General features: G+C 39.4%; 11 protein-coding genes across 14 annotated transcripts; 3 read left to right on the forward strand and 8 right to left on the reverse strand.

Moving 5' to 3' along the window:
- The first annotated feature begins 5,206 nt into the window (after positions 1–5,206).
- Positions 5,207–21,905, forward strand: pan2 (poly(A) specific ribonuclease subunit PAN2). Of its 3 annotated transcripts, none has more exons than XM_073470611.1 (26): positions 5,207–5,225; positions 9,639–9,944; positions 10,074–10,243; positions 10,376–10,496; positions 10,625–10,702; positions 10,788–11,058; positions 11,335–11,680; positions 14,572–14,668; positions 14,863–14,982; positions 15,110–15,229; positions 15,366–15,494; positions 15,586–15,785; positions 15,956–16,104; positions 16,753–16,859; positions 16,964–17,062; positions 17,177–17,268; positions 18,670–18,814; positions 18,965–19,102; positions 19,201–19,260; positions 19,350–19,440; positions 19,526–19,683; positions 20,198–20,341; positions 20,710–20,889; positions 20,999–21,092; positions 21,298–21,501; positions 21,614–21,905. In XM_073470611.1, exons 2-26 carry the CDS (start codon positions 9,657–9,659, stop codon positions 21,646–21,648), a joined length of 3,636 nt encoding a protein of 1,211 aa, XP_073326712.1. In that variant the 5' UTR covers positions 5,207–5,225; positions 9,639–9,656; the 3' UTR covers positions 21,649–21,905. The 3 variants fall into 3 exon arrangements, with proteins under 3 accessions (XP_073326712.1, XP_073326713.1, XP_073326714.1); XM_073470612.1 differs by lacking the exon at positions 5,207–5,225 and adding an exon at positions 9,080–9,160; XM_073470613.1 differs by lacking the exon at positions 5,207–5,225 and adding an exon at positions 9,081–9,160 and having other exon boundaries at positions 21,298–21,489; positions 21,614–21,738.
- Positions 21,906–28,872: 6,967 nt separating this feature from the next.
- spats2 (spermatogenesis associated serine rich 2) lies at positions 28,873–49,963 on the reverse strand. The gene is made up of 13 exons (XM_073469542.1): positions 49,853–49,963; positions 46,265–46,571; positions 45,086–45,165; positions 43,618–43,726; positions 43,034–43,083; positions 42,573–42,795; positions 40,378–40,557; positions 40,090–40,225; positions 34,997–35,055; positions 32,240–32,349; positions 31,807–31,909; positions 29,820–29,968; positions 28,873–29,718 (listed from the first exon to the last, which is right to left on the reverse strand). Exons 2-13 carry the CDS (start codon positions 46,287–46,289, stop codon positions 29,458–29,460), a joined length of 1,485 nt encoding a protein of 494 aa, XP_073325643.1. The 5' UTR covers positions 46,290–46,571; positions 49,853–49,963; the 3' UTR covers positions 28,873–29,457.
- A 1,633-nt stretch (positions 49,964–51,596) lies between these two features.
- On the forward strand, positions 51,597–57,316 carry pym1 (PYM homolog 1, exon junction complex associated factor). The gene is made up of 3 exons (XM_073469543.1): positions 51,597–51,866; positions 54,856–54,949; positions 55,108–57,316. The coding sequence occupies exons 1-3, from the start codon at positions 51,836–51,838 to the stop codon at positions 55,610–55,612; spliced, it is 630 nt and encodes a 209-aa protein (XP_073325644.1). The 5' UTR covers positions 51,597–51,835; the 3' UTR covers positions 55,613–57,316.
- A 3,217-nt stretch (positions 57,317–60,533) lies between these two features.
- Positions 60,534–63,799, forward strand: LOC141000226 (matrix metalloproteinase-19-like). Its single transcript, XM_073470885.1, has 9 exons — positions 60,534–60,650; positions 61,378–61,466; positions 61,605–61,735; positions 61,814–62,026; positions 62,336–62,581; positions 62,775–62,876; positions 62,970–63,137; positions 63,236–63,363; positions 63,452–63,799. Exons 1-9 carry the CDS (start codon positions 60,534–60,536, stop codon positions 63,689–63,691), a joined length of 1,434 nt encoding a protein of 477 aa, XP_073326986.1. The 3' UTR covers positions 63,692–63,799.
- A 1,395-nt stretch (positions 63,800–65,194) lies between these two features.
- On the reverse strand, positions 65,195–70,520 carry LOC140999674 (transmembrane protein 198-like). The gene is made up of 5 exons (XM_073470193.1): positions 70,341–70,520; positions 68,567–68,878; positions 67,038–67,613; positions 66,772–66,896; positions 65,195–65,834 (listed from the first exon to the last, which is right to left on the reverse strand). Exons 2-5 carry the CDS (start codon positions 68,718–68,720, stop codon positions 65,685–65,687), a joined length of 1,005 nt encoding a protein of 334 aa, XP_073326294.1. The 5' UTR covers positions 68,721–68,878; positions 70,341–70,520; the 3' UTR covers positions 65,195–65,684.
- Positions 70,521–78,700: 8,180 nt separating this feature from the next.
- On the reverse strand, positions 78,701–82,818 carry LOC140999942 (thyrotropin-releasing hormone receptor-like). The gene is made up of 2 exons (XM_073470524.1): positions 81,962–82,818; positions 78,701–81,525 (listed from the first exon to the last, which is right to left on the reverse strand). Exons 1-2 carry the CDS (start codon positions 82,736–82,738, stop codon positions 81,127–81,129), a joined length of 1,176 nt encoding a protein of 391 aa, XP_073326625.1. The 5' UTR covers positions 82,739–82,818; the 3' UTR covers positions 78,701–81,126.
- A 3,952-nt stretch (positions 82,819–86,770) lies between these two features.
- On the reverse strand, positions 86,771–92,731 carry ocstamp (osteoclast stimulatory transmembrane protein). The gene is made up of 3 exons (XM_073469465.1): positions 92,404–92,731; positions 89,025–90,039; positions 86,771–88,932 (listed from the first exon to the last, which is right to left on the reverse strand). The coding sequence occupies exons 1-3, from the start codon at positions 92,538–92,540 to the stop codon at positions 88,579–88,581; spliced, it is 1,506 nt and encodes a 501-aa protein (XP_073325566.1). The 5' UTR covers positions 92,541–92,731; the 3' UTR covers positions 86,771–88,578.
- A 1,868-nt stretch (positions 92,732–94,599) lies between these two features.
- Positions 94,600–106,889, reverse strand: slc13a3 (solute carrier family 13 member 3). 2 transcript variants are annotated; one of them, XM_073471158.1, is made up of 13 exons: positions 106,599–106,889; positions 104,794–105,059; positions 103,972–104,150; positions 103,062–103,128; positions 102,019–102,198; positions 101,817–101,942; positions 101,469–101,561; positions 101,271–101,375; positions 101,042–101,139; positions 99,666–99,778; positions 98,622–98,783; positions 96,029–96,166; positions 94,600–95,942 (listed from the first exon to the last, which is right to left on the reverse strand). In XM_073471158.1, the coding sequence occupies exons 1-13, from the start codon at positions 106,704–106,706 to the stop codon at positions 95,760–95,762; spliced, it is 1,818 nt and encodes a 605-aa protein (XP_073327259.1). In that variant the 5' UTR covers positions 106,707–106,889; the 3' UTR covers positions 94,600–95,759. The 2 variants fall into 2 exon arrangements, with proteins under 2 accessions (XP_073327259.1, XP_073327260.1); XM_073471159.1 differs by having other exon boundaries at positions 95,670–95,942; positions 104,794–105,007; positions 106,599–106,671.
- A 1,708-nt stretch (positions 106,890–108,597) lies between these two features.
- LOC141000088 (uncharacterized) lies at positions 108,598–114,988 on the reverse strand. Its single transcript, XM_073470718.1, has 5 exons — positions 114,919–114,988; positions 114,607–114,735; positions 114,259–114,484; positions 112,421–112,572; positions 108,598–109,083 (listed from the first exon to the last, which is right to left on the reverse strand). The coding sequence occupies exons 1-5, from the start codon at positions 114,943–114,945 to the stop codon at positions 109,021–109,023; spliced, it is 597 nt and encodes a 198-aa protein (XP_073326819.1). The 5' UTR covers positions 114,946–114,988; the 3' UTR covers positions 108,598–109,020.
- Positions 114,989–125,936: 10,948 nt separating this feature from the next.
- Positions 125,937–127,176, reverse strand: tcf15 (transcription factor 15). The gene is made up of 2 exons (XM_073470984.1): positions 126,697–127,176; positions 125,937–126,128 (listed from the first exon to the last, which is right to left on the reverse strand). Exons 1-2 carry the CDS (start codon positions 127,174–127,176, stop codon positions 126,066–126,068), a joined length of 543 nt encoding a protein of 180 aa, XP_073327085.1. The 3' UTR covers positions 125,937–126,065.
- Positions 127,177–135,772: 8,596 nt separating this feature from the next.
- srxn1 (sulfiredoxin 1 homolog (S. cerevisiae)) lies at positions 135,773–137,596 on the reverse strand. Its single transcript, XM_073470491.1, has 2 exons — positions 137,355–137,596; positions 135,773–136,209 (listed from the first exon to the last, which is right to left on the reverse strand). The coding sequence occupies exons 1-2, from the start codon at positions 137,574–137,576 to the stop codon at positions 136,000–136,002; spliced, it is 432 nt and encodes a 143-aa protein (XP_073326592.1). The 5' UTR covers positions 137,577–137,596; the 3' UTR covers positions 135,773–135,999.
- Between the last annotated feature and the right edge of the window lie 5,251 nt (positions 137,597–142,847).

Genomic DNA, 142,847 nt, shown 5'->3' on the forward strand with positions numbered 1-142,847 from the left:
AACATCCTCTCACACAATGTCCCGCCTACAACAATATCTCATTGATCACACGTCACGATTACTAGTCTATAAACACTGAATAATCTGAATCTGCAAAGTAACTAATTCATAAAATAAATGTAAAATAAATAAATGTAGCGGAGAGGAAGAATAAAGTAGCAGAAAATGGAAAGTGCCTCAAAATTGTACTTAAGAACAGTACTTGAGTAAATTGTATTTAGGTTTATTTCATCACTGCTTGTTCGAAATTTTGACACAAAGATTGATGAATATCAGTCCCAGATATCAGTTTTCAGTCCCCTTGATTTCTAATAATCGGTATCGGCCCTGAAAAAGCCACATCAGTTGACCCCAACTACAGTTATCGAATAGAGTCCGACATTATTTCAGACAGCTGATACTGGCCTATCAGATATATCGGTGTCAGCCTACGTGAAAACTTTTTGTTTTTACAGGACATATGCAGAAAAAAAGTGCTTGAGGTGACTAAGACGAGACAATTAACGTTTGTTGTTCATCTGTAAAATATCCCGCCTCCATCTTTGACACAAATGTTTGATAACCACAATTGAGGGGTCGCTGTAACAAATGTGTGCACATTGCCGCTATATTGACATCGGAATTTCTTACTCCCTAGTATCAGTTTCGGCATCAGCCCCAACAGTTGCGTGTTGGTCGAGCTCTCGTACAAACAAAATGTCAACAGTCTAAAGGTCAGCAAAATGTTTGGCATTTAGTGGTTGGCACGAAAGGGGTTTGAAACCGGTTGTGGAAATTACTTGAAGGAAATGTATGGAGATATTCTGTAGTTTTTAAAGTCATATATCATAATATAAGTATTGTCTGTGTAGCAAAGCCTGATGTAGCTTCCCTCTGTACCACAGAGCTCTATTGTTGTCCAAAAACCATACAATAAATCACTCTGTTGCACCTCATGTTCATTTACCTGCTGCAGTAAATATCCAACCAAAGCAACACATCCACAACTAGAAATAGTCCAGAATAAAGTGTGAGTAATATTTACGAAATGCTATAATACCCAGTTTAGGAAATTATTGAGCATTTTTTTAAATGAAACAAACAATCTGGGAGCCATTTTTAAAGACTTCAGAAACAGACACAATGTTGGTTTTGTTCGTTTACAGCCAGCCTTACCCTTCAAGTACTGTTTTCAAGTACAGTATCGAGGTACTCGTGTTTTACCTGCGTATTTCAATTTCATGCCACTTTATACCTCATATTTGGACCATTATAGATATATTACTAACGGTGAAAAGGGTAACTCCACCAATTTAACACACTCAAGTGTGTTTAAGGGTCTTGGAGAGTAAACTGCAAATGTGAAAACAGTAGTCTAAAGGCTGTTGTGGCTCCAGAGGAAGATGCATTGGCCAAGTTGCATTGTGGGTAATGTATGCTCCAGGTTTAGAAAAGGAAGAGGAATGTGTGGATTAAAAAATGTGATCTCTCTGGTTCTGCTGTAATGATTTTGATCATTTGTTTTTAAATGTGTCAAACAGTGTTATAGAAGGACAATGTTAGACTAGTGGACTGCTTTTCTAAACCTGGTGCCTACATTACCCACCATGCAACTCAGCCGCTGAGTGACATCCCTGGAGGAAGTTTATCAGGTAACATGCAGCTTCCTCTGGAGACACAAAATATACTTTCCACGATTGAGAACTGGCTGCAGCTAATGGGACCTTGGAGGTGACAGCAGGCGTGTTTTCAGTATCACGTTTTTGCCCCACGGCCCCCGAAACGGGTTAATCCGGCCATGCTTCAACTCCACTACACTCAGACGCAAATATTGAACTTTTTACCACTCCTTACTTTGCATATTCAGATTTTATGTACAAAACATATCATCATTATTTGCTGACCCATGAAATATGAGGAAGGCGGTTACCGACAGCTGAGCAGAAAGCTTCCCGGTAACATGAACGATGTTTAGAGAAATCAGATAAGGAAGTGATGTATTGCTCACATTAAACATAGATTACGTGTGCTGGAAAGGAAATCAAATTTCTGCAGAATGTTGACTCGCTGGATGCAGCAGTTAAGATGAGCAGTCTTGGTACTGTGGTGAGGCCTGAATCCAGACTGGAAAATGTCCAGATAATTATTGTATTATTGAGTTGTTTGTAGACAACTTTCTCAGTGATTTTGCTAATAAACAGCAGGTTGTAAATAGGCCTGTAGTGTTTTAATATGAAGGGATCGAGGTTGTTTTTTTTTTTTTTTAAAAGTGGCTTAATTACTGAGACTTTTGCGGGACGAAGAATTGATACTTTATATGTTATATAAGCTACATTTTTTTCACACATTTAAAACATCAAGATAACTACATGCCAGGGGACCAGTTTGCTTGTCTGAAAAGGAGTGTGTGACAGGAATAAAATCCACTATAAAAGCTTAAATATTGATATATATCAGGATGTATCAGTTACCAGGCGGGAATGTGGGTTACCTAGTAAAATAAATAAACACACATCATCACACTGATGCAACCGCCATGCCTGTGATAGAGCAGATGACTCATGCGAGGGGAATGACAACAAAAACACGCAAGCTGTTACTGGCACGCTGACAGACCGCTTCCCTGCAGCTTGAGCGGAGTGTAGAGAAATTATACGGAAGTGATGCAAAATTCACTTTAAATATGACCCACTATTTACATGAGTGGGTCAGGAGGAACTTTGGCACGCTGAGTGATTTTATTGACACACATTTTAAGATGTGATTATTTTATATGTATATAATTATAGGCCTTGAGCTGAGTGACAAGAATTAACTGTCTATGGTGATCTAGACATACATGCATCCTTTAAACATACACAACCTTTAACTATACTTTTCTTTTAAGTACATGTCAAACCAAATTGTGTATGAATATCAAAATATAAATTGTTAATGTATATGGATATATACCTAAGTGAATTGATGAGTATAATAACAATCTTGTTGCATTTAACTGATTCGCCCAGCGTAGTCCAATACTCCTAAAGCCTGAAGATCCCAAACAGAAGTTATTTTCGCCCTCGACATGTGGTCAACCTTGTGCATCCTACTCAGACGGGGTGCGCTCTCAGCTTAGCAGCTACAGTGAAGACTTCAGCTTTAAAAGTGTGTATGCACTGTATGTTTTTTTTTACATTTTCAAACAAGTCCCCATCTGCCTCAGTTGTTTAGGAGAATGCTGCAATGCCGTTTTGCTGTGAAGCTCCAGAAATGTTTCAGGGAACTTGAACCCGACTTTCCGTCAGCACGAGGGTGAGAAGACTAAATGACTGAATTCTCACTTTTGGGAGAACTCATCCTTTATGGAGGGGGACTTTAACTTCTTATCTAGTACAATCATCCAAGCGTTCACTTTCTCACATTTGCTCATGCAGCAGTTGTGATATCAAAGTCTCAGTTACGGTAACCTGTTGACCTTCCTGGTTACATCATCCTCACACAAACACGCTGTGTACGGTAATACTGCCATGCACATCACTTCTCCTGCTCTCACCATAATAAACCGTCAAATATAGGTTCCCAGAAAAATGTATTCTGGCATTACCCCGCATTACATTTACTTTTAAACATCAAAAACAAATGTAGCAGGCCTCACAGAGCCTCTTGTGCATTTTGCTATTTGCTCACTTTGATATTTTACTTTCAATGCTGTGTTGTTCATTCATTCATTTATTGGTTTGTTTTGCTTTGTTCTTTTATTCTATCTTTGCATTTACTTCCTTTTGTTTTGTCCATCTTATTTGACCATATTCACAGTTCCTCTTTCGCTCTGATTGTCATAACAGATGAACAACGGTGAACTTTGGAGTTTTGATCTTCAAAGATGACAGGATTTCTGAATGAAGTCAGGATATTAAGTCACCCAGAGGACAAACTTCCTTGTTGAGCAATCTGGTACCTTTGCGCTGCGCTCATCGCTGCTTCCTCTTTGTCTTATAAACACGACACCTTCCTTTTTTCTTTTTTTTTTTCTTTGAATTACTGCTGGATTAGCATTACATCATCACAGCTTGAGGGACACCTCTGGTATAATAAACACACTGAGGAGGAGGAAGTAAGCAGGAAGTTGTGCCTCTTCTGAAGGGCGGCAGGAATCTTTTAGGAAAGCACAGCTTCCTCCTTATCTCAGTTTGTCTGGAAGTGGTTTTGGAAATTCATTCATAGGAAAGTGGAGTTCTTATGATTGTTTTCAGTGGAGGGAAAAAATCACCATAGAAGAATTTTAAAAACCCACAATGATATCATATATGAACAACAACGCATGTGATGATGAAAGTTATGCTGTTTATTATGCATACAAAGACAAACAAACACAATATAATATCAACTGATTTCAATAAATATCAATAAATAAATACATAAATATGATTTGAATAAATATGTTCTGTAATAATTCCATTGGAAATACATTGCATGAGAGAGAAACACGAGAAATACTGTCGTAGATTCATCAGCCGCCACTACAGGCTGCACTAGAGATCAATGTGATCAAACGGGGAATGATCGTACAATTAATTCACAGCTGCAGGTCAGCGATGCACTGCAACATTTCATTGCATCTACGGGCATTTCTGAGCGGAGCCGTCCGTGTGACGAGTCGGGTCACCTTCAGCAAAGACGCGAGCCGTGAGGATGGAGAAGGAGAAGAGTCTGTCGAAGGTGTAGGAGGTGCACAGCGTGTCCTTCATCCAGTTCTCGGTCACAGTGACGTCCTGCACGATCAGAGGGAAAAGGATTAGTTTTAATGAGCCGTTAGGATGATAAATGAAAATAAATCCAATAAACATTTATTTCAGTCGACAGAGCTTACCATGTGGTGAGTCGTCCCCGTGCGCGCGTGCACACACTTGCTGATGTCTTTGTGCAGTTTGCGCATCTCTGGCTTCACATCGCTGGCAAACTTTGCGCATCTGGGAAGTGTAGAAAGCTCATCCACTATAGAGATGTAGTGAGTCAGGACGCTGAGTATCTTCCCCAGACACGGCTGAGAAAGGAGAGCAGAAAAGAAAACTTAGACACACGTCACAAGCAGGAACTTTGTCTGTTGTCTGTTTGTAAATGTGATATTTGTTGTATTTCACGCAGGTTTTGTTGCTTACCCCTGACTTCTGTTTGAGGGATTCAGGATCGCACATGTCCGTCGCCTCCATCCAAGCAAGTCCAGAGAATCTGGAGTCATCTGTGGATCCATTTCGTGCCTGAAGGTGATTTGAGACAAACATGAATAAAAAAATACAAACCAAAAAAGTACATGCTGGTATATTCAGCAACTTTAAAGTCTATGGTCAGATTTATGTCAGTGCTGGTAGTGTATAAGTGGAATTAATTTAACTTGATGCATATTTTCAAGCATGAACTATGGTGAAAGACACTTTCAGTGTTAACCTTTAACAATTACAAATCTCATTAATCAATGTCAGCACGTTGATTGAACTCTTGATTGGACAAATCAAGCGCTGTGAAGACGTGAATTTTCCCGTTGTGGGATGAATAAAGACGATTTTAATCTTAATCTTAATCAGCCTTGGCTCTAAGAAATTGTGATGGACATGTTTCACTATCTGAGGTCACTTCAGTGAGCAAAATCTTCCCAGTGAGCGAAGTTTTTTAAATGTATTTTTGCATTAATAATTCCAGATAAAACTAATTAAAAAAAAATAAAAATCTCTTACCTCTACTGATACAATTTTGGCAATGCGGTTCAGGTCCAGAGAGCTGGTGCGCACATCCGCGCATGCATCATGGTGATGGTGACCGGCGGGAGCGCAGGACGCAGCTCCGAAGAGAAAGAAAAAAGCAGCAAAAGTCGCGAAACAAAAATCCATGGTGGGTTTCTTTGAGTTTGTGTGTGGTGCTGTGGACTCGTCCCTGTGACTGATGAGTGCTGCTGTGAGTCCTTATATACGGTCCAGATACTGCTCCTGCTGAGTGCGTCAGGAGGGGTTTCCCCCCCTCAGGTGTGCTCTCTGAGTCCAGTTTAATCATCTCGTTACGCACAGGTAGGAGACTCCGAGTGGATGTATAATAGAGATGAGGTCAGGATTATCACATTACATGAGGCAATTGTTGCAAAAAATCCAGAAAAATACATGAGTCGTCTGTTGCAATCAAAGTTTAATGATTCATTTGTTGTTGGTCACTATGAGTAATTTTCATTTGAATGCCCCTCTGCTGAATAATAAGTTCATTGTAAAGGTTTGTTCAATGTTTTTTCTTTCTGATCATCGATGAGCTGTGGGGTCCAGTTACAAAAAAATGAGTTTACTTCATTTTATTTTAAAGTTAACTTTAACTTATGGTTGTGTACTTTATTGATTTTGTTATGTACCCCAACATCAGTGTAGCCTGCTAGTTAGTATTCTTGCAAGTGTACCACTTGGCCCACTTTTAGTTTATAAAAGTACACTTTAAGTATACTTCAACTTTAGGAACAATAAACTTTGAGCACTAGTTTACATCTAAGTTGTTTACTATGAACTATACTACAACTGAACTTACAGATGTACTGTTAGTTGTTGCCCATTTTTAGTTTATTTAATTTTTTAACATTTTAAAGGTGCTACTTGTACGAAAGGTTTTGGGATGGCGGCCGACCTACGCTACAATCCCAAAGCATCAACTTGTCATTATTTGACGAGTTGGGAATGACACTCAAAAATCCACTTGTCTTACAAATTAAAGTGTTCTGACCTCAGGGAAAGAGAGGGGGCACTGGGAACACAGGGAAAAGGAAAACACAGGCAAACACTAGGAACTTTAGGGACACTGCCATGGCCATAACAAAAGGTTTACCCTCAGTAAACTACAATTTTAAGCTTTTTTTTAATACTGCAAGTATACTTTAAAGTTTTCTTTGAGTAAACTTAAAATCATACTTATCGTCCACTAGTTACCTGAATTATTTCAAACAAATCGTTTCTTAGCTTACTGTAGGGCAGTGAAAGAGAAATAAAACTCATCCTCAGCAGAGATCATGCAGGACACACACACGCTGCAGTGTTAAATAAGGTTCTGTGTGATAATCTTCTTTATTTCAACATAGTTTCTGAGATTAGGCTTGTTCCATATCTCATCTTTCCATTTTTCCTCATGGAAATGTAGTTTATTTTGTTTCACTGTATTTATTTTACACTGCAAATTGTTCCTGAACATTTAACGTAAATAGGCTTGAAGTTAAGTCAAATGTACAGTGCTGGTGGACCACACATATAGAAAATCCACATGACGTACTCAGGATTAAGAACGAAGGAAAGGAAAGGAAAAACAAAACAATGAATACAGTCTTTAGGGTTAGAAACTTCCTGTATAATGCAAGAATACTTAAAGTAGCTTTTCTTAAGTATATCATAATCAAAATATTAAGTATAAACTAAATATACTTAGACTTTTCTGTAAACTCAGTAAAAAACAAGTATACTTAAGTATAACTTTGTTAGTTAATTATGATAAATCCATAAAAAGTCAATTAAAAGCATACTCTTGTATTAAAAGAACTTCTTTTTAGTAAGAGTTTCTTTTATCACATACTTGATGATGTTATGCGAAATGATTTATCCCTCACAAGTGAGTAATAGATGCTGCTACTGCTACTGATACGCCAATTAACCTAAATGTGTTGTAATCAGGTTTCACATCAATGGCTGTGCCGGGGAAGTGAGATTAACCTTCATGCATAAACGTACAAACTTTCCATCTGTGTCCACGATCTGCCCCTCTTCTCTACCAGAGAACAACCTGTGTCTTTCATCTGAATTCAGTTTTTTCAGAGAAAGAAAACGATGACGGAAGACATAAAGATATTTTGGTGCTTCCTTTATCTTTCCCCCTCTATGTTCTTTATTCCTAATATAGTGGTAGTATGCCTGTAACTGACTCATTTACTGCAATAAACGCTCTTATCAGACAAACTGAGGGTTTATTGACCAGCTGGAAGCAGACTTTTATGTCTTTGCTTTATTTATTCATTTAAAACTTTGTTCAAGGTGCAACGAATACTAACATCCTGCTACTATTACTTCTTTAATTCAAATTAGCAAAGAATAAATGTGTATCGATTATGTGTGAGGAAACAGGGCTCACCTGCTGCTTATATGACATATCTTTATACACTATGCAGTTTTCTTACTGTGTGCATCAGGGCTGGATTCAAATGATGTAAATGACTTATATTGTTTATTTTATGTATTCAGGGTATTTTTTTTGCTTTGTTTTTAGTCTGGCAGTCAGTATTTCTCTGTTTAAAAGTGATGGGAGGAATTTTTTGATGCAAATTCAATTCACTGTCCTTCTTTTTGAACAGGTTGGATAAATTGGCCAATATGTCACTATTAGACAGGTACTACTACTTTATAAAGACCTGAAACTGCAGGTTAGACTGTAGTGTCTTCGGTGGGGAAATGTTATTTGACCTGCCTGAAACTTTATTTGCACAAGAAAAAATGACTTGGGACTTGAGACTTGGACTCGACTTGAGTCACCTGTTTGGTCAGAAAACACTGCAACACTTGTTTTGTCTGACCAACAGTCCAAAAACCCAAAGATATTCAGTTTAATATTATTTAAAACAGAAAAAACAGCAAACCCACCTTAAACCTCATCCTAAGAAGTTAAAATAAGAGGATGTTTGGTATATTTGTTTGAAAAATTACCAAAGCAATTTCTCCATTATTAAAACAACTGTCAATTAATTTTCTATCGATCAGCTAATCGATTAATTAATTAGATTTAACTCTTAAAATGTGCAGTTCATCAAAATCACTCAAAGATACATGGTGCCTTCAGGGCCCCTGAGGATGTGGAGTCCGTGGCCCACCTTGCTCGGTTGGTGATCCAGCCTGGTGAGGACATAGGCCTGATTAGTGTCATAGATATAAGTATAAAATTAAGAAAGACGTTACACAGTCAAAGAGTCGAGTAAAAAAAATAAAGGGAATGTTTTTAAAGCTGCTGAAACGGAAAACAGCGCCAGTGTATTAGTAGAGAAGGATGACTCAATCCACATGTGTAGGCTGAACAAGCTCCGGCGCTGCTCTTGAACGCACCCCGTTTGCTCCGGAAGTGTTTTTTAAAAATAAGAGTGTTATTGTTGTGAATGAAGTGAGCATGGACTCCTGTGCGGTAAATCATATCACAAGAATAGGTCGGTGTAACTTTCACATTGATATTTTAAGACTTTAGTCTTTAAAACAAAGGGACACACACTCTGTATTAATACATATTGTAGGTGTTGAGACTGACTGCGTGTCTGTGTGTGTGGTTCATGACGCTGCTAACGTTAGCTAATAGCTAACAGCTAACAGCAACTAGCCGACCTAATAACGTTACCAACAATAAGACACGACTGTTGTGAGTGAATAAACGGTAGCTTTGCTTTCTCTGCTCATTTCAGCAATGAACAATTAACAACAACAACTTTGACTTTTGATGCTATTGCTAGCAGCTAGCTAGCGTTATACCGTTAGTTTCCGGGGCTAGCTACTGTTAGCGAAGCCAAAGCTAACACTAAAAGTAAACATGAAGATGTGGGGCGTTAAGTTGATCAAAACAAGTAAGAACACAACATGTATTTACTATTTAGGGTGGCTTTAGTGTTCACAGAAGTTGTCATCCCTCTGCAGGTTGATTTAGCTGTACCCATGATGAACTTTGACGGTCTCGACCCGGGTATGGGTGAGTACCCACCCAGCCTTCACGGGACGATGGACGCGGGGCTGGAGCCCTCCATGGACCCCCACCTCAACCCCAATTTACTGCAGGGTGTGGAGCTTGATCCAGAGGGGCTGGCTGTGACTGTCCCCGAGTCTGTGCACCTCATGGAGGGGATGTTTTCCGAGCTGCACAGTGCAGTTTCAGAAGTTGGCATCCCAGTCACTGCAACACATTTTGATCTCCAGGAGGAAATGCTCTGGATGGGAAACCACAGAGTAAGAAGAGCACTGATTATGATGGAGTGTAGATTGTTTTTTAAACTTGTCTTCCGTTTAATGAGAATGCACAAACACTTTGCATCCATGTCATTCCATCATTTTCCTTTAATTTTTCTCATCTTTTAGGGTCATGTAACCTCGTTCTTTGGACCCACAATGGGCCGCCATTCATCTTTCCAAGTGCACGCAACAGATGACGTCCGACACATCCAGAGTTTGGAAACAGGCGTCCTGTTCCTTTCAAAGTGTAACCTCAAATGCCACACTCGTGGGGGCCTTGTTATGTTTGATTACCCGTAAGTAACACAAAACATTGACTGGGACAAATTCTGTTGTTCTGAGATTGATTGTAGACAATCTGCAACTGTAAAATGTATTATTCTCTCAATTAAAGTTCATGATTATTAATAATATATGTATTGTTCCAGGATGGATGAAGGAGCTGATATGCATAGTCTCCTCATGACTGATAACAACACCATGCTCATGGGCGGATTACAAAACTATGCGGTTGAAGTTGACTTGAATACTGTTCAAGAAACTCAAAAGGTGAGACATCAACATTCACAGCTGCCTATGCATGCAGCACAGGACAACATGACATATATATATATGTAAGAACGATATGCTTAAAAGCAAGTGATTGACAGTTTACTTTCTTGTTGTGATCTTGACAGTTCAATGTTGAGGTACCTGGAGTGGCAATAATGCGCCAAACCAGTCGTTTCTTCTTCTGTGGGCACACTTCTGGCAAGGTAATGAAGACTTGATTAAATCAGTTTGTGAAAGATGCATTTTCTGGTTTACACAACGCTTACATTCACCCTCTGTGAAAAACAGATAACCCTTCGGGACTTGCGTAGCTTCAAGACGGAGCACGAGTTTGATGCGTTCTCTGGCAGCCTCTCAGACTTCGACGTTCACGGGAACCTTCTGGCTGCATGCGGGTTCTCCAGCCGAGGTTTGAATGGGTTGGCATGTGACCGTTTCCTCATGGTGTATGACCTCCGTATGATGCGAGCTGTAACGCCACTTCAGGTGCATGTGGACCCGCTCTTCTTGCGCTTCATTCCTACCTACACGTCACGCCTGGCGATCATCTCACAGACAGGTATCAACTGGGAAATGTAGAGTCTCCTTCATGCAAGCTCTGTAGACAGTGTATTTGTAGACTTATACTTTGTCCTTAAAGCTTTTTATCATAATAACATCAAGTTTTATGATTGAACATCTCACTTAAATATAACCCATAAGACACTACAGTGGAAAAACTGTCTTGGCTACATTTACTAGTATTGAGTAGTCAGTTAAGTATTTGAGGGAAATTGATTCCTAAATACTGACTCATGTATCTGTAAAAATAAAGTCCCACCTCTTCTTTCTCCAGGTCAGTGCCAGTTCTGTGAGCCCACAGGTCTCGCCAATGTGGCGGACATTTTTCACGTCAACACCGTGGGCCAGTTGCTCATGAGTTTTGACGTATCGGCCAGCAAACAAGCCTTGGCCTTTGGGGACTCTGGGGGATGTGTGCACCTTTGGTCTGATGCTCCAGAAGTTTCCTTTAACGACTACTCCCGGGAGACAGATTTTGCCCTGCCTTGCCTCGTGGACACGCTGCCTCAGCTGGACTGGAATCACGACCTGCTGCCCCTCTCACTTATCCCCATGCCACTGACCAGCACCGAGCAGCTGCTGTCAGACTGGCCCACTGCCCTGGCTACACCCAGCCCCAGGTAAAACACTTGCAAGTAATTAATCTTAAAGGATAAGTTCATTATCTACTCACCCCCATACCCTACTGATGGAAAGTCAAAACATTTCTGGAGCTTCACAGCAAAACAGTGTTGCAGCATTCTCCTAAACAACTGACGTACATGGGGACTTATTTTAAAACGTAGAAAACAACCTCACCCAAAAACATAAAATGGCTCTATATAGCTCGTCTGGTGAAATCAAAGTATCAGGAAGCCCTGTATTCCCCATTTTTTAAAGATGAAACCTTCACTGTAGCTGCTAAGCTAGAAGCATTAGCGCACTTCCAGTCTGAAGTGGGTGCAGAAGCTCATCCGCACGTTTAACAAAATCAGTTTGTGATCTTGAGACTTGAATTACGCCACCGTATGGAGCCATTTTATGTTTTTTTCACATCTTAAAACAAGACCCCATCTACGTCAGTTGTTGAGTAGAACGCTGTTTTTCTGTAAAGCTCCAGAAATGTTTTGGGGAGAAACTTCGCCCGACTTTCCATCTGCATGGGGGTGAGTAGTTGATTCATTTTTAGGTGAACTTATCCTTTAACTGATTCGGTATGGCTTGCAATGGCAGCACTACATGAAATCAACAACACTAACACATTTTGACTATGTTCCCTGTGATGATGATGTTTTTTTCCTCTGTGCCATAGAGCTCCACAATGGTCCACAAACTATTGATTACACACAAGCGAGCCGCACTGTTGCACTTTATTTTGATGCACCCGCCACTGCAAATCCTCGGCTGTGAATAGTTCCCAAGAAAGCCACTTATTAATCCTGTTTGAGTAACATTTGAAAGCCCTTGTTAAAAATTAATCTATGAGTTTGTGTTAAGGAATTCTACAGCAGGAACACATGAGTGACACAGACAAGATAGGGAAGTTGGAAATTATTGAGGACTAATACATTTGTGGTTTTGGTCTCTTCCATGGGATTTGTTGTCAATAGCAGAATTATGGAATATCACCAACTTCATCTTTGAACTCTGGCTACGCTACGACTTTGCATAATGAAACCATAATATCCAACTTGCATTAATGATTTGACCTGATGATCTCATCTCAGTCAAAATGTGGAAGTTGTTGATTTCTCTTTTCTCTCACGGTTGGTAAACACTCCTGAAGTGATGTCATGTTTTGTTTTGTGTGTGAATAATGTTTGAGCAGCCATCACATTTCACATTACCAGTTAAAGGGTATCAGATATGACTTGAAATGTAATTTTTATGTTAAATATATGCTGTCCAGATTTGATGTGTTGATGGATCTGTTTTAGAGAAGTGGTGTTTCAACGTTTTGGTCATTTTGGAGGTTGTGGTTTGTGGTGCTGTTGATTTTTGTTGCATCAAGAGGTTTTTCCAATATCCAGTTCCAGTCAACCCTCATTGATTTGAATGGTGTGAACTAAACATTATAAAACACCTGTAAGTACAAGGGGGCCTGTCTGTTGTATTAGGCATCACGATCCCTGTGATGATGATGTTTTTTTCCTCTGTGCCATAGAGCTCCATAATGGTCCACAAACTATTGATTACACACAAGTGAGCCACACTGTTGCACTTTATTTTGATGCACCCGCAAATGTGCCGTATGCCACTGCAAATACTCAGCAGTGCACCAAATCCTCGGCTGTAAATAGTTCCCAAGAAAGCCACTTATTACTCCTGTTTGAGTAATATTTGAAAGCCCTTGTTAAAAATTAATCTATGAGTTTGTGTTAAGGAATTCTTCAGCAGGAACACATGAGTGACACAGACAAGATAGGGAAGTTGGAAATTATTCAAGGATGGACTAATACATTTGTGGTTTCGGTCTCTTCCATGGGATTTGTTGTCAATAGCAGAATTATGGAATATCTCCAACTTCATCTTTGAACTCTAGCTACGCTACGACTTTGCATAATGAAACCATAATATCCAACTGACATGAATGATTTGACCTGATGATCTCATCTCAGTCAAAATGTGGAAGTTGTTGATTTCTCTTTTCTCTCACGGTTGGTAAACACTCCTGAAGTGATGTCATGTTTTGTTTTGTGCGTGAATAATGTTTGAGCAGCCATCACATTTCACATTGCCAGTTAATAGTAAAATTACTAGTTAGATATGATTTTTATGATAGATAATCTGTCCAGATTTGATGTGTTGATGGATCTGTTTTAGAGAATAGTTGGTTCAATGTTTTGGTCATTTTGGAGGCTGTGGTTTGTGGTGCTGTTGATTTTTGTTGCATCAAGAGGTTTTTCCAATATCCAGTTCCAGTCAACCCTCATTGATTTGAATGGTGTGAACTAAACATTATAAAACAAGGGGGCCTGTTTGTTGTAATAGGCTGCATTGCTTGTGCACTACCTTGTCCTTTAGTTTTGTCATGTTACTGGAATTTATAACTTTGATACAGTAACTCGCAAAACATCAATATTTAGCACCATTTTTGCTTCAGTTGAGAAAAAATGACATTCAGGACACACAATTTCAGATTTTTAATTAAAGATGAATATAACAAGGCTGTAACATGACAATGAAGTACAACTTTTCATGGCTAGTAGCAGAGAACAGCGGACTGACGGCAGTAAACACAAAAATATCTCAACTTTTTTAGAAACATTTATTTTATTCTCTTTAGATCCGGCCTTTCAAAATAATGCGTGTGTCAGCTCACTGTTTGAGAGAAGAGACAGCGAGAAAGTGCAGCTGGTACTGGTGTATCGATACCGCAGAAAATTCGTATTTAAAACGATGTATTGATATTAATATTAGTCCTTTTGCACTATTGTTTTGTAAAGCCCAGAAAAGAGTCTGAATCTGATTAACTTAAACTATTTACCTTTTTTTTTCCTTTACAAAGATTTTCATGTGTTCTTTCCAATAGACGAGCTCCTCCTGCTGATCCAGAAATCCTGCGCACAATGAAAACCGTTGGGTTCATTGGTTATGCGGCAAACCCTCGTACCCGCCCTCGGAACCAGGCATGTCAAAAACATTCACTTTAGATCTAATGTTACCTTACGACAGCCTTTTTTTTTGTTGTAAACGCCAACAAAACATTAAATGATAAAATACATGGCTAAATTGCCTCAGTGCTGTCTTTTTCGTTGTGTTCAGTGTCCCATTCATACAAAGATCTCAACAATCTAAAATCTATTTTCTGTTTTGGTTTTAGGTTCCTTACAAAATTAAAGACGTGGAGCTCGATTATGATAACTACAACCAGGTCCCTGAATCACCGATCGGGCGTGATGAAGAGCCACACCTCTACATGGTGCCCAAAAAGTACAGAAAGGTCTGACTTATCATAATATTGCATGATGGTTTTCATATAAAAGAATGGTTGATTTTTATCTCAGAATAATTAGTTTAAAGTTTTGATCTCTAGAATGTGTGACGAAGATATCTTTGTTTTCGATCAGGTCACAATTAAATACTCAAAACTCGGACTGGAGGACTTTGACTTTAAACATTACAACAGGACGTTGTTTGCTGGTCTGGAGCCTCACATTCCCAATGCCTACTGTAACTGCATGATCCAGGTAAGAAAATCTGAAGCTTTTTTTTAAAATCAGTTTTTAATTAGATAATTACAAATTGATTAAATTCGTTCATTCATTTTTGAGAGATAATATAAAACAGAATTGATGTTCTCCTGTTTCTGTGTTGGCACGTTAGGTTTTATATTTCTTGGAGCCGATCCGGTGTCTAGTGCAGAATCATTTGTGCCAGAAGGAGTTTTGTTTGGCCTGTGAGCTGGGCTTCCTCTTCCACATGTTGGATTTGTCACGAGGAGATCCATGTCAGGTAGCTATTTGTTTCTCTAAATAAAAGTATATGGATCCCTGCCACAGTCTGACCAATCCTAATCCTCCGTCTCCTATCTCCTCTCCTCAAGGCCAGTAACTTCCTCCGAGCGTTTCGTACCATCCCAGAAGCTTCAGCGCTGGGTCTGATCCTCGCAGACTCTGACGAGCAAACGGGGAAGGCCAGACTCGGTCGCTTAATCCAAAGCTGGAACCGCTTCATCCTCACCCAGCTGCACCAGGAAACACAAGAGCAGGAGGGCCCACAGGCCTACAGGGGAGCCAGCAGCAGGTCAGAGCCAACAGAAACAGTTATCAGTGTAGTAGCAAATGTTTTTCTGAACAAAGCTTTGTGACATCCCCAGGACTGAGACTGGAGTTATTCTAGGCCCAAAGCTTTTGCGGAAACATGTTCAGTGAAATGTAATCACTCATTTTTTTTTGTTGTGTCGGTGATGACAGTTCTCTGGGTTCCTCTGGCGAGTCTGCAATCGGTAAACTGTTTGGATGTGAAGTTGAGAACAGCAGCCTGTGTCGCTGTGGCAAAGAGACGGTCCGCTCCTCCCTCACTTTGCTCTTCACCATGCATTATCCTGAACAGAACTCTCAAGGTGAGTTTACAATACTCCTTCACTCTGCTGTGCATGGATAGTCTGTGTGTCGCTTTTGGGGTTTTTCCATACAAATGTGCTGGCTCGGCTTGACTTAGTTTGACTTGGCACATCACCCCAGTGCACGGTTTGCATTTCTATTACAACAGGACTACCTGCTTGAAGGTCTGTAACATACACATTTCATTGGCTATAAATTCCCCCGTTATTTATTAATATAAAAGCTTTTATTATGAAGCAGCAAAACCAGGAAATGTTGGGTTTTCACCCGCAGTAACTCAACACGACTCCTGAAACAGCTGAAAGTGATCATGATGACACAGTGAGAGAAAGCAGATGCCTGAAAGAAGAAGGACTCCGGAGAAAAACTAAACTTCAGATCACAGAGATTCACTTAGAAGCTACAAAACTTATTTAAAATGTCTTTGTTTCTGGTCTCCTGCACACACATGAGTCTCGCAATCGCAACACAAAATTGTTTGACGAGGAAAAGCAAATCCGCGCAGTATGGTTTGGCCAACCTTGCCAAAAGTGCCAGTGGAGAAGCCCCATGTGATGTACCTAAAGCCTGACCCTATAGGGCTAGGGCATGGAAAACCAGAGGCAGTATAAAGTTGACATTTTCTTTATTTCACTTTGACTCATCAGAGAAAACAATAAAGGAATATGACTTTGCTGAGATCTTGAAGAAGAGCATCTGTCTGGAGCAGAGCACTCAGGCGTGGTGTGAAAACTGCGAGAAGTATCAACCCACAGTGAGTTCCAGCTCCCCTCCAGACACATCAGCAGCTCATATTAACACGCAGTAGATTTTTAGCCCCTTTTCTGCATGGTGAGAGCGTTCTTTGTACCTCTTCAGGTGCAGACACGCAACATTCGATGTCTGCCAGACGTTTTGGTCATCAACTGTGAGGTGAACAGCGCTAAAGAGGCTGAATTCTGGAAGGTTCAAGCAGAGGTAAATTACCTTTTGATTTCCATCCTGACAAGAAGACATTTTGAAAATTAATTAATGACTTGCCTGTTGTTAGTTATATAAATAATTTCATTATCTTCTGTGTTTTCTCCACAGTACGCCTTCAACAAGGCCATGGCAAAGGAGGCGATGGAACCTCCAAAACCTAAAGAACCACCTCCACCCATGCCCACCGAGTGGTGCTTAGAGTAAGTAATATCAAATCAATAGGATTACAGCGTAGATTATTTCTATTGTGTGATCTGAAAACAGAAAGAAAAATGGCCATTATTATATCCAAGACATCATCAAGTTGCTTGCATTTTCCAAACAACAGTCCAAAGAATGATTATAAACAGTGAAGGGCAACAAATCTTTACAATTGAGCAATATCATTGAGGAGTGTCCCAGCCTGCTTGTTAGTTCCCACCATTTTCTGTAAATGCATGAAAAAAACTGAATTCCATTTAAATGTGCCGCTTCTCAACCACTTATTTTCCCTGTGCACTCCAAGTGGCCTCTGTGTGACGTACGCTGTTTTTGAATAACACTAACAACAATAAGAGCTGATGGTCAGTGACCGAGAGGAAGTGTAACTACTACTGAACGATGTGGGACAAACACAAGAAGAAAGAGAAGAGGAAGCACAAGGAGAAGGAGAAGAAGAAGAAGGAGAAGAGAAAGCACAAGGAGAAGGAGAAGAAGAAGAAGGAGAAGAGGAAGCACAAGGAGAAGAAGAAGAAGACGAAAAACAACAAGTACAGCACTTATGACATCAAACTGCTGCCCCGGGGTAAATCCACGCAGTCTAGACAAGAGAGCCAAACATCTGTGGTGGTGTGGCTGTTCTTACAGTTTCAGACGAAACCAACACAACTACAATTTGTAATACATATTTTGCAACTGTTCTCGTAGGAAAGAAAAAGTCTACGAGTTTTCACACAACAAATCTTATTAGAGCTGTTGAATATTAAATCAACGTCATCGTCAGTCACAACACCTGAGCTTTTGTTACCCCCAGGTGTGCATAAACTTCAGCGTTAAAAATACGATAATGTGAAATTGTTGGCTGTCTTATCTGTATCAGCCATGAGAAGCAGGTAATTATATGTTATCGTTAGGGCTGAGCAATATGGCCTTAAAATAATATTGCAATATTTTTACACAATATCTTGATATTTCGAAAGCACTTCATAAATGCAGCGACTGGGATACAAAATCAAATATAAATTATTATTTTATTTTTTTTACAAAATACCTTAATATTTTCTGTATATTGCAACAATTTTGTAGGGATGACTGTTGGTAGTTCCACAAAATATATACATAATGAGATTTTTGATGTTGATATAATCAAAACCAGGAAAAGACAACACTTATACCATATCACGATATATAACTATATCCGAAATCCAAGACAATATATAGTCTCATATCACGATAACAATATAATATCGATATATTCCCCATAATCTAGTTTTGTTGATAAAAAAATCAATTTCGTGTATCGAGAATTTAATTTTCTGCCTTTCAACTAATTGACTGATAATACTAATTATATCAGCTGAACGTGTCTCACAATGTGTCGACCTCACTGTACATCCTCATAGTGGGGAAGAGGCGTGCAATATGGAGGGCTTCACCTTTGACACGCGGGCGGAGGATCTGCGGCACGTCTGGATCCCTCTCACTCTGAAGATGTCCATCAGCAAAAGTCAGGGGCTGGAGATCAGCAGCTGGCCTGAAGGAGAGGAGGTGAGGGAGAAAGATTTCCAACTGATTTCTGGATTAAAACAGTGATTTTGATTCTTTCTTTTAGCGTCCTGTCTGGGTGCTTAACTGTGTTTTCAAGGTGGTGTAAAGTTTTCCATGTAACTAATGATTCCTTTCAACATCTCTGATCAGTTAAGTGCTGCTGAGGAGGCGGAGGGCGCTGCTCTTTATGACCTGGTGGTCACGGTGTCTCACGTCCTGGACGCTCGCACAGGTGGAAACTTGGTTGCACACGTCAAAGTGGGCGAGACGTACCATCAAAGAAAAGAGGTGAGTGAGACTTAGAAAATTACTTCTGCAAAGTGAAAGTTAAAACGAAGTCTGTTCTGTGTTTTGAAAACTGACATTTCAAAGGATGTTTGTTTCAGGGCGTCACACACCAGCAGTGGTACCTCTTCAATGATTTCTTAATTGAGCCAATCGACAAGGTGAATATTTGACCATATTAAATGAATGCTATTGAAATATTATGTTTTGCAGTTTAGTAAACACACTTGTATTGTCTTGTCTGTCAAAGCCTGAATCTGCTCAGTTCGATTTGAGCTGGAAAGTGCCGGCCATTCTGTATTACGCCAAGAGGAACTACCACACCAAATACGACCTCCGCAGTAAGTTTCAGACTTGTCACCTGGAGATTTTACTTGAAGTTTAAGTGTATTGATTTACCTGCTCATGTTTTGCCGTTTGCCTCAGTTAAAAATCCCATCGATGCCAGTGTGCTGCTGACGGAGGCTTCGTTGGCTCGGAAGCAGAGGAAGAGTCACGCTACCTTCATCCCTCTCATGGTCAGTGAGATGCCACAGGCTGGTGACTTGGTGGGGCTGGACGCCGAGTTTGTAACGCTCAACCAGGTGAGTCAGGATTATAAAACCGTCACACAGTTGATGTTTACATGCACTAAAGACACCAGCGGTTGGTCATTTATGCCATTATTATTATTAGTAGTAGTAGTAACCACTATAGGTATGCAAACAAAGAGAATATTAAATATTTTTTCTTTCCTTTTTTTAAATAAAATTTGATTCATTTTGATCCCTTTGTCAAATCTTATTGCTTGTAATTGTTTTGTTTCATTATTTAAAACTTTTCATGCAGCCAGTTTTGCCCAAATTTGTATTATAAAGCTTTTCAAAACTGACAGACATGAACATGAACACACTGATCCTGATATATTGAAAAAAACAAATGTCAATCAAATGTATAGTTAACTTTAAATAGTTAAAAGTAGTAGTAAGATCTTCTTTTAATCTATGAGTCTGTTAATGCTGTTTTACGGCTGTTTTTATCGAAAAGTCAACTTGTTGTGACAATAGACTTTGAATCAACCTGACTCATGACTGTGTGTGTATGTGTTTGTGTTTGCAGGAAGAGGCAGAGCTTCGCAGTGACGGCACCAAGTCGACCATCAAGCCCAGTCAGATGTCCGTTGCCAGGATCACCTGTGTGAGGGGTCAGGGGCCCAACGAGGGGGTTCCCTTCATCGATGACTACATCTCTACTCAGGAGCAGGTGAGAGACTGCACAGTGCAAAACACCAACATGGCTGAACAGATAAAACAGTAAAATATGACTAAACTATTATGTAGGGATGATATTTTTTCCGATCACTTCCTCTATAATGATGTGATTTTTATTTTCAGTTTGAATGCTACATGATCCACAAACACTAAGCATCACAGGAACATTCCTCACCTTCTCGTATTGTGCTGCGATCATGATGATCGATTACTTGTCCCTTGTTTATCTAGTTTCTATGTAGCCAGGTAGAGTACTTTTTGCTGACTTGATAGAAAGTCTTTATTTGTTTGTTAATATTAACCTTGAAAGTGGTATGTTGCTTTGTAAACTATCAAACTGCTGCTCGTGTGTTCTTCCAGGTCGTCGACTATCTGACACAATATTCTGGCATCAAACCAGGAGACCTGGACGCAAAGATTTCTTCAAAGCATTTGACCACACTGAAGTCCACTTACTTGAAGCTGCGCTTCCTCATCGACACGGGAGTTCGCTTTGTTGGTCACGGTTTACAGAAGGACTTCCGGGTTATCAATTTATTGGTATGTTAAAGTCACATTTGATGGATTTTTCGGTTTACAGTTGACATCTCACTACAGATCTTACCTTCGTGCAGTGGTGACTTAACTCTGTGTCTTTGCTGTTTTGAAGGTTCTGAAAGACCAAGTCATCGACACTGTCTACCTGTTTCATTTACCCCGAAAGAGGATGATTTCTTTGAGGTTTCTTGCCTGGTACTTTCTAGGTAATGGATCACATGACTACATTTAATGTAAAAGGGGTCGCTTGTAGTGAGGATGTGCAGAAAATTATCACCCAACTGCAGTTCTGAACCTGTGGAGCACTGAAACATCTTTGAGCTCATTGTTTAAGGCCCACAACAAAATACTGCTGCGGAAATCGTTATGACCTGTCATTCCTGATGGTCCTTTTCGTTGTGCATCTTGCAGACCTCAGCATCCAGGGGGAAACCCACGACAGCATAGAGGACGCCCGTACTGCTCTACAGCTATACAGGAAGTTCCTGGAGCTGAGTCGTGGAGGAGGGACGGACGAAGTTAGGAAGGTCCTGAAGGGACTCTACGAAAAAGGCCGCCAGATGGACTGGAAAGTCCCTGAATCAGAAACAGGAGATGGTCAAGGTAGCCCAAAAAGTACGACATTAATGTGAATGATGTATGTTAATGAAATAGCAATGAGATTCGATGTGAGCGCTTCATGAAAAAAAGAAGGAGTGGATTGAAAGCACTCTTTTTCTTTCAACAGGCGCTGCTGTGTTTCCCTCTGTGATGGGGCTGTGACGACACTGACACGGGAGGGGTCTGACTGATCGTCACCGCTAGTTCAGTCAGTGTCATATTTTGTACCTACTTGCATTTATTTTTGCATTGTGTACAGTCTTTATGAAGGTCTTTGTTGCCTGTACAGCTCACTTCAGCTCAGAAAAACAGTTGTAATAATGTCAAAATGTGTAATTTTCATCATGGGGGAAAAAAGGAAAAGAATTTGTATTTTATGATTTTGGAGCCATTTTATAAAAAATAAAAATAAAAAAGAACTGCAGTGTGTTTTTTGATACATGTAAACAAACATATGATCACTAGGTGTGTTGTGTTTGCTTTGCCAGGAACTGAGGAACATATTTAAATGAATACATAATGATGAACACGGGCTGCACACCGCAGTCTTTCACAGAAGTATATTCAAATTTAATAGTGAATTGAGTTTCGGCTTCTTCCCACTTTACTGTGAAGTTTGTAGTGTTATGCATGCTTGGTTCAGAATTTGCCTGTTAATTTCCTGACAACTACCATCACCAGTCATATAAACAAACAGACACATGTACACCTATGTAAATTAAATGATAATGATCAAAACATACAGTCAAAGGTAAACGCTGGTCTAACAGCAGGTGCAAGAAACAAAGTGACAGTATACAGTGATTGCTGCGTGTATATGGAGGACCACATGAGTCATGGAAATAGTAATAAAATATTTAATTAATAAATAATTGTCCAATAAATATTTTAATGGGGGAAAAGGAGGAATTATAAAAATAATTTACAAATAAAAAATGAATCCATAATAAAACAGTCAATAAGTAGATAATTTAAACATATATCAATGCATTCACAAATAAATACATTTAAAAAAGGAATTTTCTAAACTAATTTCACAATTTATATTTATAGTAAAAAATTTAGATGTGATGATGAAGGCTTCAAGAGTCTAGAAATGATGGTGTGAGTGCTTCATTTTTACTCGTAAAAGGCTGTACGAACCCTACTTAAAGGATAAGTTCACCCAAAAATGAAAATTCAGTCATTATCTACTCGTCCGCATGCCAATGGTAAGACTTCGTAGTCCACAAAACATTTCTGGAGCTTCACAGAAAAACAGAGTTGCAGCGTTCTCCTAAACATCTGAAGTAGATGGAGACTTATTTTAAAGTGTAAAACATACAACCCCCCAAAAAACTAAGCAAAATAAGTATATAATATAATATAAGTCATAAAATGACTCCATACAGCTCTTCCAGTGTAATCCAAGTCTCTGGAAGCCCCAAGATCCCATATTGATTTGAGAAAGATGCTATTTATTTAAACCCTTTAAAAGCTGAAATCTTCCCTGTAGCTGCTAAAAGTGTCAGAGGGCATCCTGTCTGACGTGGGTGCACAAACCTGACCGCACATCGAGGGTGTAAATAATGTCCTTTCAAATCAATTTGGGGCAATTCTCAGGGCCTCTGTAGACAATTCCCATCTACTTCAGTTGTTTAAGAGAAACTGTTGCTGTGCAGCTCCAGGAATGTTTTGCAACCTAGGAAACTAGTTTCCTTGTAAACTAGGAAACTAGGAAACACCTGACTTTCAATCAACATAAGGGTGAGTAAATAATGACTGAATGAATTTTCATTTTTGTGTGACCTTAACCTTTAAATGGTAACACTAGCTTTGGGCAGGTCATATGTAGAAAGTTTCCCATCTCAGTTTGCAGCTGTAACAATCAGGGAAAATATTAAAGTGACTTATCTGCTCAGGTGTAAGTGAATTCTGTGGCGAATTTCTTTTTGTGTCCGGGTTCTTTGCAAACATGATTTTTATGAGTTTGTACTGAGTGGATTGAAAATGATTTGGATCTGGATTTGGATGATCAGTCGTCTATCCAGCTTCAATTACACCTCCCCAGTTTCTGTTTCACTTCACCGGCATTGCAGCTGTTCTTGTGAAGAAACTTCCTCTTTTGCATGTTTTTGCATCTTGATGATTTTTTGCATAGAAAAATAAATGTCACCAAAAGATGTTCATCTCTTTGACCTTCTCTGTATTCTGGCGAAAGTAATTAGAATGGAAGTTCTCGTCGATACATCTTTACAAATGAATGTGAAAGTGACAGCAGTGAGACGTGAGTGAATCCAGCCTCTGTTTGAAGTCATCACCGTGATGTTGAAGTAGCGCTCCTGTTTACTGATTACACAATTGGCATCTTTTGGAAACAGCCCAAAGGAAAAACATACAGTTTCCTCATATCGACCCTCCGCTGCATATCTTAACAATCCTTTATTGTCCCTGTTTATAAATAATTTAAAGCAAAATTATGTAACTTCTTTACCTTGAAATAACAGCTTTAAAATCATGTTGATGGTACAGTGTCTTGTAACAGGGTGAATGGTGTCTCTGTCTCAGCCACTCTGCCCCCCCATCACTTGTTTCTGCACTATGTAACTTCAGTGAGAGGATAGGATCAGCATTACATACATGTTTACTTTAAGACTTTTCAACTCATAATGTTGTTATGACGTAATGAGTTTTGTTTGTAGTTGGCACCAAGTCACACAAAAAAACCTGCCAATTTCGACATGATCTTGCTTTAATTTTTATACGTTGTAATGTAAAGATTACATGTTTCAAATGAGGTTCGAAGAGTTGAAGTGAACAAACACTACATTGTTTTATTGGTACCGTTACTTAAAACTCCAATTAAGTAAAATACAGTTTTCCACTTTTATTTCCTCTAAAAATTGTATCTTGAAGTAAACATTTATGTAACGCTGTTAACATAGTGCTGAAAAAAGTGATAGAGGGTTGGAGTGGCTACGACAGACATCATTCACCCTATTTCAAGACACTGTACCAGCAACATGATTTTGAAGCTGTTATTTTAAGGTAAAAAAAGGTCACATAATGTGTCTTTAATGCCTTAAAATCAAGTTTTCCCATTTTTATTTCCTCTTAAGTAGCTTTAATGTTGTTTAAGCCATCTTATTTCACACAATCTGACAGTATCACACTTTTGAACCTAAATATTTCCACATCGAGTGAGTGAAAGACTTTTTTTTTTAAAATGGGGGGGTCCCATTTCAGCGAATGGAAATATTTTGTTTTGTGCATCATTTTATGCACGACTAAATTTTGTCATTTCATAAATTTGATATCTTCTGAAACGTTGGGATCTGAACTACAATTTAAATAATGTTCTGGGGTTTGAACATTGTTTGATAGACCCACTATTAAGACAGGACAATTTAAGATTAAGGGAAAAGAAAAAGATCTGAACACTTCTGCCAGCACCGCTGATTAATGATGTCCTGAATCAAACCCGCCTCTGAACGATCCTATTTTGAATGTTTTCCAAGCGTACTGGTGCCCTCTGCTGGATGTACAGGCATCATGTTTTAATCTGACACATCGTTACCACATTCAGGCCACCAATGTTACTTTCCAATTACTGAATTTCACATTTATTATTTATTTGCAAGGGACTTAACACTATTTTGGAAAGCCTAGTATTTCATACATTTACTAAGATGTCTAAAACTGAAAGTGACTCGTGGCACATGAACTCAAAAGCAGGAAATGCGTACTTTCACACCTCATTGTCACCTCTGCTTCCGCTCATGTGAAAACAACTCCAAAAAAAAACAAAAAACAAACATACAGCATCAGTATTGCAAACTGTTTATTCGTAGTAAATGAAAAGTGTGCAATTCAGTGAGTGGGAGAAAGAGCGGATAGGGGTGTCGGGGACGGTCGATGTCTTTGGTCCATATTTTGGTGGAGGGGATGTCGATGAATCGGTGGGAGACGAGAAAAGGCACTTGAGTTTACAGTTGTCTCAGAAAGGTTGTCTTAAGAAGAACACGGGTCTACTGGAAGAATGAATTAACTAGATGTTTAACCTCCATTATGTCTAATATGAATATCACATACGAAATGCCCCATGTGAGCACAAAATTATATAGCTACATATATGTATATACAGGAAGGAATCAGAAAATTAAGTGTGGAGGGAAGAAGAGGAGGAAGAAGAAAAGGTGACGTGTTGGATTTATCCCCTTTGGAATTCTTTGCAGGCAGAAATCAAAATGAAAGAAAGAAAAAGGCAGCAACTTTAACAGGACGAAATTATTTCTTTGGCGATAACCTAAATATTCCTACAGTCTGGAATGTAAAACAAACAAAAAAAAAGTGGTTAAAGTGAGACGGACAAAATCTCTGTTGAGAATGACTTCCTTTGAGTTTTGATTGAACGAGTCCAGCATCTCGAACACAAGAAATATGCTGGAATAAAAAAAACACTTGTTTTAGTGAAATTTGGTATATTTTCCACCTGACAATGTCAGTCAATAAAAATCTTTGTGACAAAACAAAGTCACCACCTCTGAAAGCACTTAAAGGAGTAGTCTGACATTTAAGGAAATACACAACTCTCTTACCAAGAGTTAGCATGAATCAGAAGATTGATTACGATGCTACTTTGAACAGCCGGTTAGCTCAGCTTAGCCTAAAGACTGGAAACAGGCGGAAAGAAGCTTTCCCAGCTCTGCCGATAAAGCATAAATCTCACCTTTGTGTTCTTCTTGTGTCCATCATGGGTTCAATATAGTTTCTTTTGCCCAAAACAGCCACAAGGGGGCGACAACGAGCTGATTCCACAACTGGAAACCAAACTTTGCAAGCAAAAACTGATCATAAAAAATGGATGGAGCTTCCAGGTCTGAAAAGTGTGCCTTAATCCTCCATTTCTTATAGCCTGCGGAGGGCAACTCCACTGTTTTCAAAAGAAGTCCGACTTCATGTAAACTTCTCACATGATTTACTAACTAAATAAACCATTTTCTAATGAGTTTATGGTCTCAGTCGCTAGTTTCAAGTCTTCTTCTACAAAGCACAATGGTCATTTAGTAAATTATGGCCCCATTCCTCAGCTACACCCTCTTCTCCAAATAAGGTCTTTTCTGGCCAAAAAAAAAACCAAGATGGCAACAGCCGTAATGCCAAATTAAAGGGTGACATCACTGTGGGTCGACACAATGGTGAGATTTATGCTTTATCAGAAGTGTTTTCAATGTTTGGGAATGAATGTATTTCTCAAAATGTCAAACTACGGCTTTAAGTCAAAAGTTAACATGATTATATGTCGTTACGGGACATATCAACCAAAGACTGCAAACAAACTACCGTTCTTTTCTCCACATTATTCACTAATATAATAACTGGAGCAAAGATTTTAATCTCAAATATATCTCCCTGTGATCAGAAAACTCACAATGAAACAAAAAGAGGGGGTAGAGAGAAAATATTATTTTAAATTCCTTTTCCTAAAGTCTTGAGGGAAGAGAGCACATGAATGAAGAAATGCAGCAATAATGTAACAACCAGTTTTTAACTACAGCCTTGCAGCTCGACAAACTGTATGTACATAACTACAAGAAGATAAGAGATGAGGAATCACCAGGGGTCCCAGTCCCTTAAAAAAAAAAACCCACTGCAGGAAAACGCCTTGAAAACAGGCCGCGTCTAAAGATCAGCAATGAGGTATTCACCAGCTTTTTGTTCACAAACTCCCGACACGACGAGGAGACTTAACCCCAACAACAGCCTTGAAGCGTCTACTTGGCAGCTGTAGAAAAAGAAAAAAAATCTTTGAAATCAATACAACCCTCCAACGCATTCATCAGTTATACGTCCAAAGATGGGATCAAGTGAGTATATAAAAAGGGGAAGAAGAGATCTTGCATCTTTTTCTCACACATATATTTAGAAATCGCACGTCTGCTCTACAAGTACCGTCTGATTAGAAAGCCGTCACGACGCAGACATCCATGTCTCTAGAAAGGCAAATGTGAAGTCTCTCTGTGACTAAAAGGCAAGCACGTCATTAATATGCCATTCATGTGCATATAACAACAAATAACGAAGAAGAAGAAGAAACGGTGCACGTGGAAGAAAATCCTTCAGAATGGAAGTCAAGAACTGACTATAAAACAGCATGTGGACAGTTTGTCTTGAGCGTGAACATTTCATTTAGCATTATTCTACAAAAGGTAATGAGCCCTCTCTGTTATAAAAGAATGGACAGCGAGCAAGAAAGACGGCACACACGATGACCCTGTTGGCCAGTGGGAGGGCGATACATCACTGCCTCAGGCAATGTTTAAAGGAATTGTTCCACATTTTTGGAAAATTAGCTAATTCACATTCTTGCAGAGTGTTAGATGAGAAGTTGGGAATCACTCTCATGTCTGTACGGTAATTATGAAGCAACAACTAGCAGCTAATTAACTTAGCTTCGCAAAAACACTGGAAACAACCAGCTTTGCTCTGCTTGGATCATTACCCCACGTTTTTTAATTTCATTTCATTTCATTTTTTTGTACAAAATAAACAAGACAGTGACAATTAGTTGAAAATCCCTTAAAGGTCATGGGTCCAACATATTACTTCCTCCACTTTCCTGTGATAGCGAGTTAAATTTAATTTAAAAAGTGTTGGTTTTCTCGAGAGTTTCATGAGTTATTTATGTAAGTTTCTCGAGAAAACGAGCGCCGTTATGAGCTAAAGAGATAAATTAATTCATTATCACTAGAAAACAAAAGGTTGTTCCTTATAGCCTAATGTGTATTAGATCAATAGTGGCATGACAGCATTCATACAGGGCATCTTGACAAGTGTAGTGAAAAATTCAGTAAAAAGTTGATATGGTTTGCGTTGGACCTCCCAAAAACAACCACACAGAACCCTGCTTCGTCTACTCTTATAAATCTTACGAAATTGTTTTCTCAGGATAAATTATCTCTCTATTTAGGGAAAAAAACAGGTGTTTTTTTTATTCCATGTTTAATTTGTGATGTCAGGAAAACAAATACAATTTAACTCGCGATCACAGGATAACAGAAATTCACACCTGACCGTTTAGGACTTCTGTGAATTCGTGGAGTTTTGCTTGTTGGCAGATTACGTTAACTTGGGACTGGCAACAAAACAGTTTCCACTTGCCTTTATGCAAAGCTAAGCTAACCAGCTAGCTTCATATTTAGCTCACAAACACGAGAGTTGTATCGATCCTCTCATCTAACGCAAGAAGGGGAGGTAGCCATTTCTCAAATGTCAAACTATTCCTATCAGAGAGCAACCTACTCTCAAAAAACATCGAAGTCCTAGCGTTAACACGTTTCCTACTGTTTGTAGCAGCCATACGAAAAGCTCTGGATTACAGTTTGATATGTCTTTTTTTTTTTTTAAACCTTGCAAATATTAACGATAGTCTGTAGTGTTGATTGCATGTCTTCTCTCCTGATGACAAAATTCCCTGTTAATACTAGAACTACTTCTTTTCCACGGTGAAGGCATTGAAATGGTTTTGGGAGACAAGAAGAAAAAAAAAAAAAAGAAAGATCTGAGGTGCAAATCAGAGAGCTGACATAAGCCACAGCAAGAATAGAAATAGTACTAAGAATTTAACTTCAATACTGCACAAATTGTTGCAGGTAATCCTGTCAGTCTCTGGCATTAAAAACAGAGACTGACAATAGCATAGCAATGAGATCTCTCAAAGAGGGGCCTAAAGATAGGAGCTGTTACCGCAATCAGGGTGAGAGAAATGAAAAAGGAAGAGCGATTACAGAACAGTGAGAGCTTTTCAAGTTCGAGGGATGAATGGATAGATGTAGAGAGGTGGCCCTACAGCTCAACTGACGGAAATATGTAAACTGGTATTCTATTCTTCATTGAGAGGAGTTAGTAGGAGGGAGAGTGTGGAAGGTATGGGGGGGGGAGGGGAGTGCAACGGTTAGTAGATGGGGTTGATTGAGCGCGGGGTTTCCAATGTCAAGGGCAGTGCGTCCGCGGAGGCCTTTGGGGCAGCCCGTTATGAGAGGGTCGATCTTGGTTGTAGGAGGACGTGGAGGAACGGGAGGGACCTCTTGAGTTGCTAGAGTGATGTGAAGTAGGCCCGGAAGAGCCGCCGTCGCTCTGGTAGCGGTGGTTAGCACGATTGGCGTTCCTGTCATGGTAGGAACCGCCGTTATACCGCTGACCACCTGAGTGATACCCTTGTCCCTGGAAAGTACGCCTGTTGCCTTGGAAAATCTGAGAGGAAAAATCAAAAGTCAGTAAGCGACTACAAATGATTCACACTGCTCAAGTAAGGTGTGAGGAGGTTTTTAAGGTCTCAATGATTTCCAGCTGACCTGTTTGGTTGGTGGAGGGCGGTTTTCGATGGGGGGGCTTTGGGTCTGGGTGGGAGGAGGAGGAGTTTCCAGGAGGCTTGGGCTGGCGACAGAAGAGGACGTGGAGCTGCAACGGGACCTGTTTGAGTAGCCTGTACGCGGGTGGTAAACTGTAAAAGAAAAACAACAAGGTAAATCACTAACAGTACAACCTGGAGCCTTACTCATGAAGCAGGATTTCTAAATAAACTCAGTTTTTTCTTTTTCTTCTCCTCTTTTTCTTAACCCTTTTCTATATTTAGGATGAGAAGGGGTTCTGAGTCAGCTTGCATCAAGATTCAGAATTTCTGATGCTGCTACTTTCACACCAGACACATCACCCTCGAACATCTGGCTTTTGTCTTCAGTGCACAGGCACTCTGTCAACAGAGATGAGAATGAAGCGAGATGTCTCACTCCTTAGCCACTTCCGTTATCATCTCTAAAAACAATGCATCTAATTCAGAATCATGTCTTCTGGATGTAGTCTAATGTTGTATATTATCTGCTGCCTTGTACTGCTCCCTGCAAACTCATCTAATGGTAATGGGAAAGAAGTAAATTGCCAATTATTTGCTCAAGTTTAAAAAAACCTGCATTTACACACTAATGTTAGTGTAAAAACAGTAACTATGTTAACAAAACTAATCATAAGAATACAGCATAAAATGATGTGGAATAAAGTGGCTAGTTAGCGAAATGAATGCAGGTTTTTTTTAAACTCACACACTCCGTTTCCCCTTCCTCTTCTTCGATACCGAGAAGTGCCAACCATATGTCCAAAGTACTTTTTTTTTTCTTTTTTAAAATTTTTTTTACTTCATGAGGCGTTCTTCACACCATCTGAAATGTCTAAAAATGTAAATCATACACCCTGAAACCAAAAGTGTGAGTTGTGTCTAATAAAGGCTTGATGGCAGTTTGAGATGCAGTGAACCAAGATATTTGTTGCAGGGTATTAAAGAGGACACTTCTCAGATCGAGGTAAGCAAACTTCAAATTCTGTTTGCATCAATCCAAGTGCTCCAGTCCATTTTTTTTTCGTTTGAAGTTTGCTTTCCTCAATCTGAGAAGCATCTGATTGAGCTGCCTCTTTTCATCAGATATATTTGTAGTCACAGTGTCCGTTTACCTCACCAAATTTAACCCGATAAGTTTATAATCCTTTCTTATGAGTTGAATCCCTGCTTAGGTTCAGTTAAGTTATATGAATTCTGTATATTTTTGTCTTCCCTCACAGCAGCATTGATGACATGAGTTTCTCTGAAACCACATAATGGAAACATGTTACTTTAAGACTCATTTCTATTTGTAAATGTACAACCTGAGAACCTGAACGTTGCTGAGAAGAGATAATTCTGTAAACAATATTTAATGTTGTGCTTAAACTTGTTTTTAATGATTTTTCAGGTGCCAAATATGAACATTGGATGTCTGCACAAATGTGCATATTGAATATGTATAAATAGCTGAATAGAAATAACATAATGTCTTTATATTTAACTTGATATATACACCCATCAAAATAGTTTAAAGTTTTGATCCTTCTGTTTCGGTGGCATCTGGGCCTCTTAGAGTCTTTTTGTATTTTTAGTTTTGTCCATTTCCTCTCCAAGTCGTTTAAAATAGCACACATTTTGGAAGACAAAACACAATAATTAGCTTATTAGCCAAGTGTGCTTCCAGTCTGCTGTAACGGTGGACATGATAAAGACAATGACCAGCTGAAATGCTCATTGATGAAGGTTCTCAGTCATCCAGGTCATGGTTATTCTAAGTGCTGTGTCGTAGGCAACTGGACTTGTTTCAATTTTCAAGAAACTGAAACAAGCTGAAATGCCTTTGTTTGTATTTTCAAAATGGCTGAGGGTTTACTTTCATTCAGGATTATCAAGATAAGCACAGAGAGAAATATTGACTTAAACATAAATACAAAGAGAGATAAAACCAGATGAACAGGATAATGTACCTGATCCAAACCCTGTGATGCTCGTCTTCAGCGGTTCAAGATCAAATGTAAATCTTACAGCTTTCCCAAGATCCTCGTCGTATTTACGTTCACTAACAAAGTGCTGTGGAAAAGAAAAGAGACAACCAATCAATTATTATTATTATTATTATTATTATTATTATTATTATTAATAATATTAATAACCACCAGCTTGCTCCAAAGTGCAACAGGTAGATATAATTTAATTTGTGGTTTTCCTTCATGTTGTCATCCTGCTCATGATTCACCTTGGAAAAGACAACCACTCACTACAAATTAGCTTTTTATTTAACTTTCAGTTGTGGCTCAATGATCAACACCAACTTCACATTTAGTCAGCTGTGCATTTAGTCACATTTTGAAACAAAGAGATGGAAGAGACCAAACTGAAGCATCAGTTTTGTTAAAGTACCTTGATGTCTGCACGCAGTTCAGTCAACTGCTCTTCAGACATGGATGCTGACTGGTCCGTCAGCCGTCTGAGCTCCTCTGCTCTTTTCTGCCGGGCATCCAAAATCAACACTAAACACAAATAATGAGATGATTAACAGACAACCAACAAGAGAACCTACAATTGTTTTTGTGCACGGTGTCCCTGATTCAGAGTGTACTACAAATGCTGACTGATTATGTCCAATTAAGGCACAACTCATTGTGGGATGCAACTAATGATTATTATCATTATCAATTAATCGACTAAATGTTTGGTTGAGAAAATGTCCAAAACCTAAAGATTTTCAGTTTACCACCACACAGAAGAAAATCAGCAAATTCTCTTGACTGAGATGATGAAATTAGACAATATTTAGTATGTTTGAAAAGTGACTTAGTTACTATATATTTTTCTGTGAACAACTCAGTTCTGTCTAAATATTCCCTGCAGTCGCAGTAAGTTTCATTTTCTTTTGAGAACTCAGCTGTGTACTTTAAACAACACGTACAAAGTTCGGCTGACTCAGCATCTAAAGATAAACAAGGGTTAAAGATCAAATCGTGATACTGAGTATGTGCCAGTGTGAAGGCACACAAGTTACTGACATTGGCGTCATAACGCACTTGACACACTTCTTTAGCCTTTAATCTACACACAGCATCTATTCAGTTAAGTCAAGAAAGGTGTTACATGTTTACTCAAAACACAGTTTGAACCCTTCATTTACCTCTGCTCACTATCCTGCCATCACAGTTTACGTTTAGGTTAATAATGGACTTGTGTGCAACGTGCATGAACCTGCTTATGTAGCAGACTTTAATTACAGACATTAAAGAAAAAACAAAACTTATTTTCAAATTACATTTAAGATTAAATATTTCATCCTGTATTATTTTGATAGGATTATTGCTTTTAAATTAAAGAGGTCATATTATGCTAATTTTCAGGTTCATACTTTTATTTGGGGGTCCTAGTAGAATAGGTTTACAGACATTAATTTTCAAAAAACACATAATTTTTCTCATATGGTGCATTGCTGCAGCATCCCTTTTCACAATGTGTCTTGAATGCTCCGTTTTAGCTACAGAGTGAGACATCTCGCCTCTGTTCAGTCTTTGGCTACATCCTGCCCGTTAAGTAATGCGCATGTGCAACTCTCACCAATCAGAGGCAGAGTAGGGCGGGTCATGCCGAGCAAGTAACCATGCACAAATATGCTAAATAACACAATAAAGGAAAGGCAAAACACATAATATGACCTCATTTCATTTTCAAAAAATATTTCTTGGATTCCTCCGTCTACTGCTAGAGGGAGCTCCATAGTTTGAGAATAGTGCTACTGCACTACATTAAGACTGAAATTATTTGCTGGCTAAGCGATTATTATATCAACAGAAAGCCAATCATTTATTTGATCAATTAGTCGTTGCAGTCTTATACCGTCCCATTGTTGGAGTGATATGTATGGGGAAAAACCTTGTTGGCTTTTCAGACCCGTGTGTCTTAGTGAGCATCATGTGTTGCTGCTGCAACAGTGCAAATCTATTAATTTTTTGGATAAACAACTTCTAATTATTCTCGATCTGTTTTTACTTACTTGCCCTCACCATAAAGGCCCTGAACATGGCAGGCATAGCAATTACTATCTAGTCAAACTGTTTCTAAGATTACGCAGCAATTTACTTGGAAGGCATATTAATCAACTAATTGTTTCAGCGCTAGTGTGACTTTAATGGTAGTATTTGTAACCTACACAACAGTCTAATCAAACTGCCTGGCATGTTTAAAAAGATATCTGAAAACATGGAGCTGCTGATTATGCAGAGGCTTATTAGCCTGACTGAATAAGTTTGAGAGAAAACATTTGACTAAAATATAATGACTTTTCATCAACTATAACTCTAAATCTTTTGTGTTTTTGTCGACTAGTTGTTGAACAATACAATTGGCTAAAATGTGACTAAAACTAATAAGCATTTTTATCCAAAGACTGAGATAAAGACTAAATCTAAAGTAGCTGCCAAAATAAACACTGGTTGCACCCCTTAAATATTAGTACTAGCTACAGTACTGGTACCTGGTACCTACAGCACCACAGATAACGATCATTATATCCTGGACTGTACTAAACAATGCCAAAAACATCCTCTTTTTCCATTTGTTCACCTACGCTCAGAGCTGTTTTTCAGTTATCTCTTTTCCTGCAGGAGAGCAAAAGCTCATGAGGGAAACCATAAAGTTAACACAAGTACAGGAAGCAGATTAGCAGAAGGTAAATTTTGAGGAAACCTGGCTTTTGTAATGTCGAAGAAAATACTAGAGTTTCTTCGCTTTCCTCTCAATTCCCCACACACTCTGCACAAAGACAGCATTGAGTCTCCCTTGACACCTGACACTATTCACTTTTTCCAGGCCTGGAACACACAACACTCAACACTGAGAGGACAGAAGAAGAGAGAATGGCCTACTTGTACAAATATGCAGTCTTGCTCTGTCATGTTACATACACACAGTGGTTGGTATGCTCCAGGTATATCAGGACCCCGAGGGCATCTCTGCAGTTTTGAAGGAACTGGAACTTGCTGTTCTACAACCATTTCTTTTCACTTCCTCTCAGAAGTTCTGAGAATCTGACCTAAATCACTTCCTGAGTCAGGTGATCACATTATGTGAATAATACCAACAACAGCTCAGGTGGCACATGACCTGCAGGTCGACATAGTTTAAAATACTTACTGGATTCTGCTTTAACTTTGTCCATTTCTCCCAGTAGAGTCACTTCTCTGTCCATTAAACTAAAAAACAGAGAGAGAGAGAGCGAGGTCATTTTTCTCCCCTCACTTCGAGATAAGAGGGCATATTGTGACGCTGACTTTGCACTGAGATTACGAAGCTATTCCAATAAAAAAACAGCTGCACACTCAGAAACAGTAGCATCAGTGAATGACAATGCAAAACAGCAAGTGCAACACATTTAGGTCAACATTTAAACACTAATACATGAGAGAAAGTTCAATGCTGTGTGATATAAGCAGCAGCGACATACTGCAGTTCTCCGTCTCATGCCACAGATCAGCACGTCTGCCATTATGACATCATAAATCGCAACCTTGAGTGTACTATTGTTTTACCACACTTTGATATCTCAGCGCCTACTAAGATAGAAAAATCTGAATAACCATGAATCATCATTTAAATCATGCAAAGAAAAACTGTTCCATTAATGACGAACTAGATTTCACACTGCAAGTGATGGGTAAAATATTTCTCTAAAGCCCTGTGGGTTTTCTTACCACTAGAAGCATGATGGAGCAATGTTTTCAGGAATGGGTTCTCATTTGGTTTCAACTATGGAACACGCAGCAGGAGATTTGAGGCGGGGGCGCACCCCTTGTTGGCAAAATTACTAAAATGCATCTCCCTTGTTAACCTGCCACCCTTCGTCATCCCACTTGGGATCACTAATAGGCGGACAGCTATCCAGGTCAAGATCCAGGCGCCCTTCTATCCAGACCTATAACTGAGAAATTATTGAGCATTACTACATTTTGATGGAGCATTTTATACTTTAAATCCCACTCCAGTGTTTTTTTGGATTTGCTATGGCAAAGGTGTCACATTAAGATGCAGCGCCCGGTAGATCCTCCAAATTAAGCTGCACAGTGATTTTTTAGGTTTTTTATGCTGAAACTACTACTTATGGGAGAAATACTGTCATCATCACTGGAGAAGAAAGCCAGCGTTTTCGACTAAGAGCAGCAGACTTTGGACCATTCAACCTGACCGGCTGGACCACTCCAGACAGGAAGAGAGTTGGAATAAGAGTCATGCTAATCCAGCTTGGTTTAAGGCTGCTCCTGGCTAATATCTGGTCACAGGACAAGGAAATGGACAAAATGGGACACAGGCTGGCAAAACAACCTGAAATCAGACACTGTTGTGCCCACAGAGACCCATTTCCACCACAACATCTCAGTTCAAGCTGTTGCACTCGACGGGCGGACCATGTTCTTAGCCGACAGAGCGCAGGACTACAGCTGAACGAGGAGAGGTGGACTAACAAATCGATGCTTGGTGCTCACAAACAGTCAAAGTTGATGCACAGTGTTTCCTGGGTGTCGACCTTTTAATATGAAGATATGCCGACCACATGCCCACCATCTTATTGCTGCCTCTTACATACACCCTGATGCAGATTCACAAGATGAACTACATGTTGATGCATATTTGTGTAATAATAACTGTATATATGTTCTGTAATTTATGTAGCATGAAAAAGTTTACCAACTTTTATTTTGTTATACAATATATATAATGACGATTAAATTACCTTGTATTTTGGCATTTTTATGATATTTCATATATTTCTGAGTCATTTTCTCACATTGCTTATAAGCCACACGGTTCACCAACTATTTTTAAGTCATGCACTATCCTCCAAGCCTAAAGCTGCTGGTAAGCGATATATTTTTTATCATAAAGTGTAGTTGTTAGAGTTTTGTAACCCATGGCTCTCCTCTCCCTGCTCATGCAGTAAAAGAGAAAAAATATTTTATAGTATCCCTGCCCACTTTATAATGAGGCTGTCCTGTCTTTTTGTGAACGTGCAGAGAGCAGCATCGTCCTGTTTGCTGCTTGTCTGGGGATTACTGCTGTGTGTTCATGTGCTGATGTGGAGAGGGAGGAGGAGGTTGCTAACTGCAAAACCGACAGGAAAATAGCTAAAACTACGACAACGATTACAGCAGTTTTAAGTGGTGCACTGAGAAGACAATTAAAAGCCACAGGAGGCTGTGGCAGTGTCTCCCAAAATGTGAGCCATTGGTTTGGTGTGTTAAAAGAGTAGCATGGCTCCTTTATGGCAGTGCGTAATGTGTGTGTGGTTGAGTGAGAAAGAAAGAGAAGTTCGGTAGCTGCAACTAGAGCAGACAGGTGTTAACTTGCTAACAAAAAACAATACCATTCTTATTTTCAGAAGAGTATACCGGAATAGAAACATCATGGGGAATATCATATTCCATTTCTTCCGATAAATGCCCCTAAATTCGACACACAAAAGCTTTGAGACCTGAAGTGCCAGGTGGATTGTCCTCCTAGTATGCTAGCAGGTGTAACAGTATGCAAGCTTCTGCCTCAGGCTCTCTTCTGTGTTTCTTTATACAACTACTTCTGTCCTTTCTTGTGTGTTCAAACGAGGTCAGCACCATGAATGTCTTCGTGGAGTGGATGTGCACTTGATTGTGCACTATTCCAAGCCAGCTGAGAGCAGGCGCATCACAGACTAACTCTGGAAGAGCCAACTGCCTACACACATGACTGGCAAGAAATCATTTACTGATGCAGCTTTTTGAGCTTTTTTTTTTATTTTATTTTTTTTAGATTTTATTGGACCTAATGCATCAAATTCTGAAAATATAAAGAGGAATTTCAAGGTATTAGACTGAGAAAAATAGAAAAACTGCTCCATTTTGTAATGACTGTTTATGGAAAAGTCTGTGTAACAGGATTCTACTACAAGAACTCCAAAATTACCTCACAGCCCACAGCGTTGTTCTTGGAGGCTTGGAAACACTTCTGCCTTTAGACGGTTGGATGACACATTATTCGACCTAGTTGAAGTGTGCAGAGCTCTTTACAGTCATGATCTCTCTCTGCCTCCAGTGCAGCATTAAAAAAGCCTTTGAATAGAATATATATAGTATATACTCTTATGTTTGACAGCTGGCTGACTACCTCTAGCATAAATAACGCTACACCCATGAAGATCAAGGCTTTAAAACAGCATTATGTAACCATTTACTATAAAATAACTGCCTCATAATCATTTTGATGATACAGTGTCTTGTAATGTGGTGAATGGTGTCTCTGTCTCAACCACTCAACCTCTCTAATGCTTGTTTCTGCACTATGAGCCTACCCTCTCAACGAAGTAACAAAGTGCGTAATGCTTTACAGCACCAACTATCAGTGGTGTTGGTGAAACTGGATCATATTTTGTGGAGAAAATATTTTCAGGTTTCCCCTCTAATGTCCTCCAGCTGCTCTGCCTCAACTCTCTGTGATTTACTGAGTTTCCTGAACCTGTAACTGCTGCATACCGTAGCTAGGAAAATTAGCTCTGCTAACTGGAACTGTGCTCATCATGACAGAGATGAAGAGACTGAAGAGAACGCTGACGGAGGAAACTAAGAAGAGAGAAAGAGACAGTGACAGCGCAAGACACAAGAGTGCTGTTCCGACTGGCTCCCATTTAGCTTTGGATTTCGACAGGAAACCACAGTATCATGATTCAGCTTTCCAGAGAGAATAATGAAGGATTCCTCGACTTGTATACTTGTATAGTTAATTTAAAATATTTGAGGAATGCATACTATCAGACTCCTGATTTTTTTTCTTTAAGCTTGTGCTTTTCTGAGTCAGATGCATTAAGTTATAGTTTTAGAGGAGTCAAGTATTTGACTCTCTCAAACACCCAGGGAGCTGCTTATCTCCTCCTCCGCAGGTACCAAATTCTCCTAAGAACCATCAATACAGTCATCTCCCGCTGACTTATCACAGCCCTAATTATTACTGCTAAAAAGAGGTGAACCTGGATTTTCTCTTGCATATGCTAGTAGCGTCTGTAAGACAACAAACCCTGTCACTTGCACTGTGCTGCGTTAGAAGCGTAATTATGCAACAATTGCTATTTTTCTTGGTCGATTCCATTAATGGAGAGCTTTGTTGTACAAATAAAATCCAACTGAAATTAATTGCAGTATATCCCACGTTGTCTAACATGTTGTAAGCCATTTTATCCAGTTGCCTGTTAGTGAGTTCCCCAGCATTTACGCAGTGTGTACCGGTATCTGGGACTCTTATTGTGAAAGGTAAAAACGGAAGGTTTCTTTTTGCACGAAGACTCTGAAATGAAACGAGTGCATGTAAATAAGGTTGATAACATTAAATATTTTGTTTTTATCTTTCAGTTCTGGCTGATGGTCCTGTTTGGGGGTGGGCGGGATAGAATCGGACATATGTACTACTGAGCTGCTGGTCACTGGTCATGGCCGATCATGCCTAAAAATGTCTGATTCTGGTCTCTGTCCAGACGATTGGTGCATCTCTATTAATAATACTATGTACATAATGATTACAGTATCCCTTTTGTTTTGTATTATAACACTCCATTACATGTAGTGAGTCTATAACAAGCGCTGTAAAAACGACCAGAGGTTCAACATATGTAACAGGTCAGTTTCCTATTATGCAAAATCTTTGTCCCTGTGTCATCAAAGATAAGAAAAATGCCCTTTGACCCACTGATGGTAAAGCAAAACCTATAAAAATGTAATAAACGCCCACACTGCCTCAGTAAACATGCACCCTGAACTGAAGAATATTAATGGAACACAAATAGTCCTTTTGGACCAAATAGTTCCAAGAACTTTGGACCTGGAGGAACAAACTCAGGAACTAAAAGTTCATTTTGTAGTTTTCTGTTTCCACTGTATCAACTGGATGATGCTGGACCCTGATGTTTGAGTTGAATGTAATGAATGACTGACATGTCTGTCCCTCATCCTAATATTGGTACTAGTTATAGTGTCTGTGGTATCTGACTAAACATTGACTGTTAGCCCGGCAAACAAAGTACCACCCCTGGAGCTATCATACAGGAACTAAATTTAGGCCGAGTTCCTCAAGAGGATCTTTATCCCCCGGGAAAACTGCTGCAGTGGAAACGCCCATGCAGGCTGTTTTGTTATACCTTACTTTCCAACCAACTCAAAGCACCTCAAGATTCAACTGTAGCGACTGTGACCAGACTTTAAAATAAATGTACACACCAGCTCTGGAGCTCGGCAAACGTCTGCTTCATCCTCTTGATTGAGGAGTCCATCTCCTCCTTGACCACCATCCTGTAGCGAGTCAGTGAGGCGGTGCATCGCTGTAGGTCCTTCACGGAGCGGTCAATGTTGGAAGCTGAGGAGGAGACATTACACATGACTAAGGCTCAAGTGTTTTAAAACATTTTGTCCCAGATTGGGTTTTATCCGTACCAACTCATAGTGCTTTATCAACCACTGTATAAACTACATGCAGGACAAGATCATTCAGAGGGTACGGTGACTAACCTATCTTCTTGACTCCTGACGATCCCTGCTCATCCATTAAGGGTGCAAATGAGGAAGCGGGTGGATGTGAATTTGAGCCTGGCCTGGGTCGGTTCTTGTTGCCTCTGGGACCTTGCTGATTTCTTCCTCCGTGCTGTAAGGCGGGACTTGGAGCGCTACCTTGACTTTCTGCTTCTGCACCTGTGAGAAGACGGATTACTTTACAGCAAGTAAAGTAAGCGGTTTCCAAACTGACTTTTCCCAAACAGCAGAGTATTTGTGTAGTTTCTGTTTTATAATGTTTTTTTTTTCATTTAAAAAAACCCTAATCAAAAACTCTGACACCTTTAACTAAGATGATACTGGGATGTGATATGATACCTTGTTAAATTTGATCTGATTTGATCCAAGTCTCAAGCAAGTTCCATGTCATATTTTTCTTGGGCAAGTCAAGTCCTTAGTTTAGGTCGGGTCCAAAATCAAGTCACTTCCCCTGCAGTCTTAAATGCAGTATCCGATCTTCATAAAGAGAATACACAAGGTATTAGTACCTGTCCAATAATAGGAAAATATTACTAATGCCGTTATCAGACAGAAGGAGAAGTTTGACATGCAGTTAAAATGCTCCATGACCTCGATGGGGGGCCGTCAAGGGGATGTGAAAGTTACTGGGATGGACGAGGAAGTATTAAACAGAAGGTGATGTTAACTGGCCGTCACACCACAGAGTGACATTCGCTCATTCAAAAGTGAACTTGTGAAAAGTGTCTTAAATAGGTGGAGCCACAAACTTGGCGACAATGGAAAATTGCAGGGCTAGAAGTGAAAACGCTAACCTTTACTTCCTCTTCCAGTGCTTCCCTCTACTTTCTCTTTACTCTTTCCTGGCTACCGTCTACGATTCCAAACCATTTTATCCAATAAAAAATCATTTAAAAAAAAGGGGAAAATGAAGCTCTCCGAGCTAACAAGAAGACAGTTTTAAGAGAGAAGTTAAACCACTCTAAATAAAAAAGTCCATTATGCCATAGATGTCTGTTGTTTGTCACAAATCCCGCCCCTCCCCCCCCCCAAAAGCCAATTGTCTGCTTTTTCACAGCCGAACCAGGAAACATATCAGCCAATCGTGTTGTTGCACTGATGCCAGCACACTTTGACTTTGAATGAGAATGGACTTGAAGGATATCAGGTTATTCAAAGATTAGACATTAAACTAATTTGTTCAAGAGCTCTGATGTGATGAGCTGACGGCATCACGTCACAACACTTTGTATTGAGCCGTAAAAGAAGCTGGTGCTGTGAAACCGTGCACATGCTTGGTAAAAGTATAATCTGAGGGGAAAGGTATTTAAAGCTTTATTTTGGTGCAAAGTCACCTAACTTTTTAAGTATTTTTTTTATCAAGTTTAACCGCTGACTCTATTCATGGGGTTTTTATGTCCCAGTGACCACTGAATGTGAAGTTTCTGTCTTTCCATTCATTTACGTTCAAGCCTGGTCTTGTTAGCCTGACATTACTGCCCAGGGGTGTTGCCTAAATGGCTGCCAAGTGTCAAAAGGACTAACAACTTTGCTAATGGTCAGCTAGCACATTTCTTAGCTTTTTTGCTAATGGGACAATAAGTTAACTTTTTATTCAAAACTTGCATCATTTACATTGACTCTTTTCTCATAATTGTCTGCAAACCATTTGTGAAACAGTTTTTGTCTGACAAAGGAGGTTAAATAAAGGTGAACAGTGCAACACAGCTAAAAAAAAAAAAAAAACTAAACTCCAACAACTTCCTCTATTCTGAACTCTCCAGCTCTACGTCCCCTGAAAGGTTAGCATAGTCAGGACAACTTGCTATTGGTCACCAGCACAAATTCACTAAAGTTGAACTCTCAGCAGAACCTTTGCATGGTTTAATCTTGAATCCCTAAATGGATCGTCTGATTATGCATGCTGTGTGCCCAAGCCTTTAAACTGTCGGGTACGACAAAGGATATTCCCCTGGACACCAAAAAAATTCTAATTTGAATCTAATTCGACAAAGCACAGCCCAATATTCAATCGTCCTGGAGTGGCTTTTCTTTAAATGGTGATCAGAGCAGATGTTCACATATCCATAAAATCTATGTTGATTAAAGCAGGTGATCCTCACCCAGGCATGACAACTTCATAAAAATAACCGCCCTTCCTTCTTTTCCTTCATAATTATCAAAGCTGTGATTACCTGTGGTTTCGGATGTAGCGGGTTCAGAGTCCAGCTCGGCTGCATCCAGGGAGGCAGAGTCTAACTGTTCACTCAGGGAATCCAGTGACTCTCCATCCATTACTGATCCGTTGGCATGAAAGCCGTTCATCTCATCCTTGCCCTCCTCAGGCGATGTGGCCTCAGGTGGAGCAGGCTCTGCTGAAGCCTCAGGCTGAGGCTTGGGCTTCTTTTTCTTCTTGGGCTAGACATGGAGGAATGAAATAGAGAGAACATCCATCAGTTTGACATTGTAATCTCTATTCTAATCAGTGGACTGAGATGGATTAATTCAGCACACGCAGGGACAGAAACATTTATTTATTTAAAACAGTTGTTTTATGAAGTACAGAAATCAGTTTTAAGTATCTCAAAAGTAGGGCTGACCTAATTATGCTTACTTAACAGAGAGAGATTAAAGATGTAGTCTTTCTGGTTCTCACCTTCTTTTTGCCAGTGACATTCCACTCCTTCAGGATCTCAACTGCGCTACCTGAGGTTCAAAGCAAACAATGATGACAAAGGTACAAAGCGTGGCATGACAAGATTGAACCTTGTAATACCCATCCAAATACATGAATGCCCTGAGGTGCTGTTTGCTAAAAAAGGAACAAAGCTGTGTGACGTCCGAGGACAACCTTTTTGTTCTATAATTAAACTTGTGAAACTGAAGGAATGCAAATAACGCTCAGACTTCTGAAAGCATGGCGTGTGTGCATGAAGAAATAGGTTGTTGTCAAGGTCACGTTTAGCACAAACAGTGGGCAGCATGCCAAGTCAGCAGCTCGAACTAAACATCAAAGTATGTGGTACTGAGCAGATAAGGACGTCACAATATAACAGCATACATTATACAGGTTATCTTTAGTCTTTTCTTCATGTGGTGTGATTACCATTGTCTTTAAGGCATAATTGTACTAAAATATGCAATACTTCAAGTTTTACGGTGTTATGCAACTACAGTAACTATATGTTTATTTATGCTTAGAATTTCCCGTTCTTGGTGTCATCACTGACGTCCTCATACCTTCTAAGAAAGCTTGAACAGCCTTGTCTACGCAGTTCTCAAAATGCTGCAACACCAGCACAATCTCATTGTTACTTTTGTTGGGGACGACTGCCCTGACAGCGCTGATCTGTAAAATAAAAGCAGAGTACGAGAGGAACAGGTTTTAAAATCAACTCATGGGGATTAAAATACATTTACAATGAAGGTGTTTAACATTTAAATAACATTTACCCTAAGGACAGGAATGTACTGCAGTGTGTATGATTAGTACAAATGTGGAAAAACTAATATTTTAAGAGTGTGTTTAACTGCAAACAGAGAAAGAGGTGTGCAAAAGCTCCAATGCAAATATTCCCAATTTTAACATAAAAAGGCTACTTCACTCAAACATGATTCTTCCTCTTTACACTCTATTGTCAGTGTAAGGGAACATATCCTAATAATGAAAAAAGATTAAAAAACATATGATTACTGGCTCCAAAATAAACAGACGTTCATAAAAATGAGGTACAGGCCTATGTGTGTTTTGGGAAGAGTAGCAGGCTCCATAATGCAAGTTTATCAGTAAATGTAATAGTATTCATTCTCAGAGTTAGACAAGGGGTAGGATTAGGCATTTCAACAGCGTTGACTTGTAGAAAACCCAAGAATATTTATGGAAGTACGTACAACAGTGTACCATGACGCTCGTCTATCAAGTACATTTAAATACAGCAGCAACAGGCATACTGGCAGTGATCATGGAGCAGAAGGAACTTGCATTGAAGTATCAAGTTCCACAAAGAGCAGCGTGAAAAACAAAAAACAGTTCCCAAATCTACTCTCATTATTTAATCAGCTTCATACGACGCTTGACATACACACAATTTCTCAGAGTTTGACTTCGAAAGTACATCCTGCTTTTTATGTCGGTGGCCCTTGCTGGGAAAGCAGTTCGAAGTAAAATGGTTTGCGCACACACATAGCCTATAAGAGTTTCCAAAAATAAAGTTAATCCACTTCCTCGGATGGTGTGAGCAGATGAAGACGTTTGTGCTGGTTTTTGCAAAAATGACGGAGAAGTCGGGGGGCTTTGTTTAAGGGTCTGCATTAGAGAGCAGAACAGTAGTTACTGAATGTAACTCCAGTTCTATGAGTAAGTGTTTCGCCCTCGAGCAGCACGCTATCGCAGCTATAGTAAAACAGTAAAAGTTACGGACATGTGGTGAAGTAACAAAGACGCTATTAATCCCAACACGCCAGGCAGGGATGTGAGAGTTGATCCGACTCCTGTCGCTGGTCACACACAACCTCAAAGTCAGAATTTTACTGTCACTGATACGGCTTATCGTCATATGCCAATTTGGTGGACATCGCCCAACCCCAATTCCAGTAAAGGCACTTGAATTTGAATGTTTGATATTACATACATTTTAAGATTTTATGTGTAAAACTGAACCATTAGCTATATTGTGCCAGTCATGTGCAGTGTGTGTATATGTCTTACCTTCTCTTTCATCCGCTCAGCTGTTCCTCCCTGGGACATGACCATTTTTGAGCGAGTGTCAAACACCACCCCAGATGTATCTGGAAAAATATAACAAACACCAAACTCCTTTGTTTGTTCAGGCCTTGAATCATATTTGCAAACCTCTGTAGGACATGATTTGCAAAACAAATCAGCCACCAGACATCTTCACAGAGATTTCCAGGAAAGAGTAGTCGGCTACGTTTATGAATCGGGTTTATGCTTGTGAAGGCATGCACTTTCATCTCCAGTAAAAAAGCTGACACTTTAATAATGTTTATATGTGTGCTGACACATTTTCAAGGTATCAAATAGTTTGAAGATAGATTTGAGTACTGAAAGCATCGTGTGAATTTAAAACCACACAGTGAGAAAAAGTCGACGCCAACATCATCGCACATTGTGCTGTGGAGCTGGAAGGACATGTTATTTGGGCATTTCAGCACAGCCACTTCAGTTTCCTATCGCAAGCAGCAGGCACTTGTGAAAAAAGAAAGGGACAAAAACTCATCACATCTGTCTCAACAGTCTGGAATCTGCATCTGATTTAAAGGACTAAAAGCAAACGAAGGCCTCTGAAAAGACGTTCTTGAGAGAACGTTTCCAAATTCTTGAAACACCTTCAGGGTTTCTGTTATCAGACGCACAATAAAACCGGTCCATAAAAGGAAGAAGTGGCTGCGTTAGAATAACAAACAATTTTCAACAAAAGGTCTGAGGACACTTCTTTTCAAAACTGATAAACAGAAGCTGAGTATGAGGAGTCAGGTAAAGTCCAAAGTTAATCTATGGCCATTTAAAGACAAGACAGAAAGACGGGGCCCTTGTAAAAGTTGTTTTCCTCATTGACAAAAGTAGGTTAATGTCACTGTAAACGTCCACAGCACTTCTCTTTATAACTATTCAAATTCTCTGTTAAAGTAATACCATCTGTTACACTGCACTCGCAGATTAAGGATGTGCAAAGGCATGTGAAAACAATCATGCACACATTTTATATTTACGACTCTGATCTAACCCAAACTTTCTTCAACTAAATGCTGAGTCATTAAAACACAAATGACGAATTGTGTGCGAGCGTGTGTTTGTACACTAAATATATGCAATGACATGTAGAGTTCAAATTTCTATAAAAGAGTTAATAAAGCAGATACTTACCCTTATGGCTGTTTTTCTTTGCCATGTTGTCACACAGACGTTTCCGAGAAACACTTGGGTCGTATACTTCCTCAAGGCCGTGAGAACTCTTTAAATATGCTTTAACTGGTGATTAAACGAGGAGCCCAAGTGTGGTGACTTTCACTTGGGTTTTTCTAGACAGTTTCTATAGAGTTCTCTCTTTTTAGAGAGATTCCTGTGAGGCTCACAACTGGCAGAAGTGTTGGAAGGTTCAGATCAGGCCTAAACCATTTAGGCAAAGATTCAGGTTTTCTTCTTGTTTCTCTCCACCAGAGTTGATCCAAAACTGTGGGAGGAAAAGGGAGGAGAAAAAAAAACAGATGTTGATTGGAAATAGTTATGCACCATGAAATGAGACCAAAAAAAAAATGTACATTGTAGGTAACTGTAACCATACTGTATGAAGCACAAATGCACAGATACTAAATCTCAAGTTCTGTAAGATCTGAAAATATGAATACAAATCAAATGACATCAATTTCCTCTGGCTATAAAATATGAATAAAAAACAGATTTCAATAAGTTTCAGTCTGTCTGGCAGAGCATTCTCAAGAAATCTGCAGTTAATATTGTCTTTGGCAGCAACACTGCATTAAGTTTGGAGGGGGAAAAAAAATCAGCAGGACTGTAGAGAAGTGCATCTTTCAAGGGTATTTCATTTTTCTCTGCACTCTGCAGGAGCAGTGGGTGATAATGTTATGAAAGTTACACAAATTATTCAACATGCCTTCACAGTCTGGGTTATGAACGGGCTGATGATGACTATAAATCCCAGAATTTGACATACTAACAGATGTTTTTAATAGGCATGACTGAGAACTATCTCAAATATTTGGGATTTTCCCTACAGCCAAACTTTTAAGTGGCGGCACAAATGGCTGATGTCATCACTGTCATGCAAATTAAGATTTTTGACTTTGTGCCTCGGAACAAGAGTCCAACTGATACTTGATTTTTGGAGTCAATGCCAGTATAAAAAGGAGATGTGGGCCAAAATATAGATATAAAAATTTTAGATATGGCTATGTCGGACAATATTATTAATGACATCAGTGCACTGAAACAGTGAACTTCACTCCCACCCCAAGCATCTTTTTCTACATTATAACCTGTAAAAACAAAAGTTTTCATATCACTTTGGACGTGGTTTCATCTCGCAATAGGGCTGTACAATATATTTTTTTAAAAACGAATATATCATGCGATAATTTTGACGGATAGTATGACTGCAAAATCATAAGTGGAACTGATTTTGTGTTACAATTTTACATTTGTTGCGGTTTGTACGAAACAGCGTGATTTCTTACATTTGGAGAACAAGATTTGTAGGCCAGGACATCTCTGTGGCATCATTGTCACACACTTTACCTTTTATCAAAAAAACCCTGCAGCTTCTTGCGATTTGGATTAGAGCCCAACTGATTTGTGATTTTTGGGGCTGATGCTGATACCATTATTTGGGAGTAAAAAAAAAAAAAACACGATTTAATGATATCCAAAATCGAAGACAATATATAATCTCATATCACAATTATGATACATGTCTTATATTTTGCCCAGTGCTAGTTTAACAATGAACTTTACTGTCCAAAATAACATCAGTGCACTGAAAGAGTAAACTTTGGGAATTCAATAACTATAAATCGCCCGGAGCATCTTTTTCTACATTACAATCTCTATAAAAAAAAAGTTTATATCAGACAACATATGCGCAAATAATCTGTGACAGGCCAATATCATCCAATAATTTAATAATAATAATAATTTGATTAATTGTGCCGCCCGACCTTGCAACACGCTTTTAATTTTCTCGTCTCTTTTATTACTGTAAACGAAACTGCAAATAAGCAAATGAGAAGCTGACTCACAGTCGCATTAATAATACAAAGAGGCACGGCAAATATTTAAGGCCTAATTACGTCACAAAAATAGGCACATCTTTCGAGGCGTTTCTTATTCATCCACTGTTCTCAAACTAATCCTGCCATTAATGGGTATACAAGCAGAGAAACAAGTTTATAAAACAAAAACAGGAATTTGTGGAGTTGGTTCATCTGGAAATGACTCTGCTGCACAAATCAATCAATAAAACTGATACCTCAAGCTCTTTTACAGACCACAGCCAAATCTGAGCTACTTTAATTATGTCCCCTTCTAGTCCCAACCAGATCTTCAGCAATCTGGACTCGGCTTTTAAGGGGCCAGCTGTCCTCCCTTCCTTCCTTTTTAGGTTTCTCTTTCTGACCCGGTTCACCAGAAAGAGAAACCTAAAAAAAAAGTGTACAAACACACACCCTCCTGATTAGGACTTGGCATGCCACAGTACACTCCACCACACCTTTACAGACGTCAGACACAAATACGCACAATCAACAAGTGACACTGCAGCCGGCACATACGCAGGAAGGCACTAGGATGCATTATGTTTATCAAGAGGGATGGTGCTTGAATCCTCAAGAGAGCTGGACCAGGTGCACTTGAGTGATGCAATTCAGAAGAAATGCAAACTCAGCACTCAAATGGAGACTGAAAAAAAAGTTGTGCTTGAATTGAAGAAGTTGAGAAATGTAAATAAAGGCGGACGTGTGTGACATAATAAAAAAAAAAAAAAGACGGAAGCCGAGAAGGGGGCTTCTGCTGTCACAGTTACAACCCACAAACAAGTTATTCACAAACAAACCTGTAAGTTTCTCATAAGTCCTGATGTAGTTATACTTAGAGACACTTCTCATCACCACCACTGCCAATTCATTTCTTCTCCAGGACACAGAAACAGTGACAAAGCAAGTTAAAACGGAGCACTTCTTAATGCAGGCAAGACGACCAAATGTCAATTAATGGAGTAATTGAAGCTTAGCTTAGACCCTTGTTATCTCTTGCCGCATCTTAGATGGGCTATTTACTAGTCTTTAATCGTATTTTTACTGCAATATAGTTGTAAAAAAAACACACCACACATCCAACATATGAACGGGCTTCCTACAGTGTCAGGATGAAATGAAAACCTTCGCGACAAAACTGACCATCAAAAAGCCAACTTCGTGTTAATGTTAGCTAACTACCCCCCGTCTGTCTCTCTGCCTGCCTGCCTGCCTGCCTGCCTGTCTGTCTGTCGAGCGGTATGAATGCAATTTTATGAAACACGACTGTCTTAAAAATGTTTGCGTGTCCACTCTTTGGATTTTCTCTCTCTCTCTCCCCCGCTTCAGGTTTTCATTTCACATATTTTGGCTGAAAAAACAATCCGGCGGTCAACGTTAGCTTGCTAACATCACCTTTACGTTTCGGGGGTTTAGCTTCGCACGGCTCTGCGATGTTGACCTCAATCGTTTGCCATTAGCGTTGAATTGCGCTGAAAACAACGCCGGGGGGAAACGACTTAATGCAGCTCTGGGTATCGACGCCTTTCTTTAAGGACGGACCTTTGAATGCAAAGCCTGAGCTAACGCGCAGCTAGCAGACCTGCCTGGCTTTTATTATTCAACGCTCCGTTGTGCAGCTAGCCATCCTTTAGCATCTCAATTAGCTCGCTCTGTTAGCATCGCACGCAAAAGATTAAATACGTACCTCGTGTCGGCAAAGAAAAACTGAAGAGTAGCTTCTGGAAACGGTTTACCGCAGCTCCCCACCGCCAGCCGTCTTTAATGCCAAGTAGTCTGCTGTGGGCAATATTTTCCTAGACCAGACTCCTTCGGGGTTGCCAGGTTGGAGTCGAAGAACGCCCCTTTTAACACGTTTCAAGCAAGACTCTCCAGCCCTGCCTGATCAATAAAAGAGCCCACACCTTACATTAAGTATTCTTATTAATGCTATCGTTTGTAATTATTGTCATCGTCATTGATTATCCATTCACGTAATATCATTCGTTAAATATACATATGCATTATTCATGCACACGATTCAATATTTATTAACTCTAAGACTTTAAATGTTTACCTGCTTAACCTACATACATCCACATATTTCCTTGATCATACACTCGTGACCTCTGTTTCCTTCCTTTAATATATTACTAACACTTTATGAGTTACATTTTTTTTTATTGTGCTAATTATCTTGTGTTTCTGACCTCTTCCAGGTCACCACGGTGGAGTCTGAGTCCATTTGGCTCAGGCACTACTTGGCGTTGCCTCGGCCTGCTCAGTCATCCTCCTGGATCCAAACTCACTTCACATATATCTTATATAGTTTACTTGTATCAGACATGAACTGGGACATGTATTGCATGTCTGTCCATCGTGGGAGAGGGATCCTTCCTCTGTGGCTCCTCCTAGGCTTGCTTCAATGATGTCACCTTTAAAGGTGCAATGTGTGGGAATTTTTTGTTAAAAACAGTATGTAAAGATATCTACTGGAGCTAGCACGGTAACCAGCTAGCCCTGGCCCATTTTTTCTCATAATACCACTTAGTACCCAAAGAGGCAATAGCCCGGCAACCCACCTGGACCCACTTTGTTTTTGCTCTCCGTGGAACCAGAATCCAGGTCAAAGAAGCTGCAGACTGCTAGCTGCATGGCTAACTGAGCTAACTAGCTAATTGCATTTCCAGTTAACGGTTGCTCTGGTGATATACACGTCTCACCTGTAATGCCACCACTTGTATTCAAATCACTGCCACTACCTGCATCCAACAGTGGAAGGAGTGACACCAAGACGAACACTCATAAAATCTACAGTAGATACACAATACGTGATTCTTTTTTTTTTAAAAGAGGCTTCATATAAAGGAAAATATTCGATCAGATAGTGGCTTTTTCATTAGAGGATTGTAGGATTCATATACATGTAATGGTAAGCCTGTCAGAAATAAAGATAAAGATAATAAAGATATTGAAAAATACCCTGAAATGGACATGTTATCACTGAAGAGTCCGGTCATCAAATGTCTTAGTTCTGGTATTGTGATTGTCCTTTTCAGTGTAGTCTGTATACAATCTATTTGTTTTTATGGAAGCTTATTTTTTTTAAAGGGTTATTCCAATGGATCAACACTGCACCTCCGTAAAGTTTCGGGGCCATAAGATTGGCACTTTGATAGCACATCTGGATTGTATATCTGCTTTGCATTTTTATTCATATGCATCTTAAAAGCAGACTATCGAGTAACCGAAAATATGTTGAAAACGCTAATAATGTTTGTTTCTTAAATAAACGACAACAACACTTGCCCATAAAGACTAAATGGACAAGCTGAAATGATACAACACCGCTTGACTGCACAAACCTGGCAACCCAAGATCCACGTCGTCATTTCCGAAGTTGGAGAGCGGGGTGCGCACGGTTTGCTGCCTTGCACCGCCCGGTTACACACACACACACAGACACACAGCTCCCTGGTCGGTGTTAAGCTTTTTAGTTGTCCCGCGCGGCAGTGTTCAGCGTGTTAGCCGTCTGCAGATGCTGCCATGACAGCTCTCACCTCGAGGGAAGCACGAGTTGAAAAAGTTGTAGTTTGCTGCTGTGCGGGATCGAAGTGAGCGACGGGGCCGTTTTGGGGGGGGACACCGTTACCGACCAACCGAGGGGAGCGGAGCAGCACGTTACACCAAAATGGCGACCCCCTATGTGACAGATGAGTCCGGTAAGGCTAATGCATGTGCCAGACCTTTTGTCTCACAGAAACACAATCATTTCGTTACACACGACAGCCACGATCAACGCGAGTCTTTCTTTTGTAATCCAGCGTCCTGGTTGTCACCAATAACGTGTTAAAACGACGTTGTTGACGCGGATGTTTTGTTTTTGCAGCTAATGTGCTAATCTTAGCTGAAGCGGCTAATGCTACACTCTCCACTGGTGCTAGTTAGCTTGTAGCTATCGCACCTTTTTAACACAACTTCACAACGTGAAAATAGTGTGTGGTGTGTATACTGCTGTCAGGGAAACATCTCCTTCGTTGCTTGTGTAACTTATCACTGTTTTAATTAACTAAATGTCCTTTTTTTTCTGTCACGACTTGACAGTTGCCACATTAGCTTGCTAACGTACCTTAGCTATTAATGCTATAAAGGGGCATTGTGTAGTTTTGGGAAGAAAATTTCAACCAGAAGCTAAAGGTCTTCATTGACTGATTTTTTAAATGCCTAAATAAACAAACTGTCTTTGTTTACATGACTGAATAAACAAACTGACCTTAAAGGACAACACAACTTCATACAGTTGTACTTTGTTTATATTTGGCGGACCCTGCCACCTTTTTAGCTTCAAACAGCATTCTGGGAAACTTATTTTCCTTTATATATATTAGTTATGGACAAAAACATATTTCTGAGTTTGTATTATTACCTCATTGATATTGTAAATACTAAAATTCAGAGTTTTAATTTATTCTCCAAAACTACACAGTGCCCTTTTAATTGCGTATGTTGTGATGACTCTGGTATCACAGAGCTGTACGACACTAACAAATAACTATCACAGCATTTTATTCACAGCACCAGTTACAGTTACCGTTGTGTGTGAAAATTGGTGTTTTTCATTGAACTTTTATGATTATTTGGCGGCGGAGAGAAGCTCCAGTAACTTTAGTTAGCACTGTGAGTTATTACGACAGTCATGCAGGTATCAGTCATTCGTTCACAAGCTGTGACAGATGGTACTGAAATCCTGTATCAAAGTATATATGATTTAATATTATGGTATTGATATCAATCATGCTGTGCGATAGTGTCTGGAAAACCAATTAAGAAACCGTGTGTGGATTTAATAACCGGACGTGAATAAATGTTTAATCCTTCAAATTGAATGACCTGATGAATTGATTTATTTGAAAACGCACTGCTTTGGCTCATTCTGTCCGTAGTGTCTCTCAATATTTCGCCCACAACACTCTGATTGGTTTTACATCATGAGTAAAAGCTTATCAACACTGAATGATCGGAGTGTACAAAGTAACTAGCGACTATAAACACTACATGTAGTGGAGTAGAGAGGAAAAATTATCGAGGATTCACAAGAAAATAACAGGCCGTCCGTCATCTCATTTACCTTGTGACAACTACTGGTCTAAAATACAGCACGATATAAGGGAAAGCTAACGGGTATATATGCTATAATATGACCATAGATCGTTGCACATGTACCACCCTTACTTTGTAAATGTGTTACAATAATCAAAATTATGTGAGTTAAAGTAATGATAAAATATCAGCATATTTCTCGGCTCTAATCCACGACGGTTTGCTTTGTGCCTGAATGTGTTCTGGGTTTTTGGGCTTTCGATAACTAATGATTCAGAGTGTGAGACTGTGTGTGTTAACAAGTGGGTGGAAATTACCACACACACATACATACACACTCACACACTTGGTGAACAGCTTGTCAAACTAATGATGGATGGATGAAGCCCCATGAAGCTTTGTGGATTTCTTTTTGTTCATGATAAAAAAAAAAAGCTTTGGTGCTTTAAACTCAACATGCAGAGTGACATCTGGTGGTGTTAAAAACTTATAGCAGCCTGTAGAGACTGAGGCCAAAGACCTACAACACTTCGCTGACTTTATAGTTTCAGTCTCGTGTGTGCAATAAAAGTCCAAGAAGCTTGTATTTATTAACTCTATAATGGTCTTTGTTCAGAAGTGCTCCAATAAATGCGCATACAAATATATTTGCTGCAGTGAAACAATTTTAAAATGACATGAATTATTAATGTACAGCGTCCACTGAAACTATTTTGTCAATATTAATGTGACTTTTCATTAAGTTGCAATGTTTGTGATTGGAGAAATCCTACTTTTATTACCTTATTGCTTGGTACCCGTTGGAATTGTTCCCATACTTCCCCTACGTTTTGTCTGCTGATGTTCATCATTATATCTCTGAATTACTCTCCTCTTTTATTTCCTACCAACGTTGAGCAGGTAGTTTAGCCACAAAATGGTAAACTGTCAAACCAAATAAAGTACTCGCGAAACACCAGTGATATTTTATTTAAGCTTCGGATGTCATCAGTCATGTGTGTGTTACTCTTTATCTGAAACAAGCTCTGATTCAGTGTATTCACACAGCTGGTACTATCGACCCATTTGAGAGTGTTAGTTTCAGGTTCACTAGAAATTCCCCTTCTTGCTCATATAAATGAAACTTGAAAAACCTCATCTCAACACAGTAACATGTCTGGGTTTTTTTTTTTGGTTGCAGTGATGCTGCACAGCTTCTATTTTGCACGCTTATCTGATTTATTTATCGTATTATTTCACAGGGACGCATCAATAAACAATGTAAATGGCCAAAGTCTAAAGGCTTGTAGCTCTGTGACAGCTGTTACACTGTCATCCTAAAAAAAAGAATATTAAATTTAACATTCAAAAGTTATTAATTTATAAGCATGCACAGCAAAGATGAAACGATAAAATGTCCATGTTAATAGAAAATATCAGGACTAGAGTCACGTGTGCCCCATTTTGACAAACCTCCAGAGGACTCGAGTGAGTGCTGAGCTATTTTCTTTGTCATAATAACAGTCAAAGCCAGCCAACAGTTGACAGAATACATTGAAGGTTCAGCTAGTTTAAGCTCGTTCATACAAATACATCAGTATCCTCTAAAATTTTGTACATTTTGCTCCTCAGGGAAATACATTGCTGCCACTCAGCGACCTGATGGAACATGGCGGAAGCCGAGGCGAGTGAAGGATGGTTATGTCCCTCAGGAAGAAGTACCAGTGTAAGTGGAGTTCATCTTTCCTACAGCTTCATACAGAACATATAAATCATGATTGTATTGTGAAACTAGTAGCAGCTTGCAACAAGTAGGGATGCTCCGATTGATAAGACTGGGCCTGATATTAATAAGAAATGTGTCTCTGTTTCTTGCCGTTTTAGCTACGAAAACAAGTACGTGAAGTTTTTCAAGAGCAAACCAGACCTGCCACCCGGCATGAGCCAGTCTGAGGAAGCTCCGCCAAAGCAGCAGCAAAAGATCCCCGGTTGTGGAGACAGCGACACGGCCGGTCTTTCAAAGTCTGCCAAACGCAACATGAAACGCAAAGAGAAGCGAAAACAGCAGCAGCTTCCGGTCCAGGATGGGGATGCAGATGTGGACTCTGTGAGCGATGCTGTCGAGAATGTGTCCCTTTCAGAGGGCGGTGAGTCTTCAAACAAGACGGCAGCAGCGGCGGTGTCTGTCTCATCCCCCGATGATTCGTCAGCAGCAGCTGAGAAGGCCAAGAAAATCAAAAACCTGAAAAAGAAACTGCGACAAGTTGAGGATTTGCAGCAGAAAGTGGACTCAGGGGAAATACAGGAGCCGACAAAGGATCAATTGGAAAAGCTGGCTCGGGCACACGCTTTACAAGATGAGTTACAGCAGCTCGAGAGCGAATCTTGAAGCAATAAAGAAAAGCAGAAGAGGTAGAAGGACTAAACATACAAACTACATACTGAAAGACGAGGGAGGGACCTTTGCAGCTTTGTGATCATAGCTATCATCAAACATATTGTACCTATTTGATATTCATCATGAACTTCGAAAGTGAACACAGTCACGGCGCCTTTCATGCAGAGAATGACGGGACGTTTACATGGCAGGTGTCACATCTTCAGAACTGAAGAGCCTGTTTTTAGATTTAGATCTCTATATAATGTTAAGACTCCTGCTCATAGTCATGTATTGGCCAGACCACCCATTTATAAATATCTTTAAAAGACATCATTGTGAATTGTTTTGAACGTGTCTGTCGTTCCATTTTGTACCTTTCATGCCATCAGGTATTACTTACACATTAAATGAAAGACATTTTTCCTGTTAACCCTTACGTACTGTTCATATTCTGCCCATCATAACAAGTGTCTATACATATCAAACACATATCTACTGAAGTTAGCATGCTAACCAGCTAACCTCAGCCCGTCCTGGTCCAAGCCTCTTTTGCTAGTGGTATAAACACATACCCTTTGCTCGTGCTTCAAGCTCCCAGTCCAGACCACTAGCTGCATGGCTAACTGAGCTAACTAGCTAACAGTTTGCGGTAACTCTAGTGATAGCCCCCTGTTTGTTTACATTACATTTTAGCAGACGTTTGTTGTCCAAAGCGACTTACAGTAATTCATACATACATTCATACACAAGGTGGCAACCAGCACATCAGTTTGGGGTTCAGTATCTTGCCCTTTGACATGCAGACCAGGGGAATCGAACCAGCAACCTTCCGATAACAAGATGCTGGCTCTACCCCTGAGCCACAGTCGCCCGTATGAATGTTTCGAGTATGGATTCGACAGGTGGCCAATTCTGAAATACTGCGCCTCTCAAACCATTTATGAAAATTATGATATAATAGCATAATAATGCAAGTACAGCCTTTCAAAGAACAATGAACTTTTGATTCTTAAGAATATTCAGACATTGAAATTTAAAGCAAATACGAAGATATCCCAATTAAATAAAAAAATGTAAAATAATAAAAAAAAAAAAAAAACATACAGTATGTATAATAAGATATATAAGATAAATCACAACGTTATCATGTGACAGGCCTAATTGCAGGTGCTGTGCTCGCAGGTGCAGATCTTGTGGCAGTTTTGAGGCAGCCGATGTTTCTTACATGCACCTTATGTGATCATTCCCTGTGCTGTTTTACAACGTCACTGTTTCAAGATTCCCTGGCGACACTTCAAAGACCAGCAGGGGCCTGTTCTCGGTGGGAACGCAGGCAGTTCTCATGACAGTGTCGAGGTTCCCCTCGAGCTTGAAACATGTACACACACCTGTACAGTTTCACAGCTTCAAGATTCACCTTTTCCCTGATTTGAACCACACTGGTGGATCTTAAAATCCATTTCAATGCATACCGCCAACATTAACCCAAACAGCTTCGACATACACAAATTTGTAGCACCTTTCCAAAAATATAAAGTTTTAAATGTTTTTACCTAAACAGTATGTAAGGGTTATAGAGAATACAGTTTGTCGACCTGTCTGCTTTAAGAAGTAACGTATTTGTCAATGATTGGATGGTTTCTTTAAGTCACACTTCTGTTGAGGCACTGTCTGCAGTCATTGCATTAATTAAAAACCACATGATGCGTAAAATGTTTTTCTCATATTGCTTTTTAGAAGTAGAGTGAACAATATCTCTGAGTAACCTAAATAACTTTATTTTGGAAGGCAAGATATGTTTGGTGTCATTGGATATTTTGGAAACAAGTTCTACATTTAAAGGTTTATTGTATATTTTTCTAATTGTCAACAAATCCCATGAACCAGCGAACAGCTGATCCTATCAACAGGTTTATCTGTGTAGCTAAAACCTGATCTATCATGTTCCTCTGTGCCATAGAGCTCTATTGTTGTCCAAAAATGATTAAAAAAACACATTAGTGAGCCTCACAGTTGCACTGGATGACATGTTCCTTTGTTATGATGAACATGGACACTGTAGTTACTTTAAGTTGATCCCACATGTACCCTTCTGCTGCTGTAAATACCCAATACAGCATCAAATGTGTATTGATCCGCATCTGAAAATAGTCCTGTAACTCGTGTTTGAGTGACATTTGCTCAAAAACTACAGTGTCCAGCTGTTTTAGGGAATTACTGAGCCTTCCTTAAAAAATGACACTAAACATTTACGATCTGTTGATGAAAGATTTATGTTTTAGTCGGATAAGAGATACAAAAAATACAGAATAAGCAAGATGTATCCTTGAGATTCTGGAATAAAGGGCATTTCTTGTTTAGACTGCTAGCCCAAATCCTTTTTTGGCATATCCAGATCCATTTTAGGAAGTCTGGATGGCAAAAAAACAAAACTAAACCACCGCCAAACCACATTTGGAGGCGGTTTGACCTTTGCAAAAACTGTCAACGTGACACATAACAACAACGTCAAATCTAGAATCACAGTCTGTGAACAGTTACGAAATAAATAGTTTACTTTGCGACTTGACAACATGATTGTTTGGAAAGCAAGATGATGGATCGCCAATTTTCTCATGCATCCGTGTTGGAATGCTGCGTTACCAGCATATTTAGTTACTGACGCCTACGTCTTCACAGCACCTCAAATAGGTTGATGACGTCTGGAAGCAAAAAGAAATGCCAGTCTGTCTTAAAGATCTGCAGATATCCCTGCAGTCTAAACAAGGCTTTAGTCTTGTAGTTTGATGAAGTTGGGGGACTTGCAAACGAGAGAGTTAAATAACAAGAAAAATTCGAGCTCGAGACATCCAGATTTTTAGTCCCTGGTGGGGGTGAAGCTCCAGAAATACTTATCTAATGACATCATGTGGGGTTTTCTTTTCAGACTTTGGAAAGAGCTGCAGCAGACATTCAGAGTTTTTAAAACTGTACTTTCTGATGAGTACAGTGAACTTTTGTTCCCCTTAAAGCTGGAATATTGAAACTTGAAATGAAAATCTTTTGGATTGAAGCCAAATGAGCCTATACCGCCTATACCATCCAGATAATTTCTCTGTACTTTGCAGCATGCCAGAGTTTTTAAGAGGCGTCGAGACTCTCCAGTCTGCACTGACTCACCTGCAGCTGCGTTTTCGTCAAAATTCCCAAACTGAAGAGGGGAGTTGCTACAACTGCCACAAGGGGGAGACAAAAGCTCCACACTACAGCTTTAAACTCAAATTTTATGTCCTGATTACTTTTATGTATAGCAGGACATTTAACAATATGTGCATTGTCTGATATCATTAAAATGCCACAGCTATTGTCACAAATAAAAGCTTTTTTTTATTTCCTAAAAATCTGTCTGGTTCTGGCTCACCACCATCTGCAATGTATTTGAATTTACATCCGAACAACCTCCCGTTTCTTTGTGCATTGTACTGTGGGTGAATAGTTTACATCAACAGCACGTTAAATAAATCAAGTGCATTTTAGTACTGATATTTTTTTTTTTATCGAATGCTTTATCTAAAGGCAACACTTTATAATAACCATCATTAAATAAATGGTAAATTTATAGTTAATTAAACTACTAAACGGTGTAATTTACAGTTATTTAACTGTAAACAAACAATGAAATGCTTTACAAACCATTTATTATTTATAAAACATCAGCTGCAACTTTATTGTGAGCACCTAAATAATGTTAGATGGATGAGCTGCACAGTATTTATTAACCATTTAAAAAGTATTATAAACATCAGTTGCAACTTCACAATAAACAGTTACCTAATAGATGGTTTATAGAGCGTGTCATTGTGTAAAAGTGTTGGTTAACAGCCTCAGGTTTTGTTCTGCTCCAGCAACCAGTCCGTCACAATCAGTTTTTAAGTTTAAGTTGGCAAAGGAGGAAGGATTTTTTTTGCTACGCCTGAGAGGCAGAAATGCCCATTTTAGCTCACAGATAAAAGATGATCAGGGACTGTCTGGTGTCTTGCCATTAAAACTGAACCCGTGGTTAAATGTATTAACTCCAGTTGTTTAAGACATGTATGTGCCGAGTCTGTTTCCAATCTGTCCGCTCATTTTTTTTTTTTACGAGCTTTATTCCAGTGTTGCAGCAGAAAAGGAGGCGTTCTCTGTCTCTATTCAGGGGACGATTTGCAGCAATGGTTACATGGGGGCGTCATTGTTTTGTGCTTGAATGAGCTCCTACATTGTGAACAGTGTAATTAGCTGTTGTCTTGTGGAGGAAGTGTGGTTAGTTGTTTTCTTCGTGGAGCTGTAAGTCTGAAGTGAAAGAATGTTATAATATTTTTTCACATACAGTGTATAAATCATGAATGAGCATCACCAGCTGTATGTCTGGTACATCGTCACACCTTCATTAACCTTGTCTGGAAAAATCTTCAGTGTGTTCGGCTTAATTAAATATCAAGAGAGTAGGCTTCTTCTCACCACAGTGACACAACGTTTTTAAAGCCAGCACCTTTATTTGATGGTGGGCAGATGATTTCCAGAGTCAGTTTGATTTTACAGAGTTAATATTGAATTTATTTGCTTCCTTTGACGTAAACAACGTTTACTTGGAAGTTATTCTTAAACACTTGAAGACAAATTGTTCTGAATGATGGTGTAAGGCGGGATCATGCTGTCTGAAATATGTTTTGTCTTCTGTCCTCCACAAAGGTTTATTATGTGGCTTTGAGGCAGTTCTCGAACAGACACTTGATGGTATAAAAACTGAAGACACAGGGAACCAACAAGGACTAAAGCACAGAGGATGGATGTAGATGGGGGAGCTCCAGTCTTCAGCGTTGCTTAGAAAGATCCAGAACTTGATTATTGGTTGAAAAAGGTCAACTTGCTGTGTTGGATCAAGTTGGGAACATTTTAATTTTCCAGAGTGATGGAAAACAACCCAAACAGAAAAATGGAGCACAGGCTGGAGTTACTGATGCTCCTTGTTTTTCTGACAACAGCTTCAACTGTCGCCCAGAGCAGCGAGGAATTTACAGAGGCTGTGGTAAGAAAATGCAGAAATGTGGAGATGCTGAGAAGTTAATCCTGCAGAACTGCAGAAATGAAAACTCTGAATTCTGAAGTATTTCTTGGAAGCAGAACTAAAACAATACCCATAATGTTGAGTCTTCAACCAGTTTTAATGTTGGAGTGCAAAAATTTAAGTATTCATTATAATGACAGGAGTCCCTTTGAATAATGAGTACTTTTACTTTTATCCTGTAAGTACGTGTTTTGTTGATAATACTAAATATAAAAGTACTTTTACTCATTGGTAAATGATTAATGAATGACTTTGTGTATTTTTAATAGTGTTGTATTGGTACTTTGACTTAAAGGATACGTTCACCCAAAAATTTAAATTCAGTCATCATCTTCTCGCCCCAACAGGGATGGAAAGTCAAAACATTTGCATTTGCAGCATTCTCCTAAACAACTGAACTAAATGGGGACTTCATACGGCTCATCTGGCGTAATTCAAGTCTCCAGGAAGCCCAAGATCCCAAATTCATTATTTACACGTTATTTACACCCTTGACTTGCAGTTGAATTTGTTCAACCTCTTCAGATGGGGTGCAAGCAACTTTGTCTTGCTGTGAAGCTCCAGAAATGTTTTGTGGACTACGAAACTTCACCCTACTTTCAATGACTGAATTTGGGGTGAACTTCTCCTTTAAGTAAATGACTGTGTACTTCCTCCACCACTATTAAAATGAGTGCTGTTTCTTCAGGCGTATTTAAAGAAGTATGGCTATCTCCACATCCCACTGGACAGTAAAGGCCAAAACCATCAACCGGAGGAGATAGCTGAAGGCCTAAGGTGACCAAATCTCACAAATTTTAGCAATTAAAAAGTTAGCTTAACATGTTTCTCTCTGTTTTTACCATGACCCTAAGTGTGCGTGTTGTTTGAAAAAGCAAAAATATCATGACATATTGTCTTTCGTTTGTTTGTCAGAATTTTTCAGAAAGCAACAAACCTGCAAATATCAGGAAAACTAGATTCAGCCACTCTGGCGATGATGAACAAACCTCGGTGTGGCGTAGAAGACCCGTTTAATGACAAATTCCTCAAATATCGAGTCATGGGTGGGTGACTTCATTCATGCGATATATTCTGATTGTCACTTCAGTCTAAATTCACCTAAATGTTTCTTAATTTAACAGGCTACTGGCGCAAGAAGATGCTGACGTACCGCATCTATAACTACACCCCTGACTTGGGTCTGGGAAAGACCCGTTCGGCCATTCAGAGTGCATTTAAGTACTGGAGCGACGTGTCACCTTTGAGGTTCACCGAGCTTCAGCGGGGAAGAGCAGACATCAAGATCTCCTTTCACAGAAAAGACAGGACGTGTCCAGTGCCTTTTGATGGGCGAGGTGGGAACACCAAAAACGATTTTAACTTTTAAAAATGTGACTTTACTGAATGACTTTTGATGAAAGCTGCAATCCAATCGCCAGAATAAATGTTGGCAATGTTTCTGCAAGTGATGGATATGTTACAACTTTACATTTCATTATCTTGCAACAGGTCCACTTTTCTATTTTAGGTTGTAGCAACGCTGTGCTAATGTTCTGGTTAGGTTTAGGCACAAGAACCATGCGCCATGTTTTGGTTTAAGCTGACACTTGAAACAATGTCAGATCAAAACAAGTGTTTGATAAGAGTTCTGGCTTTATCTTCAGGTCATGTTTTAGCCCACGCTGATGCCCCTGAATCAGGCATCGTGCACTTCGACTTGGATGAAATGTGGACAGAAGGGCAATCCTCCGGCTCCAACCTGAGGATTGTTGCGGCCCATGAGATTGGCCATGCTCTCGGCCTTGGCCACTCACAGCACTACAGCGCACTGATGGGACCCGTGTACAACGGATACCGCTCTGACTTCAAGCTGCATGCAGATGACATCCGAGGGATCCAGGCTTTATATGGTAATGACTTTCACTTTTACCAAAGTAATATTTTCACACAATATCTTTACTTTTACTGGAGTACTTTTACTATTTACAACTCTCGTGATACATGAGTTTCGAAAGCATATGGATAAGATTAGCAGTTCAAACGTCATCAAACATTAGAACAATATGTATTTTTAGCTGAATGTGCAGTTTTTTTCCTTTTCAGGAAAGCCAGCGACTCCACCCAGGAACCCAGGAACTCCATCCAGGAACCCAGGAGGAGCTGCTCCAGATCCTTGCAAGGCCACTCCGGATGCAGTAATGTTGGGTAAAAAGACTCTGATGCTGTCACTCAAATAAAACATGAGTAAAGATGTATCTACATAGAGCCATGTTTCCCCTCTGCATTGTGTCTCTGCAGGTCCTTTGGACCGTAGGACGTATGTGTTCAGTGGCCAGTACGTGTGGACGGTGTCCAGTAATGGCTACAACACACCCGTCCCGATCTCATTACTATGGAGGGAGCTGCCAGGGAGCCTCAATGCAGCTGTTCACTCTCAGCGGACTGGCAAGTCCTACTTTCTGAAAGGTGGATTCATTTCATAGTTGTAAAATTCTCACGAGGATATGATGCACAGTGCTGGCAGGAATTTAACATTTTATCCTTCTTTATATTTTCTTTCACAGACGACAAAGTATGGAGATACACAAACTTCAAACTTGACCATGGCTTCCCCAGGCGCTTGAACAATCTCCCTGCTAACATTGATTCAGCTCTGTACTTCAGCAAGAACAAAAAGCTTATCTTTTTCAAAGTAAGCACAAAATATCATATCTGCTTGCACATTTTTGTTGAATATCTTTTTTCATTTTCCAGTAAATAATCTACTCTTTGTTTTTTAGGGCTCTGGATACTGGCAGTGGGATGAAATTGGCCCGACAGACTTCAGTTCATATCCCAAACCGACTGAAAAACTCATTGACGGGTTACCCAGTAGTACTGATGCAGCACTGATGTGGACAAACGGTCATATATACTTCTTTAAAGGCACTCAGTACTGGCGTGTAAACCAGCAGCACCAAGCAGTGGAGAAGGCCTATCCTCTGAGCACGGCCAATCACTGGATGCACTGTGACGACTGAGCCAGCAGAGGCCACCAGGGACTCAGCACAAACCAGATCCTGCAGTGAATCAGTATAATAACAGTGAGAGATGCTTATTTATTTGGATCCTAACTAAACCATGTTCAAATCATGTACAAATCTCATATGTGAGTTATTAAGCATTATTATTTTGTGGAGTCAACAGAATAAATATTTGCATGATGTGTTGTTTTTTTGTGTCAATACAATAATTACTTAAAAAGTAGCTTTTAACATAAACGCGCTGTGATAAGACAAACTTTGTGGTGTGTGATTCTGTAAGATTGAATGTTGTTATTCACGTCACAACTGCATGAACTGTATTCAAACGACAGGCTTTTTTCTCTGCAGACGTTCTGACTGTTTACCTGTGCTTTTCCTTCTGTTACATGTCTAAAATGTCTTCCATAAAAAACAGCCTATTGTACACCTGTGATGTGCTTTCACTTTCATTTTGGGAAATTAGACCTCCTCTGGTGTACACACTGTATTTGATTGCCTCATTCTTCTGTTGGTTTTGTTGGACCTGCTCGAACAATCATGTCTTTTCATTTTTATTGGGACATATTCTTGAAGGGTTTCACAGCTGTCAGATCTCAAAGGTGCAATATATAAGAATTGGCAGCATTTAACCACAGTTACTGCTCACTGCTGCTAATTGTAGCCGTCATTCACTAGTTAGCTCAGTTAGCCGTGCAGCTAGTGCTCCAGACTGGGAGCTCAGAGTGATATTAAGTGACAGGACAGGCCGGGGCTAGTCGGTTAGTGTGCTAACTTTAGTAGATATCTCAATACAAAGATGTCTTTGACATAATGTCATAACTTCTTCATATTCTGCTGATGTTAATTTTTGAATGTCTTAAATGAAAATCTTTACATAGTGTACCTTTAAATAGCAAAATCTTGACGTGGGATTTGTTAATAAAAACATGTTTATCCAATGAGGGAGGATGCTAGTTGTTGTCTCTGCTGCCATCTTCTTTTACTTGATAAGTCTTCTTTTATTTTCTTTCTCTGCATGTGTTGTTTTAGACTTACGTATTTAGTATGGATGGTAGATAACTGGCATGTAATATATTGCTGGAATATGTATTGGTAAATGTGTACTGTACTATTTTGTACATATTTATTATGTTGTCTATATCAACTGTTTTAGATGATATATGTTTTTTTTTCTTATTTTAAGGGTTCACTTTCAACTGCAAGGCCGGGACAACAGATGAACATTTGGCTAACTCTGGCTGATTTACAGTTATTTTCAAATAATCAAATCAAAACAAATAAATCAATGAACGACGGGCCCTTTTGACTTTCGTCCAACTTAAACAGCAGCATGTAGCATATGGCCTTATAAGGATGTTTGTATCTTACTGTGAGGAAACTTTCCCATCAGCATGCGGGTGAGTAGATAAGGACTGAATTCAAATTTTTGGGGGTGAACTCATCATTTAAAAGACTTTAATATAAGACAATACTCAAAAAACACTGCACTGTATCAACATGTTATGACTGTTAAATCAGTGGTTTATTGTTTCATTGTCCAACATTTCCCATTTTTCTGCTGTATATCCATAATCTAATTGCACATGTTGGTATGAATTCATTGTTTATAACTGCTATACTTGAACCTCAAAAGAATTACAACCCAAACTGATCTAGACACATTGTTCAAAGTATTTGGAGAATAAATGTCGAGTGAAACAAAATAGCTCTTCTGAAGCACAAAGCGCCTGTGAGATAAACTCTTCAAAGGATGTGATGATTGTCAGTCTGATGACTGTGTACGTTGAGTTATTCTGTGCTGTCATCTTTCAGAGAATGATCTCCAAGCATTTCAAATCACACTGTGTGCATGCTGATGATTATCTGACACAGTCGGTTAAAGCGGTTTCACGCTAGCAGTTGAGATGGTTGAGTTGTTTCCGTGGAAGAAAACATTTCAAAGGAATGCTTAATTATCAGTATAGCAGATATTGGATGCCGTGTGTTCCCTTCAAACTGTAAAGACAGGGGAGGCAGCAGTCAGAGGCACCATGGAGCCCGTCTCAAAGTCAAAGTCAATTAGAGTGTGTGTGATGGTGCTGACGCTGCTGGTCGACGAGCCTGTTCCCATCTGGCGCTCCTTAAGGCTCTGCAGATAACTCTGAGAGGAAAACAGGATGAAGACACATTGTTATGGCACTGACTATCAATCTGAAAAATCATACATGGTGAGGCGATACACGATGTTACCCTTTAAACATTAAACGGTAACTCCACTAAATTGACATAATACAGTGTGTTTACAGGTCTTGGGGAGTACTACTGCACATGTGAAAAAGTAGTGTGAAGCCTATAAAATTTCTCCAGTGATGTCACTCAGTGGATAAGTTGCATTGTGGGTAATGTAGGCATCAGCATTGAACTACTATAACCAGTGTAGTAAAAAGTACCCAAAAGTCTTACTTGAGTAAAAGAAAAGTTATTATGAAAGTCACCCAATACAAATAGTAGTTGATTAAACATTTTAAGTATCTAATATTAAATGTACTTAAGTATCAAAGGTAAAAGTAATAGTAAATCATACATATATTTACATGTATGTATATACTGTATACTGCCTCCAAAATGTAGTGGGGTGGAAGTATAAAGAAAATGGAAATCCTCAAATGAAGTACAAGTACCTCAAAATTGTACTAAGTACAGTACTTGAGTAAGTGTACTTACATACATTTAATCACTGCCTTTTAACACTGCTGAACTCATTATGGACAATTAAAAAACAAACGATCAAACTCGATCCAGCAGAACCAGAGATATCTGCCTTTTTATTCCACACATTCTTCTCCCTTTTCAAACCCAGTGCCTACATTACCCACAATGCAACTTAACCACTGAGTGACATCACTGGAGGAAATTTATGAGATTACATGCAGCTTCCTCTGGAGCCACAAAAGTCTTAATGCTACTTTTTCCACATATGCAGTAGAACTCCTGAAGACCTGTAAACAGACTTTAATGTGTTAAATTGGTGGTGTTACCCTTTAAAGTGTCAAAATCTCACGCTGGATTAAAACTATATCATAATCTCAGGTACTGACCGGTGCCAGGACGTCCCCAGCGTAGCGTTTCAGTGGCGGAGGCCTGCGTCGACGGTGTGATTGAGGTCTTCTCCTCGGCTCTCTGTATCTGTGCTTCTTGGCATGTTTCTTATGTTTTGTGTGTGCTGAAGCCCCAAGGGGGGAAAAAAATACAGGAAATAATGAGTATATACCATCACAGAAGGAGGTTTTGAGCTCAGGGGGGCGTATTTAACATGAACACAGATTGAGTTTGAATGCATCAGTAGACTGAATTAAAAATTCACCTTCTCTGTGTGAGAATCCTCTGGCAGTAAACCTCCACTGCACCAGCACACCTATCAGGCTCATAACCGGCCATATCCCAGTGATCGCCCAGTTAAACCAGCAGAGTGGACGTGGGGCAGCTTGACAAAGCATATCATACACCTGATCTGGCAGCATAAATGTCCCCAGCAGGTAATCCACACACAGCATCACAGTGGTTGCTCCGAACACAGATGTGTAGATGATGGTGAACAGTTTCTGCCACTGAAGTGTGAAGACAGCAGAGACGATGCTGGCAGCTATGACGGCACTGAGAGGCACCCACACTGGAGTAAGGCTGTGAAACTGTCCAATAACCACCAGGATGGCGAGGCAGAGCAGGCTCCCCAGCTGGAGGCCGCTCAGGAGGAGTCCCATAGTGGACACCAGCATGGTCATCAGCCCACAGAGCACTCCCACGCCCAGGCCGATGCCTGCCTTTGTCTCCGTCCCCAGCTGGGTGTCCAACATAGGCTCCTTGTGGTACAACAGGAGCACGGCTGCTGAGCTGAACATGAAGCCAGAGAAGAACATGACCGCCTTGAAGCAGCGGTATCCTGAAAAGTGGAAAAAAACAAGGTTAGAAGTTCTGTTTCATCTCCGCAAGTACAACCTGTTTTGTGTTTGCTTGCAAGCTTGTGTCATACAGTAGATTCTGACTGTCCTACATGCTCAAACACTGAGGAACAGCTGAGCACCACGGGACTTTCACTGGTTTCACTGGACTTGAATCTTTAACAGAGCCTGCAGAAGTTGATGGGTCACAAAATTCTGGAATATAGCTCATAAGTGAATTTGTTCCACTTTTCCCGTCCAGCTCCAACATCTGTCATTAAAATGTTTTATGTGAAACATCAGCTCAGAGCTCACTCTCTCGTCATCTTTTCGGTCACGATAGAAAATTACACAGGAAAACATGACTCGGTCTGCAAACCTCTGTTTCTCTTCCACTGATTAATAATTTACTTTCATAAAATTCCTTACAGGCGATGGTAATGCTAACACTGTGTGAGAGTTGCTGGGAGCACAGACTTTGGCAGCTTGTGTGTTTACATAAAGTCACGTTTTAGGTCCATAGGACACGTTTCCCCCTAACCCACGCACAGTTTGTGTTTGTTGGAATTGTGTCCAAATATTTTCTCAGTGAACTCAGAGGCAGACAGAAAATGTTGAGCTCTTTTTGGGGTAAATGTTCCTCAACATGCAGCTCTAGATCTCACTTGAACGTCCGTCCTTGAAACAACTGAGATGTCAGACAGCGCAACAGGTGGCTCTTCATTAATGCTGCCTGTGTCAAATTCAGACGCAGGACTACCCATCTGCCCTCCCACAGCTTTTGTGCTCATCCACCCTAAACCCCTGGCAGCTTCCAGACACCTGCCTCTGTGGGTTTAAGCCATCAGGTGAGCTAATTAAACATTTATAGTGTAAGAACACAAACTGACGTCTTCACCTCTATATTTTGTGTACATTCACAGGTCATATCAGTTCTGGTGTGAGTCATACGTACCGAAAAAGCAGTAGATGAGACCGAATAAGAAGCACACGGAGCAGACAATAGATGGGATGAGTTCATACTTGATATTAATCTCAAGCGTGCACATGTCCACCTCAGCTAAGCCAGCTCCTGTTTCCTCAGTTACATAGAGTGAGGTAACTGCCATCTTGGAGGATTATTACTTCTATTGTCGTGCAGCTGGTCTGGATGTGAATCCGCTTCGTTCATAGAAGAGGGGAAACTGTAGGGCCATGCATGTGGCGTCCAGGCAAAGAGGAAGCTCCTGAGCGAAGAACTTGTGCTAAACTGTTTCCTGTTTTGCACCTGCAAAAAGAGGAGAGTGTTTTCAGCTTTCATGGCAACATCTTTTCCTGGCTGCTATCCCGAGAGTTATTAATCAAGCGTGGGAGGTAATCTCTTCAATAGCAAACTTCTACTCCATTTGAAACGTCATTATGCTGTCAGATTGTTGTTATTTAAGTGGATATATGTGAGGATGTGGCCCTTTCCCTCTTTCTCATGTGCACATTTTCTGTTCAGGAACCAGAGAAGGAAAAAGGGGATCCCCTCTGAGTTTAACATCCCTCCTTCCTTGTTCTTTTGTTCAAGAACAGGATGCAGATGAGGAAATGGCCTGGTGGCTCAGTGCCATCGTCATACAGGCTTATTGTTCCCAGCATGTGTTTGGGTACTCTGTTTACTGAACGACACAACAAAAACAAACAGCTCAACAAGAACACAAGATATTCTAAAAACAGTAAAGAGGTGGAAGAAGTACGCAGATCTTTTACTTCAGTAAAAGTATCACTACCACAGTGTAGAAAGTCCTGCATTTAATTTTTCTGTACAAAAGTATTTGCATCAAAATATAGTTAAAGTACCAAAAATATAAGTACTCATTGTGCAGAAAGGCCCAGAATAATTATTATTAGATTGGGATTATTGCTGAATCGTTACAGCTGGTAAAGGAGGAGGTAATTCTAATTACTTCATATACTGCTGGGTAGCTTGTCTCTATTTTAACCTATAATAACAAATCATCATTTATTTGTCAGTATGATGTTGAATTATTGATCTGAATCTAAAAAATAACTTGTAACTAAAGTCCAAAGTGGAATATTTGCCTCTGAATTGTTGTGGGTGAGAAGTACAACGTGGCAGAAAATGGAGGTTCCTCAGTAAAGTATTCTATTGTTCAGTACAAATACATAATTAAAGTACTTAGTTACATTCCACCACTGGTAAAAAGCTTTGAATCTCTTATAAAATGAAATAAATCAATATAAATAGTTTATTCTTTTAACTCAAGGAGACTGAAAATCCACCTCAAACACATGAATCGTGTTTACATGCTCGTCATATGTTGGCTCAGAGTACAGCTGTCTAACAACAGTGCGTATTACTGTGAGGACCTTATAAGCTGTTCAGGCCGATCCTGCAGTCAGCAAATGGAATTAGAGGAGCTTTGGCAGGTGAATGATCCTCCTGTCTGCTCAAGTCGTCTCGTAAACGTGAGTGTGAAACACAGAAACACTTACACTTTCTAACAGGACCCTGGTAAAATAAAAGTTAAAGCTCCGTAGAGGATGAAAGGCTGCTGGAGTAACTCACTTTTTATTAGTTTGATATGTTTTTGTGAAATCCCACTTCATGAAAAATGTTATTTCTTGAACTTCAACTTCTGCAATAAGTGGCTATATCAGCATCTACAAGATAAAAGATTTCCCTATGTACATCTCTGACAAATGAAAGCATGAAAGAAAGGAATAATATCGCTGTGTCCTACCTGGAGTTAGGCATTTTTCAAAAGTGAGCTTGGGCAGCAAAAACAAAAAGTATCTTCAGTTGTAGTTTGTCAAATTCCAGCAAGCGAGCTGTCAAGAGTCTGTGTGACTGTGTGGCTCCCTCTGTGAGCTCTGGGTGAGTCGAGTCTGACCTGTGTTCATGTGAACAGCTGACGCCTGACTGAGAGGGAGACCATCTGTTGCCAAGTCCAAGGCCGAGCCAGCTGAGAGCTCAGCTCTCACTACCCATGATCCTGCTGGAGCCTCAACTCTCTGCATCATCACTGCGGAGCTTTACGTCACTCAGTGTTGCACTTTTGATTACAGCTTCAGTTGTGGACTCTCAACCCTTAAAACTCTTTTGGGACTTTCCTAATTAATCTTGTTTAATCTATTTGTTGTTTGTTCTTTGTTGATTATTCTCAGACTGTGTTTCTCAAACTTTTTAAATTTAAATTCACTGTTGTTAACTGCAATTTTAAGTTCTCTCCCTGATAGTAACCATTTGAAGCCATGTTTGTTGTGCTGTTGGACCTATTATTTTACCCCTGCTTGCTATCTTAACATAACAATTTGAGTTTAGCTGGTGACTAATTATGGATGATATATGGCAAAATAAGAAAGACAAAACTTATTTTTGATTACATTTTAGTTTAAGTATTTGAGTTTGAAATTCTGCAGTATGTTGAATGTATTATACTGTGTGTTTTTAAATGATCTCATTTAATTTTCAAAAAACATTTCCAGGATTCCTCTGCCGACCACTAGAGGGCCCTTGCCAGTGGAACAAACCACTAATACGTTCAGATTTGTACGCATCGTAAGCTATATTGACATTTCTACAATACATGCTATATCACGTTCACATGTTTATGACCTGACTTTCATATACGGAGATGGAGGAGAAAGGTGGTGGATTTAAGTTAGCGAGAAGGCTGCAATCCTTTGACCACAGTTAGAGACTGGGTTTTAACATTTGTGTGAAATCAATGGATATTTTTGACAAGGGACCACAGCAACCTTGGGACAATTTCCAGGCAACAAAAAAAATGATATTTTTGACGAGACCTCGGTCATCTCCAGACCACAGCAGGTATTTTAAACCAAGTGTTTTTTCGTACCTAAATCGAACCATACCATGAGCACAGCGTTGTCAAAACATATAATAGGAAACTAGACCTAAAGAAAGCTGCAACATAAACAAATGTAAAGATTCAACATATCTGTGGTTTGCAGGACATTCTCAACATTTATTCTGGCAATTTGGTTGCAATACAATGTACAATACAATACACAGTTCAGAGATATTATTGATCCAAAATGAAACCGACAGATCAGGGCAGGACTGAAAGAAAAAGGTGCAATTACCAACACCGCCATAGTTGAAACATGGGCGATCGAATCCTGCCACAAATCGCCTTCTTTGTTTCCCAGTCTGGCTGGTCTCACACTGTTGCACCAAAGGGACCGGAGAGGCAAAAACAGGTTTTCTTTTGAGTCACTCCTTCTTTGTATGGCCAGGGAGTTAATTAATAATTTCCTGTGGGAGAAAGAATTAATCAAGCAGAGAGCCGCATTTATTAAAAATGCAGTCCCTATAATCACATGTGCTCGCAGTTGGATTAAGACACAGTTGTAAGTTAACACTCAATCAAAGGCAGAAATGCTCTTATTTGTAGACGCCACACTGATATGAAACTGTAAGCCTCCTGTCACAGTCTGGAGCGCAGCACTTTATAAGCGGAGTCATACACTACATGTGTTTTTCAGCAAAGCATGAAGCCTGAATTATGGCACAAACATAACAGCAAATGTCAGGGGGGGAAAGAGCAGATTAATAATGACAGCAGCAGAGATTGTCATAACTGCAGGGACACTGAGCTGCAATAGCGTTGACATAGGCAATGAAACGGAGCTGTCAGGCTGAATTAAGCTCCTCTTGTGAGAAGTGTAATAAAGACAGCAGCGTGTAGGCCTTTCATCAGTCTTTCTTTTGTCTGCTCCAGTAGAGTGAAAGAGAGCGAGCTTTTTTTAAAAAGTTGTGAGATCTGGTTAAAAAAACTGACAAAAGTACTTTGTGAGAAAAAAGATGGAGCGATTATTTTTAGCCACGCTAGCAGCTCTAGGGACGCCAATAATGTTCTGTCAGTCAGTCGGACTTTGGTCCAGACTTTCAACAAATATTTTATTGACTGCCGTGACATCTTGTACAGACATCCCTGGTTTGCAGACAATAAACCCCTCTGACCTCAGTGTTCCTCTTGACTTTTCCTCTGGCACCATCATGAGGATGACATTTGTGATGTTGAGAGGAATGTCTCAACAACAACTGGATGTACTGCCTTTAAATTTAGTACAGGCATTAAATCAGCCACAGGATGAATTGTGATAACTTTGGTTGTCTATTATTTATTTTTTTTTTTATCTAGCACAATTATCTGGTGTTGTTACAGTTTGTCCAAAACATATGATACTTGTGATACTGATGCTTTGGCTTGGCCAGTGAGCCAGAGACTTAATAACCAACCATCTTTCTTTTGAATTGTTGGATTGTTTCTCTATCGATCTGACATTAGTTTCAAAGAAAGCAGTATGTCACTGTTCTAATAAGAAATAAAAATCAATCCCAAAAATTGTTCCTCTGTCGTGGCTTAGGCCTCTTTTCTTTGTGTATCATACATATATAAAATAATAAACATTTAAGTGATGAGTGCAGTGGAGAAACATCCCGCCCCCCTGGGACTCATAAAATCTGAATTTACAACACTTTTGACGGCCCTTTTGCTCCCTGAAATACGACAACATATAGTTAATCGATTCACGAGAACTCTCTGTGTGCATTTTTTTATGACATTTTTGATTGCAGAGCAGGAAGTATTGATCACGACCGACCATATCAGTTCTGTACATGTAAAGATTTTCACCTGAGAGATTTAAAAAGCAATGGAAGGAAGGTTACATTAACTCTATGAATTTTGCTTTAAATGCAAGGAGAGTTGAAGTTATTTCCAAACAGCTGACTAAATACTGTTTTATATTCATCAGGTAATAACAATACAGTAACACTGCAGGGTTTGTATGAATTCATTTGTAAGAAATGAGTCATTACGTTATATGATTTTTGATTCTAAGTCTCAGTCGTAGGCAGCTGGATTTGATTCAGTTTCTTGAAGACATTTCACCTCCCCAGTTCCCTGAGTTCCCCCCCCAGACACCTTAACAACCATTCACACCTGGGCTCACCTAGCCCTTGCAACCCACATGAAGGCCGGTTGGTTCAACAACCCACAAGTGTCCCTAACAACTCTGAAACTCAGAGCTCACACGTGTCCTTAACGACTCTGTATGGACACTCCCACACAGGGTTTAAAAGCATGCAACTCCCCTCCAATTAGTTAGAACTAAAGAAGCCTGAAACGTCTGTTTCAGGCTTCTTTAGAAACGTCTTCAAGAAACTGAAACACGTCCAGTTGCCTGCGATACAGCACTCAGAATTACCATGACCTGGATGACTGAGAACCTTCATCAATATGATTATTGATATTCACACTTTTAACACAAAATACAATACAGACATTCAATTAAAGATATTTGCAAGAATTACAACACCTGATTCATTGAACATTTTAAATAAAACTACAAAGTTGACAGACATTATCAAAAACAGAGCTTAAGGCAGTGGCGACACAATCAGTCAGATATATGGACAGTCAGGCTTCTACTTAACGGACCGTAAGGATGCATGCATGATCACTCTGTAACAAGATTATCAATCTGTTAGTCACCGAAATAATTATTCAGTGAGTGCGCCCATATTTCTTTGCTTCCCATCATGCAGCAGCCACATTTCAAGCAGTATGATAGAATGAGAGAACATATGCAGAACATACACTGATCTAATCCCTGCATATTTAAACAACAAATTTCTTATCAAGGTTTATTGATACCTCACACAGTTTGTTTTATCCAAGGGCTTTTAATGCAACATCTCAGACAATAATATTGACAGATCACCAAACATGCAGTGAGGCCTCAGAGAGGTTCAGAGTACACTGATAACCACTAATCAATATCAAAATGTTTGCCGTGGCAAGACAGATGATGATGAAAGCTTTGCACATCAGCTGAAGCATACGTTCACATGTAGGTTTTATGCTACATCCTCATTTATACATTAGTCAGTATCTTTTGACCAGATCAGAGAAGTGGTGGAAGAAGTAATCTGATGTATTTACTTCAAGGGGAGCATTTTAATAAAAGCTTGTGGCTGCAGAGAGAGCTGCACAAAGTCCGATGTACTTCGTCAAGACTTCTTGTAAAGATCTTTAAATGTAACAGATTAAATTAAGTAATTAAATGTTGAACTATTGTGTTAAAAACAGCATAAATTGAGTTAATTTCTGTAACTTCCCCCAAAACAGCATTATTCAAGCGTTCACATGTAGGTTATTCTGAAGAGCAGAGAGGGTTTTACACAAACAAAGAGCTATTCATCTCCTGTAGCATGTGTGGAGCTACACACACGTCTCGACCGTCACTTTAATCTACAGGATAAAAAGCTCAGACCGTCTCATAGCAACGTCCCCTTAACATCCACATTGAAGGAGGTCTCTGATGCTAATAACCCCTTGATTCTAGATGACAGCATGAGAGGTATAGGAGAGGGTAGGAAAATTCAATACATCAAGAAATACAAATGCTGTTTCAGTGTATATTTTCATACAAATTTCCAGCCGTATGTGGCAACGAGATGAAGAGACTCCCTTTAGGATTCAAGCCTGGATGTTTGATGAAGAGTATCAGCTCATAAGTCATATTTACAGCACGTTGAGGCTGTTTTTACGATGCGTGCCATCAATAAATTCAAGGTAATAAATGGAGGATTTGCTATTCGAACACTCACATGGTGTGTGTTTATACTGACAAATTCTTAAAAACACCAGAATTGTTACTAATATAACTATTGCTGATGGCCAGGGCTGAAATAGTGGAGCTATCGATGGCTGGTAATAAGTACAGAGGCTGCGTCCAATGCCAGTCCCTCGTTCAAGTCATTGTCATTTTGCATCATCGCTCTCAGGTTTAGAATCACACAACCTTTATTTTTGCATCTATAAAATGGTGGATTATTGTATTTTCTACAATAATCCAAAAAAATCTGATGTCGAGGGAACCAGGGCTTCAAAAATACATCCCCCCTGCAGCACTATATAGGTGCCGATGAAGGATTTTAATGTGATGTTATACTTGTTTTTGTTTTCTGCAAAAACCATGCCAGACACACATGGGTGTCTTTATCTTTGTGTTAGAGAGAACTGGAATACGGTGTCAGATGTACTAAAGCCTGTCTCCTGCCTGCTGCTTTGTGTTTTAACAAAGTCTGCTCTCTGCATTGTCTAATACCAGGGAAGGAGCCTCTAGATCAGACAAATTAATTCGAGCATGGGAGGATTAATGCACGAGAAATAATAAACAACCTCTTCAGGTAGCGTAATGAGCCGCACTCTGCTCGACAAGAGTTCACGACAGATACAGTAGATTAATTTATTCACACAGAGGAGCAGCTCTTTGTGTTCTCTTTCATCCAAATGGACTGAAACATGTTATACAAGCTGTTACCGATCTGTAGCTGTTACTCACTACATGATTTATTCATGATCTTTTGGTTAAGGTCACAGTTGTGCAGCAGCTTTTTGAGGTTCATCTTTGATACACATCCAGAAGTATTTATCAAACGCTGATATCATAATGATCAGATGATGCTACATTTGGCGAGAACATTGTGTTTGAAGAAAGGGTCTGTAAGTTATCAGAAATAATCTAAGATAAGAAATTAACATAAATATCCCAAAATAAAACTCTTTGATAATGTTCTCATCGATAAGGATCTAACTATCAAAACCTTGATTTAAAACTCAGCTTTTCAAAGAGACACTGATCTATTATTCGGTGGTGGATGTTGTGGGTTTTTGGAGCAGAGATACCTTGCTTTAAGAACAGGATTTAAAAGTTGGCTCGGTCATGTAACAAAAGAGGAAGCTCACACAAACATCACGTTGAGGGGTTTTAATTTGGATAAACTATATGGAAATCTGTAATATCAGTAGTGTCAGAAGTGTATAAGTGAGTGTGTAAAAGTAAGAATCCCTAAATTATGCCTATTGGCAGAGCTGAAGTGTTCATGGGGTCTGGCGTGGTGGAGGAGAAAGAACCGGCGCATGGTCTGCAGCCATCTTAAATACAAGTGAGCCAGGTGCTACAGGTGCTCCACATCTCCTCCGATGAGCCGAGATCACGCCCCACCTACAGGAACACAACCCGACATGAGTGAAAAGAAACACACCCACTAAACCAGAGGACAAACCCAGGTCTGTCACACTGTCACAGCATATTTTAAATCAAATTTTAATCAAGAACAACTCATGAAGAATGTGCTCATATGGTAGTTGAGATATTCATGAACTAAACATTACCTAATGATTCATTAATATATTATCTCCCAGTCTGTTCTCCAGTCATCATTATCTACTATTTAGTCCTCGAATCACAGTTATTCAGGAATTACTTATTAACGATTCATTAATTATCATGTCGTTCCTAATTCATTCATGACTCGCTCCTCAGTAACTACTCAGATTTTTGCGTACCTTATGGTTAAGTGTTGCAGAATCTTAAAATTGTACCCACTACCATTATTTACCTTTTACCCTCCTTCATTTAATCCATGTAGTACACACATAGTACAATGCAGTTATATGGTTCACAGAGGCTTTGTGCCCAAACAGAAGCTTGATAATAACAAGCTGTGACCTTTTACACTCTGCATGACCTTGCATGTATGCCAATTTTCTGCTCATGGACCATAACAATCGCAAACATAGCTGTCAGCCTCGTGCCTACACAATAGCGCAGCGGTTACATTTGTTTGGTCGTTAAAGCGCTGAATTTGCCCCGTGGTTATGTCCCAGCTTCAAAAACAGTGGGGGAAAGATGCTGAGGGTTCACTGAGCAGAAGGCCTGAGCTTTACTGTGTTTTGGGAATCTTGAACAATAAGAACTCTAAAAGTAATCTCTGCCGCCAGGGGTCTCTATCAAAATGAAAGACATTTGTTGAGTGCAGGGACGACTCGGCAGTGCAAACTTCTGAGAAAAGCAACTGGAGGAAAATAAATCCTTAATAGTCACTCTGAACAATGAAGTGTTGAACTCTTTCATGGAGGGGAACACTCTCAGACAACACCTTGCTGGTTATTTTCTGCAGAAGATTAAATAAATCAGTAATGTGACAAGTGACCTGTTTGGAAGTGCCATTACGAAGCAGAGCATGCTGCCAAACAAAATGACATAATGAGCCAACCTGCCACTACTTGTCAAAGTTGTTGTTTTAAAAGAAGTTGTATCTCAGAAGAAAGTGTTCACATTACTTTAAATCATGTCTTAAGTGCCTATTTGAATATTTAAGTTTGGGTTGCTTCCAAATTCGATTGACCAAGCAGAGAAAGGCGTTGTGAAACCGAAGGCATAAATCTTTGTCAACCTTCCAGGAATTAGACGCACCATATGTTATTTCTGCCAAACAGGAGACGTTTGCTGTGTGTTTTGAGAGGAGAGAGTCAGGTGTCAACGTCTTGTCGTTTTGACATTTTAATGCAGAATTTGTACATTTTATATCTTCAGAGTACCTAATTATTAAAGTAACCTGATTTCCTAAAGTCTTGAGAAAAGTGTAATCTTGTATAAAATGACGGACTAACCGACGATAGAAGTCATGACGAATGATTGTCAGCAGGCACAAACTGTATTCTTCTAGTTGACAGAACAAAACCAGCACCCTCCTTCAAAAATAGTGCATTATTGATCGTTCTTAGAGCTGAAAAGCAGAAATACAAATGTCAGCTGTGGAGAGAGCCACCAGCAGCTGTTTTTCAGCTGTAGGTCCGTCTGTATTTCTTCCTCTATTGATTCCTCTCTGCAGACCTTCCTGACATCTCTTTCATCATAAAACTCCTTATATGGAATTTTTCAGCACTATACAGCCTGCACAATGTCCAGAGGGTCTTGATTGCTTTACATATTATCGACGTGACAGAGAATATGGCTACCTTATTAGAAAACACAGACAGGTTTGATTATCGACAGTAACCTCACTTTTTATGTGCTGTGGCATGTCGGTGAAGCCACATTTACCACCTACAACTGCTTCACATCGTCTCAGCGGTGCATATGTTTTGCTAATTGTTGTTATTCTGACTTTTATTTCTGTTAGTTGCATGCTCAGGTGTAGTCTTGCAGCAGAAAACTGTGAGAACAATGACACAAAAGTCTGATGTGTTCAATCATGACAAAAAGGTGGGGAAAAAAAGAGAATGTATACATTTTTATTAGGGTTGTAAAAGGATTCGTTAACCCCACAGTCCACAAGAAACGACAAGCATGTTTACAAAATATCTAAGACTCAAACAGAATAGATAAATATATTGAACACAGTGTGAAAGGGATTCATATATGAGCCGTCGAGAGCTGGATATGTTGAGTAATGTGGCTGACAGGACAAGACGACAGCAATAAGAAGAGGGAGACGGCAAACTTTTAACATCACAATATTTTTCACATAATGCACGTCCCCGCTGGCAAAAAAAAGAAAAAAAGACAACATCATCCTCTTTCTCTGGCTAATGTTTTGAATTGAATCTGATTTGTTTGTTATCAGAGCTTCAATTGTTTTTAACCTCCTGCCTCTCGGTTTGGCCGACTGGAATGCTAATGATACAAACTGCCCACATGCAGAGACAGGAGTCAGATATAATCTCAGTGGACGGGCTGAGAGATTGTTTTGTTGTTTTCTTTGGTGAGTAGCCGCAGAAAAATACAGCGACAAATTCAAAGAGTTAAAGAGGAGGTAGTTGGTGTGTGAAGAAAACACTTCAAAAACGCCCACACAGGTGTTTTCAGTAACTTCAGTAGCTAATTAATCTAGTCAGGTTGAAATGGAGCTGTTCAAGGAATTACATTATGTCACCCAATAACAATGATCGTGATGTAAATGGTCCAACAGATGTGACAAATCTAACAAAAGACTGAGAGAGCCGTCAGTCGAGCTCAGTCTGAACATGCTGCACAGGTCTGATAACATGACAACATGAGTGAAAACACCTGTGTAGGTGGACCTCGGCTGTGTAGAGACTTTAAACTCTTAAATAGCTTATGTTATGAAAAACAACCCAATTTATTTTACTTCACAAGAAAAGTCTGTAGATTTTTCTATGTTCCTCAGGGTTAGATAAAAAAAACCCATAGAGCGGTCATGGCTACGTTAAATACTAAGCTAATGTCAGCAGCTCAGCTTAGAATGAATACTGGAAATATTTTAATTAGTCCAATTGCTAAATTAACATATTATAACTTGTTGAACGAGCAAAACTTTGGAAAGAGCCAGGCCAGTTGGTCCCGTGTTTCCAGTTTCTGTGCCAAGCTAAGCTAAGCTAAAAAACTGCTAGCTTTATATATTAACCCCACTCACATGAGAGTGGTATTGATCTTCTCCTCTAACTCTGAGCAAGAAAGTGAAAAAAACCACACCTGATTCAAGTGAATGGGTCGTCAGCATCGCTTCATGACGAGCTGATCATTTGGATCAGGTGTGTTGGAGCAGAGAAACATCTATAACATGCAGGTCAGCGTTCCCCAAGGGCCAGGAATGAATTAACCCAGTTGACACTGTTTTTATAGCTGCACCATTCAAAAAATTGGCAACATTCTATATATGCATTGTTTTTAGGCCTGTAAGTACACAGATATTTCTTAAAACAAAGCTTATTCTATGTACACACACGTAAACAGCCTTTTAAAGAACTCCTGCCAGGGTGAAGATTCAGAAAGTCAGTTTTCACTTTTTACGTCTGGAAACGATTTTGGAAACCAGCTGTTGAGGAGACATATCACTCTGAAACCACACATCTCAACCATTTTTATCAGTGTGCTGCCAAAAGGCTTCAACTGTTATTTACATTTTCATTAATAATTCATATTTTATGAAAGTTAGCTTAGTTTGCCTTCAGAAGAAATATCGTTATGTTCGCTTTGATGAAATACCAAAAAAAAATGTAAGTTGCAGGTACACGTTGTGATGCACTGAATGGCCACAGTCAGACACAAACACCTGCAGAGTTAAAAGTGGCTGCTGCTGCTGTTGTTGTCTGCAAGTAAGTGGTAGGAATTCAGTAAAAAAAACTGAACTGTGTGTTCATAAGTGCTGTTGAAGAGTGTTACATCTGAGGGTACAGAACAGTCCAGCCTGAACACGTGAAAAACACAAGTGCACTTGTCATCAAGAAAAACATTAGTCTTTTGATTTCACTCGGTCATTGTAGCGCATATCCAGTACAGCAGCACTGAAACATGTCATTTTAAATGTCTCTCTTTCACAGATGTTCTTACTTTGTGTTTGTTATGTGCACTTAAATGGTGAGTGCAATACTTTTTAAAAACATTTTGAAGAGCCACTCACATTATGATGCCATTAAAGCCCACTAAGCAGAGTGAAGTACACTAAAACCCGGTCTCACATCCTGTATTTACAACACATTTACAACACTGATGCTAAAGTAACACAACCACCACACGACAAAAAGAAAAAAACCATGCCACAGCAAAAAACGAAAAATTTCTACAGATATCAGCGTGAGTAAATATGTTTTCTAACAGGTGGACATAACTGATTTTCACAAATGATTTATCATACACGCACAGTCTGTCCTAATGAACCCAACAAACTCATCAAAGCCTTTATTAAGAAATACTGAAAGTGCTTGCGTCATCATCGGTTTCGTTGAGCTTCTTGCTGGTTTGGGCGCTCACTTCCTCCTGTTCTGTGATCTGCTCGTTGCTCTCGTGGGATGAATCTTTGATCACGCTGTAATACATCGGCACGGTGTATTCTGCCGCCTTCTCCTTGTGTCGCCAGTTGCACTTGCAGAGCTTTTTGAACGCGACGCGAAACTTCTGAGACATGAGGTTGTAAATGATGGGGTTGATGGCACTGTTGGTGTAGATGCACATCCGGCAGAAGAGGAGGAACCAGGTGTTGTGGTACGGCGGGTCGATGAAGGAGTTGACCACCACCAGAGTTCGGTAAGGCATCCAGAGCAAGGCGAAGAGGACGACCACCACAGCTAGCATCTTTGTTATCTGTTGATTCAGAGAACAAGGAATAAAAGAGACTTAATTATGTGACAACAATGAAGGAGAAGACCACTTATAATTATCTTAACAGGCACAATATGACTCATGTCAATGTTGTAGATGTCTATGAAGAGTCTACAGCTATGCTAACGGTCCTGTAACGTCTTACCATGCGAAAGCTGTGCTAAATGCTAGCCTAAGTATGCTAACATGCTCATAATGCAGCCTGTCCTCACAAGAAAAACAATACTGTTTGATTGTTCAAAGGATTTAAAGGATTTGTGTCAGAATAAAGAGTCTGATTGGTTGATTTGTACGCGCTCAGCACACCTGACTTCAGCTGACTGTTGTCAATACGACATTTAACTATTTTTTGTTTCATCACGGTCTGTCTAAAAGAAGAAATGATTTAATCAGAAATTCTTCAGATTTTTTCTGGTACCTGTTTCCTTGCAGAGATGGCACCCTTGTTGGCCTTGTTGGTGCTGTTGGAATGACCCTGGTGGACCGACCCTCCTCCCTCTCTGTCGCTCAGATGCGAGGGCAGAGGGCTCATGAACAAAATCCTGGCGATGAGCCCGTACAGCACGGTGGCCACAGTGAGGGGGATCACATAGAACAAAGTAAAGTCAAGGAAGTAGATCGGCATGTAGAGGCTTCGGGAGACGCGGTAGCCACAAGTGACAACCACTCCGTTGGTGTAGACGGTTTCATTTGTGTCCACTAAGAAGAACCACATAATGCAGTAAAGTGAGGTAAAGATCCAGACACCGGCTATGATCCTCTTGGCCCGGGAAACGGTGCATATGAACTGAGCCTTTATGGAGTGACAAATAGCAATGTATCGTTCGATGGTGAAGGCTGTGATGGAGCAGGACGACACGTTGATGCCCAGATACTGAAGATAAGTTATACACAAGCATCCTGTGTATCCGTATATCCAGAAAGCTACGACATCAGAGATGTTAGGCAGCCCTGCAGCAAGGAGCACAATGAGGTCTGCTGCAGCCAGACTGACGAGGTAACAGTTAGTCGGGGTCACCATGTGTTTAGTGCGCAGTACAACCAGCACCACCATGATATTCCCAGCAATCCCAACTACACAGATGAGCATTGTCAAAAATATTGTTATGACCTGCTCCTCAAGGGGGTTCAGAGGCATTTCTGTCAGATTTACAACCCGAGCGACATCCTGAAAGAAGGTTGTGTTGTTCTCCATTGTGTTTAAGTCCTGCGGCCTCAATTCAGTTGATCTCCAGGGGCACGTATAAATCCTAAACAGAGAAGCACAAACAAGCAATAGATTATATTTCACGCTTTAAAAAGGCAAGACACTCCCAAGCATTATTAATATTTTCTTCAGACTCTGTAGGCCACTATTGTCGGTAAAAAAATGAATATACATTACCTGCTCAGCACCAAACAGCAGGTACACTAGTGACTATTGCTGGTGAACAGAGTGGAACATTTAGCAGTTAAAAAGTTTCCTTCAACACAAACAAAGTTAAAAGATGGAGAATATTGGACTTAGATTCATAAGTAGTCCATTAACACTAAAAATGAATGAAAATGTTCTTTTTATTTCAACTTCTGGGTGTGTTCATGAGCAAGTGTTCACCATATAAACTTAAAAGGACCTATGACAATGTTGTGTTCATAATTTGTCTCCGCTGCCCCCAAGTGGCCCAAAAATGTAGATATTACAGGTCAGATATACTTGTGCAGTGTCCTTTGGAAAAGGCGAACAGGCTGATTTCTTGGCCTCCGACAGATTTCTCAAGACTCACTCACCCAAACAACTTCGACTCTGCACCACAGCAACACATCCACCAGCTGTAACTACAGTCTGTAACATTAGTTGGCCTTTAATATAAACACGTCATGGTGTAACAGTAGGCTACATCGCCATAACGTCCAATAGTGGTGCCGGAAATTTCTTTTTAACATGGTGGTGATGATGAAAAACAAAAAAATAATAGATTATAGAGTAAGTGACGATTAATAACAGAAACATACTCTGTTGATGATCCTTATAGGGCACAAAATGGGGATGGGGACAAAAAAGTCTCCCAGATGCTTTTGCTTCAAGTGTTAAGTGTAAATAACCATCATTAATAAATGTTAAATTCATAGTTAATTAAACTTTATTTCATAGTTATTTTAAAAAACGATGAAATCTTATAGTATTATAAACATCAGTTGCTTGATAAGTGGTTTATGAAGCATTGCATAGTTTGTTAACAGTGAAACAACTATTAACTAAAGGTTAATTAACTCTAAATTTACCATTTATTAATGACGGTCATTATTAAGAGTTACCAGCAGTTGTACTGTTGTGATGAGCTATTTCAAATCTGCAGTTCTTACATCCACCACATTGTTGGGTGTCTGTCTAAAACACTCCCACACGTCAGATGATCGGCGAGGTGTTTTAGTTGCAGTTTATCCATTCTCTGACTGGGTGCAGCCATCTTTACTCTTGAAAGGCACCGATTTGATTGGGTGAGTAGCATCACGGGAGATTTACAACGCATGGAAAAGCTGTGTGGGTTGAAATACAAACTATTTTTTAAGTTGAATGATTCTCAATAATTCATCAGTTAAAAGTCATCTGAACATAACTCAAAAACTCTGATATCGAAATATCAGTCGACACACACATTTTTTGCAATTATCCCTCAAATTTGGTTATCAAACACTTCTGATCTGTCACAGATGCAGGATATTTTACAGTTTTACAATGAACTTTGTTGTCTAAAGTGACAGCAGCGCACTGAAACAAGAACTGCATTATAATCTCTATGAAAAGGCTTTTATATCGGTGCATATCAGACAACATACCAGTATATCTGTTGGAAGCCAATATCGGCCGACTGATATGTTGATCGGGCTCTGATACATACATACAGATTCTTTAAAAAAGCAGTTTTCACCAAAACCAAAAACATGCAGATTAGAAGTGGAATCAGAAACTTTTAAGAAAAGATAAAGTTATGAATATTTCCAGCTACTCTCAATTTTGAAATACAGAAAATAAGCATTCTTAATAAAGGCCAAGAGAAGACTGAAATATAAAGTGTGAGTAAAATAAAAACCCCTCTCCTGCTCTAAAAGAAAAGTCAGACCCTCCCTGCAGCAAAAAGAAATGCATAACCCTCCCCCTTCTTACCTCCTACTAAATATTTTTTTTGCAGAGGACATGAGGCAGAAATGCACTGTTAAATCATGCAGAGTTCATTGAGGTTAAGAAAATAAAAGTATGGGAGAGTTAGTAAATGAAACAAATATTTTTAACAGAAGAAAAATGTGACTCTTACCATCATTTTCAAAAGGCAGCGCTCAGGTGCAAACAAACACAGATGACTGCTGAGTTCTCCTCCTGAGCCGCTCCAGCCGTCCACATACGCCTCTCTCTCTCCCGTTCGCTCTGCCTCCCTATTCTCCCGGTGCAACCCTCCCTCTCTACAACATCACATATCATTATATCCACACGGCAACACACTGCCTTGTACAGCCACCAACTTAAAAATCAATTCCACCTCCCACCTCCTCAGCTCCGAGTGTCAGGTCAACTACTGTGGCCATGGCTGTATAGCCAAAAACCCTGTAATTATTCAAAGAACAGAGGAGGTAGCCTGCAATTCAACACATTGACACAGCTGTGATTGGTCATTGAAATGAAATGGCAGTAATTATTAAGCAGACCTTTTTTTGGCACTAGCTGATGATTTAATGAACTCTTCATCTTGCCTGAAAGGGCAAATTAACAACTTTGAATTCTCAAAGGTTTTGTACAAATTCGGGACTCTCGTTTCTTTTCTTTTGAAAACCCGAGCAAACATCATAATATTAAGATTCTTGATAGTCCCTGTTCCGGCTCCCAATAGCTGAAAACATTTAGTGACACTGAATTATGTTTCTCAAAGCTCTGAGAACACATTCTCGAAGAAACACTTAGAGGCTTTGTAAAGCTCTTTCAACCTCTATCTGTGGACGGGAATGTCTGTGTGAATGCTAATGCAAGACAGATGCTCGCATTTTCATAGAAGAATAGTTTCAGTGGCAGAACGTTCTGTCCACCGGGCCTCCTCTAATGACTAGATAACAGCTTCACAGAGAGAAGAGAAATCCTGCAAAGCAGTTTTTTGTCCAGGTAATTACCTGACTGAACTGCTGCGAGCTAAGACGTCTGCGCTATACTGTGTTTGAGCAAATATCGTAATTAGTGTGTGCTTCCTGCCTGCTGGCGGGCTGCTTGTGACAAACTCCAGCTGTTCGTCCAAAATTTGTACAAACACACAGATATATATATTTTTTTTTTAACAAAAGAAACGTTTTCAAAGGTAACAAACATGCCAGGCTGAATTATTGGAAATAAAATAAAAGATATCTAGAATATTAAAGGCCTGAGCACCAACTGGAAACTGTTGGAGTTATTTTTCCTTTCTATTCTAAAGTAAATCACATTTTGTCGAAGCTATGATGCTCAGAAACTCATGAAACTTTGCACACGCCTTGTACACGTCTATAAAATAAAGTGTCTGGTGCCCATGACCTAAACCCAACAGGAAGTCAGCCATTTTGAATGTAATGCTCTTTTCTTTTTTTTACTTTTATAGGTGTTGTACTTTAACAAACTCCTCCTAAACATTTTACCCAATCAACTTTTAATTTTGTCAGTCTAATCTTAACATGTTTGCGATGACAAGTTATCAAAAGCATGAATTTTTGTTGAACAGCGTGCACGTGGTGGCGCGGCAAAATTCAATGTTTCAGCTTTAAACAAGGAACCTAAAAAGGAAGATATGTTACACTTCAAAGGGTAGGTTAAAGACTGATTCCTTTTTTTCCCCGACATGTTGTTTGTCCCTTGACTTTGTTCGCAACATAATTGCAGTCTTATCAGTGATATTTGGTCAGTCCTGCCCCGTTTGGTCATAATATTATTAGCCAATCATTAGGGGAAATGCATTAGGTCTCCCATAGACTTCAATACAGCTGACACCACAGTTTGGCACCAAAGTGAACACAATAAGTTACCATGGACTTCTTTACATCAAAAGTCAGAGCTGCGTCGGTGGTGACTTTTCCATGACGAGGCCGCGGCTGGGGTGCGAGGGCCCTTTCAACATTGCTTTCAGCTTTAATTCTACCTGAGTCCTGATTTTTAATATTTGACTCAGTGTAAATTATATAAATTCAGAGTGTGAACAATCTGATACAGAATAAATCCAGTCAAGTATAGAATAAGTTGTTTCCAGCCTGAATGCGACTAAAAAAAGAGTTTAATTTACATTTTTACAATAATCATTCGTCCAGTTCACTGCATTTCTAACGAGAACAAGTTCAGATAGAGCTGTCACATCCATAGTGAGCAACACACTGATGTCAGAATTCATAGTAACAAACACTGCATGAATAATTCATAATTTCTGGACCCACGGCAGTGTATCATCTTTACACAAGCTGCTGATTTTTGAGCGAAACATAAAGTGGACAAAGAGTCAGGATTAAAAATAGATAAAGAGGTATTCTATTATTATTCTGGGATGATGTCTTAAAATAAACTCCCAAAGCCTCACTGGAGTTTTAAGCAAGGAGCATACTGATGAAATGGAAAGAGGAGAGGACTGATTAAAATAGGCCGGTGAATTAATAGACGTACACATGAAAAAGTATTCATTTAATCTATTTAAGATATCTAGGTCAATGAAATATTCAAAATATGTTTTAAATCCAAGCTATTGCTGTTCATTTCCTGTTTAAGGGGCACTGTGTAACTCTGTTCTCATCTGTCCAAAGCACCATAGTGGCATCTAGTGGAGCTGGAGGTAAAAAACAAAACAATAACGCAATTCATTCTGATCCACATGAGAGGGGAAACAGCACTGCACACATAGTACAGAAAAGACATGCAGTAAGACATGAGCTGCGTGACCTTTATGTAAAAAACAGTGTGGATGCAGAGCAGAAGTGTTGGCGCCTCTTTAAAAACCACATCCTTAGAGACCCTTCGAGTGGTGGTACGCTTACAGAGGAAAAAGTGTGTCAGTTACTCACACACAGGATGCTACCCTCAGCCTAAATTTCGCAAAAAATGAAACTCAGTTTAAGAGTTTACAGTCGCGCTAGCAACTCTGGAGGGGTGCAGAGAGGCACAGCACTGCTTTGAGTGCTTTAAATGCTGACATCAGCACGCTCAGATTTTTGAACTTGTTCACCATCTTAGTTGCAGGATTACAATCGTTTGTTGATTAGCACTGAACACAAAGTACAACTGTTACTGATGGGAATGTCATGTCATCATTTTCCTAAGTGTATAATCTCACCTGAAACTAAGAATCGTGTTTTTGTTACCTTAAAATCAGCCCTTTATGTCTACAGAGGGATCAGGGGCTCCTCTCATTTCTCTGTTTTGTGTCGCCTCTTTCCTCCTGCCTCCTAAAATGCTCGTCGGGAGAGGCGATGCAAAGGTGTATATACAAACTACAGGGGGAGCAGGACTCTACAGATGTGTTCTCATGGGAGGGACTACGACACGAGGAGAGGAGGCTAGGAAACTAGTCGAGGAGGCAAAAACTGAGAAATAAGGAGAGGGGCAGGTCCTCTTCTGTGTGCTGTAGTGTGCCTGCAGGGGAGTGTGAGAAGAGGGATGATCAGTTGGTTGCTGAAGATCTGCTAGATGCTGACAATTCCTACACATTAATATCGGATAAAGACATTCAGACCCGATGATGGCACTAGATGAAAAGCTAAGATATCAACAAAGTTATTACAATTCATCCTGAGGGGAACATTCTTGTGTTTGCTCCAAATTAAAGGGCGATTCATCAATTGCTTGTTGATACGTTTCACTCAAAACCACTAATGTCATTTTTGGTGCTAGAGGTAAAGCCAGGGGATCACAAGAGCCAGAAGCTGCTCGTGCACAAAGATGTTGAGATTTCACTTGACAAGTAATAACTTTGACCTGCTGGTGGCGCTACATGACAAGTCAGAATATCAACAAAGTCATGAGGATTCATAATCTCGGCCCCCTTGAACATGTGCAGCCACAGTTCAGCCATTGGAAACCTCAACTGAGATTGTCTGCTTCTGCTCTTCTTTATTCAGCTTCACTTGTATTTTCCTCATCAGGTAAGCCGTCCTCCTCTCCTCCTGCTCTCTGAAAAAGGATGCAGAGATTTTCCTGCGCAGCCGTCTGGCGTAAACCTCGAGGAACACCAGAGAGTAGCTCATCAGCCAGAGACATCCCAGCAGGAGTGTGACTCCCGGGTTCGGAGCTGAAGTTGTCACATCGCAGAGGGACGGCTCGGGGTTGAAGGTCCACTTGTAATCTCTGTGGAAGTTCGTGAGCTCGTGCGTGACACAGAAACTCGGGATGATACAAGAAGCAGAGAGGAACCCCTGAACCTATCAGGAGATTAGCAAAAAAGAGAAAATACATCAAAATACTGCAGGAATCCTAAAAGGAGCCGTGCTGGTAAGCTGGTGTGCTGTCTTACCTTGTAATTGATGCTTATGCTGGCAGATGTCGGTGGAAAATCCAGTAACCACGGCACAATCAGCTGAACTACATGATACACAACGTGATCCAAAGCTACTATTAATGTAATGGCAATGAAATATAATGTCACCACAGCTAGCGCGATGAAACAGGAGGTACATTCGTCGCTTGTTATTTTGCAGCTTGTTTGACAACTTTTATTTTTAGCTGTCCTTGTGTCGCCAGCTTGAGTTGCTTTCTGCCGGAGCTCTTTGGAGATGTAGCCGTTATCAAACTGAACTGATGTCAGGTAAGATTTCAAGTAGCGGGCAGACTCGAAGATTAGCAAAGCAACAAAAACGGCAGCAAGGATCCGGTTCGACAGCAGTTTGTAGTCTTTGAGCAGGTTCCTGGCGTGTGAGAAGTGGCCCTCTATCTGCCCAATCATCTTAGCAAACCTGCTTTTGACTTCTGACACATCAACATGTGTGAAATGACTTAAGTTCCTCAAGTTATTGACGATGCTCAAGTCTTCCCTTTTCACTTTCATGGCTTCTTCAAAAAGGTCGGTCTTTGCTTTATTCAAAGGCTCAGATGAGTTTAACAAAGTCCTTGTAAAACCCTCAGCGGTGCACTTCAGGATGCGTGCGACCGCCTCGACGTTCACCGTGATATTCGGGACGACGTTCAGAAGTAAAATCATGACGGAGGCCGAGATGAGAAGCTTACGCCCCTGTTTGGTGCAGACGGTAGGGAGAGCCATGGTCAGCACACAGCGCAGAGGGTGACACAGGAACGACACCAGAAACATGGCCACGCTGTAGATGCAGGTGGTCTGAATGGACGCCTCATGATTGTATTTCAGAGTCTTGGACAACCAGTGATAAAGCAGGCCACCAGTGATGATGGCGAGTGTGAAACAGAGAGACAGCAGAGTCAGGATGTCTCTGCCAGCAGGTGTCGGTACAGAGTAAACATCCCAGAGATGAAGCAGGACAGATTTTACAGCCTGCCTGTAAGATCCTGTTCTGTTCCTGAGGAGGAAAACACAACAGTTAGAGAGATGTGGCTATTTGCTTTCTTTGCTTTTTTCCATGTGTCTGTTAAAGGTGCACTACGTATTTTTTAAAGATATTTTAATCAGAAGAGTGAATCTTCACTGGCTGATCTTTTACGCCACAACAAATTAAATAAAGAAACTCTCTTTGTTTTCATGACTGAATAAACAAACTGACCTTAAAGGGATAGTTCGGATTTTTTGACATGAAGTTGTATGACATCCTCACCATCAGTGTCGTGCATCAGCAGTGACTTTTCCCCCACTGCGTCCTGTGAGCCGAGGTCTGTCCCGCTGTTGTTGCTGAAGAAAGTAGTTACGGCTAGTTTGCGGGGTCACTAAGATAAAGCGTTTTGCTTCAAAAAACAATATCCGTTCAAAGGAGTAAAACATTTGCATCACAAAATCGTTTACGACAAAAAAGTCAGACCTCACGATCACCTGGCACTACTTCCCCTCCCTTCGTATCACTGCGCGCTTCCGCCTGTTGACACACGGCACCGCTCCGTCAGCTGTTTCACGGTGTTTACATGCTCGGATGGTAAACGTAAATATGTCTGACTACGAAACGAGTGATGAAGACATTCCTTTTACCACAGAGCCAAAGGGATATCTTTATGAACCCGAATACACAGACACCGAGCTTCGTCAAATGGAGTTAGAACGGGCAGAGAGAGAGGAGAGAGACAGAGAAGCGGTCCAAGCTGAAGTTGGACCTGTACAGACAGTACATAGTTGCTGACAATAATAATAACAGTCATCATATAAAAAGGCACCGTCTTTAGCTTGTAGATAGTTGTTCTTACCTGGGGTCGTGCCACAGCAGCGCTCTTCAAAACATGTTTCTTCCTCTTTCCTGGGCGTGTAGGAACATAATCGTCCTTGCTGAAGTGTTGCACTACACACACGAAGCTTTTTCACCCTTGGCAGTCTCGCTTCAATGTTCAAGCCTATGGCAAGAAGCCAAAGTTGCCTAATAGCAATGTCCGTGACAGGAAAGCGGTGAAATATATACGGCGACTTGGTGTGATCTTTGTTGTTGCAACCCGGATAATCGCAAATCCGCACCATTTTTATATATCCTCTTGTCTAATAATCTCGCTAGTACTCACATTAGCTCTCTCACACATCCGAGCATGTAAACACCTTGAAACAGCTGACGGAGCGGTGCCGTGTGTCAACAGGCGAAAGCGCGCAGTGATACGAAGGGAGGGGAAATAGTGCCAGGTGATCGTGAGGTCTGACTTTTTTGTCGTAAACGATTTTGTGATGCAAATGTTTTACTCCTTTGAACGGATATTGTTTTTTGAAGCACAACGCTTTATCTTAGTGACCCCGCAAACTAGCCGTAACTACTTTCTTCAGCAACAACAGCGGGACAGACCTCGGCTCACAGGACGCAGTGGGGGAAAAGTCACTGCTGATGCACGACACTGATGGTGAGGATGTCATACAACTTCATGTCAAAAAATCCGAACTATCCCTTTAAAGGACAACACAATTTCATACAGTTTTCAACAGTGTTCTGGACCTTATTTTCCTCTGAGTTTATTCAGTGATGGAAAAGATAATTATTTCTGAGTTTGTGCTATTACCTCATTAATATTATAAATATTAAAATATTAAAAAGCTACATCAGCCAGCAGACAGTTGGCTTAGCTTAGCATGAAGGTTGGAAAGTGAAATCAGTTAGCCTAGCTCTGTTCAACAGTAATAAATATGGCCAGCATTTGAGGGTAGATCCAAAAATATAGGGGAAGTGTATTACCAGAGTTACCGACAACTGCTTCTCTTTGCTTGATGTCCTTGCTAGCTACCATTAGCCACATTAACTCACAGTTCAGTTAGCCATGGAGCCAATAGCCCCAGAATTTGCCTGGACCGGGACCTCCATGCAACCACGCTCAACCAAACCTGAGAGTGAACAAAGCTGAGCACCAAACTGGGACTGAACACAGCATTCTGTCCATACCTTAAACAAACAAGGTATGACATATTCACTAATTAGTGAGCTTCATGGGTGCTGGCATGTGAATGTTTCTCAGCTTTGGACAGAGCCAGGCTAGCTGTTTTCTCCCTGTTTCTTATTTCCTGGCAAAATACTGCAACTGACAAGACTATTGTCCAAAATGGGCTCAACCTACAACTATTGTAAGACTATCACAGATTAAGAGTAGAAGAAATACGATCATAAATAATATAAAGTTAAATAGCCATTAGATAGATAGATAGATAGATAGATAGATAGATAGATAGATAGATAGATAGATAGATAGATAGAAATTCAACTTATTTGTAACCTCCTTCAAGAATCAAAGTAATTAAAAATACAATTTCTTACTTGAGAGGCGTAATACGATTCACTGTGATGAACTTCATTCTGTCTGTGTCAATATGAACTTGAGGAAAAACAGGACTGGGAAGTGCTGGAGGACTGTGAGGATTAAAAGAGGAACTTCTCTGAACAGTCACTGTCATGTTGTGGTTCGCCTACCATAAGTTCTCACGAGGGAATAAGAAGACCGTGAACCAAACATGACACAAAATCATATGGAGGGCATGATGTAATTACACACACACACACACACACACACACACACACACACACACTCAATGTGACTCTGGTGTCATGAACCTGAGTGAGGTTTCGGAGTGACATTTGGAAAGTGGATGTATGCCCAACCTGTAATTTGCTTTACTCAACCCACACACTGTGTAATGTTGACGCAAGTATGATCACACAGTTTATTCAAATCCTCACCCACTAAAAGGGTGCATTGTTTTTGTTTTTTTACATTCATCTGCTGCAGGGAGGCCTGGATGTTTGGCTGCACTCAGGCTCATGACTGAACTGTTTCCTGTTGTCTACACTCTCCTCCAGTTTGTCAGACGAATATAAAACTGTTGATTGGTGCACATTTTCCACCCACAAAAATAACAGTTGCCTGAAATGCTTTGTTGTTTGTATCTAGATGGAAATCTATAAAACGAGTACGCCTTGTACGTCTACTGGCAGCAGTCAGCTTCAGATGAACATTCTGTTCCCATTTTGTCAGATCTCTGAACAAACACTGACAACCTTTAGCCTTGTTGGAGGATTATCACTATTTTTTTCTTTTAATGTTATAGTAGATCTTTTTTAACAGAGTCATGTAGTGATGCTGCATTTTTGTTGGCTAATCCGGAAGTTAGCCTCACCCTGGTTCCCTCAACGAAAAGCCTATGCGATTTTTGAATTGGATTTTGAAAAATATCGCCAAAAAAAACCCTCTATGGCAAAAACAAGTTTATGATACTTACACGTTTTGTTCAGTAAGATAATCTTCACAGATGAACACCACTTTTGTGACTTTCAAAGCGTAATTTAAATCTCTAGAGGTAAAAAGCTAATGTCAGGCTATAAACAGATTACATTGCGGTTGTATGACTTACGCGTCACCACCACTAAACGTCTTACTACAAAACTACTTTACACATTTTCTATAAACTACTACTACTCTACAAGTTGTAAAGCTAAAGTTAGAATAGTTGGCCTGTAAAGACGGACTAATGAGTAGATGAGTGTTTGGTGTGATGACGTTTAATGTCCACAACAACTTAGTCTCATTTAGCCACTTGTTAGCATGGCTAAATAGCTAAGTGGCTGAAGTGACTGGCGTTTTTATGACACGTAAGCGCTTTATAATTCAATTGTGGGACATTTAGTGATTTATTTAATGAAGTAAAACCCATTCAAATAACAGGACACAATATATATTTTCTTCACTCTCTCCACTACACAGACACAGACACAGACACACACACACACACACACACACACACACACACACACACACACACACAGTGTCTTTATTGGTCATGTACAGCGGTGCAAAGGTTTTGGAATAGAAATAACAAATCTGTCACTTGAGAGAAATGGGATTTAATGTAAAAATACAGTTCCAGTTATGATCGATACAAAAACAGTAATCACATTTATTCTAAGTAACAGCTGAATACTAAAATATTTCTAATCTGTCTTTGGATCTATAAAATAGCAAAGACTTAAATCAGCCTCGGTTGAAATGGAAGTTTGTTTCGTGCAGACATCTCGGTACATCCTGTCCTGCTCTGTGGATTTTGGTTGAGTATTTTATAGTTTTGCATTTAAACACCACAGGACCTTTTGCAGTGACCCTGCTGACACTCAGTAACCATCGCAGCCTCGCACAAGTTAACCATTGTTGTCGGGCCTCTTGACTTCAGACAGTTTACTACACCAAACAAACATTGTTAGGAATTTACAACTGTGTGCCTTCTCTCGCTCTGTTTCTGTGTGCAGAGGCCAATATGTGTTAAATATGTGTGAAACCTGCAGCAGTACAGAAACAGCTAATCAAAACCTGAGGATTGGATTTTTACATTTTGTTGCTGTTTTCTTCAAATAAAACACAATTGAACAGTTGCAAATATTCTTACAACAAGGTTCTTCTCTTAAAATTACACCTGCTGTGTGCAGTCATGCACTGAGGAAACACAGAGACCACATGCAACTATATTACATGATACAAATTCAATTTATTTTGTAACAGCAGTTATGTGAACGTAAATCATGTTGTCACAAAATGTACACATTCATCAGTGAGGATTTATAATCTAATGTACAAACGATTTAATATTTATTCATGTGCTATGGCTTCTAATCCTTCACCGTTTGATATAAGTAACATGATCTCTTTGTGATTTAAACCAAAAATATATATTTTAAATGAATTATTCACAGAGGTCTCGCTCATTCTTCCAGCAGAGGTCAGCCTAGTAGCATTAGTACAAACAGCACTCTGCAGAAGTTTATTATTAAAAAACAATAAACAAAATAAAACAAAACAAAAAAACACTGAGGTTAAATGTCTCTCCTGTCCAATCAGTTTTAAGAAGGCAGAGGTTTTTTTTTCATTAAAGTGTAACTCCACCAATTCTCCATATTAAAGTGTGTTTAAAGGACTTGGGGAGTACAACTGCATATGTGAAAAAGTAGTTTAAAGTCTTTCGTGGCTCCAGAGGAAGCTGCATGTAATCTAACTAATTTCCTCCAGTGATGTCACTCAGTGACTAAGTTTACCTTGTGGGTAACGTAGGCACCAGGTTAAAAAGGAAGAAGAATGTGCAGAATAAAAAAATTGATATCTCTGGTTCTGCTGTATTGATGAAAAATGTTTGTCAACAACCTTGTTTTTCATGACCAAGATGAGAGATGACGAGTTGAAAACAGATCTTTGTCACATAAACTATGACGAAATGTATGTTTCGAGACAGACTAAATCTAAAATAGTTGCCAAAATCAACAGGGACATCACTGGAGGCCTTTTATCAGATTAAATGCAGCTTCCTCTTGAGCCACAAAAGGTTTTAAACTACTTTTTTCAATGCAGTGGTACTCTCCAAGACCTGTGAACACACTTTAATGTGGAAAATTGGTGGGGTTACCCTTTAAAACTTTGAGTGAACACTTCACAGCATGACATCTTGACTCTTGAGAGCCTACAAAGACACTCGAGTATAATTAAATTCATCATAATAGGTAACAGATGAAGCTCCCAGAGCGTCCTGACATTGTAGTGACACAGATGTCTGAAGACAGACTCTTGTCCCTGTTTAGTGTTGAATCTATTTACAATCTTCTGATCTTTCCTCTATGCTCTTGCTGAGATTGAGCGATCAGAGCGTAGCATTCACTGACTGGACAGATGAGAAGTGCACATCAGCAAGGAGAGCAGTCTTGTTGATGGGTTGAGACCATTCTGGATTCGAGTTCAAGTCAAACATTGCAACGCCCCACGTGTTCATGGCCAGAGCGACCGAGAGGACACCCAGGATGTTCATGACGAAGCCAGTTTTCACCTGAGAAAACAAGGCAGAAAACATGAGGAGAAGTGATGAAAGGTATAAAACCTGTTTTGGTTCAAGTGCTGATGTGAGTATCCTACCATGTCTTTGACCAAGAGATGTCCTGATGCAAAGGCGATTGAGTTTGGTGGAGTGGACACTGGCAGCATGAAGGCGTACGAACATCCGATTGTTGCAGGAATCATGAAGTACAGAGGGTTCACTGACACGCGAATAGCCTGCAGAGACAAAGACAAAACAAAGAGCAGCACATTTTCAGGATGGGAAGTGAATGATTTCCCTGTGCCGGACAGCTGTATTACACAGTTTTCCACCACTACTGCAAACATATTTTACATGAATGCACATTTAAACCCACTAAACCTATTATCTTACTAAAATATCAAATAGCTATAATCCTCAGTTTGATGTAACATGATGTAGCTGTGAAGAAACTGTATTGTGTTGCCATGTTACTTATTAACATCAAATATGCTGCATAAGCTAAGAAACTACAGTCATGCTTATGGGTCTGTGTTTTCTTAGCCATGTTCACAATGACGATGCTAAAATCTTGACGTTAGGCCAATGTAATAGTTAACTTCATAGTTAGTGTGTTAGGATGCTAAAAGTATAGCTGAGGCAGATGGGACTGTTGTCCATCTCACTGTCTGCACAAATTGTCATGGGAATCTATCCAATAGTTGAATAAACATTTAACTCAAGGCCACAAATGTGAACTTTATAGTAACACTAGAGGCAGGGAATGACTTAAAACAGGAGTCTTCAACGGTATTCAACATTTTTAGCACAACCCTTCCAGCAGCACGCTAAAATGATCAGAATGACAACGCAAAATCTTGACGTTAAGCCGGTGTAATATTAAACATCCTAGTTAAGTGTGTTAGGATACTAAAACTACAGCTGAAGCTGATGGGACTGTCATTAGTTGTGTGTGCAATATTGTGCAATATTCTTCTGTTCTTGTTCTTGCATTTATTTATTATGTTAACGATTGTCAGTTATTACGCATTGTATTATAACTAATTCAATATCTACACTGTAGTTCGTGTATTACAAGGCACATATCTTTAAAATATAACCCAAAATAAAATGATGAACCTAAAAATTTGCATAATTTGTCTCCTTTAAGTCTTTAGATTTCATCCTCTGAGGACCATGAATGTCTGTACAACATTTAATGGCAGTCCATTCAATAGCTGTTGAGATATTTCAGTCTGAGCCACATAACCAGCTTTAATTGAACTCGGTTAACATTTTTCATCAGACTCCGTTTGATAAAAAAGTAGTGCCAATGAAATCTTTTCAAATATTGTTTTTTTTCTTCATTTTTTGTAATATGGCCCTATTAAGATTAATTGTAGGTATGGTTCGGTGAGTTCAGTGAGACAAGACACTAAACCTCACATACATCCTGTAAACTATTCTCCTCCTATTCGTGCAGTATAGGCACCACTGCAAAGTACAACAGCCCCTGATAATGATTACTGACAACAACAGTTAATGTCCAACAGGCTACAGACATTAAGGCATCTATTGCAATAGTTTAACAAGCCTCCTGATCCTTTGACTAACAGAAAGGACGAGGTTGTCAGCAAAACCTGGTACCTGTCCAGTTAATGAGTGGAACTGAGTCTCCCAGTATGTCTACCAGGCTATCATGGCTACATGAAACCTTAAGTGCAATGTAAGGAATATTATATTTCCTACCACACTTATGCAGATGACACACAACTCTACATAACATTGTCACCACATGACTACAGTCCATTAAATCTGCTGAATAAGTGCACCAAACAAATCAGTGAGTGGAAGTGCCAGAATTTTCTAAAACTCAACACTAAAGAAATGTAATAATTGTTTTCGCACTCAAACAAGAAAGATACAAAAAAAAAAAAAAAGCCATGAATCTTGGTGTAGTTATGGACTCGGACCTGAATTTGTGACCTTACAGCCAAATTACAAAATCAGCCAACAAACGACCTTGAAAACACAGCAAGAATTAATTATTTCTGTCCAAACAAGATACAGAGAAATGTGTTCATGCATTTGTTTTCAGCAGGCAAGACAATTGTAATGGTGTCTTCACGGGTCTTAATGAAAAAATCAATCAGACAGCTGCAGCTGGTCCAGAATGCTGCTGCCAGAGTCTAATGTTTTCAATGCTTCCACAGATCATTATGAAGTAAATGTTGATTACACAATGTAATGGATATAGAATAATGAAACCATCAGCGTTTAATTGGGTTCTCTATAAACCTCACTATCACTGTACAATTTTGTCTGCTACAAGACACGCAGTCAACCGTGAAAAGGAAGGTTAGCTGTTGTTATTTGCGACTCTGAGGAAAGCAGAAATGTCCAATTTTACAAAAACAGTATACAGTAACTAACAAAGGCAACTTCTTTGATGCCTGTGGAGAAAGGTACCAGACTCCCTTAAAAAAATGCTCAATTTTGTGAGCTGTTGTGTAAGGAGAAACTGTATAAACTTTGTAAAATGATGTCAACAACAAATTCTTAACTATTTGGGCCTTCTTGTGAATTCAGCATATGTTATACATGAAGATATTACGTTCTTTGTGTTAAAAATGTTGTATTGGTCCGTTCCAGTGATGTTTGTTTAATAAATGTGTACAGGCTCTAAATCTCTAAACTGATCACCAGTCTTACCAGTTCAGCAATGATCGGTAAAAAGATGATAATTGTGGCAGTGTTGCTGGCGAACTCAGTGAAACCAGCCAGGAAAGCAGTGATCAACATCACAGCTGCAGCAGGAGGGACCTCGGCCAAAGGCTGGAGGTGGCCTCCGATCCAGGAGGCGAGCCCAGACTCCTGCCAAATGCCACAAGATCGGGGTCAAGGGGTCAGAGATCGAATTACAACATAATAAAGCAAAGTAAAGAACAGGACCAAACAGAGCCGAGCAGCACAGAGCCAACAGGAGAGAGGAGACATGCATTTACTACGCAGCCATGACAATTTATGACACGTTAACTTTTACAGTTCAGAGTCACGAGTCTTACATTCAGCTGGAAGGAACCTTGAGCAAACAAACAAAATCTTAAAGGAATACATCGACTTTTTGTGATGCTTATTCACCTTCTTGCCAAGAGTAAAGTGGGAAGATTAATACAGTAAAGTATAGTAATATATTTAAAAAACTACTTTAAATATAATGCTACAGTTAGCAGCTCATTAGCTAAGCAAGGGGAAGCAACTAGCCTAGCTCTGTCCAATGTTAGTAAAATGTTCAGAGCAGCACCTTTGTAATCAAAAATGAACACAATATATCTGTTTTTTTCTTAACCTAAACAAAAACCAAAGTATAAACACTCCAGGAAGTCACTGCACCCCGCCAAGAAATAGTCCCTCATGTACTCTTCATAAAACCACAACTTTTCATTTTTACAGCTCTGTTTTTGTACGGCATAAACAAATAAGATGTAATAGACTTATTTGGAAAGAGCTAGGCTAGCTGTTTCCCCTTGTTTCCAGTATATATGCTATGCTAAGCTAAGCTAATCGTCTGCTGACTGTAGCTTCATATTCATCATACAAACATGAGAGTGGTATTGATCTTCTCATCTGACTTTCAACAAGGAAGTGAATACGTGCATTTCCCACTACTGCTTAAAAAGGCATGAGAGAACATAAGAACAAGATTATGTAAGTTGAACTGTAATTACACTGCACGGTATGTACCAACATGTTTACCTCACAAGCTTTAGCCATAGCAAAGCCGCCTCCGAGCAGCAGGATGATATTCCAGGGAACAGATTCCTGAGCTTTCTTCCATGATAGGAGAGGGACATAAGGGGTATTTGAAGCTGAGGAAAAACATGGAGAAAAACACTTGATAAAGAACTTCTATTTAATATTTTGATATTAAATGTGATAAAATATGATTTAATATAAAGCTGTGATGTGCCTGCATTGATTTATCAAACTTAGGAAATATTCAGGATATGTCGTGTTTTATAAACACAATGTTTTCTACAACAGCACTGCTGTCCACTGATATATATATAATTCAAATACACTTATTAAGTGGTAGTTAAAAACTGCACTTTAGTAAAAACAATGTTTTGTTTACTTCCTGCACATAAAGTGGATGCATTTCACAGCACCAAGAACTTTAATTAATTCAACAGAATAACAGAAATATGACCAAGAACTCAAAACAGACATGGAGGCGCAATCACAATATTTTTAAGAAGTCTTTTAGTCGAAGTTCAATCGGCATTTAAAGAAAAGAACTAAGCCACAAATGGTGTATGCTTTGTTTTAAATATTTTCATTTGTTTTATGTTTTTTTGTTTTTTTTACTTAAACAGGCAGATAGGAAAACTCAAAAAAGGCCTGTCAGTGTCTCGTATCTGCAAAGAAGAGGGTAAAGAATATGTGTAGTTTTCTACCTCTGGTTTAAACATTAAAGATTTTGTCTCTCCGTATTTGTACTTTATCCTCCTATTCTGATGTTTTGGTGAGATAAACTGTTTCTTCCGTGCTAAAAATTTGACCTACAATGAGAGGGACAAATGAACCCCACGATTTATTTTGGCTTGCGTGCCGTGGTTTATTTGACCAGCTGAACATAATATACACAATCACACAGTGTGTCTCCAAAATACACACGAAACACGTTCACGCACACACGCACAAAATAAAAAGTCCAAAGTGTGACAACATAGTCTTAGGAGATTATTCTAATCACAGAAACAGAGAAACTGTAGTTTCAGCTTTAGACAGGAAATTTGCTCAGACTCTCTAATCTGCATTATTAACATTCCTCAGCATATTTTCAGCTTTCTGCAGTAGCTGTGTGAAAGAGACAGACTGAATGTCTCTGAATCTTTTATTAACTACTGACCTCTGTCCTGATGGACTGCACAAGCTGCAAACGTCCACTTTACAGCGCTTTGATAGATGATACTCTCACTTTGTTCTTTGTTACAGTGCTTTGTTTGACACAAATCTAATCAGACGTGTTTATTCATTCCCTGAGTTAATTAATATTATCACAGTCATTCAAATAGATAGATTAGATTAGATACAAATCTGAGTTTTATGAGTAGTGTTAGCTCACTGACCTTTAGGGTCAAACCACCAGCTCAGAGAAGGTTTCTGCGAGGGGAAGAAGAACAACATGGACACAATGATCACACCGGTGACAGCATCTGAGACGTACCTGTAGAACGACAGGAGGAGGAAAATAATTAACAGAGATGGGTAAAAGACAGGCGTCTCAATGTTTAGCATCTTTGACAGGAAGAGGTGTTCTAACTACTTTATGTTTTCACCGAGTGTGCCCTTTCTTACCCTTTTTTAAAAAACACAGACCAGCCAGTGAAAAATTTGGGATCGCGTGTGAACAGGAGAATGGCAAAGAGTAAAAAAAAGAAAGAGATCGCTCCCTCTGCAAAACTGAAATTGAGCATGGAAAGTAGAAGTCAGTAAATTCTGTGATTAAAATGCACTCATTCACCCTGCATTGCATGAGATTTGCAGAGTCCTCACTTTATGGGGCCTAGTTTTCTGTAATCGTCCTCTATTAGAGCCTGTGCTCTGGCTTCTGCCTCAGCTCTTTGGTCGATTTTCTTGAAGCACAATCTGCACGAAATAAAAACACACACTGTGATATATTTTAAGAAGGGGGAGTGGGAGAAGAACATTATTCCATATTTACAGAGAGAAACAACAATAGTAATTCTGATTGAACAGCTAGCAGTGTTTTCCCTCATATGAAAATGAAACCATCAAGACTTTTGACCTTTATTGTCTCTGCAGGGTGATGCAGCTGGAAATGGTAAAGATATCAGTACAAATATCAACGATAAAAAAATTCTTAATCTGTCACCATATTACCGTGTATTCAATCCCCCGTAGAGATATGAGATCCAAAGCCATCCAAAGAACAGGAAGATAAGCATGAGCGGGAAAGCAAACGCAAACCAAGACCCAAAATTGATGAGGTCACAGTCTGGAAAGTGGCTGTGAAGCAAAGAAATTGTTATCTAATTGCTTGTTTTAATGATGCAAAGTTTTCACTGCACGAATAAAAAGTTACCTCTTCAGCTGTCCAATCAGGATGAGGTTGGGCGTGGTGCCTGTCAGCGTGGCGGTGCCTCCGATACTGGCTGCATAAGGGATACAGATCAGGAATCCTTTCCACACCTTCAGCTGATACTGTGACTCCGACTGGATCTCCTCAGATGTCATCATGTCACTTTGCTCCATCTTATCCGTCCTTTTGAGGTTTTAAGAAACATGATCACTTCAAATGAACGGTAGATACATGAACTCGGTACACGTTAGGGCCCAGACACACAAAACCAACATCAAGAGCTACCTGCGACCAAAGCCAACTGTTGCGTCACTTCACGCCACCTCAGCAAACAAACCAACGAGTTGCACTTGAACACACCACAAAGACTACAGCCGACGGCCAAATAGCTCGTCCATTCTGTGCCTGCGTGAGAGGTAATAAGTCTCAGGTCTCCATCAGAGTGATGTCTCTCACCGATTCTACTTGCTCACCGCAGATTAAAGCCAACTAGTGCCAACGCTGCAGGACACACCACAAAAAACAGTGGCAGAGGCGCTTACTGATGGCAATCCCTCTGATTTCTACCAGCTGTTTCTGTGCAAAGCTAACTGAGCCTCACATCAGTACTGTACTTTCCTTTGTAGGATGGATACAAAACTCATGGCAGGCAGTTAGCTTTGCTTAGCACAAAGACAGAAAACGGGGGGAAACAGCTAGCTGGCTCTGTCCAAAGCTAATGAAATCTGCCTACCAGCAAAGGTCAGTTCACATGTTACTGTATATCTCATCATAATTAGAAGTTTTAGTTAAACAGGAGGTTCTGTGCTATAACGTCCTAGACTGTGTTACCTTCAGACAGAGCCAAGCTGCTTTCAGCTGTTCCCAGCCTGCAGGCTGAGCTAACAGTCTCCTGGCTTTAGCTGCATACAAACATGAGACTGGTGTTGATCGTCTCATCCAACTGAGTGAGTAATCAAATGTTGAACTTCCTTTAAACCTCATCACACAATCACTGTTTAAGTTGTGAAGGATGTAAAGGATTGTGATCTCAGTGTTTTTCTCACCCATCTATTGCCAGCATCCGTTTCTCCGAGGGCACCGAGGGCAGTGAATGCAACTTTACAGACTGACCTGAAAGAAAGTGAATTCAAGAGTTTGTGTTGTGTTTCCATGTAACCATGGTGTGAAAACAAGTCTGATCAGGACTTCTGTGTTGCTCTGGACATGACTTTAAGTCCGTCACATGCAGTCCAACATTAATCACTTACTACTTGAATATTGACTAACTTTGTATTTGAGGAAAAATTGGGCAAAGTTCACAACTTAGGTTAGAAATTACAAGCTCATGAGGACCAGGTTAAATCAATATAGTATGTGGTATCACGGTGAGACACCAGGCCGTGTAATTGACCCATCCTTCCCCCGTGTCAGTGTCACGTTTTGCCCTGCAGAGAACATGTTTTCAATAATATGCAGCTAGATTTTCAAAATAAAACTTGCTTAGAAACATTTCAGGTGACTGTCGCAGGTTGGTGTTGGTGTCACAAAACTACTTAATTAGGTAAAGGCATCAGAACTACTCGGTCAGGTTTAGGAAAAGATCATGGTTCAGCAACATTATCATTCATTTGGAGTCATTTTTCAGGCCGCCCGATGAATAGAAGTCTAATATGGACTCTGTTTTTGTCTCCACCATCTCCTGAGGAAAATATCTGGTTCCTTCGCAGCTAAATGCTCCACTATGTTCACCAGCAAGTCGCTAACTTTTACTGTCTGTTTGGTGCTGGACAGGTACTGTCAACTTTAAAGTTGCAGCAAAACTAAAACAATGAGCTGAAAGATGTCAAATGTTCTATAGCAATGAGGTTAATGTAGATCAGTGCTAATTTCATCTGCTGTTAAAAAAACAAACCATAGCTTCTTTAAGTAGTTACACCGTAATTACACATGCTGTTGTCAACACGCGACACCTACCATTTATTATATCACCCTCGGGATCGTCTGGGGACTTGCACTTTTCTTTCAGGGTCTCCAGGTCTCCAAAGAGACTCTCCAGGATGGCGTTAGCAATAGGCAGCATCATGGCTGTCGTGGCAGTGTTGCTGAGCCACATGGACAGGAAGGACGAGGTCAACATCATTCCCAGTATGAGCCTAGGAAATGAATTCAATCCACCATCTTAATTAGTAACATTAAGCATTAGCATGGCCGCTGACTTTGGAGATGTTCTAGGAATAAGGAGCACTCTCACGTAACATTCAACAGTCTATCTTTTCTTGTTGTCAGTAAACCCCATGAAAAGTCCAAACCAGCGACCTGTTTCTCAGCACTTTACAACTTTCCATTCCTCCTCTGTCTTTGGCGCTCTCTTTACACAAACAGAATACCCAAATAATCAACCTTCATGGCCATTCGAGTAGAGATTTCTGATTTTATGAGGGGCACTTGAATGCACCATGACGACCCTTTCGGCATACAAAGGGGAGTAGATCTCAGAGTTTGAAACGCACACCTGAATGCAATGTTTGGGACTATTTTCAGCTGTGGATTAATACACATTAGGTGCTCTCAGTCAGTATTGTCATGAGAAAGATGGTGTATGTGAGACTGACTTAAAATAAACTGCAGTGCCTAAATACATTGTTATAAAAAGAAAATATGTGTGTTTTTAATAGTTTCTTGCACATGTTTCTTAAGACATATCACGATTTGGCTACCAGTGTTGGGCAGTAATGCATTAATGCAGAAATACATTGTTAAAAATAAGGAAAAAAATGTCCTGTAAAGTTGTCTCACCATGCAGGTTTTACTCCGACAATGGTGAGGACCTTCAGGGCAATTCTGCGATGCAGGCCCCACTCCTCGATGGACGAGGCCATCAAAAGACCGCTGAGGAAGAGAAAATTGGTTTCGAGGAAGTACTGAGGGCATATTTTCTTGGATGGAAGAATTCCAAGTGTTGGGAAGAGGCAGACCGGAAGCATCGCAGTGACGGCCAGAGGAAGGGCCTCTGTGCACCAAAACATAGCCATCAGCAACACCACATAAAGACATTTTCCCTCCTAAAAGATAAGCAACATGAGGTTATTAAAATTCAGCCAACTTCGAAAAACAAGTTAAAGATGTGACAAGAAAAACGGGGAGCAAATTAAAGGATAAATTCACACTAGAATAAAAATTCAGTCATTATCTGGTCATCCTCATGCCGATGGAAAGTCAGGGTGAAGTTTTGTAGTCCGCAAAACATTTCTAGCGACATGAGGGTGAGTAGATAATGACTTTAATGTCTTTTTTTTTTTAACTCATCCTTTCACTACATAATTGTGTTTCACAGTAGGTGATGGGTTACACAGTATGTGATACAGCATTACCTTTCAAAACATGAAATTACACTCTGAGTCAGAGGAAGAGAAAATGCATCCACGTGTCCATCTGTGTGTATAAGGTTTGTTTTTGTTTATACAAAAGCAAAATAAAAAGCATGAAGAGTGTACTGTGTCGAACACATGTAACTCTTTATACTTGCACCTTAACACCGGTTGCCAACTATCATACAACAGAAAAGAAGAAAAAGCTGCAGTAACAGTTCACTGTTAGTTGGCTAGTGTGTAGCGTGGATCTGCTGTGTGGCTGCTAATCATTGATTTACTACTGCCGTTCATGTCGAAATGACAGAGATTCACGATTACATTGACTCTCTCTCCACCTCCCTACACTCCTATAACAAATGTTATTCATCTGACAAAAAAAAGATAACACACAATAAACAAAGTTCGCAAAGATCGCGATAAAATCGTTATGATACAATAATCGCCCAGAGAAAATCTGATTTTGTGATGGGCCTAATGGCAATTTTTGTTCGATTGCTTATAAAATAAACAAATGTAAAAAAATGTTCTATTTTGGCTCTGATACAGCATGTAATCTGCAAAGTAACTAGTAACTAAAGAGTTCAAATAAATGTAGTGAAGTAATAAAGTATAGATTGAACTCCAAGACGTAGTGGAGTGTAAGTATAAAGTAGCAGAAAATGGAAATACTCAAGTTAAGCACCAGTACCTCAAAATACTTGAGTAAATGTACTCAGTTACATCCCATCACTTTCTGCCCATTTTTTTTTGATCAGTTAAAACATAGTTTAGCTTATGAAATATACCCATCACAGATCATTAGATCCCAAGCTGACCTCTTAAAGTTTACTTAAGACTCAAAAGTATTCAGATTACATTGATATATGAAGACAAAAAGCAAATTCAATACTCATTTTCTCTCCATTTGCACATGAATGATGACTCCATTATCTGAATGCTGATCAACTAATCGATTACTAGAAAAATGCTGTCAGTAGTTGCTTAGTCTACATTTTATTTGTTTAGTCACTCTTGTAAACTCAGGTGCTGTGAGATTTAAAATAATGCTGATTAAATTGATTGAACAAAGTGAGAATTATCTGATTTTAGACTCATGCCTGTGCTCTTTTCACAGATATGTCCACAGAGCCGTGTGATCAATGAGTCATTAACCTGTAATGACTCATTGAATTCATTATTCATGGGAACTATGAGAACACATGTGAAGTCATACAGTTATAAATCACTCACCTTCTCTGGCAGAGTAAACAGCAAAGGTAGGAACAGCAGAGGAGCAAGCAGGAGGACCAGTGGTTTGTAGACGGACAACAGCTTCTTGGACACAACAGATATTTTCATCTCCAGACTGAAGTTTTGCTCCGTTTAGAGAAAAAAGGGGCTCCAGACTGGCTGAGAGGAACTGGTCAGTATGCACTTTGAAGCCTCTGGCCTCTCAGGGAGAAGATTAACTACAGCTTTTGACACAGTTTAACTCCTCGCAGGGTGATGAGGGGTGGTATCCGTCTCTCAGATTTCCCAATAGCTGACCTCCCACCAGAGACAAGACGACTGAAGCATCTTAGATCTCCAAAGTTTTCTTTTTTTCCTTTTTTTTAACTTCTTTTTTTAACACCTTTGATTGCTACGATAGCCCTGAGAGGTCAAAACTGAAACTGAAGAAAACACATGCAAGTAGACAAAACACAACAAAATGACTACAAATCACTCAAGTAGGCTAATGTTTATAAAATGGGGTGTGGATCTTACCTGGGCACCTCTACCTGCAGTGAGACACACCTGAGGGAGCAGCTACTTGATTTGGTAGGTCACATTTTTAATACGAAATGTGATCGAACTTGTCTGATGGGTAAGGTAAGGCAAGGCAAGTTTATGGCACAATTCAGACACAAGGCAACTCATAGTGGCATAAAAGTTCCATTAAAAGATATTAAAATTGCATTTGAAAAACAAGCAGTAAGACATCAAGAAACAAAACATTAAAAAAAGTTAAGAAATAGGAAAGTAGGCTAAAATAGAAGAGGTTTAAAAGAGACAAGACTAGACACAGTGCATTTCAAAGCCTTGACATTGCTTCAGTGAAAGGCAGTGGCAAACAGAAAGGTCTTCAGCCTTGATTTAAAAGAGGTAAAAGTTGGAGAAGATCTGCAGTTTGTTCCAGATATGTGGCGCGTAATAACTAAACGCTGCTTCTCCATGTTTAGTTTTGACTCTAGGGACTGAAAGCAGACTGGTAGACTGATGGGTAGAGTATCATTCATGTGACCATGCTAACGGGACCTGTTAACCAAAAGGTTTTCATATATGCTGATATCGACAGCATATACGCCGATTCCGATATATATGTGATAAGCCCAATCAACCAACCAAAACATCAGTCGGGCTGTAATCAGAACCAGCAACAAGCACTCTGATTGGCCAGTATGTCTGAGGTCAGGCTTCTCAGAGCTTTAAATGCAGCAGACAAATTAATTGCTTATTTTGTCTTCAGACAATAAGGCCGTTAAATCAGTGGATTTATGCAGTTTTTTAAATGATTCATGTCTGCACTTGTCGTGTACTTTGCTCCTCTTAGTTCATTAAACCCTGTTTGAAAACGTTTAGATTTTATAGAATAAATCTTGATGAGTCGGTTTGGATTTTCTGACCGTGGTGTTGTCTCAGGATGTACCAGCAGGTGGTGATCTGTGCACATTTATTCCACACTGCACCTGCTGGACTGCTCTCAGCCAGACCTCCTGTATGATCTCAAATCAATATTTTCAAAAAGGCACTGATCCATTTATTGCATTTCCTGTATTACTCTTTTTAAGACTCCTCAGTGGTGGATGTTCACTCCTCTGTGATAACTGGTGGCTGTTACTTCAGGTTCAAAATAAAAGCGGCTGGATTTCTTTGCACCCCCAGCAGAGGAAGTCGATACAGACCACCACACTCACCTCAGACCAAACAAAAGGTCTGAAACTAATTATGAGCCTTGATATTTCAATGGTAACACAGCCACAATATATATCAGATAAAGGTTGGTTGAAACAAGGTTTATGCTGTCTGTGGTGTCATTGTTTACAGGATGGTATGATTTTCGTTGAGCACTTACTTTATAACAGGCATGACAAGTGAATGTGTGGCGAGGGGAGAAAACCACAACAAGAGAGTTGCTGAGTTTTGTCATGTAAATATATCATTTTGCATTTATCTACTGCACAAACGATAAAAAAATTTAAAATTGTTGATTTAAAATTGCAGATTTATTTTATTTTAAACTTTGTTGGTAAATGTTTGTATATCACAAGTTAAAACAATACAATATAAATTCAGTTTTCAATACAAACCACAATTCAGCTATTACAAACAACAGTGAAACTCACTACAGTGGTTTTCGTTCCTTTTGAAAAAAGCTTCCTCTTGTGTTTGTTCCTGTTTTCTGGTTGAGTTGACCTCTTTCATACTAAGATTTTTTTTTTAAAGAGCCAAAAAACAGTTTGGTTCAACGCAGTGACACATTTTTACAAACAGAGGAAACGGTATATATAAACAAAACAAAAAAACAAAAACAAGAAAAGTCCCATAAATAAAATAAAAAAAGCAAAAGTAAGATTAATCGTATTTGCAAATTTAGAGGATTTGTCTGTGTGGTACACGATCTGCTTCACAGTCACCTTCCCCACTGCTGCTGCCGCTGCCTTCTTTCAGACCTGATATGAATGGCTCGAATAACCTGAATGAACACAGAAACGGACAAAATGGCAGAGAACAAATACAATTAGTGAATTATTCAACTGCAAAGAAGCCCACCTGCTATGTCTGTAAAAGGGAAACAAAAAAAAACAACTAAGGTTGAAATGTGCTGTGAGAGGAAATGAGGACTCAGAGTAGGAGATGCTCGCCTACAGTCTGTCTACAAGCACGACCAAGTGTTAGATTCCCACACTGAGACGAACAACATCTCTCATCTAAAGATTACAATGTTTTCACACTTCAGATGTATCTTTACATCAATGACAGAAAATCCACTCCCTTGCAACTTTATTATGTACACTATCTAATGAAACCAGCCTGTGTCGCCTAAGATAGATTTTTATCAGTAATGGTGGTTGTGTAATGGTGTGTTCACCATTGAAGCAAGGCGAGTTTGACCAGGGGTGCATCGTCCGGAGAGGCAAACGAGGCAAAATTTGGGAAAAGAGGCCCCCGATGGCCAATCATATCACATTTTGCAATGACAACTATGATACCTCTTTAAAACTCCCATATAGGCACTATGAAGTGCACTGTCACCACCTCAAGATCCCCATCAGGGTGGTCCCTTCAAGGAGAGTGGGAAAATCGGTAAAAGCAGCCACTTTACCCCAGAGAAATCATCGCAAACCCTTCTCCCTTTGAAAAACAATGGATGAACTGCATTGACACCCATAGGAAACCGGTTCCCACTTGCATTACATCGATGAAGTTATGAAAAAATATGGGTTTAATGAATTTTTTGTTGGTGTAAGATTATTTTTAACATAATGGTGATCAGCGCTGGTTTGAGGGGCCCCGTGGAAATTATAGCCTTAAGCTAGCAAGCACCTTCATTCAGTGTGTGTGTGTGTGTGTATGTGTGTGTATGAGTGTGTTTGAATTCTGGTCAACTCTCGCTGAAATCAACACTCATCAGAGTTGAACATTGAGGTGGAATTTATGGTACCTTTAAGCAGGAAATTAACTGTGGTTTCCTCTTTTAAACTGACATACTTTGTCCCTTCCATCCCCCACAATCTCCTCTGTACGTCGACTTTATCGCTTTATAATAGTGTCATCAAAATTCCTCCTTTACCTCCGTCATAACTTCTGTGGCCGATAAAGGCATCAAATGAACGTAAGGTAAGGAATTCAGGATGCACCACAGTATGGAGGGTAAATTATGATCTTTAGATTCTGTTACTCTTTTCTGTATGTAACTATACAGATGACAAAAGGACTGTAGGAGTGTAAAACAAATCTGAATCATTCTCAGCCTGAAAGCATACTCCTACTGATTTACCCAGGAGTCTACCATTTTTCATTGCCCTGCTCTGATTTCCTCCCAGGGTCACAATTCTCCTTTATTTCTCTGGATTTATGACACATTTTCACCCCTTTTTCCCTCTTTAGCTATCATAAATGTTTCTGGTACTGTACAGCATGTAGTCTATTGTGCTGTAGCGCCTCTTCTTCATCAGTGTGAGAAAGTCAAACAAACAGTTTCTCATGGAAAGTTTTATCGGAAAGAGGCGTGCATTTAGTAAAATACGCAGTGTCGATTTTCTGTCAATAACAGGAGTCACACTGACGTTATTCACTGTGGAAAGGCTGACAAACAAACGGCAGTGACGTGCACAGATTCGCATGGGGGGAAAAATTTAATTAATGAATGAGGCACAACTAATGACAACTAACAACTAACTAGTTCAGAAATGCTGTTGTGGTGCATTATTCTACTAATTTCATTCTTTAAAAGCCATGCAGGAAATAAACAGTCTCTGAAACTCAAATCTCTTATAGTTTTAGCAAGAACTCATAGACCCACGCTTTGGTTTCAAATCCTCCTCCTCCTCTGGGTTTTTGAGGTTTCAAGGTTGATAAATACGTCTGTAAGTTGGACATGTGCAGGCACAGACTCATTTTCTCCATCTCTTTTGGCTTGTTTTGAGCACTTGAGATTGCACAAGGGTACTTGTCAGCTATTTTGACAAGCAAACTCAGGGCAGACCCAAGCAATAAGCAAACTAAGCAGTCACTTGGGGCCCCGGTGCATGACAGTGGTAATCATACGAAAGAAAAACGACATATTTTGTTATTATTTAATGGACTGACAAGTCAGCACCAGTTCCATTTCACCCAGTTCATTTCATGTCATTATTTAAGTTTCTATTTCATTTATTTCATATTGTTGTATATATTTTTTTTACATTTGCATTATACTTACATTTTACATACTTCACATTTATTATTCCTATGTAAGAAACAATTTATTTGTAGTTGTATGTTCTGCACTTTTGCACATTTCATATTAAAATAGTTAATAATAACTCGTTTACAGTAAATGCATTATCTGCTGGTTTATTTTGTTACTTTTCAGCTCATCAGTAAGCCATGCTAATGGTTGTGTTAGATGTACAATGGAAAAAACAATGGAGCATTGATGATATATAGTTAATGTTGGCAGTGCTGAGGTAGGCAGTGCATTTAGCAGGGGGGCCCCACATTAAATTCTGCTTAGGGCCCCATAAAGCCTTGGGCCGGCTCTGAGTACATAACTCTAACAGTACACAAAGACACAAATAGAAGTTACAAAAGTAACTAATTCTAAATTAATTTGATTCTGAAAATCATTGTGTCATGATGGTTTCCAACATGTGTATTGTAATTTCAGTATTTTATCAACATATTTGGATTTGGAAAACTTAATGCATAATGCATAAGAGAAACCCTGTTGATCATACAGATGTGGCTTCCTCTTGCAGAGTGAAAAAAAAAACCTCAGTCTCAGTTAGGATTGAAAACTTTTTGTTCCCTCTGCACCTGTCTCTTGTGGTGTCCCTCAAAGCTCCATTTTGGGCCCAATCTTGTTTTGATTACATACACTCACACAGATGTATGTTTCTATAAATGTATTTGGAAATAGCCTGTGCAGCTGTACTTCCCCTTCACACCTGGGAAAGTCCAAGGTGTTCAGTGTCAAATTAACGCACAGAAGTACAGTGGCTCTGATGGTCAAAGCGCAACAACATTTCCCAGAACACGACATTGCTGCTGCTGCTGTTGTCTTTTTACCCCGGGGCCACCGTACAGTAGACTTCATTTTGTGGACTTCAAGTGAAATACTGACTGGATATTAAGATTCTTTAATATGTATTTAAGTTTTTAAGCTTGAAACAAAAAACACAAAAAGCACAAAATGGCTCCATGCAGCTTGTCCGGCGTAATCCAAGTCGCTGGAAGCCCCGAGATACCAAACTGATTTGAAAAGAGTTGTTGTCCCCATCTATTTCAGTTGTTTAGGAGATGTTTGCAGATAAATAGAGTTTATTTACCCAAATGCTGATTAGAGATAAAACAATTTTGGCGATGCCCACTGCTACATAGCCTCCGATGCTCCACACGACTGGCAGGTCCTCGCCTTTAATTTGACAGGTTGAGCTGGATGGAGTCGTGCTCAACACTGTCGTCAGTTCAGTCACACATTCTGTATTTAAGACAAAAATAGAAGAGATAAGTGTCATGATTGAAGGGGGACTCTGGTACTTTTAAACCTGGGTCCTGTATTTACATGCTTCGGTATAAAATGACTCATTCTTAGCAAATGTTTGGAATGGGTACGGTGGATCAGCTCAGCTGGCAGCTGTGACACGGCTGCTATATAATCATTTGGGGCAACTGTGACTGTCAAAGTTATGTCTGCTAAAAGTGTGTGTTTTTGCCACTGACAGACTGAAGTTCTTGTTCTTAATGTCTGAAAATATTACAGAAATGATTCCTACAGAGATAGACCTTTCTGTCTCCTTATTGTATTGTAGGTAGCGCTAGCAATGTTAACGTTAGCTGGCCTTAGCATTGTTAATGTTTAGTGTCTAGTGTTAGCAATGCTAGCTAGTGCAAAAACTGTCAACTGCTTGAGGGGACAGATTATTTGTGAACTGGGGGCAATTTGAGGTGAATGCATAATGTTGTCAGACATTTACAGTAACAACCTCAGTCTGTCATTGGCAAAACAAGAACATTTAGAGAACGTAACTTTGACAGTCAGACTTGCCCCAAAGGATTACACAGGATGAACCCAACAGAGCATGTAAATACAGGGCTTAGCTTTAAAAAATACTGTAATTCTCTTTAAAATTATTCCCTCAAAAAGTGAAACAATTTCATAAAATTTTAACTAAAATAAAACTGTCTTTACCTGAAATAAAAATAATTTTATCATATACAGGTAACAATTGTCCGTTGGTAGTCATTTGAATAAATGGTACAATATTATGTATGGAAAATGCATCAGTACTGCAGTGGAATGGAAAATACTTTTTTGTGTTAGAGGGGAAGTATTAAGTGTGTTTCCTGCTCTTTTATGTGGCATTGTACGCTCTATGAAAATGAGGTTAAAGCAGACATATTTGGTTGAAACTGTTTTTTTTCCAAAACATTCTTGGAGTGCCTGGCAAACTATTGGGCAAAAACTGTTTATATGTTGATAAAGTTCTCAATATTGGTGCATCTTGCAAAGCTGTAACCAACCAACACAATTTTGAGCATTTGTAACGTATTTTGTAAGAAACTGTGATCTTTAAAGGTGCATTATGCAGTTTCAGGGAAGAAATCTTAATCAGAAGAGAAAGATCTTCATTGACTGATTATTTTTATGCCTAAACAAACTAAATAAATAACAAAGTCTCTGTTTTCATGACTGAACTGATCTTAAAGGACAACACAATTTCATACTGTTTTAGTTTGTTTACATACTGCGGACCCTGCCACCTTTCTCGCTTCAAACCTTATTGTCCTCTGAGAACAGCTTGTTTATTCAGTTATGGAAAACAAAACTATCTCTGAGTTTCTATTATCACCTCATTGATATTGTAAATAATAAAATTCTGAGTTTGAATTTCTTCTCCAAAACTACATAGTGCCCCTTTAAGACTGTGAGATTTGATGACATACTAACAATAATTAACTCTGTAGACTTGCATGCACCTTATCCTGCAAATCTTTCACTGCCAAAAATAATCTGTTTCATTTACAGCTTTCACAAACATCTCATCACTGCATTAGAAATCCAAAATTTAAAGATTAGATATATGAAGAAAAAAATGTCTGTATAAGATGCAACTCAGTTCAGATGCTCTAACTGAGTCAGGTATGAGTGAAACTTAAAGCTCACCATCAACGGTCAGGTTGGCTTGGAGGTTCTGATTTTGACTCCCTACATTTGCACTGATGTAACACTCGTAGGTGCCCGCGTCTTCAGGCTTCACGCTCTGGAGAAACAGACTGTATTTCTCTCCAAACCTGACCTCCAAACCTTCACCCCGAGTGAAGTTGTAGTACTGGGTGGCCTCGTCACCCTTATCTCTCCTGATAATGCCTCGTCTTTTTGGGTTGCTGAGCTGTTGAAAGTAACAACCAGAAGGTAACTTTTATGAAAGTCACTGACGGACAAGATGAAACAATTATCCTATCTTAAGTTATAGCAACATTTGTGTCTGAAAGCCTGAAATGATTATCTGACCTTGTACCATGTGACTGAGTGGAAATTCATGCTGTCAAGATCAACACCTGGACACATCAGTGGGACATCGTCGTTGCAGTTTGCACGAGTTACTGTGGGACTCTGGGTTGCGTAATGCACCAACAGCAGCTGAGATAATCAAACACAGCATCCAGAGAGCTTCAATGTTTTCTATTAGCGTACACAGCATTAACACACTGAACCACATGTTCACACACTGTTCACACAGCATAGTGGTTGAATAAATAATGAAAATATAAATTTAAAGAATAAAGAATTTCATGATTATATCTCAAATCAGACTCAACTTACCTTAATGAACAATATCTTCTGGGACATCTTTTACTCTTCACTTGTCACCTGAGCTCGTTGGAACGAGTGTGTTTATCTTCTCACTTCACCAGAAATTGAGTCAGTTCCTGTAACAGGAGCCTGTATGAAGGGTATCATTAGGAGACGATTATTTTCTGAGAGTGCCACCATGTGGTGGTTTGTGTCATTGTTGTAACTTGTAGTTTTTTATAGGAAAACAAAACGTTTGAGTTTTGGGTCACGGTGTCAACACCTGCAGCTCAGTTCAGCTCAGAGGCCTCATTTATAAAACAGACTCACGATCAACTTCAAAGATTAAAGTATGTATTTGTAAAACCTTACTTTTATCTTTAAGAAATGTCTAGACATGACAGAAGTCATAACCTTCTCATATTGAATTCATTGACACTTTATGATAAAGTTAAAGTTAATTGAACTCTAGTTAACAAAGAAATGCTTTGTAAAACATTTATCAAGCAGTTATAAACATGAGTTGCAACCTTATAATGGTCAGCTGGATCATGTTTATAGATGAACTACGCTGTATTTACTAACCTTTAACAAAGTATTAGAAAACATCAGCTGCAAAGTTATTAAAATTCCTTAATAAATGGTTTATAAAGCATTACATTGTATATTGTATTTAATTAACTATGAATTTGCCATTTATTTATGATACATTTTTGGGTGTATTTCTATTTTTGTGTGTTTAATTTTATTTTCCTTTTCGCTGTTGTAAAATAATGATGCAACAGGTGAGGAATTAATCGCCACACTATTTTGGATTAAAAACAGGAAACGATGTTCTGGAAAAGTGTCTCATTGGACAGAAATAACTGTGGCACCATTTCTTTTTTATACCTGCCCCTCCATGATCACTAAGCTGCGTGTTTGGTTTTGTTAGTCAGCCCACTATTTAGTTCACTAAATAATACACACTGCCTGGCTATAATCTCCTCTGCCATCGCCTGGATTATCTTCCAAAGAGTTTGATTTTCTCTTTTGGTTTCCTGACCAAACCCTCATATGTGATGCATTATATGAGAAGGAATCATTTGAAAACCTCTGTGATCTGAAGTACAATGCTAAATCATGTAATTGCCCATTTAACAACCCTTAAAACATCTTGTTTTTGCTGACCTCAAATGGTCAAGGTTCAAGTTGTGCTTGAAAAGAACCAGTTCGTCCGACTTGATGTCCGGAGACAGACAGGATGCGATATTGTTTCAATAAGTGGATGATGGTGCACATTTTCAGACGGGCTCTCCTGGAAGACGTCCATACTGTTGCACTTGTATGTTTACATGAAAAGTGTGTCGGGAAATAATTGTGTCAGGATGAATTATAGAATCATAATAAACGTTATGTATGCGGTTACCTTGGCGGTTCACAGGACCACGCATGTTCACAAATGATCAATGATGGAAATGAACAATTAAGTACTAATTTACGCAAGTACTGTACTTATTTATATTTGAGTATTTCCGTTTTCTGCTACTTTATATTCACACTCCACTACGTTTTGGAGGCAAATATTGCACTTTTTACTCCACAGCATGTATCTGATGACTTTAGTTACTAGTTACTTTGCAGATTACATGCTGCATCAGTGGCAAAGTACAGTAGTGAATCTTCAAATTAATTTATTTAATCAGCAGTCACTGATTCTGATAATAAGAAAAATGCTGAATATCAGATCCAGTAATCAGTCGATTATAGTACACAGTATAAACATACATTACTTGTACTTTTGATGCTTAAGTACATATAAATATCAGATACTTTTACTCAATTACTAATCGTATGGGTCATTTTCAGTTTTTCCAAGTAATATTTTAAAGGGGCACTACGTAGTTATTGAGAAGATTAGAATTTTGATATTTAAAAAACGAATGAGGTAAACTCAAATATTTATTTTTCCATAACTGAATAAACTCAGAGGAGAATAAGGTCCCCAGAACACTTTGAAACAAGAAAGGTGGCAGGGTCCGCCGCATGTAAATAAAGTGAAACAGTATGAAATCGCGTTGTCCGTCAGTCAGTTTGTTCATGTTCTTTCTCTTCTGCTTAAAATTTCTTCACCATTTCTGCACCTTTCAAACGATATCTTTACTTTTACTCAAGTATGACTTTTGGGTACTTTCTACAACACTGCAAATGATCTGGACTTGCTAAAAAGGGTGTTACAGTGAGATGTTTCTCAAAGAGGCTGACTGGAAGCTCATATCAAACACACACACACACACACACATACTTAAGGGCAGCTCATCCTGTTGTTTTCATCGCAGGGAACTCCCCATTGTCTCACTTCAACCATATTATTTGTATGTGTCGCTCTTGTTGACAAAGGAGGTCGATATATGGTTATTAATAGCCGGCTGTCTTTATGGAAAAGGGAAGAGTGAGGTCTCTGGATTCCACCATCTGCATTAAACAATACCTCATTCAGCAGCAGCTGGCACAGCGAGCACAGGGACGTAGAAATTTACTGATTTCACCACAGATATTTAGTGGAAATGAGGATTTTCTTTTTGTCCGCTTCCTATTGGACACCGCAGCTGTGAGCAGCTTTAGATTTATGACAGGAGGTAATCACAGCATGAGGAATAAATAGCTGAGCCTGATACTTGACATTTTTGAAATATCTTTCATGTGCTGGTCACTGCAGATGTTCTGCTCTGTGGACTCCAGTGCTGCATTTAGTTTAACCTCTTAATCAAGCACAAGGGGATTATACAGTTATACAAACTATGTGTTATCAGGAAATAATGTGCTTATTAACTTCAGTGACAAAACCTGCTGAAGCTTGTAGGACTCATCCAAGTTGTGATTCTCTGAAGGTTTAATCGTTGGCGTGAATGTGAGTGAGTGCACGTGTGATGTGTGCATGTATGTGTTTGATTCTGGCTGTGAGTGCTGCAGTTAAAGGGTGTTGCACGCCACAGCAAATCCCAGAGGTTGTTAGCACGCCCAGCTGCTAGCGTAGGTCTCCATGTTTCTGTCAGCGAGGTTGTTCACCGCACACTCTTTCGCCTCTGATTGAGGAAATCCTCTGACTGTTTGCTCTGTTGGCTAAAATGAAACGTCCCAATGGTTCCGCCGTCCCTCCCACAGGTCCTGTACACGGAGACTTTCCCATGAAGACTGTGCATGTTTACTGGGGTTTGACAGATATATAGCTCTTTGATGGGCCGTAACAGTACCAGTGATTCAGTGCCGCAGAGGCTGATAGGTGATATTTTGAGATAATCCTTGCAAATTTCTAGTTTAACCCAGAGTTTTATTGTTGTCGGGAGGAAGATCAGCTAAAATGATAAATTTAGAAATGTAATAAGACCAAAACTCTACACTGAAACCCAAACAAATCAAATCCTTCCTGGATCAAATCAGTTAGCACCAGGTCTTTATTATCACACAAGAGGAAACTGTTTTTGCAGCAAGGAAGCATAAAAACAAACTATAAACACAGTAGGATTAGACACAGAAGACATTAAAGTGCTGGTGCTATGTAATACAGAATGCAATAAACATTAATGTGATAAAACAAACTAAAACAATAAGAACAGGAAAAAGTTCAAGGGCTATTCAGAGGCATTTTATGGTATATTAGAGTTGAGAGCATTAAATACACATCTGACACAGAGAGGATGTAAACTTCTGTGTGATTTGTTGGCAGAAAATCAAAAAGGCTGCTGCCGAGTGATTATACTCGTGTTCCTGTTGAGTCCAGAGGCCTCACACCCATTCAGCCATGACGCAGAAAACCTTAAAGTGGCTATAACCAATGTTTTAAGATTTACATATGATCACATGACTACAGTACATGTAGGTGGAAGCATGTGAAATCACTCCTAGTGATTAACCTACAGAAAATTGTAATGGGACTTCGTAATGGGAACAGTTGTATACATTAATGTTAAAGTCATTGTGCTTACTGCTGTGAGACGAATGCGCACACAACCCGGTCTCCTCTGAATGTATCGTGGCTTTTCTTTTCTTTTTTTGCTATAAAGACACCTTTTATTCTCTACGATCTACGAATATGGACTCATCATCATGTTTCATATTTCTCACTTGAAACCCAGTATTGCTATTCCCGGTAAAATATGGTCGAAATGTGAAGTTTAATCAACATCTTCAAATAGATGTCTGCTAAATCTGCACTGACAGCCCAGATTTTGCCGTGTTTTAGCCTCGACGTCAGGTTTACATATTGATGGCTTTTATACATCTTTCAGACATAAAGTTGCCTGCTGGGATATAACAATATTACAATTGTCAACAACAGCAATGGCATCATCACTACCTTAGCTTGGTATGTGAGTTGTGTCATACAAACTCCGAGTTACTTGGCAGTTAACACAAAGTGCAGGTGAGGCTGATGGGAAAGTCAAAGCTGTTACAGTTCATCCTGTGGGGACAATGAATGTCGATACCAAATTTCATAGCAATAATCCCAATAATAATAATCAATCCTACAGTCATGCTGTTTACATGGCTAAAAACCTCCTGTACACTGCCTGCTCAACACCAAACAACAAAGTTTGTCATATCCACTTTAAAGCTGCATATACTCGGTACGATTCAACCTGTTTCTGATCCGCGTCCGTCAGAAACACTTGCAGTTACATCACAGCCACGTGTCAATTTCTCAAGATCAGTGCCTTTTTCTCACTGCACCTGCACGAATAAAGAGCGTCTGAATGTGTAACAGTGATGTACAGTGCGAGCACATAAATCTCGAGCTTTGGCTTTACTTTAAGCAATAACATGCCAGTGTTGTGTTTCCAGCTTAAAGAAACAATTTTGCTGATTTTATTTACATGAACACATTTACACATTTTAAATGTGCCTGAGAGGATGAACACTTTTGAATTCACTAATCATCCATGATTTCTTCCTCTGATTAATCATTTGTTTTGTACCACTGAATCCGACTGCAACTGGCTGTTATAGTTCCTGTCTTTGTGAGGCTGCAGAGCTGCATCACTCTGCCCGTCAGTTGTTTGTTTAAGGAAACAAAAACCCCTTTCGGTCTCTATTGCTGTACTCTCACCTCTGCCTCCGAGCCTTTGCAGGCCGCTGAGTGCTGGAGGGTTGATTGTCCGAGCCCGAAGCAGAGCAGAGAGGCGTATTACGACGATCTGTATTGTTCCCTAATTTCTTCTCTGGGATTTCCTCCTGCCAGCTCCCCCCCACCCTCCCATCCTCTCACTGTACAGCCCTCCATCATCCTCCCTCTGTCTGAAGGCCCTGCCAAACTCTCTGGCACATGAAAACAATTGTTCTTGTATGTTTGGAGACACAACCGGCTCCTCAGACGGGCTTTTCTCCCCCACAGCTCAGCTGACGGTCAGGCAGACAGACTTCCTCCTCCTCTTCCTCCCCCTTCTGCTCCGCTTGGAGGAAAGTAGTCATGTTCAGTAAAATCGGAAGCGAGGTATCTGAGTCCTGAGCCACAAAGTGACTCAGAACCATTAATATCCTTGACATGCAGGTGGGGCGAGGGGCCATCTCCCCAGCCAGTGAGTGTTTGAAACATGCTGAAACAGATTGTGAGAGCAAAAGCTATTAAAATATTACCATGTGCAGGTTTGTTTCTAACAAGAGCTCTCTGGCACGACTACAAAATACTGAAGGTAAGCACCCATCTGGGAATCAGGACTAAGCTCCCAGATGATGTTGAAAAAACCCTTCACATCCTTCCTGTTTCTGGATCATCTATTTTAGCTTTTTCCCCCTCCGTTTGGTGAGGCGAGAACAGGAACACGTTTGAGCTGTCAGAGCAGTGATTTGTGTTTAATCTGTAGAGATGTTTTCATGGAGCCATTGCTCAGCAGGATTCATTAAACCGTGCTTCCTAAACGAGACTGTTTCCTCTCCAGTTGTTTGTTTTGATCGAAAGCTGTTATTCAATCAACATAAACAGGCTGAGATGTTACATTATGTCAGTTTCTGCTGCGTCTATGCACAAATAACTCTTCAACAGTAGAAACGTGAACACTAAATTGCGATCGGTTATGTACAATAAAGCTCTGAGCTTCTCAATGAGCAACATAAAGAAGAAACATTTTACACACTCAATACTGTTTCAGGTTTAAAGTGAAATTTATTGTACAATTGAACTTTATTGAACTTCATTGCTGTAGCGCAGCCATCTGGCATCCAAGTCCTGAACACATTTCTTCCGAAAATTATTACTCTTTTTGGGTTTATTGTCAGTGTTAAATCCCACACACTGGAAAATACAAATCAGACCCAGTTTGGGGTGATATAGCACCAACAAAATACTGGGTTTCTCCGTACCCATGGGCAAAGAAATCACAAGACAATGAGTTGTTTTGACCAAGTGTTTTCTCCAACACATCCTCATACCTACAGGTTGATTGCCAGTGACTCTCTAAACAACATACTACAGTATACCACCATTCATAAAAGAGCATGACAAGGACCTTTGTCGGACACTCTCAGTTCGGTTTGGACTGGACACAAACAGAGGCCTCCAGGCTGAAAGTCCTGTGTTTGTTTGACCGGAGCGTTCGTCCCCAGCCTCCTCCCTATATGGACTTGGTGCTCTTTACACTATACTACTTCGACTTACGTCCTCCTTTCCTGCTGTAGTAATTACTGCAGCCACTAGAGGTCGCTGCCTAACAACAAACTTAAATATGGGTTGTAAAAAGCTGCTTTCACAGTTGACCTACACAGCATATGGTTGTTTTTCTAACGAGGGCAGCCTGGCCACTTTTTTAATAATAAGGGTACAAATCATATCTTAAAGTAATGCTTAATTAATGCATGACTCATGGTGATTTATTGCATGAATTAATGCACGATGTATAATGAATTCCTGTTGCTCACCAGTAACAGATCATCACTATGACTTTATGTAATTACTTCACACTTAATAAATCATCAACTAAAGGATGCTACTTCACAGGTGCTTCATACATTAATTGAAGTGATTAATTAAATGACATAAAAGTTAACTTATGTAACTGTAGGTCTATTTATGTTTATTATGTAAATGCTCATGAAAGCTTCATATTACCATGACAACAGGTTCTCTTCTGCTGAGAGGCTGAAATATTGTTGTATATTCCTGGAAATCAGCTAATTTGGTCACAGATCAATTAAAAGCTTTGAAAAACACAACTGATCAGACGAGCATGTGGATAATGTCTGTACAAAGGTTTTAATGCTGCTCTTTTATATTTTGTTTTATCACTGTGTTGTATATTTCTTGTTGCTCTTCCCTGTTTTTATTGCATTTGATTTTGTTTTATTTTACTATGTTTTGCTATCTTTGCACCTATATTGTATAGTGTTGTATTTTGTGAAGTACATCGTAACTCTGGTTTTTGAAAGGTGCTATAGAAATAAAGTTTTATATTATTATTATTATTAATGTGCCCCTATCATAAATTGTTACTGGGCTATCTTTTATATTACTATGGAGTTGTTATAATCTACTCTAGCTCTTTTTAAAATGAAATGTTTAAAATCACTATTTGTCAGTCATGTATGTTGGCAGTTTTGACTGTCACATGCACATAATTTTGTACAGTAAACAAATAATTTGTTAGTTTTAAGTTAAAACACACTCAAGCTCAGTGTGTTTGAGACTGATCAAAATAATCATATTTTACAGCAGTGTGGGTAAATAATCCAACAGTAGTATGAAAACAAATTACACTAATGACCAATTGGTAAAGTTAACCTAATATCACTTCTTGTGCTGTATTGTCAATTTTTGTGCAGGACAGAAGGAAGGGTGAAAGACAAAAATCACCTCTAACCTTTTGTTATTTTCAAGAGTTACAAGGATGAGTTCAGGCTTCATCCTTCAAAAAGAAATGACATAATATAGCAGAACACATCAATAGAAGTAACAAATGTTCTGTTATTGTTTCTGTTTCTATCCATCACAAAACAATCGAGCACAGATTATCAAATTCATTCTTCATCTCAGGTCACAAACCTGCAGGAGGAGCTGAATCTGCCGTCCGGCTTCATTTTTATCTCAGGTGAGATTCATCCTGCACAAAATCACTTCTGGGATTAAGAGATGCAAGAGTCTGAGGAAGAGGAAAAACTCACCGAAGTGAGGTAGTAAACCTTTGCAGTCGTTCCCAGGTGCATCCTCGCCTGTCAGACATGTTAAACAGATCCACACTCTCTCTGCTTCCTCTGCTTTTCTCCCCCATCTCTTCTGATGCTCTCTGCCATCAATTTGTTCCCTGTCATCTTGTGGGGGAAAAAAAGTCTCCTTCCAACTTTGTTAAAAACTCACTATTTTGTTCGCTAGCTCTGAAAAGTACCACCAGAGAGCTGTACATCTGGGTCCCAGCGCCGGATGATGTCAAGACTGGCGCTGACCCAAAGCCCGTCGCACAGAGAGTTCCTCAGAGAGGTCGGCTGCACGTTGTTTTCCCTTCCTGTGCCTCCGTGACATCTTCCTGCCGGGGGGAGCCTCAGGGAGCCATTTGAGGAGGCCCGGGCCCCGAGCATGGAGGGACTCAGTCCAGCAAATTCCAATTAGCCTGACAGGGCAGGTTGGGGACGGGGGATGGAGGGCGGCGAGGGGAGCTTGGACCCCCAGCATGCACCTTTAACTGCCTTAAAATTCACTTTCCATACAGCCTCCTGTACCGCCGGGGAGCCTCTCTCTGTCATGTTGAGGACTAAGTTTGCAGTCTGATTCAGAGCGATGCCAGACAGGAACTTTGGCTCAGCTGTCTGAGTGTCTGAGCTGCAATCTGCCCGTTGGACCGATCATTGCAGTGTCTGTTTCAGACTGAAGAAGGCAGAGAGAAGCCCGCAGAGACTGGGCTGCTTTTGTTTTGCAGACTTATGTCTGAGCAGTTATGAAATGTTTCCAGTGAAAGTGAAGTGATTCAGCTCTGTGATTAGAGATGCCAGATGTCTGATAATTATCACATTTGTACAATAATTTTGCCCTCTGTACCATAATTCGACCATTTTGTGTTGCTTATATCACTGTAGTAGTTGGTTTACAGTAATAATCTTGAAGATCTTCATGTAAGTTAATATCTGTTAAGTCACTATCTATTGCCGAATGAGGTAACACAATGATGATTGAGCCTAAGGCCCACTGATGAAAGCCCTTGCATTTGCTGTAATAGCAAAGATGCACACTGGGTGTCGGTGGCGACTTTCGTGGAAGAAATCACAAGTGGTGCACAGTTAGTAACGCATTCATCCAGCAGTGAGCAGTGGTTGGTCGGCTAGAGAGAGTAGCTGGTTCGCACGAGATGTAACAGTTCTGTTTGTCCTGGTCTCTGCCAGCCTTGAACGGTCATGGCCGAACAAACAAAGAAAAGACAGATAACAGCGTAATAATGTATTTATTGGCTCTGATGCAGCATGCAATCTGTAACTAGTAACTAAAGTAATCAAATAAATGTAGTGGAGTACAAAGTACAATATTTTTCTCAAAAATGTAGCGGAGTGAGGTACCCAAAAGTCATACTTGAGTAAAAGTAAAGATATCTTGTTAAAATATCACTTTGGCAAAAGTGAAAGTCACCCATACAAATTTTACTTGAGTAAAAACATACTTGTACTTAATGTACTTAAGTATCAAAAGTAATTTTCTGGCTAAAAAGGTATCAATGGTACAAGTCAAAGTAAATTCTACATATATATACATATATGTATGTATATACTGTATAACTCCCATATCCAGCATTTCTATGATTATGTATTTGCCTCTAAAATGCAGTGGAGTATAAGTAAAAGTAGCAGAAACGAAAATACTCAAGTAAGGTAAAAGTACCTCAAAATTGGTCTTAAATATAGTGTTTGAGTAAATGTACTTAGTTATGTACATTGCATCTCTGATTTTAATTGCTTGATATATGACCCATTATGTAAAATCTTTACTTCAGAGTAAAAAAGTATAATATTTCTCTCTGAAATGTAGCCGAGTGGAAGGATAAATTAGCGTAAAATGGAAATAATCAAGTAAAATAAAAGTAGCTCAACATTGCACTCAAGTACAATAGTTAAGTAAATGTACTTAGTTACTTTCAACCAAAGGGTCTGAGTATCAAATTCAGGGTGAATCTCCGCTGATACTAAAAATAAATAAAATCGCAGAAAGAGAAGTTATCTTCAGGATCAACGCCAGCGTTATATTTGCATCATTCTCCGTCATTACACGTCAGCAGGGTTTCACTTCTGTGCTCCACCGTGACCTTCGACCTCTCACCCCATCTCTCCCCGTCCATTGGGCCCACAGCAGTGATTTATCCCTCTGACATACCAACAGCTGTTTGGGGGCTCCGAGCAGAGTGTGGGCTACTATTTGCCGTGACTAATCGATAACAGACTTCAAAAAACACCAATCGTGAGACTTGGGGGAAAAATACAGCAGTCATTGACACAAAAAACCCCAAACTTCTGCTTTGGCTTCATAAATAACGTCTTGGCAATATTACTGGAAACAATGGGAATGTGTGTGTCTCTCTGTGTGTGAGACAACTTTCCATAGAGGCATAAACGATACCACAAAGTCAGTTGTTAAGAAAATAGGTATTTACAAATGCAGCTAAAGATAAAAACAGAATGTTAATTTAGCATTGAAGTGCCAAACAAAGAAAATTTAAGTTTCTCATCAGACATTTTTCAAACTGCAGTCCAGCCTCTTGTTACATAATAAGAGCAGTTTCTAAAAATAATGCCACCCAGCCTGAAACGGAGAAGGTCATTCAAGATCGTTGGTCCCGGAAATAAACATTTTCTGCACATTTTGACGTGACACTTCATTTTGTTCTAAGCTTGTTTTCATGGAACAGCTGTATTTCTCGTTCCTTGTGGGACAATCAGAAGAATAACCGCTTTTATTTTGATAAAATATATTTTATTTAAAACTTTTGTGAGGAAAAAAAGGACAAAAACTCATAAGTTTCAAAACAAATGCACTGCATCTTTGAAAGGCTTATGCTTAAAACTCTCAGTCAAGTATAAATAGTCTCTTCTTTGATTCCATCATTTGATCCAGCATGTGTACATGTGTGTGTTTGTGTACGTGTGTGTGTGTGTGCTGTGTAACACCAGCTTTGACTCTTCCCTGAGAAAGTCTTTGAGGATTTTCAGGTTGCTGATCATTCACTGGTCTTCAGTCAACGTCTCATTCGCAGTGGACCCAGCCCTCGCATTTTTAAACAGTCTTTCCCATCCTTTATCTGGAAAAAAAGAAAAAAATGTCTCAGTCATTTCAATATCCAACAAGTTTTAATTTAACTGCAACAGATGTGTTGTATTTGTATCCTGGAGGAAATAAAGACATCATTAAAGCTCATTTTCTATAAATCAACAACTCTTTCTTCAGCTTTGGTGTCAAATAGATGTCCAAATGCAAGAGGACAAGAGGAAGCAGCTGGTTATGTTGGATATCATATTGTGTTTTGAACAACAGTGAAATTCTTACAGTAACAAAAAAAGAAAAGAATAAAAAACATCTGTGTCTGACTGTGTGAAGAATTTACAGCAAGCGCCAAGACATGTCCAGTGCGTAAAAGTGCTTTTACGCACACGTTTGAGGACAAAATAATGGAGTCACACAGAAATGGTCAGGACAAATAAACAGATAGAGACACAGATTAACAAAAAGTTTGATCAAGAGCAAAAACATGTCAGAGCTGACGAGCCTGATTCATGTTAACCTGCCTTTTTGTTAAATTTACGCACATTTACGCATCAGTTCGTCTAAGATGCGGTGCAATGTTTAGAGGATAAACAGTATTTATTTACCCCTTTCCTCTGATTGCTCAAACAGAAGGTGCAGATGGTCCTCGGCTGCTGCGCCCCGCTCTCTCCCTGCGCATGAACCGCGCCGAGGCAGGGCTGCTCATCCGCGCCGCCGTCCCCGAGGAGAAGCACGTTGGCCAGATGGGAGATGTAGCTGGATGCCAGTCGAAGAGTTTCGATTTTGGAGAGCTTTCTGTCCACGGGCTCGGTGGGTATGAGAGTCCGGAGAGCTGTGAAAGCCGTGTTGACGCTCTGGGTCCTGCCTCTCTCCCGGGCGTTAGCTGCGCTCCTCTGCTTCATGACCACCACAGTCTCTCCTTCCAGATTGCGCGAAATCCGTCTTCGTTTCTCGGTGGAGCCACAGTAGCTCTGCTCCGAGCTGCCGTCGCTCTCGCTGCGATTCTCATCATCCTCGGACGTGACAGTGAAGTCTGAGTAGATCAAGTGTGTCGCCACAGGCCGCAGCATGGCGAAAGTCATCATTAAGAAGTCCCAGCTCCAAATCCTCTGATAGATCAGACCGGAAACCAAGTGAGGGACTGAGCCTACATGTCAATACGGCACACAGTGCTGCATTTAACCACTGATTTAGTAAGGACGTTTTTAATGAAGCTGACCCACTTCAGTTTGCTCTGGCCTATTTTCAGGACGGACCCTGACTACCTGGTCAGCTGGGCTCTTATAGCTGGATGGGAGGAGCTGCCTGCAACACACAGTGTTACAGTGACCTCTCAACACTCTGCACACACAATACAGAACAGTAACTCATCAGAAACATGACACATTGTTGTAAATCACAAATGCACGAAAAACACTTTAAATTAAGGTCCTTGTAATAGGCCTTATAGCTAATACTGTAGGTAATACGGCCTTTAAGAGTCCTTATACGATGCATATTAACATTATAAAGACTACATGAACTGTTAATAAGTGCATAATAAAGGATTTATCAACCTTAATAAGGCATTGTTCTTGCTTTAGCTTTGATAGCTGCAAAAAGCAGCGATAACTGTAAACAAGTGCATAGTTAAAGGGGCACCATGTAGTTTTGTAGAAGAAATTGTAACTCAGAATTTTAATACTTACAATATTAATGAGGTAATGATACAAACTCAGAAATATTTATTTGAACTGAATAAAAAAAAGCTGTTCGCAGAGGAAAATAAGGTCCCCAGAACACTGTTTGAGGCTGGAAAGGTGGCAGGGTCCGCCAAATATAAACAAAGTGAAAGTCCTTTAAGGTCAGTTTGTTTATTCAGTTTATTCAGTCATGAAAACAAAGAGTTTGATTTTTTAGTTTGTTTAGGCATAAAAAATCAGTTAATAAAGATTTTTCTCTTCTGTTTTAAATGTCTTGCCAAAACTACATAGTGCACCTTTAACCGCTAATAAAAGCAGAATAAAGTATGCTTTAAGCTTAACATAAAAGCTTAATAAAGGTTTTACATGACATAATAGGTGTATTAGTAACTCAATGAAAGTGTAGTGCTATTATAAACAATCATAAGAAACTCATAAGATTTTTATGACATTCTTAAGCATCAATAAACTGCTAACAAGTTTTTATAAGTGCACATAAATGTCTTATCATCTAACAATAAACATATTTATGATGCTATTGTTAACACTTAAGTACTTAAAGTTAAACACTTTTGAACTATTAACTTATTACAAGGACCTCAACATAACCAGATTAAGTGATAGAAATACTCTGATCACACTTTGACGTCCTGCAGAAATATTTAATAAAAACAAAACCTCTGCACTTCATTTTCTGGCATTTCTTTAAGTGATTATAGCATCTACTTCCCTCCATATTTGAGGGATCATTGCAAATGGATGTGTGGGAGTTTATATACATATTCTGTGTATAAGAAAACCGTCTGATATCATATTGATAAAGTAATATTATCGGCAGCGACCCCAAAGAATCTCTATTGTTTAGGCTCTAGTAACCTGTAATTAGCTGTAAAAAAAAAGGTAATGGAGTAAAAAGTGGAATATATAATGTATATATATAGTAGTAAGATATATAATAATACTTTCCAAAGAACTGCAGTATAATAAAACGCAGTAATGGAATGTGACTAAGTATATTTACTCAAGTACTGTACTTAGGTACCATTTTCAGGTACTTTACTTGAGTATTTCCAATTTTTGCTCCTTTATACGTCCACTCCACCACAAATTTCAAGGCAGATGTTGTACTTTTTCACTCCACTACATTTGATTGAAAGCTTTAGTTACTTGTTACTTTTCCGATTACATGCTGCATCAGAGCCAAAGTAGCACATTTTTCAATTAATTTATTAAATCAGTAATCGGATTAAAAAAAAAAAAAAAACACTGATTCCGGTAATCAGAAAAATCCTGAATATTGGAGTATACAGTGTATACATACAGTACATGTAAATTTATGTGTAATTTATCTTAACTTGACTTTTGGGTACTTTATACAACACTGTACACCAGCATAAAATACTCAAATCTTTACGAAAGTACAGTACTTGAGTAAATGTACTTGGTTACATTCCACTACTGCATGTAGGATATAAGGAACCCCCCCCCCCCACACACACACACACATTTAAACGTGTAAGTTATAGAGTCTTTAAAAGGCATTAAGGGACTAGAGTTTGCTTTTCACTATTTTACAGTTTACCGTCTTGTGTTAGTCTGACATGTTTATGATGCTGCCGCCCACAGAGCTTTGTTTTTGTTGGCTGGTAAACTGCACCGATACAGTCAAGAACAAAATGAACTTCACAGAACTTGCTCAGCAACTGAATATAATTGTGCAGGTGTTTTGAGACGTGTGCAGTAGATGTGTATGTAAATTCTGTTTGTCTTGACATGTCTCAAATTTCCATTGGAAATTGTCGATTCAAATGTAAGAAGTTCTATAATTTGAATATATTTTTCAGGAAGCCTAACTTGCCACAACCTTGTGTCACGATTGCACAGCAACTATAGACTAGTTAGAGTAAATAATCCCGCTGTTTTGTCATCACATTAAGCTGCCATTGGCCTACAGGCAGGAGAAGAAAGTTAAGTGCGAGTAAATAAACACTGAGCAGATGATCTTGGAATGGCAAGGATTTATTTGCTTGCTAGAAAAACAAAGCAGTGGCAAGTGAATGATTTAGTCCCTCAAAGTCACATCAACAGACACAAGTCTCCTTCAGCCACAACCGGCAGCACATTCAAACACTTCAACGTGCCTCAGCTGCAACAACAATCAGACATCAGACACCAAAACTGTCTGCTGAAGGAGCATCGAGGTCCTACAAAGGACACGCACCAAACAGGAACCTGCAGTGGCAAAGGCTGTGAGAATATTTCAATTAGCAAAAATAAGGTTGTCTCTCCAGAGATTAAACTGTGTACAAATTAATTAAAAAAGGACTACGAGCTATGAAAGATACATAAACTGTTTAATTTGAAGTGATATCTGATGATAAAGGTCAACAAACCCCATCAACCATCAGCAAACAAATTATGTTGCAAGTCTCCAACACGCTCTGCTGCTGTTTGGTTAATTACATTAAGTACATTTAGCAGCACCCGTGACGACTCACCGAGAATTAAGATGTATCTCTGTATTGCGTGTGAACCAGCGTATAGTCTCGGCAGTACAAGTGTGTTTGAGCATGTTGACGTGGGACTAATGACAGAAGTTGAAGCGTTCTTAGAACAACTCTCTGATTTCATGGAACTGTGAAATGCTCTTTTCCTCATCCGGAAGACGTAGATCCGTTTATCCACACTGATGAGGCGACAGCATGTTGGGTTTACCACCCACTGTGTCCTGTGTTGTTGCGCTTCAGAGATCTCTGAGAACAGCAGCTCTTTCTGAATCACAGAGCACAGAGAGGAATGTTGTCTGTGTCTGTACTGAGTCATGTTTTTGCCACTGTGTGGCTGGTAATGTCAGTCGGTCCATCACTTTCCAAGATGGATGACATTCATGGTCCCCAAAGGGGGAATCCTCATAACTATGATGATTCTCTGACTTCTTCTCTTCTCTGAGGTGACATTTTTGGCTTTTAGTGGAACATTACAGCAAATATTGGATCGACTACCATGAAATTTGGTGCAGATATTTGTTGTCCCAAGAGGATGAACCCTAATGGGTTTGGTGATGCGCTGACTTTTGAGTGAGTTTTGAGTTAAATGTATCACCAACTAATACATGAATTGCCACGACATTTTGTACAGACATTCATGGCCCCCAGAGGGTGAATCCTTTTAACTTTTCTCTGACTTCTTCTACATCGCCACTCTGAGGTTGACATGTTTGTCTTTTAGTGAAACATCTCAGTAAATATCAGATTGATTGGCATGACATTTTGTACAGATTTCCGTTGTCCCATGAGGATGAATCCTTATAACTTTAGTGGACTTCTTCTTAAACGTCATGAACGGTTAAAGTCACTTATTTTATAGTCCCTTACATCTCAACACCTTCTAGATGGATTTGCAAAAAATGTCATACAGACATTCATGGTTCCAAGAGGATGGACCCTAATGGTGAACATTTTAAGCATCAGCATGTTGGTATTGTCACTGATCTTTCTTTCTCTCTTTCTTACAATCACCATTAGCTTCCACAAAGTGGCGGCTAATCTTCCAGGGATCCTTCCAAACACAGCAACAACAAAAAACACAAATTAAAAATGCAACACAAGCCAAACATTAAGATGACAAAACAAATTAAAAAACTCCGCACATAAAAAACAAGCAGCAGATCCCGGCGAGATCAGCAAACATGTAATTAACTACATCACTGAAAAAAACAAAGAGTAGCTTTTAGCTCTACTTCACAAAGTATGGCTGAGGTCCAGTATTATCTAGTTTCCTTATCACATTAGAAGTTGCATTTAAGTGCACAGCAAATCAGAGTGAGCCTTTATAATTCTGGTGGGCAGCGTCTCTGCTTCTCATCCACTTCTCACTCACTAATGACTCACTCGTTACGAATTTTGTCTCTTTTAAGTCACTAAAACTGCTGACACATTTGCTAGACTCACTGTATATCTTCAATAGAAGTAAATGGGGTTGGAATGGGGTCGAAAGGTATCGACAGATGGGACTAACCAACTGTTGGGTTTGGTCTTTTCATGGGATTTAGGAGCTCTGTCTCCCCTGTCCAGACTCAAAGTAGGTAATGGCCAAGCGTTACAGATTAGGGCGGTTGGGGTTAGTGCTTACACTGTGTTGAGGTAAAGCCAAGAAGAAACATAATCGAGGCAAAACGCACAACAGCCTATTTCGTATTTTTCTTCATCCAAGGCAACAAGTACATATTCACAAAAGCTACACAGCGATGTGTCGCAGAGCACACAGCGGTGAGGTCAGAGGGCGGATACGGCATTGCAAATCTGGCACAAATTACACGCCTGCAGCCAGCAGCAGTCTGAGGGAATTCCGGATAGGAAGCTGTGAGCAGCCGTCAGCGACTCAAACACCTAAACCTAAACTCTTTCAAAAGGATTTGGTTGTAATACCTCCCCAAGTGGAACAAATGGGTGAACTGGCTAACCAGAGATCTTTTTTTTTTTTTTTTTGCTTTGCTATAGTCTCTACATTTAAAATACAGATTAGGATTCAGTATTAAACAATGAATAGTGGCCAGAAAACTGTTTTTGCAGAGCATTGACCTTTGACCTTTTGGATATACAATGTTATCACATCATCATTTAATCCTATTAGACATTTGTGTTAAATTTGGTGATAACTAACACAACATTTTGGGGTTATATTTAGAGAGAAACAACACTGAGCAGAGAAAATCAAACCCTGCTCGGGGCATCAAAAAGGCCAGTCAACAAAACTCATGATCTAAACATAGTCACAAGTTAATTTGTAATAATCATCACTGAGCAACACAACAGCAACCGCCAAAAGGCGTATGAGAATTGACATGCCTCACTCCATTTGTGAAAATGACCAGAAACACTTCCTCTTCTTAGCCCCCCAAATCCCCTTGATCTGTTTAAATCCTCAAAGATAAAGCGCACAGAACCACCCATGGTAACCGCTCCCCGAAGCAACAGGTGCAATATATTTTTTCATACCGGTGTTGCGTGTCAAAAACCCTTTGAGGATATGGTTACTTCCAGACAGTGAGCGAGCCACAGGAAGTCTTCTCACACGCGACGATTCAGGGGAGAAATTTAGAGTCCTTTAGGGCCGGTCGGTAAAAGCTGCCCCGGGTCTCCCTTCATTTCCTCGATGGCCACAAAGGGAGACCATCAAGCAGCTCTGAGCATTCATTGTGATGGTGCTGATGTCGGAAAGGCCTCGTCTCTGTGTAATGACCTGCGATGTATAGTTTGCCTACATCATTCTGCAAACCTACAGTTCCTTCCTCAAAGACAGACAGGGGCAAAGGAACTGACTTGATGTAATAAGCAGGGCCAGTCTCAGGGTCAGAACCAACAAAGTAATGCATAATACATTTACCAAAGAATAGGAAATAAGATGCAGTGTCCTGGAGGCATCCATGGTCTAACATTACTATGGCTATATTAGTACCTACAAACTCCAGGAGAGGATGGGCGAAGTAGTGTTAACGGTAACTATGTTAACGACCGAATAAATGGTCCTCTGAGCTCTCTGTGTTTTGTTTGACTATTATAAATATGCCGTTATATTTGTCTAGTTTGTGTTGTCCAATTAATCCATCATGTGCATGTTGGTAGCATCAAATGTGGCGTCTAATTACTCTACGTGTTATTTAGTAGTAAGGGTAGAGTAGTGTCTAACTGGAGCATATATTGGATCTGATATGGCCATGGTATTTAATTTATAATAGATATGATCTTGCAAAATGTGTGATAGTGTATTGGGATCTCCTATTTGGTTCTCTAATTAGAGTATAATCGGAAATAATAGTGTCTAAGTATGCATATATTTTGGTTCTAATACAGCATATGCAGTCTGATATTCTCATCACACCTGACTCCTACAAACCATCTGGTATACTGTATATCCTCCTTTCTATCCTCTCTTCTTCTAGTGCTGTCTGACCTCTCACAATCAAAGCTGGCTGAGCAGAGTATTTCATACGGTTTTGATAAAACATAAAGTAATGTTACCAGCACGTTGTTCTAGTAAGTAAAATAATGTGTATTCTTCCTCATATTCTGCTGCTGCACACAAAAGCAGCTCTGCACCAATTGATTTCTAAAATTAACAGCAGTGACACAAAGAAAAAACAGACTAAAGGGACGTTTTGATATAATTTTAGATTAAAATAACTTGAATGTGAGACAACTTGTACTTAAATCTTCCTCAGTGCTCAGCAGGAGGAACTCAGAAGGTGCCCTTCTAGTTTAGTTGAGTTCATTCGCACATTTTTTTTTTATTAAAACAAGAAAGGTGCAGTTCAAGGGAATCGTATTGTATATGTGCCTTGAAAAACGATGTCACAGCAGGAACAAAAAAAAACTGGTGTAAGTAATAAAATAAATGATGGCTGAATTCCTTTCAGCTGCTTCAGTTCCAGGGTCTGAGGGCAACCCAGTCACCAGAATAAATGTTGACAACGTACATTTCTGCAAACCAAGGATGTGTTGAACCTTTACATTTCTTGATGTTGCAACTTTACTGTCTTCAGGTTCAATTTTCTATTTCATCTTGTGACAACGCTGTGCTTATGGTCTGGTTAGGTTAAGGGACAAATACCACTTTGTTAGGGTTAGGAAAAGATCATGTTTTGGCTTAAAATATCTGCTTTGGTCAGCACAAACACGGCTGGAGACTGTCCTTAGGTCTTCTTAAAAATATCAAGTGGTGTCCCACTTAGAAATGTTGAAAAACAGTCTCAAACTCTGGCCACTAGCTTGGTAGCCTTCTCACCTGTTGCTCCCCCACCATCCCCCACACATCCTGATATGAAAGTCAGGTCATAAACATGTAATGTGAACATGATATGCCATGTTGTGCTACATAGCTTATTACACATACAAATATGAATGAATCAGTGATTTGCAGAAAAAACTGCCAACATTTTATCCTGGTGACGGGGCTGCCTAGGCTGGAATTTTTGAGTTCACCACTATATTTGATGCATCCATTTACACACTCAAACGTTGGACCACTGTATGTACAATCCTGACTGCAAAAAAGCTGGAACACTGTGTAAAACATCACAGGTAAACAGGTTGATTGGTAACAGGTGAAGCATCCTCATAAGGCTCAGTCGTTCTGAAGCAAGGATGGGGCGAGGTTCACCACTTTGTGAAACACATGATTGCATAAAAGGAACTGGATATTAAAAAAACATGCTTTTATAAGGGAACACTTCCTAAAACTGTTGACAGTAAACCCAGTTTAAGTCCAATCAAGTCAATTTTATTCATATAGCCAAAAGTCACAAACAAAATGCCTAAAAAGGCCTTTATTGCAAATGATTGCATTTGGTTTTTATTGACGTTTCACACAGCATCCTAACTTTTTTGAAATCGGGGTTGTAGATTTCAGACACATGCTGGGTTCACATCATGTCAATCGCAACTGTAACCATGAGCAGCCGAGTTGAAAAAATCCCTCATGTCAGCATCTGACTTGTTAGTCAGTGCTGTAAGTAGTAAAAAGTAAAAAGGGCTAAAGATTGTTTCATCAAATCAGTGTTAAAATGGCAGCAAAAGCTAAACAAAACTGAATATTGACATTCAATAATAACAGTCAATGCAGGTCATTTAAAACAGCCAACAACACTTTGTTTGGCCCTGGTTTCACCTGTAAACAAATAAAGCAACACAGACAAAGAAACCCCCTTTAGACTGTTTGTATGGTGTCACTACAAGACTACCAATGAGGCGAACCATCTTGGAATAAACCCTCCCAAGTCGGAATAATGGGACTTTTTTCTGCTCAACCCATTCTGTCGAGAATATCTGTGAATGCAACATATTGTGCATTACAGATACATTGAATACAACAGAGACATTGTTAATGTTATTTGTAACGCCTGTGCTTTTCTTACTTTAACAGGTCAAATGTCTGCTGTGAAAAAGGCTTCAAAATTGGCTGTGTTGAGGTTTTCAAGTGTACAAGTAAATAACTGCAGGAAAACAATCAATCAATGTACTTTTATGACAGTTAAAGCTATTAAAAGACAGAAAAATGTGTAAGTTACATAAACAGAAATAGACAAACACACCTTTAAAATACATTGCAGTCATTTCAAATGGAAAATGTCATGTGTTTACTAAAGAGTTACATTTCCCCCTGCTGGTAAGTCCTTTCCTTTGCAGTCACCAGTTGCAACAGCTGCAAAAACTGCAAGCTGCTCCAGCGTCACCTCAGATCAGGCGTTGAAGCCCCCAGGTAAGTGGTAAGGTCTGAGACATTCGATTTGATGAGCTTGGCTGGGATGTTCGGCATGTTTAACCTCTGATAGGCAGCAAACCTGTGACAGCCTCCAAAAGAGTAGTAGTAGTTTCCCCCCTCTCTGCCTCTGATCCAGAGCACATCGATAGGAGGGACAACACTCGTGTTCGCTGCCTCCTGGAAGACAGCAGACGATTAATTCATACAGCAAATAAAGATACTGTAATGATTAGTGGGAAATTACTTTATTAGTTAGTAGTAGGGCTGCCGAATATGGTAAAAAAATTGTCATATTATTTTCACAGATTTTGCATCATTGTCACTGTTAAAAAGATTTAAAATCACAATGATGCGACATTATTTGGAGTCTATACCCAACAAACATGTTTTAGTGGGTAGCGTTCAAGTAAAAATATATTATACATATCAGTGTATACACTGTATACCCGTAAAGTACATTTATTCATGTACTGTACTGTACAATTTTCAACTTACCTATACTTTACTTGAGTATTTCTATTTTCTGCTGCTTCATACTTCCACTCCACTACATTTCTGGTGTCAAATATTGTACTTTTTACTTCAGCTTTTTTTTTTTTTTGGATAACTGTAGTTACTAATTACTTTGCAGACTGTTTGCTCCATCAGATCAAAGTAGGTCATTTTTAAATTAATGTATTTAAATAAATACATTTAAATAAAGTAATTAAATAAATACCGCAGGCCGATTATCAGATATTCAGCTTCAGTCATCTGACATTCAGTATTTCACTTTTTTATGCTATTGACGATACAAATAAATTAATTGAAAAATGTGCTACTGTGATGAAACAGCATGTAATCTGCAAAGAAGCCAGTAACCAAAGTCAAATAAATGTAGTGGAGTAAAAAGTACAATACCGGCCTTTAAAATGTAGTAGAGTGGAAGTATACAGTGGGGAAAAAAGGATATACTCAAGTAAAGGAGAAGTAGGCTACCTCAAAATTGTACTTAAATAAAGTACTTGAGTAGATGTACTTAGTTACATTTCATCTTTGTTCATTATAGTTAGGCTATGTTTTACTATTATCAACACATTGCATCATTTCAATAATACTTCGATTAACTGTGCAGCCATAGAGAGTAATCACACCACGTTACTACAAATGTAAATGACCCTGAATTGAATGTAATATTGATTTTTATTGCAATTGATTTCATTTGGGTAGTTAGCTCATTAACAACATTATTGTAGGCCAGATATTACCCAGCCCCACGCGTAAAACTCGTATGATTATCTTCAGGCACACATTTACAAATAAAAAACAAAACAATAAGTTACCTTTATTGTGCTCATCAGACTCTGAACCTTCAGCTCGTCCAGCACCGGAGGAATCGGTCTGATGATGACGTTCATCGGTACGTTATGAACCTCCTCGACGCTGTCCGAGTGAATCGACCTGCTGTCACTGTTTTTAACAGTGGACTCTGTCGACATGTTTCCACGGGATAAACCCGTCAAGTTCACCCGAGTTATCTTACTGCTGTTCCACAACCGAAACATTTACTCGCCGACTGTAACTCAATGTTTTGACTGATGGTTTCTTCACTTCCGGGTTGCTAAGCTTCCTTGCGTCGTGCGTAGTTTAGCGGAGGGTTCCCATTGGTCTTCCGCCCTGTCAATTATAAATAGGTAACGCCCCCTCAGGACCGTTGATACTTCACTCGACATTCAAACAGGTTAAATTACTTGTTTTATTTAGTGTAAAAACGTCTTTATTTGTTTCTCTAACATTTAACAGTAATGTTGTAAGACTGGCCTTTACTGTCATATGAAGAGACAGAAGGACAATGCTTGAATTAGCTAGTTTTTTGGCCACTTTGTGAATACTACACTAATATATATCACTAGCTAACTTTTAAAATGGATATGTCGAGCTTGTTAGCAAAAAGATGCTAATTTACGCATTCAGCAGATGCAGAGCAGCATTAACATTCATTTGGAGTTATTTGTCTTGCCACCTGATGAATGTAAGTACATTATTCACTCTCTGTAAGCTTTGTTTTCTCTTAAGCTGCTAAATGCCCCATTATGTTCATTAGCTAACCTAACTAATCAATGGCTAACAGTTGATTTTAGGTGCTAACTATGACAAGCCAGAATAAACAATCTAGATAGCTTCAATTAAATTCTCACTAAGAAAAACTCTCATTTCAGATATATATACAGTTCAGTTGTTTGCCATTTTTGTTGCATTGTGTCTAGTCAAAATGTCACTATATCTATCCTAAATTGGCATAATCACTAGTAAAAATACAGTTTCAGATATCTACAATGTCACTTAGACTTATTAAGGATTTTTAGATATCTTAAAATTAGTTCTGACTAGTACCCTCCAATTGAAGTTATAGATATCTTGAAAGACAACTTCCAATACTAAGAATGTTATTGTAGTTCTGACTAGTGATGCTATAATAGATCTAAAATGTAGTGTGGAGTGTGGCTCTATTAAATGTTAAGACGGCTTAACATTGAAAACAGCTGCTGACCCGTGACCTATCTGTTGTTGTTGACAGTGGCTTTGCTCCCCCATGTTATTTTTGGTCCTACAGACTCTGGTGCTGTTTGTGTTAACATAATAACAATTATATGAAAATTTATAGTTTTTTTCTTCTAAATGTGCTGTCTTCTTTTCTCCTGACCTTCTTCATAGTTTGCCACAAACCACAGAAACGTGAAGAGTGTGTCGTTATATATTTCAAGGTCAATTAGACCTCATTTGGAATTTGTGAAGAATAATGTTGCATAAAAGTACTGTAGAGTATAGGGCATGTGAAACTCTGTATTTAACAGAGGTAATGTGTCGTTTTCTGTTGTTGACTTCTGAAATATGTAACCAAAATGATGGTAGTAAGCAGTATTTATGAAATGAGAAAATATCAGTGAGCATTAAGCCAATAAAACAATGTAAAGTATCTTTTTGAACTGTTAAACAGAACATTAAGGTTAACCACTCTGCTTTTTAAGCATGTAAAAAGGCCCGTGTTGTAACAATCTACTGAGTATTTCTTGGCATGTTCATGTTATACCAAACACAAACTTTACCACTTTTGTAACATAACTTATTCATTTCATGGCCAAACTGGTTCTCATTAAAATTCACTCCAGCAATTAGTTGTGCAGTTGAAAAGAGCTGCTACAAGCCCAGAATCCTTTGGTGACAATAGTTTTTAATGAGGTCAGTGTTTTGTATTGTCGACTGTTGCACGATATAGGCCTCCTTCCTCCTTCAAAGTGTGCTACTCGGTGATTTTCTATTTTTGCAGGGATTTCAAAGAGCCAGCCAGGTTGCTGTGGTTACAAAAAAGGACGTCTGGGCCCGCAGCTTTGCACAGGTAAGTGGAAAGCTTCAAAGATCTGTGGCAGTGGAGCGGAAACAGAACTATTGTTGTTTTCTCCAACACCACAGCTACAGCATCCTATAATGAGACAATTAAAAATGATTTCTTGGACAGGAGAGGCAGGCCATTATATTGAATTATTACAAATACTTTGAACTACAATGGCAGTGCCTTTTATGTTGATTAATTGGTCACAAAGGGATCAGTTGCAACATGAAGGAGGTCTATATATAGTATATAATCATTAGTACGTTATATATCCTTGTAGGATTAAACTGAACCAAAGACATACTGTAATATAGGTGTTGCAGTGGATGTAATCACATTTTTCGGGCTTATTGTCAAGTGATAGTTTCGCAGTAGCAGCAACAATCTGTTCATAATTTCCCCCAGAACAGCTTAGTTTTGAAAGCCGCTACTTCCTCTTTTTTTTTTTTTATCTTAAAAAGCAATTTAGCTGACATCAGTACAGTGTAAAAACAACTGAAAAACTCCAATTAGACTGCAATATGCTGACATGGATCATGCAGCTGGTTGCATGACTTGGTGTTTCTGTATGAATAACTACAGTATAGTAAATATGTATGTGACATATCCCCCCTGGGCATTCACCACTCTATATAATGTCATATTCAAGAAGTGTCTTTGCTGTCAATCAAACACCACCTCATCATATAAAAGAAACCAGCATCACAGGAAGAGAAGAGATCCTGTCAATCAAAGCATATAGACATGTAAATCATCTGCAGTGCTGAGGTGTGTTTGGAGTCCCACTACACTCTGCGTGACCCTATGCTGTCACAGCAGGACTGTATTCTAGTCGCTTACATATCTCAATTACTTAGATTGAGTTAGTCACACAGGTACAGCAGCAGGTCACGGAAGAACAGTTCCCACATAATGATTTGCTGTTAATATTAGATTTCAGTCCCCGTGGGATTGTCACACTTAGAGCAGCTGGAGAAAATTACCTGCCAGCCTTCCGACAGGGAAGTGAGCTATATTTATTTATACCTTCTCTTTTTCTTTTTTTTTTTCTTTTACACGTTGACATGCTTTTAAAGTGATAATTATTCTGACGGCGATATTCAGTCTTCAAACTATAGCTTTGTGATAGATGAATGTGTCTGAAATCATGACACGGTTTAGCAACAGTGGATGTCGCTGTGTTTGCGGCTGAATGTGTGACTGATTTGTTCAGTGATGTTGATTATTCACTAGTGGCTCTCGCTGCTTAAACCTATGAAATTATTTTCTGTGCTATCTCCTTTTAGTACAGCTGCCCAGAGCAGGAATTCTGTTTAATGATCTTCCTTGCCTTGAAATAAATTTGCTCCCCAACCTCACCCAGAGACAGATTAAGCGGTGCTTTGGAGTGAGATTATTTAGATGTGTAGATTGTAGATCTATTTAGACTTCAATTCTTATACTTTGCCCTGAAAACAGAAGCAGAAAAATATTTTCTGAAGTGTTCAAGCTTTTTTAAAATACGTATAGCCACAAAAGCACAATTAGAATGATCTATTTATCTGTAAAACAAATGCTAAAAACCTCACATCTGCAATTCATTTGCTAGCCTCGTTTCTGCATGTATTGTATATGAAGGGGAAAAAGGAGCTATTTAAGGAATGCCCTCCTTGACTTTTGCTTGAGTGCCGATGACAAGTTGGATATCTTAGATGCATAAAAATGCGATTTTGACATGACTTCAAAAAGAGAAGCATACGGATGAGGTGGACCCTCTGCCAACAGAGAGACGAGGAAACAGATGGGTTTTACACAAACAGCACAAACATCAAGAACACTGAGTTAAAGAGCTTGGCAGTCTCACTTGATGAAACAGTGAGGAATGGAGGCGCTTTTAATGAGCATCTCTCCTGTGATGCAGAATGTGAGAAGACAAACTGTTAGCTCTTAAAGGGGCAGTTACAGTTGGTTGGCCCTGACAGGTTGAACAGGATGGTTTTGCTAACCTATTCTTGCTGTGTGACTTTGGTCAGTTTGCATGCAGATTGGTTGTAACATGAAGATTGTTGGAGATTCATGTGTTCATTTTTACTATAAATTAGCCTTGAGCATTTAAATTATCCAGTTGAACTGATGACACTATCATCAACAGAAAATAGCTTGTTGTTTTATTGTTAATGCTGACAGTTGGGGATCAGCCAACAGATGGCGCCAGATGTATGTGAAGGGTCAGAGCGAAGGCCTGCACCAGTTAAGCAGTGTTGAATCAAGAAATTATTGTTTTTCTAATTATAAAGATTAACTGTTGTGTGCTAAGTCAACCTGTGGGCAATTGAGAAACACCAGTTGCAGCAAATAGTGATTTGATGAAAATCCCGTCGGGGTAAAACCCATTTAGAATATTTTTACTCAGTATTATTTTGGGACTACAGGAAATGATTTTTTTATTGATTCATTTGTTGATTTTTATTAGTTAAATGGATTGTCTACTCTATGAAATGTCAGAACAAGAGAAAAAATCCCAAGGTGCCATCTGCAGTGCATCTGTCTAGTTTTGTCTAACCTACAGTCCAAAACCCAATTATAGTCAAGTTAAAATAATACTTACATAAAAAATGAGCAAACATACTATCGTTCGAGAGGCTAGAACTATGAAATATTTGGGATTAGGGCTTGAAATGAAGCTGAAGTGATTATATGATTATCAGAATTGCTGCAGATTAATTATCTGTTGATTGACTACTCAAATCATCAACTAATTGTTTCAGCTCTAATGTTTTTTTCAACAGTAGAGATGATTTCTCTGATCAAAACAGATCACAATTTGATTAAACCTTGTTGGGCTGCAACTAACAAATACTTTAATCTATTAATCAGCTGGGGATTTTCTCAATTAAATGTGTGGAAAATGCTAAATCCCGGGGTGATACCTTCAAATCAGCCCAAAGCCCCAAAAGAGATTTAGTTTACTGTCATATTCAGACAAATTAAAATGACAAATATACCCATTTTTAAGTTCGATCCAGAGAACTGAGCAAATTCTCAAATGATTACTTGATAATCAAAATTGTCTGTTGATTGACTAATCAAATCTTCGACTAATTGCTCTACAGGTTTTTTTAACAATAGAGATGATTTTGCTGATCAACGCAAATCAGAATTTGATTAAACACTGTGGGGTTGCAACTAACATATATTTTCATCAGTTAATCCACAGGTTATTTTGTCAATTAATTGATGTAATGTCAGTTAACTGAGGAAAATGCTAAACCCCAAGGTGAAACCTTCAAATCAGTCCAGAGCCCCATGTCAGTTTACTGTCGCTGTAAAACGAAGAAAAACAGCAAATGTTTCCATTTTTAAGCTGGATCCAGAGAAATTGTCACTATTTTTCTTATTTAACGATGACTTGATAATCAAAATTGTTGCTGATTAATTCTGTTGATGGACTAATCAATTAATTGAC

This window comes from Pagrus major, chromosome 7, assembly GCF_040436345.1.
Source record: "Pagrus major chromosome 7, Pma_NU_1.0".
NCBI lineage: Eukaryota > Metazoa > Chordata > Actinopteri > Spariformes > Sparidae > Pagrus > Pagrus major.

Coding starts and splice junctions, on each gene's coding strand:
- pan2 (XM_073470611.1), top strand. CDS start 9,657: ATGATGAACTTTGACGGTCTCGACCCGGGTATGGGTGAGTACCCACCC. Junction 10,703..10,787: donor GTGGGCACACTTCTGGCAAG/GTAATGAAGACT, acceptor TGTGAAAAACAG/ATAACCCTTCGGGACTTGCG. Junction 11,059..11,334: donor GGCGATCATCTCACAGACAG/GTATCAACTGGG, acceptor TTCTTTCTCCAG/GTCAGTGCCAGTTCTGTGAG.
- spats2 (XM_073469542.1), bottom strand. CDS start 46,289: ATGGCAAAGAAAAACAGCCATAAGG. Junction 43,084..43,617: donor TGTTCAAGCTTTCTTAGAAG/GTATGAGGACGT, acceptor TTTGAACCTCAG/GTAGCGCAGTTGAGATCCTG. Junction 40,226..40,377: donor GTCAGGAGTCAAGAAGATAG/GTTAGTCACCGT, acceptor TCTCCTCCTCAG/CTTCCAACATTGACCGCTCC.
- pym1 (XM_073469543.1), top strand. CDS start 51,836: ATGGCGACCCCCTATGTGACAGATGAGTCCG. Junction 51,867..54,855: donor CTATGTGACAGATGAGTCCG/GTAAGGCTAATG, acceptor TTTGCTCCTCAG/GGAAATACATTGCTGCCACT. Junction 54,950..55,107: donor CCTCAGGAAGAAGTACCAGT/GTAAGTGGAGTT, acceptor TTGCCGTTTTAG/CTACGAAAACAAGTACGTGA.
- LOC141000226 (XM_073470885.1), top strand. CDS start 60,534: ATGGAAAACAACCCAAACAGAAAAATGGAGCACAGGCTGGAGTTACTG. Junction 60,651..61,377: donor AGGAATTTACAGAGGCTGTG/GTAAGAAAATGC, acceptor CTGTTTCTTCAG/GCGTATTTAAAGAAGTATGG. Junction 63,138..63,235: donor CAAGTCCTACTTTCTGAAAG/GTGGATTCATTT, acceptor TTTCTTTCACAG/ACGACAAAGTATGGAGATAC.
- LOC140999674 (XM_073470193.1), bottom strand. CDS start 68,720: ATGGCAGTTACCTCACTCTATGTAACTGAGGAAACAGGAGCTGGCTTA. Junction 67,614..68,566: donor TCTCATCTACTGCTTTTTCG/GTACGTATGACT, acceptor TCCACTTTTCAG/GATACCGCTGCTTCAAGGCG. Junction 66,897..67,037: donor AGGATTCTCACACAGAGAAG/GTGAATTTTTAA, acceptor TTGGGGCTTCAG/CACACACAAAACATAAGAAA.
- LOC140999942 (XM_073470524.1), bottom strand. CDS start 82,738: ATGGAGAACAACACAACCTTCTTTCAGGATGTCGCTCGGGTTGTAAAT. Junction 81,526..81,961: donor CCATCTCTGCAAGGAAACAG/GTACCAGAAAAA, acceptor CTGAATCAACAG/ATAACAAAGATGCTAGCTGT.
- ocstamp (XM_073469465.1), bottom strand. CDS start 92,540: ATGACAGTGACTGTTCAGAGAAGTTCCTCTTTTAATCCTCACAGTCCT. Junction 90,040..92,403: donor AATCGTATTACGCCTCTCAA/GTAAGAAATTGT, acceptor TTTCCTCCTCAG/GAACAGAACAGGATCTTACA. Junction 88,933..89,024: donor GCATAAGCATCAATTACAAG/GTAAGACAGCAC, acceptor ATCTCCTGATAG/GTTCAGGGGTTCCTCTCTGC.
- slc13a3 (XM_073471158.1), bottom strand. CDS start 106,706: ATGAAAATATCTGTTGTGTCCAAGAAGCTGTTGTCCGTCTACAAACCA. Junction 104,151..104,793: donor GTCGGAGTAAAACCTGCATG/GTGAGACAACTT, acceptor TTCATTTCCTAG/GCTCATACTGGGAATGATGT. Junction 101,140..101,270: donor TCTGTGTTTTTTAAAAAAGG/GTAAGAAAGGGC, acceptor GTCGTTCTACAG/GTACGTCTCAGATGCTGTCA.
- LOC141000088 (XM_073470718.1), bottom strand. CDS start 114,945: ATGTCCCAGAAGATATTGTTCATTAAG. Junction 114,736..114,918: donor AGAAGATATTGTTCATTAAG/GTAAGTTGAGTC, acceptor TGATTATCTCAG/CTGCTGTTGGTGCATTACGC. Junction 114,485..114,606: donor ACTCAGTCACATGGTACAAG/GTCAGATAATCA, acceptor TACTTTCAACAG/CTCAGCAACCCAAAAAGACG.
- tcf15 (XM_073470984.1), bottom strand. CDS start 127,176: ATGATGACTTTCGCCATGCTGCGGCCTGTGGCGACACACTTGATCTAC. Junction 126,129..126,696: donor TGAGCAATCAGAGGAAAGGG/GTAAATAAATAC, acceptor CTTTTTTTCCAG/ATAAAGGATGGGAAAGACTG.
- srxn1 (XM_073470491.1), bottom strand. CDS start 137,576: ATGTTTCGGTTGTGGAACAGCAGTAAGATAACTCGGGTGAACTTGACG. Junction 136,210..137,354: donor GTCTGATGAGCACAATAAAG/GTAACTTATTGT, acceptor GCTGTCTTCCAG/GAGGCAGCGAACACGAGTGT.